This window comes from Nicotiana tomentosiformis, chromosome 3 (genome assembly GCF_000390325.3).
Source record: "Nicotiana tomentosiformis chromosome 3, ASM39032v3, whole genome shotgun sequence".
Lineage (NCBI taxonomy): Eukaryota > Viridiplantae > Streptophyta > Magnoliopsida > Solanales > Solanaceae > Nicotiana > Nicotiana tomentosiformis.
This window is the reverse complement of record NC_090814.1, coordinates 96,408,360-96,552,538: the sequence shown is the minus strand read 5'-3', so window position 1 is coordinate 96,552,538 and position 144,179 is coordinate 96,408,360. Positions and strand designations below refer to the sequence as shown.

General features: G+C 38.6%; 9 protein-coding genes, 1 long non-coding RNA gene and 1 pseudogene across 12 annotated transcripts; 2 read left to right on the top strand and 9 right to left on the bottom strand.

Moving 5' to 3' along the window:
* The first annotated feature begins 7,437 nt into the window (after positions 1-7,437).
* On the top strand, positions 7,438-11,888 carry LOC104106917 (uncharacterized). The gene is made up of 6 exons (XM_070197303.1): positions 7,438-7,552; positions 7,635-7,940; positions 8,603-8,693; positions 9,498-9,831; positions 10,191-10,339; positions 11,059-11,888. Exons 2-6 carry the CDS (start codon positions 7,676-7,678, stop codon positions 11,567-11,569), a joined length of 1,350 nt encoding a protein of 449 aa, XP_070053404.1. The 5' UTR covers positions 7,438-7,552; positions 7,635-7,675; the 3' UTR covers positions 11,570-11,888.
* A 614-nt stretch (positions 11,889-12,502) lies between these two features.
* Positions 12,503-15,295, bottom strand: LOC104106915 (NADH dehydrogenase [ubiquinone] iron-sulfur protein 6, mitochondrial). Its single transcript, XM_009615578.4, has 3 exons — positions 14,990-15,295; positions 12,945-13,029; positions 12,503-12,810 (listed from the first exon to the last, which is right to left on the bottom strand). Exons 1-3 carry the CDS (start codon positions 15,143-15,145, stop codon positions 12,701-12,703), a joined length of 351 nt encoding a protein of 116 aa, XP_009613873.1. The 5' UTR covers positions 15,146-15,295; the 3' UTR covers positions 12,503-12,700.
* Positions 15,296-16,360: 1,065 nt separating this feature from the next.
* Positions 16,361-23,019, bottom strand: LOC104106914 (pentatricopeptide repeat-containing protein At5g27270). Of its 2 annotated transcripts, none has more exons than XM_009615577.3 (8): positions 22,332-23,019; positions 20,161-21,565; positions 19,522-19,833; positions 18,715-18,819; positions 18,501-18,588; positions 18,293-18,414; positions 17,739-17,803; positions 16,361-17,490 (listed from the first exon to the last, which is right to left on the bottom strand). In XM_009615577.3, exons 1-8 carry the CDS (start codon positions 22,872-22,874, stop codon positions 16,933-16,935), a joined length of 3,198 nt encoding a protein of 1,065 aa, XP_009613872.1. In that variant the 5' UTR covers positions 22,875-23,019; the 3' UTR covers positions 16,361-16,932. The 2 variants fall into 2 exon arrangements, with proteins under 2 accessions (XP_009613872.1, XP_070053403.1); XM_070197302.1 differs by having other exon boundaries at positions 20,161-21,582; positions 22,332-22,471.
* Positions 23,020-33,094: 10,075 nt separating this feature from the next.
* LOC138908203 (uncharacterized) lies at positions 33,095-34,963 on the bottom strand. The gene has a single exon (XM_070198851.1). The coding sequence runs from the start codon at positions 34,961-34,963 to the stop codon at positions 33,095-33,097; it is 1,869 nt and encodes a 622-aa protein (XP_070054952.1).
* Positions 34,964-58,204: 23,241 nt separating this feature from the next.
* LOC104106913 (uncharacterized) lies at positions 58,205-59,901 on the bottom strand. Its single transcript, XM_009615576.4, has 4 exons — positions 59,580-59,901; positions 59,403-59,478; positions 58,599-58,685; positions 58,205-58,511 (listed from the first exon to the last, which is right to left on the bottom strand). Exons 1-4 carry the CDS (start codon positions 59,739-59,741, stop codon positions 58,447-58,449), a joined length of 390 nt encoding a protein of 129 aa, XP_009613871.1. The 5' UTR covers positions 59,742-59,901; the 3' UTR covers positions 58,205-58,446.
* A 540-nt stretch (positions 59,902-60,441) lies between these two features.
* Positions 60,442-103,397, bottom strand: LOC104106912 (D-xylose-proton symporter-like 2). Its single transcript, XM_070197301.1, has 14 exons — positions 103,030-103,397; positions 102,855-102,937; positions 86,127-86,205; positions 85,161-85,220; positions 85,010-85,076; positions 84,813-84,937; positions 84,247-84,348; positions 83,728-84,096; positions 83,596-83,643; positions 83,436-83,498; positions 82,954-83,034; positions 82,447-82,545; positions 73,440-73,577; positions 60,442-60,805 (listed from the first exon to the last, which is right to left on the bottom strand). Exons 1-14 carry the CDS (start codon positions 103,078-103,080, stop codon positions 60,674-60,676), a joined length of 1,497 nt encoding a protein of 498 aa, XP_070053402.1. The 5' UTR covers positions 103,081-103,397; the 3' UTR covers positions 60,442-60,673.
* Positions 103,398-114,407: 11,010 nt separating this feature from the next.
* LOC108945844 (uncharacterized) lies at positions 114,408-116,553 on the bottom strand. Its single transcript, XM_018772133.2, has 2 exons — positions 115,391-116,553; positions 114,408-114,519 (listed from the first exon to the last, which is right to left on the bottom strand). Exons 1-2 carry the CDS (start codon positions 116,551-116,553, stop codon positions 114,408-114,410), a joined length of 1,275 nt encoding a protein of 424 aa, XP_018627649.2.
* A 2,176-nt stretch (positions 116,554-118,729) lies between these two features.
* LOC138907116 (uncharacterized) lies at positions 118,730-119,638 on the top strand. The gene is made up of 2 exons (XR_011414867.1): positions 118,730-118,997; positions 119,083-119,638. It is a non-coding gene; the product is annotated as an uncharacterized lncRNA (long non-coding RNA).
* Positions 119,639-120,190: 552 nt separating this feature from the next.
* On the bottom strand, positions 120,191-123,958 carry LOC104100268 (uncharacterized). 2 transcript variants are annotated; one of them, XM_009607470.4, is made up of 5 exons: positions 122,475-123,951; positions 122,184-122,369; positions 121,163-122,079; positions 120,957-121,040; positions 120,191-120,871 (listed from the first exon to the last, which is right to left on the bottom strand). In XM_009607470.4, the coding sequence occupies exons 3-5, from the start codon at positions 121,331-121,333 to the stop codon at positions 120,329-120,331; spliced, it is 798 nt and encodes a 265-aa protein (XP_009605765.1). In that variant the 5' UTR covers positions 121,334-122,079; positions 122,184-122,369; positions 122,475-123,951; the 3' UTR covers positions 120,191-120,328. The 2 variants fall into 2 exon arrangements, with proteins under 2 accessions (XP_009605765.1, XP_070053400.1); XM_070197299.1 differs by lacking the exon at positions 120,957-121,040 and having other exon boundaries at positions 122,184-123,958.
* Positions 123,959-127,986: 4,028 nt separating this feature from the next.
* LOC117277737 (U2 spliceosomal RNA) lies at positions 127,987-128,151 on the bottom strand (annotated as a pseudogene).
* Positions 128,152-129,515: 1,364 nt separating this feature from the next.
* Positions 129,516-135,288, bottom strand: LOC104100267 (probable NADH dehydrogenase [ubiquinone] 1 alpha subcomplex subunit 12). The gene is made up of 5 exons (XM_009607468.4): positions 135,031-135,288; positions 133,694-133,720; positions 130,878-130,969; positions 130,022-130,131; positions 129,516-129,951 (listed from the first exon to the last, which is right to left on the bottom strand). Exons 1-5 carry the CDS (start codon positions 135,117-135,119, stop codon positions 129,793-129,795), a joined length of 477 nt encoding a protein of 158 aa, XP_009605763.1. The 5' UTR covers positions 135,120-135,288; the 3' UTR covers positions 129,516-129,792.
* Positions 135,289-144,179: the final 8,891 nt, after the last annotated feature.

Sequence of the window (144,179 nt, the reverse complement as noted above, 5' to 3'; positions counted from 1 at the left end):
GATCCTTCATCTTACTACCTAATCAATTCCATTCGCATAATGAATTTACACTCTTGATGGTCTGTTGTAGCCATCCACATTAAATCATGTAAACTCTTGTTCGGATGAGCCCGCTGGAAGTTGGCCTTCAAGTGCCTAACATAGTAACGATGGTAGGCGTACGGCTCCTTCCATGCATCCAAAGTATTCACAGAACTTAAAATATCACTGTGCCGATCATATATTAGACAAATACTTGAACGTCGTCTCACAACGTACTCCTTCAAGTGGTTTAAAAATCATGTCCAAGTCTCTTGACTTTCATTGGAACAAATAGTAAATGTGAGGAATATGCTTCCATTAGTATTTATTGCAACGACAATCAATATATTTATATCATACTTTCCATATACATGTGTGCTGTCTATGGAGATTACTGGCCGACGATGAACAAAACCATCAATGGATGGTTTAAATGCCCAGAACACATATTTGAATATGTATTTTGGTATGTTAGGACTCCGATCGTGCTTCCATTCAACAATCCTGAGGTTAAAGTATTGCAAAGAAGCCATGTACCTCAGTAGAGCCGCAAATGACTTGTCCTAATTGCCATAAACAATCTCAAACGCACGTTTACGCCCGAGAAATTCCTTTCTTTTGGTAATGGTACACTCATATACCTACGTAACTGATGATATACACTCTTTCACCTTGTACCTTATGGACGATTCAATGTGTGGAATCAAGACAAGGAGAATAAAATCAACATTCAAGTTAAAATGATTCCATTGAATGTGTCCATATCACAAGTGTGCTTGCCAATGTATTTCCCCACGATCCACACATTAGTTTTCAACTTTCTCGCACGTAGCATCCACTTACAACCTTAGTCCCATCTATGACAAACAACCTTATATATTTGCTTAGATGACTCAACAACCTCGATCTCACGACAGTTATTTATGCTGTAAATTCACACCACCCTGCTAAGGCGCGACTTGGCAGCAAAAAGCATATTCTACAGAGCTTTTTTGGTCTAGATTCATCCCACATTGATGTATGAATGTCATCAAGATCCCTTGTGAGGGCATCCACATCCGGTATACTAGGTAAGTGATCAAGGTAGGGAATCTCCCTTGAATAAAAGGGCACACGGAACTCGTACACTATGGGTCTAACAGTAGGTGGGGTCTGCATATACAGAGCATGCTCAGTTATGTCATCATGCTCCCTCGTCAAATCGGGTTGCTCATTCTCATTCTCATCTGCGAAGTGTAGTTCCTCATCATCGTCTCTCTCATCAGGGAAGGGTGTATCATCTCTAAAATCATCAGCGTTGTTGTCATAATCACTGTCATCTTCATCACTCTATGCATTTGCCATATCCTGATTCAATATATCGTCACCGCACAACTGAGTTAGGACATGACCGTCATATTGCTCATTTTCACTCCACAACCAAAAAATAATGAGTTTTTCATATTCATCCCAACATAATATATTAAGTTTATCTCTTAACTTACAATTCATAATATGTAGATAGCCCACGATGCACATTATCGAGTAGTTGATGACTCACAGATGGACTAACATGATCCAAACCTCCAAAATTAGGTATATTCCAACTGTTGGTTGGTTCATAACATGTAAAATTTATTTTTGGACGGTAACCCCTTTGAAAGATATAAGTGTTAGTACGTATATGATACATAAAAGAAACAATAATACTACAACAAGGAAAAATGGAATTTACCACTCGGCGTGTGAATTATGTAAACTTGCTGACACTCCATGCTGCTGCATTGGTGAGAAATTATGTCCTCGCTCCTAATCATTCGCCCGTGGAGATAAGTTTAGATCTGGCCAGATTCTTTCATACGAAACATGTTCGGATAAAACTGCTCCAAAAATACTATCACATGAATGATTGTTATCCATATTTTGTGAACCATCAATATTTTTTATGTCTTCAGACTTGACGTATATTTTCAGCATTTTTAACACAAGAACATCCCGGTGTTCATCCAGAGTCCTCAAAAAATCTTGCAAAGTTTCATCGTCTTCGATGTTAAACTCAACATAACAAGCAACCCTTGCGGAGTAAGCGAATGAGGATATCTTTCAGTTACCTTAATATTAACTGAACATTTACTCATACTCATTCTTTTACGAATCAAACATACCAATCTGTCGTACTCTAATGTGAGTGACAACTTAACAATACACTGCGGAGAATAACTATAGTATACCGAGTTATTCTCCACCACAACCTTACCACCCTAATATAATGCAACCCTAAATTTTTGCTCTTCAGACATTGTAACAAAATTCAAAAAATATTGATGAATATGAAGTGATACAAAGGATGCTGAAAAATGAAATTTTCAGAATGATTTTTTTGAAGAACGAATGTTGGACCTTAAATAAGCAAATATTCAATGCAAGGGGATGACAATTGGTATGTATAGCGCATGTATTATATGCGTTGTATATATAGCACATAAATACATGCGCTATACACAACAATTATTATAGGTCACAAATAACATGCATAGCGCATGTATTTCATGCGCTATACCTTAACGGGGTAACTAGTCGTTAAGGTATAGCGCATTAAATAAATGCACTATATATAAAAATGTTGTCAAATTACCCCCCTCCTCCCCCCCCCCACACATATTTTGGTATTTTGAGTCCAATTTTACATCATTTAGGTTCCGGACTCTATAAACTCATTATTAATGCTCTTTCCAATCAACATTAGTCACAATAAAAACTTAAGATAATGAAATATTAAGTGATGACTACACCTGGTATTGTAGGAGCATAAGAGTAGAGGAGGTCGAGGGGTCTATGTGTAAGATGCACATGGGTAGAGCTACCGGGCCAGATGAAATACTTGTGAATTTTTGGAAGAATACAGGTAGGGCAGGTTTGGAGTGGCTCATTAGGCTGTTCAACGTCATTTTTAGGATGAAGTAGATGCCCGGTGAATGGAGGTGGAGTACGATGATTCCTTTGTATAAAAACAAGGGCGACATCCAAAGTTGCAATAATTATAGGGAGATTAAGCTGCTAAGCCACATTATGAAAGTTTGGGAGAGGGTGGTTGAAGTGAGGGTGAGGACTAGTGTGTCCATTTCTGAGAACCAGTTCGGTTTCATGCATGGGCGTTCAACTATGGAAGCCATTCACATTGTTAGGAGATTGGTGGAGCGGTATAGGGAGATGAAGAAGGACTTGCACATAGTGTTCATTGACCTAGAGAAAGCATATGACAAAGTCCTGAGAGAAGTGCTCTGGCGATGTTTGGAGGCTAAAGGGATCCCAGTAGCCTACATTAGGGGTGATTAAGGACATGTATGATGAAACTAAGACTCGGGTTAGGGCAGCGGGAGGAGACTCGGAATACTTTCCGGTTATGATGGGGTTTCACCATAGATTAACTCTTAGTCCATTCCTATTTTCCTTGGCAATGGACGCATTGACGAGACACATTCAAGGTGATGTGGCATGGTGTATATTATTTGCTGATGACATAGTTTTAATTGACGAGACACGAGGTGGTGTTAACGAGAGTTTGGAGGTTTGGAGGCAGACCCTAGAGTCTAAGGGTTTTAAATTGGCCAGAACCAAGACAGAATACATGGAGTGCAAATTCAGCAACGGTACCCAGGAAGGGGATATGTAGGTGAGACTTGGTATGCAAGTCATCCCAAGAGAGATAATTTCAAGTATCTTGGATCTATAATACAAGGTAATGGGGAGATTGATGAAAATGTCACGCATCGTATCAGAGCATGATGGATGATGTGGAGGCTTGCTTCCGGTGTCTTGTGTGATAAGAATGTGCCGTTGAGACTTAAAGGTAAGTTTTACAAGGTTGTAGTTAGATCGACTATGTTGTATGGAGCAGAATGTTGGCCGGTCAAGAACTCTCATACCTAGAAGCTAAAAGTAGTTGAGATGAGGATGTTGAGGTGGATGTGTGGGCAAACCCGGTTGGATAAAATTAGGAATGAAGTTAGTCGGGAAAAGGTGGGAGTGGCCCCTGTGGAGGATAAGATGCGGGAGGCGAGGTTGAGATGGTTCAAGCATGTTAAGAGAAGAAGTATAGAAGCCCCAGTTAGAAGGTGCGAGCGGTAGCCTCGGTGGGCAACATGAGGGGTAGAGGTAGGCCTAAGAAGTCTTGGGGAGAGGTTATTAGGCGGGACATGTCGCAGTTGGAACTGACTGAGGACATGGCCCTAGACAGGAGGGTGTGGAGGTCAAATAATAGGGTAGAAGGTTTGTAGGTAGTCGAGTGTTTCTTTTTGTCTTACTTAGTTCGCTAGCATTAGTGTTAGTATGATATCTTTTATTCATAGATGACTATTACTACCTAGAGTTTGACTGCATTCTTGGATTCGATCTTATTTCATCTTGATGTTATTCCTACTTATTGCAATTACCTTTTCTTTTTCAGTCGTTCTCTAGCCAAGAGTCTATCGGAAACAATCTCTCTGCCCTTCTAGAGGTACGGGTAAAGATGCATAAATCTTAACCCCCATAGACCTCAATGGAAAACTAATGGGTTTGTTGTTGTTGTTGTTGTTGCAAGTGATGATGACTACACCTAAAAAGGCTATTCGTAAATAAAAAGAGTCACGTTTCTAAATCCCTGACAGTACCGTATGTCTCGATTTGTCCACTTATTGAAAGTGAAATACTTATAAAACAGAATAACGAGAATTACTATGCTAATTATGCATATAATTACAACGTAAAAAGCAATTCATATACTAATAGTTGTAATATAAGCACATCACACAGACCCAAAAAATATTATATTATTTTATAGTTTCTATTAATAACATAACACAATAATTATGGTTTCTATTAAATTATTGGGTTCCTATTAATCTTAATATGTGCCGCCCTATTAAGATTTCTCTTTTAGAGATTGATAGCCTGTTTGGCCAAAATGGAAAAATCAGCTTATTTTGAAAAGTATTTTTTTTTAAAGTGTTTTTTCAAAAAAGTATTTTTGAAGAAAAATAATTTGTGTTTGGCTAATCAATTTGAAAAGTACTTTTAAACAATAATTTGTGTTTGGCCAAGCTTTCCAGAAAATGCTTTTATGTGTCAAATTAAAATAAGGACATTAAGAGATTTGCTTAATAGTTTAATATCATATAAGTAGATAAACAATTACAAATATTTATTATTAAAGATAATAGTTAAATTTTTTATTTTATTTAAGTAAAATATAAAACTAAAATTAAAAAGTACTTTATTCTTTCAAGATAATTTAAATATATCAAAAAGTCATCCAATAAATATGAAAGTTCACCCCAAAAGTCATTTTATATTACTTAATAGTTTAAACTAAGTAAGGTTATTTTGGTATATATAATATTTTGCAAAGGGTATTTTTGGTAGGAAAAAAAGTCAAAACTGTTTCTACTTCTTTTGCGGGAGAGAAATTACTTTTTTCTGCTTCTTCAAAAATGCTTCTGCTTCGAGCCAAAACCAATATTTTTTCAAAAAAAAACTTGGTCAAATACCTCAAATTGAGCAAAAAAAATACTTTTAAAAAAAATACACTTTTGGCATAGCGAAAACAAACTCGCTATGAATCTGATGAATGCTTTTAGTTACCAAATGCGACTTATAAATCATATAACCGCATTCCAAAAATACAGACTCATATATAAGCATTATAAATGCAACTTATCCTATTCAACCAATTTTAAAATGACGTCGTCTAGTCCCTAATTGAAATTAATTGCCTAAATTAACCCACCGAAAATCCAAAAGAAAGCACTAACTCCCGGTTCATTAACACTAGTCCGGTCTGACCTTAACAAAGAAACAAAAGCCCAAAGTCGCTATTTCACCAAAAGATCTCAAACCCTACATAAACCCTGAACCTTCTTTTTCAATCTCCCAAGAAAAGTATATTAGGAGTAACATTTTTATGGCGTCTTCCTTTTCTTCTCCTCCAAGCCACAATCACTGAAAAAACCCCTAAACCCTAATTCTCACTCTTACAGCGAACCAAGAAAGGGGAAAAATGGGAAAAACATATGCAGCAGGGCTATTTGCAGCCCTAGCTTCTGCTAAGTTTGGTACAGAAACTGCTTATGCCGACGGTGGTGGTGGTGGTGGTGGTGGTGGTTTTAGCTTCTCTCCGTTTTCCACCTCTTCTAATAAGGTACCGAGTGCTCCTGCTGATGTTCCTCAGCCACCTCCGGCGGCAACGGCAACGGCAACTCCTGAGCCTCCTCCTAAGGTTCGAAATGATAATCCGAGGACTACTTCAGCTGGTTTTGATCCTGAGGCTTTGGAGAGAGGGGCTAAGGCTTTGAGAGAGATTAATAGTTCTAAAAGTGCCAAACAGGTACGGCATCTTAGTTGATTTTCTAGCTTTATTCTTAAGAAGGCAATAGTAATGTACTAAACCCTTATATCCCAATTTGTTTGGTACTGTTGGGGAATCAATTAATTGGAAAATGTTTTAACTATAGAAAGCAAAGATTTGTCTATTGTTATGTAGTTTATATTGTATTTTATAAATAAGGAATTGCTGCGGAATTCACTGAAAAAGATAATGTTTTTATATATTCTTATGTAGTTTAAATTATTCCTAGTTGTTTGTTTGTAGGTTTTTGAAGTGATTAAAAAGCAAGAAGACACAAGGCAGGTAGAGTTAACTGCAAAAATGCAAGAGTTTAAAGCACTGCAAGCTCAAGCTGAGACGGTAAGCTTAAAGTTCTATGGTGAACTATTCCTTGTTTATTAACTCGATAAAAGAAAGTTCCTTTTATTTGTTTTTGTTGAACGATTAAGAAAAAATTCTCCCTTTTAATGAAGCAGCAATCATTAGTATCAGCTGACAAATCTTGTTGTAACTTACGCCGTTATTTTATTTCACAATTTGTTTTTGGTTTTGATCTCCATTGTTTTATTAGTATATTCCTTGATTTATGTTTTGTTTTTGCTCTAAATCTTCGTTTAGGTGAGCTTACTATATGTAATTAAGCATTAGTGGTTGGTTAAAGTGGATTAGAAATTTCATTGGCTGTAGAGGACATGGTTCTGGATTAAAATGTGCAAACTAAACCAAGTGCAAACGACCCGATTCTTTGAAGACAATTAAGCCACATGAGGGATTTTGTTTTACCCTACTGGAAATAGATATGGAGTGTTGCTTGCTAAATACTTTGTTTTTCTGTCTCTGCATGCTGCTCCTCCAAAAAATATCATTTGTTTAAACTAAGTAGGGTGTATTGAACTTCTATTTCTTCCGGAAAATATGCGACAACCCTTTGTGCACTTGTTGGTAATTATTTATTGTTCACTTATCTGTTTGCAACACATTTCACTTGTCTTGTTTGTAATATCAAAATTTGAACTTTACATTTATGTACCAAGGAAGAAAAAATATATGATTGATTGTCTTTCTTTTAACAGGAGAGACAAAGGGTTATATACGACGAACAAAAAAAACTAGCTCAGCAACAGGCACAAATCAAGTCACAGATGGCTCGATATGAAGATGAATTAGCAAGGAAAAGGATGCAGGCATGTGAAGTGTTTTAATAATGTCATGGTTAAATTGGTATTGCTTTAAATGATAAAGCTGACTTCTGCTTGCATTCTGCAGGCAGAAAATGAGCACCATAGAGCTAGAAATCAGGAGTTGGTAAAAATGCAAGAGGATTCAGCTCTGAGACAAGAGGCAGCTAGACGAGCAACAGAAGAACAAATCCAAGCGCAGCGCCGCCAGACAGAGAGAGAAAAAGCAGAGATCGAGCGTGAAACTATTAGAGTGAGAGCTATGGCAGAAGCAGAGGGGAGAGCACATGAAGCAAAGCTGGCTGAGGATGTTAACAGGAGAATACTAGTAGACCGTGCAAATGCTGAACGGGAGAAATGGGTCGCTGCGATTAACACAACTTTTGATCATATTGGAGGTTCTTCTCTAACGACCATCTATTAGCTTGCTGATACGGGTTATCCATGTTTAGATTTATGGATCATATCAGTCTATTTTGTTCATGTTATTAGTATTGACCTGCATAATACATCTCTTGCTTTGGTGTTGAATTTTTTCTTCTAAACCTGTCTTTCATGCCAATGTGCTGTGCTTGTAATTTTTGCTGAAGAGACAATTTAAGTCTTCTGTTTCTCGGGAAAGAGAAACAGGAAGAGATTTGGATTTGTAGTTCTTTTAGTATTATGGAGTAATATTTGCTTGCTGGTGTTAGACACAATTAGTGAGTTTATAATCTACACATCTTTCTATGCTCATTTTCCTTTTTAGCCTTTTCAATGTGTGTACTAGAAAAAATAAAAAACGCCAGACATATTTTCTGGACTCTATTTATAAATGCTGCATTCTTCTGATTCTTGGCATGCCTCTGGCGACTATGATTAGTGCCAATACTATTGAGTGGGGGGGTTAAAACTTCTCAAAAGATAAATAGCAGTATCATTTTTTTGTTTTTGTTTAAAAAGGTCATCAAACACCACTAATTTGTGCAAATGCACAAAATGTAGGTAGGGTTGCATTTCTGGGCTACTGCTGATGCAAAATAAATATTATCTTTTGATGTGAAGATATCCATTTATGTAGGTGGTTTCCGTGCAATACTAACGGATCAAAATAAGCTTGTTGTGGCTGTTGGTGGCGTGACTGCTCTTGCAGCTGGAATATATACAACAAGGTATTTAATATATTTTCAAAATTAGCAACGTAAAGTTGTTTGCATGTGCAATTCTCTTGCAAGTCATGCTTAATGTTGTGATGTGCATTTTCTTATTTAATATTATTTGTGGAATTTAGTCATATTCTTTTCCTCTTTCAGAGACCACATGAACATACATCAGATTTTTTTTAACATGCATCTTGGTTTATGCTAAAGGTTTTAAGGAGGTCAAATATGTTGAAGGAGTTCTTTTTTTTTCTTTTTGTGTGTGGTGGTTTGGGGGGGGGGGGGAATGGTGGTGTTAAATTCTCCGTTGATAAGTTCTTTATTTTTCCATCATTTTAGCCGTGGCTTATGACGGTCCAGTGGGATCATCTTTTTCCGCTGGCTTTGTGAACCTGTTGTAGTTATGGGGACAATTCTTTTTTGCCCTTTCTTCTAGTTTGAGCATCACTATTATTCAAACCACCTTGTGGGGATGAAATGGAGATTCACTGACGAGGAAAATCCTACTCTAATGATATCTGATCTTTTAAGCATTTCTACCATTTTAGCCATGCAGAACTCATATAATATTTAGCTACTGGCTCTACTCGTTTTGTTTGACTGCTCCCTCTATTGATAATACACTTGTTTATTTAAACGGCCAATACTAAGAAGTTGGTTTATTTGGAATGTGGTGGTGGGTAAACTATTAAAGTTTTGGTTACCCTGTCTCTCTTGGATTCCGTGGTTGTTCTTGAAGATATTTTGCCAGCACTTCTACTTGTATTCACTAGTGTGGCTAATACGGCTGATGCAAGCTTGTTATCTGAATTGCAGAGAAGGTGCAAGAGTTGTCTGGAGTTATGTGGACAGAATATTGGGACAGCCATCATTGATCAGAGAGTCATCTAGGGGCAAATATCCTTGGTCAGGGTTCTTCCCACGAGCCATGAGCACTCTCTCGAAGGGTGCTAATGGAGGTTCTGCAACCAAGTCTGGGAAAGGGTTCGGGGATGTTATTCTACATCCATCTCTTGAAAAAAGGATTCAGCAGTTAGCCAATGCAACTGCTAATACCAAATCCCATCAAGCTCCATTTCGCAACATGCTCTTTTATGGCCCTCCAGGAACAGGGAAGACAATGGTTGCTAGAGAGCTTGCTCGCAGATCTGTAAGATCTTTCTCCCCTCTTTTGTTCTCTTCTCAGCTAATTTTTGGTGACCTTTACATAGTTACTTATATGGTATGTGTTTCATTCAATCTTGTTAAAGTATTGCATACGGGTTAGGGAGTGTCACACAAGCTGGCATACTTATACCATCTTATAAGTTGACACAAAGTCGCTGATAAAAAATAAATTGCTTTTTGATGCAAAGCATAACAGTTCTGATATTAAAGATTCATAAAAAAGTTTTATAAGGGCAATCTTTCAAGAGAGTGTTGACGTTGGTGGACTCCGTTTATGGAACATCTATAACTTGGCAGTTCTAATTTTGTTGGTGGTCAATAATATGCTTGATTCTTTGTCAGGGACTTGACTATGCATTGATGACGGGTGGTGATGTTGCGCCACTGGGATCACAGGCTGTCACTAAAATACATCAGTTATTTGACTGGTCCAAAAAATCCAGAAAGGGTCTATTACTTTTTATTGACGAAGCAGATGCATTTTTGTGCGAGTAAGTGACTTTCCCCTAACATTGCTGCATTTGATTGATCGAGATCTTTAATAGTTTTTGATAGGTTTGTACTATTTATTCGCGCCACCATGCTAGGAGGTGTACTTCCTTCGACAAAGTAATTTCAAATAATCTTGTTCAGGGATCTCTGGGGTCCTCTCTGACTTTAAGATGTACTGGTCGAATTTGTTTTAGTAGCAAGGCACTGAAAAAAAACCACCTTCAGGATGGCTAGGCATGCCTCAATGATGAACTCATAACAAGGTACTTGTTCTCGTTTGAGAGATGACTTGCTGAAGTTAGTCCAATGGAGATCAAATAATTGCGTCTAGGGGAATAACTTTATAGAACAGATAGTCTGCTGAAAATTCAATTGGATGATTCTTGAAGCCCTGAAGCAACATATAGAATTGAACTGATTCCATTCAGGTGAAGGTAGGCAGACTTGCTTGTTAACTTGATGGCAGAGCCAAAGTTGAGAGATTAGGTGAAGGGAAATTCTGACCTTAAATGTCTTCCAAGTTAAATGATGCCACATTGATCCCTAGATTAATCAGTTCTATCATCTTTTTTTTTTTTTTTTTTTTGATATTATAGCTATAGCCAGGTATTTATATGCTTGTCAGATTTACTCTTTTACAATGTTTAGGTGATGGACATGTAGAATTTGATTGTTCAGCCATTAGATCTCTGAGCTTGCCTTTTCATGTCAATTTCAGGCGAAACAAAACCTATATGAGTGAAGCTCAGAGGAGTGCCCTCAATGCACTCCTTTTCCGCACCGGTGATCAGTCAAAAGATATAGTACTTGCCTTAGCTACAAATCGCCCTGGTGATCTTGATTCAGCTATTGCAGACCGTATTGATGAAGTCATCGAATTCCCTTTGCCTGGTGAAAGCGAGCGCTTCAAGCTGATCAAACTGTATCTGGAAAGATATATAGCTCAAGCTGGGGAAAGGAAACCTGGTTTCTTTTCAAGCTTATTCAAGAAGCAGCAGCAGAAAATAGAGATAAAAGGATTGACGGATGATATTCTGAGAGAAGCAGCTGCCAGGACGGGGGGATTTTCAGGCAGAGAGATTGCAAAACTGATGGCTAGTGTTCAAGCTGCTGTATATGGGAGCGAGGACTGTGTATTAGACCCCAACTTATTTCGTGAAGTGGTAGATTATAAAGTTGCTGAACATCAGCAGAGGAGGAAATTAGCAGCAGCTGAGGGTGACAAGTGAATAATTTTTTTTCCTTGAGATAATTTTGCCAAAGAATGATCAAGGGCGCCTACTGAGAATTTTGTTACTGACCAATTTTCCGCGAATGACCTATTCTTTTCCCATTATTTCGGGAAATTTTGCTGCTTACAAGTTAAAGATTTCATGGTATGATTATTCATAGCCTAGGTCAATTCTGTGTTCTTTTCACGTTTTGTTTAGCCACTTGTGTAGTAAGCCCATGGAAATAAAAGTGCAATGGCTGAAAATTATTCCAAGAAGGAAAATATTATCTTTTCCTCTATGTTTTTGATAAAAGAAATGTCAAAATTTTAAGTGATTTTAAGTTCTATGCATTGAAGATGTAAAAATATTTACACTATGAGTAACCTTTTAATAGAATTATTTGCAGTTACTTGAAAAGAACAATATTGTCATTCTAAGAGTAGAGTAAAAAACAAGAACAGAATTTGAAGAGTAAATATTGTAAACTAAACAGTGAAGACCTAGAAAAATCAAAGATGCAACACTATTATTTTCAAATGAAAGCTTCATCGAAGCACACCCTCATTGTATTCTTAGTCAACGGATATGAGTTAGGTCTCTCTACTTTTGAGTGACAATATCCTCAAATTTCTGTGATAATGAGAAGTGTTTTTGAGGAGTAAAGAGTTAGTCAAGGAATTTTGAGTGTTTGCAATTCAATTCACACAGAGTGCGCAAAAAAAATGTTGGGGTTCACTTGTGCGTCATGTTGGGTGCATATGATGGACGTTTGAAGCGTAAGCCAACGCCCAAGGCACGAGGCCAAGCTCCCCCTAATGTCTCCAGACATTTTGAGTGCCTTGCCTCAGGGGCAAACACCGGACGAGTTCCAATTTTGCTTTCTAAAACATTATATCTAACATAAACCTTTGGCAACTAACAAAACTTCAATCGGCAAAAGCATGCATATGCACAAAAGAGGGAAATGAACTAGTGAAAACATCCGTATACCAGCTTTAAGAAAATGGATCACACGGACGTACTAATCCTTATTCTGAGAAGCAAAACTTGCCTGCATCATTAGTACAAAGGGTCAAAATAAGCACAACTGTTTACATATCAAATGAAGAAGACTCTTCTTAGTTCAGGAATTCTCATCATGCAGCCCTAATGGTGGTGATCTTGAACAAAGCGCAAGCCACAGTATTTGCATATAGCTGGCTCGTCCAGATCAAGGCATATATACTCAATTGGATGTCCAAGAGCAGGATTAGTGTCTGTTTCAGAAGATAAAAAAGAGCACTTTCAGGCAGAATGATTTGCAATGGAAGCAGTATTTCTTAAGCAACTCACGAGCACTTCCCGATTTTAAAAAAAAAAAAAGGGAACATGGTGGTAGTATTCAAATTACCTCCTTCACAGGCAGCAATCCTGCCCTCAACCTTGATAGGCGGAACTTCATTGATCAATTCCATGGGAGATTTTTTGCTAGTATCCTACCATTTAAGCACCACACAGCAATCAGGAAAATAAACAAAGTATTTACCAGGAAAAATTCTTGATGTAATTTTGGATTAGTGGCATTGTAGAAACAACAGCAAAAACGAGGATTCATATCTTAGAACCATCTCGAAACCTTATTGTTCCACTAGTTTTTTCAGATCAAGCTTATTCGTCCACTGGCTTGACACTGATCAATAGTGAGAAAATTCTTGATGAAATTTTGAATTAAAAGAGGCTTGGTAGAAATAAAAACAAAAACAAGGGCTTCATATCTTGGAACCCTCTTACTTATAAAAAAAAAAACTTAAAACCATCTTGAACCTTATTGTTCCACTAGCTTCTTTTTTTATATTCTTAAATCAAGCTTATTGGACCAAAATTATTTCTATAAAATGGTGACCTTTCTATATGACTTCTGACAAGCTTATAAAAATGCCTGCATTACATAATTCATGTCCAAAAATTGACTACAAAATGCATTTTCTATCACACAAAAATGGTCACAGGACAATATGGTGCAGTCTGTGGTAAGACAATTAAAGCAGAATCCTTTGGAAATGAGAAATAAAATTTTGGATTGCAGATGAGTTTAAGAAAATTGATTACTACTCGGGCTGCAGGCATGCCAGGCCAGCTCACAAGCTACTCAAGCAAAGTAGAATTGCTTAATTTGACTAGCATTCTGTTAATCTCAGTACAGCAGAAGCTTGTCTCCATACTCGTGAGCCCCTTTAAATTCTTCACCGAGATAATTGTAGCTTAAACACATTTGTCCAAATCAAAACACCATTAAACATCTTCCTATTACTATCAGCCTTCAGATATATGATAAACACAAACAACTTTTCAGTCCCTTCTTGCCATCTACAATACTGTGTTCATATCTTTACTCTCCCGTCTTCAATCTTTCTTCTTTTGTCTCTATCCTACTCTATTTCCTATTCCAATCTCATCTTTCCTTTTCTGTAATTTCAACATTGACTGCTATTTCAGCTTCCTTCTCTGATATGCGACACAAAATTGAGGTTTCACACTCAGCCACATGAAATTCTTTTTGAGTTGCAAAGATACTCATTCAAACTGTAAAAATTGGAAATTGCTAATTTGATCTCAATCAAACTGTTCAATCCCAAGCCTCCCAGTTTCTAGATTGTGTCAAGGTCAAGCGTCAAGATCTTAGGCTAGCCTACTCAAGCCTGGACCTGCCAAAGTCAAGCTTGCCTCAGATTTGGCTTGGCACAACAAGATCTTACGCTAGTCCTAACTTGTCCGACATTTGAGGACAGCAAATCATGGTTGCTTGTAACAACTAATTGAGATAAGACCTGACCTGAAACTAGCCCACAAAAGTTTGATGATAATTATGCACAAAAAATCTGATTTTTTTTCCTTTTCAGATTAGTATTGCTCTATGTAAGAAGAAACTATAAGCACTATATCCTACCTTGAGCTCTTCTACAACATGATTTTGGTTGCAATTTCTCCATGTAATATGCAAATTCGAAACTTAAAGGATAATCTCCAATACTCAACATTCGATTCCTTTTCACAAGATAAAAGATCACTCTAAAAGGTTAGAAAAAATCCTAATCCCTCACTTTAGAGATCAATTCTCACCTTCACGTATATATTCAACCTTCATATTAAAAACTACAGTTTCCAAATTCAACCGTCAAACTCTTCTGCAGTTGGACTTCCTAGGGTATCGAGCTACATAAGTTTCCAAAGGATTTCAGTTCTTTTCTCCTTATGTCTCTAATTTCAGAAATTCATTTTGATACATGCCACTGGGAAAAAGGACACCTCTTTAAGGAAGACTTAGACTCGGTACAATTCCATTTTCAAAATCTCTGTATCATAAGCTACGGCATCATAAATTCCGTTCAGCAAAAAAAAATGGAGAAATCTGATAGAAAGATGAAGATAAGAGAAAGGAGAAAACGAGTTAGGTACCTGCATCCATTTGTCTGTGTGGGAGGTGACGACCTCACTGCTACCAACACCGCTAAAACTTCTGGCGTTGGATCGGAAATTGGAAGATCTTCCGGTTAGGGTTTTCAGCATATTGCTGGCCAAAGCCACGCCTTGTTTCCTTCCAAATGACGCCATTTTTTTTTTGCCCCAACGTTGAAATTCCCACTGCTATTCAATAAATGAGATTTAGCCTACCGGGAAGCATCATACCAGATGACATATATTGCTTCTTCCTCTCTTTTTTTTTTCTATTTCTTTTTTCTCCCTTTTTTTTCGTTCATTTTTTCCCCCTTTTCTTTTAACTTGCAATAAAAATAAAAGGAAACTTGCAATAATGGTTTCATTTCCAGCGAAAATCGCCAGGACGAAAAAAGACCTAATACAGTCAAATCTGATATTTTTTTACTGTTGTTATTGAGGATATATAGTATAACATAACATAAAAATTTATTTTGTGAAAAAATTTGGCTTTTAGAATAAATGATTGTTATACAAGGATGTTGTTATGGAGATGTCTGAATGTATTGAACAATAATTTAGAGAAATTTACAATAAGTTATTTTGATAAAATAACAAGAAAAATTTACAATAAATTAGTAAGAGTGTTATTTTTCCTGCATGTTTAGGGGAAGGAAAAACATATACTCCAACTATGTAAAATAAGCTACTGGATTCAAGTAAAGCACGTGATAATAAGTTGGAACTATATTTTCTTGACAACCAAATTGTCTATCCAAATACATCAATTATTGTTGAGTAGCCCTTTATTCTGTCATTTGAGTTTGAGATTGATGTGATACATGTTGCACTATACTTGAATTGTAAAATTGGGAACATTCTGATCACGAAAATGTTCTCAAGTGAGTTAAATTATCGGATGGTTATAGGCCTATTTCTCAATTGCCAGATGGTTGGAATATTCATGAATTGGGTTTTGATATTAGATTCAATGACTCGGAATACCTAGTATCATTTCGTGTTATTTTCTACTTCATTCCATTGCTTTGGTAGAGAAATTTGAAAAACATCATACAGAATAAACATAATAATTAATAATTCATTCTATTTGGATGAAATGATTATCAATTAGTGGGACATGCATTAGCTTGACCGTCTAGATAGATAAAAAGACAAACAGATTTACCCACAAAGAAAAGCACATATAAACAAAAGATATGGTTATGTTGGTTAAAGTAGGGAGTACAATTGAATTACAAGAAAAATCTTTGTACTGAGGCATAAATATCTTGCTGTCTAATGAGATTCAAGTACACTCGATCAAATTTCTAACTATTCCAGTAACAGACTTGTCCCCTCCAACAAAATATAACAGCCAACTAATGCGTGTGATTATGGTAAAATATACTTGTTAGTGCGTATTAATATGCAAGTAGTAGAATATTACCAAGATCTAGTGTCTGTACATAATGCTTGATCATTTACGGTATAAGCAGTAAAAGAGACAAACTTAAAAACCAAATGCTATTTACACTTTCTCAGGCCTTCAAAATTGGTTTAACAGAATTCATCATATTCCGACTTGGGATGTTACCACGCCCAGTAAGAAGACCATCAGCACGTCGATACTCAGATAATGCTCTCTGCACGTTATTCCAACTTCTTCACAAAATATTAGCTTAGCTCCATCCCTGCCTGGTATATCTTTGACTATTGTATTCAGTATTCATGCTAGTCTACACACAGTTGCCTACTTGATACGATATAATTGTCATTTGGCATTTTCGTCTCGTCAACAACAACAAACACAGTGCAATCCCACATGTGTGATCTGGGGAGGGTAGTGTGTACACAGTCCTTACCCCTACCTTGAGAAAGTAGAGAGATTGTTTCCGGTAGACCCTCGATTTCATCTCGTCAAGAAATCCATTAAATGGTCCAACTCCAGAGTCTATCCTGATGAATCAGGCAGCTTTCAACCTTGATCCAACTTCAAGATTTTCCAAGAAGGGAATCCCCAAACTGTTCATAGACCTCAACACCTCTTCTGCTTTGACTTCTAAGCCTGCTGACCTGTACAAGTGCACAGCTGCACTCATTATAAACCGGTCAGGTTTTACGGACTTGGAAATTCGTTCAAAGAAGGAGATGCCTTCCTCCACGTGACCATAGTCCGTGTAACCTCTAAGCATAATACGATTAGACTCTAGGTCAGGTTGTAGTCCAGCGTTCATGACATTTTTATAGACCCTTTCTACTTCTCCAATTAATCCTCCCTTTGCAAAACCTGATAGCAACACGTTATAATGCGCACAAGAAGGGGGAATTCCTTCTTTCTGCATAGAATCAATGGCAAGCTCAGCTTCTGAGTACTCTGCTCCCCTTGTATATGCTCTAATAAGTGCGAGATAGGTTAAGGAGTCGGGTGAACAGTCACTGGTGTGCATGCTATGCATGAGGACTTCAGCTTCTCGATAAAGTCCAGCAGCAGCATATATATTCATCATAATATTGTAGCTCACCTGCAATGTGCTGCAAATCCTTAGTACTTTAATGTGGGCAATCCACTTCTCAGTGTTCTCTCATATAATATATGGCATTGAACATTAAAAATGCATTATTGACAACCAAGACATATAAGTTTGTACTAAAAGCCCATGGCAATATTTCACCAGCCAGGATGTGGCCCTACTGCAGATGACATTTACTGCCACAAAAATATAAGAAAAATGACTTGTGTACTGGATCTGGCTATGATTATGTGTACTACCTGCCCAGGTTTTATCCCTGCTTCTTGCATCTTGGCGAATAGATTAGATGCTTCATCATATTTCCCTGCATTAACCAAAAATAAGAATTCAGAAAACTGCTACAACAAAAGCATTGTGAGAGAAGTCAAGGGAATTCAAGTACAGCCACCCGTTTCCCCCTCCACCCGCACCCAGGAAAAAACCAAAGCTCTTCACCAACCAAAAACAATTGGAAACAGTACAATCATTCTGATAGGGGTTTGAACAGAGGCAAAAAATAACCATCTTGAAATTAAAAAATTCAGAAAAAAAAGGATACATATAGAAAGTATTGCCATTCACATTTGCAATTTCTTGTTAGGGAATTAGAAAACATACAGAAGATAAAGAGAAAACCAAGGAGCTTAACTGAGCCACAAAGATAAAAATGACAAATTTTCATTACTATCTACGTTTACAAGAAATCGTGAGACAAATAAGAGATTAGGAGAATTTGCATTCAAATGATGTTCACTAAAAGAGCCCAGGGTTTCTTTAAAAACCCTGATGCGAAATTAAGACAGCAGGTAATTACCAGCCTTTCCATAATAACATATCAAGTTGGTATAAGCCTTTTCATCCAAAGAAATGCCCATCTTCTGAGCCATATCAAAAGCTTTCACAGCTTTATCCAGGTTTCTTCCTCGTCCATATACACTGCACCCATAACAGATTCTTACACTTTGAGAAATGCAAAATATAGTATCTTTCCCTACTCAATTCAAAAAATGTCATGCTCTAACCTAATCATGGTATTGTATGTTTGAATTGATGGAGCAACACCCGAGGAGAGCATGTGCTCATAAACTCTGGTAGCAAAGCGCAATTTACCTGCACTCCAGTAAAATGTCTTCAGGTTTCTGGTCAACATTAGATCTCAATATGCTCCAAATGAAAAAAGAAAAAGAAAAATCTATCAAATGCTTTTAGGCAATAGTTTTCTTCGTAAAAGTAAACCTGCTTCCAGCAATGCCTTGATAAATGTATTATATGCCACAGTATCAAGCTCTAAATTAGCACGCAAAGAATTGTGAATAATGTCCTCTGCTTCAGCATATCTCCCTGCACATTGTATTCCAACAACATCAAGCAACACAATCAGATAATACAAGAACATAAGATAACTATTTGTTCTTTCCAATTTCAAGATTCATCTACAGCAGCTGTTTTAAAAGCGAATCCCAAAATCTATGAGATAATGGAACTCTTTATGCATTCACTTCTTCTAATCCTAAAAGCTGAATACACAAATTACTCCAGGGAAGAAAGTTGCAGTTCTCAACAAACAAAGAGAGAAATAAATTTAGTGTGGTGTTCCATCCACATTTTAAAGTTTAAGAATAATAAAAGCCAGTAAAAGGCAGTGAAGACATCAACGGAAAAATTGTGGGACGCAAACACCAAGTATCTGTTTATGTTATTTGATTGGCACAAAGTTAAACTAGCTTGAAGTACCAGGAGATGAAAGTGGTAGATTTGAGGCGAATGAGGGGCAGGTATGTTCATACTTCATATATGCTCTTTGGAAAAGGGCCTGATAATAAAAATTTCTAGAACTCTTTAAGAAATGGAGAGGAAAGGAGCCATTCTGATCCCTCGCCACCCTTTACCCACACTAACCTTAAGAGATTGTACTAGAGTGTTTAACAGTTTAGGATTATGCCAAAATTGATGATTGTTAGTTTAAACGCAGCTCCTACACTGTAAACACAAAGTCATAAAATTGAGCAGAAAACATTCAAGTCAAAGATTCCATACTCTTACCGCAATTACATAAACCATTCACTAGCATGCTAATAGCTACTGGACCAAAAAAATGCCCTTTCTCCATCTCTTCCTTGTAAAACATGTAAGCTTCCTCTTGTTTGTCACATCTATTATATGCATCAATTATGGAATTGTATAGAAGACTTCCAGTCCTCGAGGAGTCTGCAACAGATTCAAAGACATTTAGAGCTTCCTTCAATTTCTTCTGCTTCCCATAAAAATTTATCAAGGATGCACTTGCAGCATCCTCTGGTTTTCTGCCCAGGTTCATTAACAGGTTATGAAGGTTTTCCGCCTTTGAAATGTCACCTACAAGAGAAATTGACACAAATTACCAAAAAGATCAGGCATCTTAATGTTTCTGCTAAGGATGAATTATAGCAGGAAGAAATATTTGGATGCATGGCTCCTAGAACGCCAACATGCCACTTTAGTAACCATATTATATCACCAAAGAGTGATGAAGCCTAAAGAAATTATGAGATCCTAGGTTCGCACTTCACGGGGAACAGGAAATCAGGCAAGCTCAATGTTTTGCCCTAAACCAAATTATTACACATATCAAGAATATTAAAGAGCAGAAATAGTCAGTGTTGCTTAGCTCTAACTTACTAAATCAAAGTGCAAGTTTATTACCTTCTATGGTGAATTTTCTGATAAGCTGACATGCAACAGACAGGCCATTTGTACTCTTAAGCAACAATTTTAGTGTTTCTTCTGCCTTCGTTGTATTTCCATCTGCTATAAAGAGGATAAGGGCCAGCTCAAAAGCCACGGCACCTGGGTGGTCCAAGGGCTTGGAAGCAATTTCAGCTGCGGTAAATCTATCATTTCCATGAATGGCCACAGAAAAAGTCTCTGTAAATACAGAATCTTCAAATACCTTGCTTGCACTGAACTCTCCTATCAACTGCACTGCATCTCTGACCATTCCTTCAACGCAATAAACTTTCACGACTGACTTGAGAAGCTCCTCATCAAATTCCACTTGAACTTTCCTTATCTGGAAAATAAAATCTTTTGCTTTCTCAGTTAAGCCGAGTCTCATGTACAAATTGAGCATGTCTTTGCAAAAACCACAATCAGGACCTTGCGTCTTAGAGAGAGCCTGAAACACAGCTTCGGCAGATGCCAAGTCTTCCTTTGCAATATGGCACCTCAACAAGATACCATAACAGAATTTTGAAAATAATATGTTCTTTGACTTCATTTCGTCCATTACATTCAGTGCTTCCTCAAAGTTTCCAGCATTTAAATGGACTTGAGCCATTGTTGTATAGGTCTTTTCATTACTAATCACACCCAACTTCTTAACTTCTTCAAATGTCTTTTGAGCATCTTCGTAGAGACCAAGCTTGCCATATATTCTGATAAGCAAGCCATATATGACTTCATCTATTTTGATGCCATACCTTTCCATTTCCTCAAACAGAGCAAGGGCTTTGGGATAATCCTCCTTTCTGTAATACATTGTCAAAAGTGAAGCACATGTAAAGTTACTCGGGATTATCCCTTGTGATCTCATATCTTCATACAACCCGAAAGCGTCATCATAATTACCACTCTTTGAAACCAGACTGATGAGAAGGCTATAAGTTGCCTCCTCTGGAATGAACCCCAAACTCTTCATCTGATTAAAAGTCTTAAAAGCTACTTCAGCATGACCTTCTTTGACAAGTGAGCAGATAACAACTGTAAAAGTAAAATGATTGGGCTCAACCCCTTTTTCAGCCATCTGTTTCCATATAGTAATAACATTTTCATGAAGTGATCCTTTTTGTAAAGATGAAAGCATGAAATTATAGACTGCAGTTGAAGGTGTAATTCCCCTTTGCTGAACAGCAGAAAAGAAGGACATCATCTCTTTGTGACGTCCCCATCGAGCATAAGCACACAACATGGTACCGCAAGCAACCTCATCAGGTTCACACCTCGCTTCAAGCATTTCCAAAAAGGTCTGCTCAGCTAGCTTGATTTTCCCAACTTGGCCATATGCACGCAGGACAATCGTATAGACAATGACACTTGGCCGGTAGCTTAACTGTTCCAAGCATAAATCTAAATTACACCAAATTAATATTTCAGAATCTCCAAAGAAAGTAGTATTAGAAAGAAAAACTTGTCATTGCAAATGATTCACAGAGTCCAAGTGACAGATTCATAGCCAATGTTAATATAGATTTTAAGAACAATTTAACAAAAGGTATATTGAAATACTTCTATGAAACTTTGAAAAAACATTCTGTATAAACCGTAACGGGTGAAAGTAACTATTCCCTCGTCCAAATCTATATGAACTCTTTACAATTTTATACAACTCACAGGCCACAGCTTTCAGAGACATTTTTCTCTATCAAATAACTTCTAATCATTACTTTAATGTTTTTCTCCAATCTCAATAATGGAATAACGTGGTCAGTGAGGATTCATATAGCGGACCCCAAGTTGTTTGAGAATGAGGCATCCTTGTTGTTGTTGTTTCTCCACAATCAGTAATGTTATAGAAGTCAAATTAACACCTTAGAAATTAAATTTTGTCATATAATAAGGACCAGGGGAGCATATACTGATCCATCTCAAATATTTAACTTGTCATTTAAAAAAATCCAATCTTGTAAAAGAAGCACAAAAAACAAGGGAACAGGAACATGAAAGCTGCAGAAGCCTCTCAAAATCAAAACTAACATCAGATATAAAGAAAAGTTTCACACTGATATCCAATCCAATTCCCAAACACTGTTTTTAAGTAGGATATACTGGGTTCACCTAACTTAATGTAAAAGTTGAAGCACCAATAACAAACTCACCTGCAATTTCATCCAATCAAAAAAGTCTCTAACTTGTCGCCAACCCTTCTGTTCTTTGAGCACAACACACATCTCTCTAAATGTAAGCTTAGTAACAAAAGAACTCATCACTTCCCTCATATCATATGACCCTTCAGCTTTGCCCGAAAGACTTCTAACTCTCTTAATAGCCGCAATCACATGTTTTCCGTACAAATGCCCATTTCTATCGTCTTCCAAATACTGCACCATCTGTTCAGGCGTCCGCTTAATCCATTTAGGAGTCATAGCTTGTGAGCCTTGGTTTCGTCTCAACGCGCTTAAGTATTGGGCTTTAGCTTTGATAATGCGACGAGCGTTGTCATCGGAAAGTGGGTTTTTGGCGTGTTTTGATTTGGGCTTTGGTTTGTTTAGGTTTTTGTTGTTGCCGTCGCTGAGTGTCCATGGGTCTGGTGTGACGGAGCAGACGAATATGGTGGGTTTTGGTTTGGGTTTTTTGGTGAGTTTGTGAGATGGGGTTTTCAGTGGAGTTGAGCAGAGAAATGAAGATTGTAAAGCTTCCATTTAGCAATTTGGAAGGTTTTGAGAGAGTTGGAGAAGTAGGCGATAGAGCGCAGGCTGTTCAGTGGAAAGAAGATAGCATGGATAATGGCGGCTCAGCTCAAATTAGCTTAAAAGAATCGGGCAGTTTAAGATATCGCGGCTCTCGGTCAGCAATCGTCCAGCTATATTAACTTCTTATGTTTTGGGATAATTCATAAAATTATCATAACCATATTACCAACTATACCCTTTTCTTTTCGGGTCCTATTACTCCCGAACTTATTTTTACCAAAATTTATTTAACATTATATACTCGATTAAATTCGACCCCCATTTATAATACCATCAATGTATACAAGTGCTAATGGGTCCCACCCAATTCCCTTTTATTTTATCAAATCCCTTTTATTTTAAACCAAATTAAACTCATTCATTAATTAAACCCGACCCCGTTTATTCTTTCCTTTCATACTCTCCCATCTTCTATGGTCCAAACTAAATTCATCTCCCCTCTTTGATTCCTTCCATAAAATCACTCCAATCATAATTTTCTCTTTATTCTATTACAAAATCGGCTCTAATATAATGCAAAGAAGTATGTAATCTCTATTTTTATGGTTTATCGTCTTCAATTTCAGTAGGGCATTACAATATAGGGTTTAATTTGATACTGTGGTGTTGCAATCAAGGTCAATACAGAACCATTAGCTATTTATTCGTCACAATCTAAGACTAAAGGTTACTTCTTTACCGTCTTTAATTGATTTTTTTGGTAGTTTAGAGTTTTGTAAAAAATCTGTCATTGTACAAAATTATGAGATTTTGATTTTGAAACTGAGGGGTTTGCATGACGATTTTAATACTAAAGTTTTAATTTTGCGTGTTTACAATGATGTGTTCTTGGTTGTAAGTAAATAAATAATTTTCTAGTGCTGCCCTATTTTCGGCACAATAATTTTGTTGTTGGGGATTTTGCTGTAAATTCTGTTGCTGTTGCTACATTAAATGCACCTATTACACCAGCTAGTATAGGAAGGGGAAGAGGCAAATCAAACAATACAACATTTGTTGCAGCTAGTAGAGGTAGGGGAAGATGAGGATCTAGGAATGCAACAACTCCAGTTAGCAGAGGTAGGGGAAGAAGAGGATCTTGGAATGCAACTCCATCAGCACCTAATGCAACATCTGCTGCTCATCATTCACTAGCCAGTTGGTTTGAATGTTCTGCACCTAGTACATCATCAACACCTAATGCATCTGCTACACCTAATGCCTCTACTACTACACTAAATAGAGGAAGGGGAAAGGGTGTGGAAAAAAATAAAACATTTTAAAAGGCCAAGAGATGGGAATGAGTGTGTTTCAAGTTGAAAATGGCTTCAAAACTTTGAATGTAAGTGTTTATTCTTTGTGATATTCAATATGTTTTGTATATCTGTGAAAACTTATTTAGTTATTCTTTCTCTGTAGCCTGGCATACCAAGTAATAGAATAGTATCCACGCCAAGTACTAGAATAGTATCCACTGGATCAACAATGATAATAAGATCAGCTGATGTAACGGGTGACATTGGTTTCAAACCAAATAGTGAACTGAAATGCAAGGGGAAACCAGTAATCACAACAAGAAGGCTTCAAAAGATTAGAGGACAACATAGAATTCAAACAAGGAGAGGTGGTTCAAACAACTTAAGCCACAATAGTAGTGTTTGACCAAAAAATATAGACCTTTAATTAAACTAATTAATTTTATATAAAAAGGGATTAAACCTAGTTAATAATAATATCCCCAGATTTATAACTAGTCAACTCAAATAAAATCGGATAATGTTGGCGAAGGATTATATGGTGCGTACATTCAATATTTCTAGATCATTAATGATAGAAGAATTTCAAATAATAAATAATAATTAATGGCATTAACATAAATAACTAGAATGATTCACCCAATATTGAATGGGGTGGATGATTCCTCCTTCCGACAGTGATGGAGGATAGGCAAATACTATAATATTGGAACTATTCTCGGATCTGATGAAAAAGTGTGGAATAATATATAATCGAATCTTCTCAGAAAGGTAGTGTTTGTATTTTTTTAGAGATAAAGTCTTCCTCTCAAAAAGTGTTCTTATCAGAGAATATTACATGCCCTTTCCCCCTGTCTCTTTTATTTATTTATATGGAACATATCCTAGTCAACCCTAAAAGTAGAGACACCAAGAATATTCAATGAAATATTCTCTTGAATATCCTATTACAAAAACTAACCGTTAGCACTGCCCTTGATACTCGACCTCGGCCATTATTGACTGCTCGGCTACGAGCCCCGTTATTTACTAGTCGACCTAGACCATATCGCTTTTCACAATACCGCTCCGTGCTAAATCCCACTGAGGTAGATTTTGACCTATACAGTTAGTCCCTCCGCTTATTGATATCGACCCTGAGTGACCTTGATGAGCAGACTCTGTTAGTTAGGGTTGAGAAGTTTTATGCGAGCATGTCGAGTAGTAGCGCTTCGGACGGGATGGAAACGTGGCCTTTCGTGAGCCACAACCTAGGGTCACATCATTTTAGAGTGACGTCATGTCATCATGCGTCATTATTATGCATTTTACCGATATCCTATATCGTTTCCCGCGCCTCTGCCGTTTTGATTCTTGAGCTGGGCAACAACAGTCTGCTTCCTCGATATTGATGCCCTAACTCTTATAAATGGGGATACTCAATCCTTCGATTTACTCTTTGCATTCTAAAAATCGGGTTTTCATATCTTCTTCTTCTTTCCTCGATCAGAATCTCTGTTTTCTTTACCTTACTTCATACTCATACCTTCACGGATTTTGGTGGCTCATGCTACTCTTGGCTCTTCTGCGTTTACACCTCCTCTATTCATAAACCAAAATGGTTAATGTGTCTTCCAGTTCTGGGGGGTACCTGACCCTGTTCCTTTGGCAATGCGCATGCCTCCCCATGACGGTGGGGCTGCCATTGTTGCAGAAGATGAAAGCTTTCCTACGGTGGTGGAAATAATTACCCGTAATGAGAAGGTTAGAACTGACTTCTCAATGCTGCCCGAGGATGACCCTGAGGCTGTAGAGTCTGAGATAGATACGGCTGCCCTTGCTAATTACAGGGCGAAGTTCAAAATTCCAGTCCATATCGATCTGGTCCCGGCTGAACGCGATGTGGTGCAAATTCATCGCCCTGGATACTATGCGTTCTATGCATATCCATTCTACGTGGGCTACTCTTTTCCCATTCTCCCATTGGTAGAGGAATTATGTCGCTACTACGGCGTCTTCCCGACTCAACTTTCTCCTTATATCTACAAGCTAATCCTCATGCTGATGAAGTGCGCGAAATTGCCTGGACGCAGGGTTACTCTTCGCCACCTAATGCACCTCTTCGCGTCGAGTTTCCATAGGGACGATGTTGCACCTTCGTCACCGTGGAGTCAAAAGCTAAGTAGTGAAGATGGACGATAAAGCAAATCGTCGATTCTGGTTTAACTACTTCTACGTCAAGGCTGAGGACATGGTGGCGAACACAAATGGATTTCTTGAGGCGTGGAATTACGCCCGTAAGTATTTTTACTAAATGCTCATTTTTCTCGTTCTGGCTGTAGTCTAACCGTTCTGTCTTTCTCTCGTTCAGCCAAGACCGAGCCCCCTCATTTGGTTGCGGATATTCACGATTGGGTTAGCCAGGTCTTTCCTCACACAGTAGGGATTTATGGGCTTTTTCCAGAAGTTCGGGCCCAAGCTGTCAGCGACCGGTGAGTTTGTCCGTTCGTACTCATATATAGTGACTTTTTACATATGTCGTCCTGACCTTATGGTCGCGTGTTCGTCATGACTCTAAGAGTTGACGTTCTAATCTCTTTTTCAGGCCGAGGATCTTCGAGGAGGCAGAAAGCTCCTACTCCGGCATTCCATAAGAGGAAGGCCATTTTTGTTCCTGCTGTTGCTGTGAGACCTACTCGATCGTCGACTACTGCGGCGGGTGTTTCCACTTCCCCTCTGCGTCATCTAATTGACGAGGACGATGAGGAAAGATCGTCGCCGAATGATGATAATTTGCTCTCCCGCAAGAGGCGATCTGTTAGTATCGGCGATGGAGGTTTCCGCGTGGGGAGTTCGGTGATGGAGGGCTTTGTCATCAGAGAAACGACGACCATAGATCTCGGAGTTGATACCGAGCTGCTGTCCATGATTCCGCCTTCATCGGAGGCCGAGGGATGTACGTTGCTCCCTGAGGTCGAAACGGGTTTTGAAGGGTCGTCGGCGTGAGTCCCTAACGCCTTACTAGGGGGTGATACATTGACCTCGTTACCAGCCGAGGATCTTTCCTCTCAGGTTGATACCAAGGGAAAAAGTGTTTCCGAAGAGGATTATGAGATGAGCTCCGATATGGATGCTGAGGAGGTTAGGATGATAGGGGAAGGACTCATCCGACTTGAGGTGAGGTTGGAGGGGATCACGCGGACTATTGCGATCCCTCTAGACATGGATCTATTAGTTGACACGGAGGATGTGGTCCTTTCTCTTGGTCCACTCTGTTCCGATATGGAGGGTAAGACCCTCGAGAAGCTGAAGGATTCCACTTGTCGAAGAGCATAGTCGGCCTTGCTCTTACGGTAAGTTTGGTATTCCGTTTCCATACTCGTCGACTTTGTTCTTACCCCGCTCTGGCTTTTTTTTTTTCAGACCGTGGTCTTGGAAATTGAAAGTTCCCGCCGAGAGGAGAGGCGTAAGGCCATCTTGCAAAAGATGGAGAGGAAATATCGCGAATATCGTGATAAACACCGTGAGCTTTGCCGGCGACTTGGTGGCAGTAGCAACTTTCGGGCCCTCCGAAATGAGCTAAAGGAGAAGGATGACGAATTGTGAAGGTAATCAGACAATGTAGCGAGCTCGAGGGAGCGTTGAAGGATAAATAGTAGGAGCTCGAGGTGAGTGGGGGGTCGAGGCCCAATGCACCGACCTTCAGGCCCAAGTGGTCTCGTTGCATGCCGAGCTAGAGGAGTATCAACTTCGAGCGGCCGTTTTGAGTGGCGAGGTCGTCGAGAAGGTAGTGGGTTTGGAGAAGGCGGAGCCGGCCCAGTTATTAGCTGCGCATAAAGCGGTGGCTTTAGAGGACACTATCCGTGCTATCCGTTCTGAATGGGATTGTGCCTTGGAGACAGCTAGGCTCGGAGATGAGCGGCTTGATGAGCGGATTGGGGAGTTAGAAAAAGAGGGTGCGGACCTTAGTGATAGAGTTATTGCCCTCGAGGCCGAAAAAGCACAGTTACTGGTGCAGCCGTCCTCATCCTGCACTTATGCTTTTCCTGATGTTCCTCGGGATCTGTATGAGGAATGGATTCACGCCGAGGCCCAGCTGGATATATTCAGGGATTTGATAGGGACGGGGGCTGTTTCGGAAGCCGATTTAGAGAATACACGTGCTAAGGCACGTGAAGCTCGGTTTGCTTATGGCTATGACCCCGTTACACCACAAGCTTGTGATGATGAGGAAGACATGGAAGGGATTGAGCATGATGCCTAGTACGAAGATGAGTATCCCGACGACGGTGATAATGGTGGAGAGACGGGTGGAGATGGTGCTGCTGAGTTAGGTAGCGCATAGTTGCTTTTCTTTCTTCTGCTTGTAATTCTTGTACATACATTTGCTGGCATCTGTTTTAGCCTTTATAAGGAATATATTTGATGTATGAAATGTCGATTTCGCTATTCCGTATATAATTCTTTTCTTTTTGTTCGGGCTTGCACGCTTCTTTCTTTTGTTTTGTCGTTTCAATCATAAAAAGTTGGTTTTGGTCATGGCCGAGGATTAGTAGGTGTTAATTCGAATGAGGTCGAATGTAACCTTATTGAGTTGGTTCGAGCGAGGTCGAATGTGAGTTGATTCGAACGAGGTCGAATGTGAGTTAATTCGAATGAGGTCGAATGTGAGTTAATTCGAACGATGTCGAATGTGAGTTAATTCGAACGAGGTTGAATGGGTGTTAATTCGAACGAGGTTGAATGCGAGTTGATTCTAACGAGGTTGAATGTGAGTTGATTCTAATGAGGTCAAATGTGAGTTGATTCGAACGAGGTCGAATGTTAGTTAATTCGAATGAGGTCGAATGTTAGTCAATTTGAACGAGGTCAAATGTTAGTTAATTCGAACGAGGTCGAATGGGAGTTAATTTGAACGAGGTCGAATGTGAGTTTATTCGAATGAGGTCGAATGTGAGCTGATGCGAACGAGGTCAAATGTTAGTTAATTCGAACCATGTTAAATGTTAGTCAATTCGAATGAGGTCGAATGTTAGTTAATTCGAACGAGGTCGAATGTTGGTTATTTCGAACAAGGTCGAATGTTAGTTAATTCGAACAAGGTTGAATGTGAGTTAATTCGAACGAGGTCGAATGTTATTTACTTAATTGTGGCCCGGGGCCGGGTAGATACTGAGGCAATGTTGTTCTAGGGAAAACATGGGCGAACTTCATACATTTATGTGTTGCTCATATACTTGGAGAAATTTACATATTTTTCGGGCTAGCATTCCAGTCCTAGTCTATCTAGTCCCTTCATTGGGTGACCTGGAGATGTGTTGAGAGGTTGGGCAATGAACTGACCGTACGATGTCTCTTTCCTTTCGTATTTCAACTTGAAGTGTCCCCCTTACCATCTCGTTAAAAACCTCCTTGAGAAAACCTAATTGGGACAAAACTCAAGTAAAGGAAAAAGAGTACGACTTGGAGGACACTTTTTCTTAAAAGTTGAAGTACTTGAGGTGGGCGACGTTCTAGTTGTTTGGTAGTAGTTTTCCTTCCATTGTTTCTAGTTGAAATGACCCTTTATTTGCTGCTGCCGTGATTTTGTACGGGCCCTCTAAATTCGTCCCTAGTTTGCCTTCCCGCGGGTCTTTACTTTCTTGTGTTTTGGCCTTGAGCACGTAGTCCCCGACTTTGAGTGGTCTGATCTTGGCCTTTTGTTATAATAGCGTTCTGCCTGCTATTTTTGGATGACCATCCTTGTGTAGGACATATCTCTCCGTTCTTCGGCTTCGTCGAGCTCTTGCCTTCTACTTTCATCGTTCCTCGGCCCGCTCTCATGGGAGTATTGCAAACTAGCTCTCCGACTTCGACTGGTATTACCGCATCAGTCCCATAGACTAAAGAGTAGGGCGTCTCTCATGTGCTCGTCTTTGGCTTTGTGCGATAGGCCCACATCACTTCTGTTAATAGCTCCGGCCATAATTCCTTGGCGTCCTCAAGCTTTTTCTTCATGATGTTCAGTATTGCTTTATTGGAGGATTCCGCTTGCCCGTTGCCTGCGGGGTGGTATGGTGTGGGGAGTATTCTTTTGATATGCCGCTTCTCAAAAATTCAGCGACCTTTTTTCTAGTAAATTGGGGTCTGTTGTCGCAACTGATCTCTTTGGGGAGGCCGAAGCGGCACATAATGTTTTTCCATATGAATGCGATCACTTCATGTTCACGTATTTGGGTGAATGCTCCTACTTCTATCCATTTAGAAAAATAGTCAGTTAAAACCAAAAGAACTCGTACGTTACCTCGCCCCACAGAGAGGGGGCCGACGATGTTCATTCCCCATTTGATGAAAGGCCAAGGGGAAGTGACCAAGTGGAGATGCTCGCCCGCTTGATGGATCATTGGGGCGTACTTTTGGCATTGCTCACATTTTTCATGAAGTCTGCAACCTCTTTTTTCATGGTAGGCTAGTAGTAACCTGCCCGTATGAGACATCTGACCAGAGCTCGATTGCCTGAGTGATCTATGCAGTGGCCTTCGTGGACTTCTTCTAGGACATGTCGCATTTGATTCGGGCCTAAACATTTCACTAGGCGCCCGCCATACGTTATTTTGTATAGGTCGTTGTGAATGATGTTGTACCTGGCCGCTTGCATCCGGAGCTTCTTGGCTTTCTTTTTATCATCTGGGAGTACGTCGTCCTGCAAGTATGTAACAATAAGGTTGCGCCAGTTCCAAGTTAGATTTATAGTCCTTACCTCGATTTGATCTATCGATGAGTGGAGAAAGGTGGCCACGTTTCCTTCTCCGGTTATGCTTTTAGTTGCTGCCGCTAATTTGGCGAAGTCGTCTGCTTTGAGTTTTTGTGCTCGAGGGATTTGGTCGAGCTGACATTCGTCAAACTCGGGCAATAATTTACAGATCTTGGCCTATTATTTTTGTAACCTTTGCTCTTTGATCTGGAAAGTCCCTGTGAATAGGTTGACTACGAGTTGAGAGTCGCAGCGTAGGATGAACCGCTATGCCCCGTACTTGAGTGCTAGCCTTAACCCTGCAATCACAGCCTCATACTCGGCCTCGTTGTTAGTCATGTCCGGGCACCTTATGGACTAGCGAACCACTTCGCCTGTCGGGACTTCGATCACAAGTCCCAGTCCGGCCCCCGACACATTGGAAGCACCGTCAGTGTACAAAATCCATAGATCTTGTGTTCGTGAAGAAGCATGGGCGGCTTCTTTTTCGACTTCGGGCATTATTTTTGTGCTGAAGTCGGCGGCGAAGTCGGCAAGGACTTGTGATTTTATAGTCATCCGTGGTTGATATGTGATATCATTCTCACTTAATTCTATGGCCCACTTGGCTAACCTGCCCGATAGCTCGGGCTTATGCAAAATACTTCGCAAGGGTAAAGTTGTGACTACCGAGATGGGCTAGCACTGAAAGTATGGTCTAAGCTTTCGTGAAGCTACGACCAAGGCCATGATGAATTTTTCGAGGTGGGGATACCTCGTCTCGGCGTCGATTAAGGTTTTGCTAATGTAATAAATTGAGGATTGCGTACCTTTGTCTTCTCGGACCAGGACTGCACTCACCGATACTTCAAATACTGCGAGGTAGACGATAAGGCATTCCCCCGGTTTTGCTTTGGAAAGCAGAGACGGTGACGACAGATAAGCCTTTAATTCCTTCAAGGCTGGAACGCACTCGGAAGTCCACTGGAGGTAGTTGTCTTTCTTGAGTACGCCGACAAACTTATGGCATCTATCATATGATCGTGAGATGAATCTCGACAGGGCGACGATTCAGACGGTCAGCCTCTGAACCTATTTTTTGCTGGTTAAGTGATATAGTATACTTCTATGGCTTTGATTTGGTTGGGGTTGACCTCGATACCTCTTTGCAATACTAGGAAACCCAAGAATCTTTCTGAGGTCACGCCAAATGCACATTTTTCAGGATTTAGCTTCATTCCGTACCGCCTGAGTATATCGAAGGCTTCTTTCAGGTGGTTGATGTGATCTTCTTTCCTTTTGGACTTTACCAACATATCATTTATGTAGACTTCTATGGTCTTTGAACATTTTGGTCACCAACCTTTGGTATGTCGTCCCTGCATTTTTCAGTCCGAAGGGCATCACCCTGTAGCAGTACGTTCCTTGGTGAGTGATGAAGGTGGCCTTCTCTTGGTCCTCCTCTTCCATGAGGATCTGATTGTAGCCCGAGTAGGCATCTAAGAAGCTTAGTAGTTCATGCCCGGCCGTTGCGTCAATGAGCTGGTCGATATGAGGTAGCGGGAATGAATCTTTGGGGCGTGCTTTGTTTAAATCTGTAAAGTCTACGCACATCCTCCACTTTACATTCTTCCTTTTCACCACGACCACATTGGCGACTCATTGGGGGTATTTTGATTCCATGATGGAGCCATTTTCTAGCAATTTTTCGACCTCCTCGTGAACTGCATCATTTATTGCGGAATTGAACTTCAGCCTAACCTGCCTTATCGGGTGGTAGAACGGGTCGATGTTTAACTTGTGTGTGGCGACCTCCTTCGGGATTCCTGACATGTCTGCATGGGAAAAAACAAACAAGTCTGTATTAGCAGTTAAGAATTGACGGAATTTACCTGGTTCTTGAAGCTTGCAGCTGACGTAGGCTTTCTTGCTGTGGTCGTTATCATCAAGTTGGACGGGGTTGAGGTCTTCTACGGTTGATTCCGTGCCATCTATTGTTTCGGGATCTCTAATGACGTCCGCTTTTTCATCACAGCTCGACCTCGACCCTGTTAATTGCTATGCATCTTCTGCTTTGCCCTTCATTTATTGGGTATATGTATAATCCTGGGTGATGCGATAACGTTCTCGAGATGTGCGTTGTTCTCCTCGTATGCTGAATACTCCCCATGGGGTTGGAAATTTGATAATTTGGTACAAGCTTGAGGGGATAGACCTCATGACGTGTATCCAAGGTCCACCTATTATGGCATTGTACGCGTATCGTGGTCCATGATGTGGAGTGTGGTTTCCAGAGTGATGCCGAGTGTGATTTCCCCGGACGTTCGTTCAACTGCATTGTTAAAACCTGTTAGCGTGATGGAGTGCGACACTATCTTATCCTCGAGTTTCATTTGTGCAAGTACTTGAGCGTGGACAATGCAAGCGCCGCTCCCATCGTCCACCATAATGCGTCTTGCGTCTGTATCTAATATTCGTAAAGTGATAACAAGGGCATCATAGTGAGGGAAAACCAAACTGTAGGTATCTGACTTATCGAAGATGATACTTTCTTCGAGTTCATCATACCATTCATGAGTGATTGACCGTTTGAGCTTGTGGGTTGTGGTGAAGTTTACGCTGTTGATCGGCACATCGTCGCCACCCCCGATGATCATTTGAATGGTGCGAGTCGGTGAGGGTGGTTTCGGCGGTCCCTGGTATTGTTCACGTCTTCGGGCAAAGTTGGTCCTCCCTCGGTCGCTCAACAATTCTTTGAGGTGTCCTTGATGAAGCATGTTGACGTCCTCCTGCCTTAGGGCGATGCAGTCCTCGATTTTGTGACCTCGCTCTTGGTGGAACTCGCAGAGGGCGTTTGACTTTCTAGTGCTTGGATCTGACCTCATCTTTTGTGGCCACTTTACTTTTGGTTCGAGCTTCTCTAATGCATAGACTATTTCTGAGAGTGACACACAAAAATTGTGAGCGGATAGTAAATGGGGCATACCTCTCTCATTCTGGTGAGTCCCTGTCCTTGGCCTAGATGGGCCCTCTTTGTGGCGAGAGGGGGGCATGATGGCGCTTCTGACATATGGCTGATGCCTTTCTCGGTTGGATCGTAGAGCTGCAAGATCTCTCCTGGCATAATTTCTTTGATCCTTCCTGGTTTCGGCTTGTACCGAGGTCAATTGATAGGTTGGCCCATTCAGGTCGTCTTCGTCTGCATAGACCTCGACACAGTAGGCATTGTGTATTTCATCCCAAGTGGTTCGAGAATATTTCATAAGCCGACTTAATAATTTTCTGGTCGCCCTTGATCCATTCATGTTCAGTCTATTCTGGAAAGCTGTTACAACCATTCCTTCCGATACATTTGGTAAGGTCATCCTTACTTTATTGAATCGAGTGAGAAAGTCCATCAATCCCTCTCCGAGTGATTGTTTGATGGCAGATATATCGTTCACTCTTGCCTCTGCCTTTTTAGCCCCAACATGGGTCGTTACGAACTTGTCGGCCATCTCTTCAAATGTTTCAATGGAGCACGCGGACAGATGTGAATACCAAGTTAATGCTCCTCCGCTAAGGGTCTCGCCGAACCTTTTCAACAAGATGGAGGAGACTTGCTCTTTGGCGAGATTGTTGCCCTTTTCCACAGTAACATAGTAAGTCACATCATCTTCGAGGTCGATCGTACCGTCATAAATTTTCAGATAAGGCGGCTTCTTGAAGGTCTTGGGTATGGCATGTGGGGCGGCTTCATCACTGTAGGGTTGCTCGACGAACCGACCAGCGTCTCTTTTTGGCAAGAGTTTTGGGGCACCCGGTATTTTGTCGACTCTTGCTTGGTGTTCTCTCATTTGATCCCGAAGCATTTTGTTTTCATTTTCCATTTCTTCCATTTTCCTCAGAATGTTCATGAGGGTGTCGGTACCTGCATTATTAATATTGTGAGTGATACATATTACTAGAGGGGGAGGACCGTGCTGCTCGCCCGTTGCTGGTGTAATACAAGTCCTTGAATTTTCTCTAACTGCCTCCTGAGCGGGCTTGTCGAGGATTCCGGTCAGCGTATTTGTCAGCCAAGCCTCAAGTAGCTTCTTCACTGCTGGTGGCGCCTCTTCCACCGTGGACATAGAAGCTCCTTTACCACGGGATATTGTGATACTGCCGTGAGGGAGAGGCGACCCACTTCGTCAGGGAGAGGCGTTAGGCGTTATATCTTTGCCTTCTGTTTTGGAGACCTCATTGATGGTGTTTAAGAGGTTGGTAGTGAGATCAACCACTGCCTTCATTCTTTTTTCTCCATTACCTGCCATGTCAGATCCGTGTGTACAAGGAAGTAGGAGCTTTATTTTTTTTTGTGAACTCTGCCAGTTATAGATCTAGAAGAAACTAAAAACTTAACTAGGAATCCCCACAGACGGCGCCAAATTGTTTGACCAAAAAATATAGAACTTTGATTAAACTAATTAATTTTATATAAAAAGGGATTAAACCTAGTTAATAATAATATCCCCAGATTTATAACTAGTCAACTCAAATAAAATTGGACAGTGTTGGCAAAGGATTAAATGATGCGTACATTCAATGTTTCTAGATCATTAATAATAGAAGAATTTCAAGTAATAAATAATAATGAATGACATTAACGTAAATAAGGAGAATGATTCACCCAATATTGAATGTGGTTGATGATTCCTCCTTCTGACAGTGATGAGTGATAGACAAATACTATAATATTGGAACTATTCTCGAATTTGATGAAAAAGTGTGGAATAATATTAATCGAATCTTCTCACAAAGGTAGTGTTTGTATCTTTTTTAGAGAGAAAGTCTTCCTCTCAAAAAGTATTCTTATCAGAGAATGTTACATGCCTTTTACCCCTATCTCTTTTTCTATTTATATGGGACATACCCTAGCCAACCCTAAAAGTACAGACACCAAGAATATTCAATGAAATATTCTCTTGAATATCCTATTACAAAAACTAGCCGTTAGAACTGCCCTTGATACTTGACCTCGGCCATTATTGACTGCTCGGCTACGAGCCCCGTTATCTACTAGTCGACCTCGACCATATCGCTTTTCATGATATCGCTCCGTGTTAAATCCCACTGAGGCTGATTTTGACCTACACAAGTAGTTCTGCACATCCCCAGTAGATTTAGTTATTTTTGTTGACTGCAATCTACAAGCAAACAATTATTTGATATTTTTTGTTGATTGTAATCTGCAGTTTTTATCCTTTTAGAACGATAATGTATTAGTTTTCAAATGATGCCTTAGTACATTTGATGTTTTGTTGACTGATTTTGGTGGTATTTATGGAATGTTGCAGCTATATTTCTAATTCAGTGGTGTCTTGGCATTTACACAAAACCTCAATGTGACATATACATAGTTGTTGAAAAAATCTGGGAATCGATCATACCAAGTGAGCAATTCATACATAATTAACTTCCACATATCATATACTAAAATGAAGTTACATACCACAATGGCAACAAAATAGAGTTATTACAACCTTATCCGAACACTTCTAAATATTTTTACAACACAAAACAACTGCTATTGCAGCTTCATTTGATCACACTCCAAGTTGCCAACTTGGATTAGGCTGTAATCAACACATAACAACAAAGACAAATCACAATATATAAAATGAACTTCCTATTAAACCAACACCATGTCCTTTTCTTTTTCTCCTTTGCCCTTCTCTTTTTCATCGCCAGTCATAACCAAATTAATGTTTGCATTTTTCAGACTTTCAAGCTCAACCAATTGCATCTTGAGGCTGTCATAATGCACCAAATATTATTACATATCTTTAATTTTGTCAAACAATCTTGGAAGAATAAATTTCGATCTTTCGTCAACTTCATTGTCCTCCCATTGAAAAGATTTGCCACTCTTGGCCTGAAAATTTCATAAATTAGAATCAATTTAATAACAACACACAAAGTTAATCAACCACAATAGATAGGTTAGAAATGAACACATACACCATAGTAGGGGCAAGACCAAAATCTTCTGCCAGGATTACACTTCGACCAAGAAGTCTGCATTTGCAACAAAATTCCGTGTTTGCATCACACTTCAACATTGAACATTGGGTCTTCATCGTCCATGCAAAGTCTATTCAAGTTGGTATTTTCCATTTCATAACCCTAATTCCTAAAATATAAAAATATGGGAAGAAATTTCAAACTCTAAAATAAAGATTATGAAATCGAATTGACTAAAAATTAGTAAGTTATAGTCTATAGATTGAAACTCACCTCTTTAATTTCAGTACCAGAGAAATTTCTTCAACAATGGCAAATAGTCCCTTTAAGTTTAGAAAGAGTGATAAAATAATGGGTTCAAATAAAAGAGCTGAGTTTAACGTTTGGGGCCCTTTCTTATGGCTTATTTGGCATAACACGTGGCGATTGTATAGCAGACGAGCCTTTTAAATTTAGTCCTCATGCACTTGGAAGAGGTGTAGTCACGGTCGGGTTTAATTAAGCATATAATGTTAAATAAATTCTGGTAAAAATAAGTTCAGCGGGGTAATAGGACCCCCGAAAAGAAAAAGTGTATAGTTGGTAATATGGTTATAGGTTAGGAAGAATTTTGTGCATTATCCCTATGTTTTCTCTTCAGTTTTTATCGGTTTTTACTTCTAAAAATCACTCTTGTGAAAAGCATTTTTGTCTACCAGTTAAAAAAAAAGGAATATTTTTCTCAAATTCTTTTAAATACAGAAGTATTTGTTCAACTAAAAACGATTTGTGTTTACTGAATCTTTCTAAAAAGAGTGTATAAGTATCAAATTTCTAATAATGACATATTAAAATATATTAGTAAGAATCAACGTTTAACATTTGATTGACGAGGATACGATATACCAAATGAACGTTAACGTACTACATCCATGGACAAAGAAGAAAAACATCACTATAACACAAGTGTTTGTAGAGAGAATAACCTTATTTTTAAGTCTAGCATTCTCTTTTATCTAGCATACTTTATCATCTGCGTAATATCTCCTTATTTGCTTCATATGGTATCACACCCGTGGACTGAAGTGTTCAATGATTTTAATAGGAATTTTGACGAACATGCAACTTAGAGCTCAATGAAAAACGCCCGAGGTACCGTGTGTTCTCTTGTTATAAAATTATCATTTAAATAAAAACTGTAAAGTAAATAAACCGAAGAAAAGTATAGAAAGAGATTGATATATTATTCAATTTCAAACTGATGTAAATGATGAACTGAAATCTCCTATATTTATAGAAGAAACGAAGATGATGTGGAAGCTGCTACTGCAAGCTGCTTGTTAGTTGCTACTGCATGCTGATGTATAAGCTGCTTGTAAGATCCTACAGCAAGTTGCTGCGTAAGTTTCTTGTAACTTGTTATTGTACCAATTATAGATAATATTCTACCAGGGGTAATATTTATCCATAACGAAATACCGAAATGATAAGCTTCTTCAGGAGGCTTATTTCCAATAGAGTACTAAATGAATAAACATATTTACGGCGGAATCCAATATGGATAAACTTCTTTAGGAGGCTTATTTACAATGGAGTACTAAATGGACATCCATAATATAATATATTTATTATAATCATTCTTGGATGTTCATTAAAAAATAATGTACCTCACTAAAACCTTACTAATAAAATTCCCGTAGGAAAAAAATTCTAGTGAAGAAAAATAGTACACATATTTAGTAATACGCATTGCTAGCTGCCTCATTAAAAATCTTATAAGAAAAACTCTATAGAAAAAACCTTATAAGGCAAAAAGAGTATGACACATATTTTACTCCCCCTGATGAAAACCTTGGTTCAAATATTTGAGTCTCATTCCAATCTTGTATACCATCTTCTCAAAAAATTTAAAGTTGGTATAGATTTAGTGAATAAATCTGTATTTGAAGTTGGTAAAGATTTAGTGAATAAATCTGTCGGATTGTCACTTGAACGGATTTGCTGCACATCGATATTACCATTCTTCTAGAGATCATGTGTGAAGAATAATTTTAGTGAAATGTGTTTCGTTCTATCTCCTTTTATGAATCATCTCTTTAATTGGGCTATGCATGCAACATTGTCTTCGTATAAAATTGTGGGTCTTTTATCACATTCCAACCCATATTTTTCTCGAATAAAATGAATCATTGATCTCAACCATGTGCATTCCCTACTTGCTTCATGAATAGCTATTATCTCAGCATGATTTGAAGAAGTAGCAACAATAGATTATTTTGTGGAGCGCCATAATATGACATCATCTCCACATGTAAACACGTACCCGATTTGAGATCGAGCTTTATGGAGATCAAATAAATAACTTGCATCTGCATAACCAGTAAGATCTGCACCACCTTTGTTAGCATGAAATAAACTCATATCAAGAGTTCCCTTTAAATATCACAATATATGTTTAATCTCGTTCCAATATTTTCGTGTAAGAGAATAGCTATATCTTGATAGTAAATTAACAGAAATGCTATATTAGGTCATGTAGCATTAGCAAGATACATAAGTGCATCAATTGAACTGAGATAGAGTATTTCAGGACCAAGGAGTTCTTCATCCTCTTCCGAAGGTCGGAACTGATCCATATTCACTTCAAGTGATCGAACAACCATTGGTGTACTCAATGGGTGCGCCTTGTCCATGTAAAAGTGTTTAAAGTCCTTTCTGTATAGGAAGATTGATGAAAAAAGATCACGTATGCTAAATGTTTAATTTGCAGACCAAGACAAAGTTTTGTCTATCCAAGATCTTTCATCTCAAATTCTTTCTTAAGATATTCAATTGCCTTTTGGAGCTCTTCTGGAGTTCCAACAAGATTTATGTCATCAACAAAAACAGCAAGTATAACAAATTTTGATGCCATTTTCTTTATAAAAATATATGGACAAATAACATTATTTATGCAACCTTCTTTCAGCAAATATTCACTGAGGCAATTATACCACATGCGCCCAGATTGCTTTAAACCATACAAAGATATTTGTAATCTGATTGAGTACATTTATCGAGACTTTGAAATATATGCTTCAGGCATTTTAAATCCTTTAGGGATCTTCATATAGATTTAATCAAATGAGTCATATAGGTTATGACTTGCATTTAAATGGCACGACTTGTTCAGGTGTTTAGACTACACATCCTATAATCTTCTATAATATTGTGCACTATATTATATCAAATATATCGTCAGCATCATTTTGTATCGCTTCCCAATTGACATAACTTATTGAGATCTCATCACTTTCTTTATTTTCAGGTACATGAACTTCTTCTGGAGTTTCATGAAATGTTATATCGTGGGCTCTTATAGAGATTATTTCCTCTTCATTATGATTATTTTGATCATTTTGCTCCTATCATTTTTAAGGATTGTTACCTTTGGAACCGATCAGTCTACTACGCTTCATGCGTGCAGTAAACTTATCCTTCAGGGACTTTAATTTTAATAGGAGCATTTGCAGCTCAAATATGATATTTAATTTTGGATCAACAAATACTTCTGTCATTTGACTTGAATTATCTTCTGAATAAGGATCATATTAATGATAAATCGATTTTTATAGCATATTTTTCAGCTGCTTATTTCATCCCCCAAATGTTAGAAAAACTAACATATATTCCCAATTTTCTTTGGTAAATATATCTTTATGTATTGTGGTAGAGAAATTAATCATATACCGCACATCAAAATATATTAGATAGTAAAAATATTTGATTTCTGATCCTAAACCAATTGTGAGGGGAAGACTTATCTTATCTTGTTTGTTTGATGCATACAAGTATTGTTGTATGCAATTTAGAAAATCGTAGACCAACACATGAAGCTTTATTCTCATAAGCAATAGTTTAGCCATTAATATGAGGTATTGAATGCTAAACCAACTAGGATATAAACCAGCATTATCAAGATGAACTGTCTTGATTACATAATTTAAAAATTATACTCTTAATTGAGAAAAGCAATTTTAAATGTCAAACTACAAGTTGACAATAAACATACATGTAACCATCTTATATATGCATCTATACGTAGTTCACATGATAGGTGAATGTGTCACGACCCAAAATTCAACTAGTCGTGATGACACCTAACCCAACCCGCTAGGTAAGCCAATTATCAACTATCCAATTCCTATGAATTTAATAAGGAAATTAATTAAAAGAAAATATATGAAACCAATACATTTCTCCAAGAACTGGCAGTACAAATCATGATCTTCTAAGAATAGAGTTTACAAAGCTGGTATGAAATAAATACAACATCTGTTTGAAAAGTACATAAACAGAGTTTTATGAATCTAAGGCTACCATGAATAAGAGGCAGCTAGAACCGGAACGCAGATACACCTTCAGATCCAGCTCCCAACGAATACAACAACATCAACAGCCAACATCTGCACGCAAGGTGCAGAAGTGTAGTACGAGTACAACCGACCTCATGTACTCAATAAGTAACAAACCTAGCCTTAGGTTGAAAGTAGTGACAAGCTTGTACCAAGGTCAGGGTCCAGCTCCAATAACCAACAACAATTCATAACAACATAAAGCGAGTAATAAAAGAGGTAACTCAAAGAATAAATGCTCAACTACATCATGATTTCTGAAAATAATTCTGCCTTTCCAGTGTATTAGTGAAAATCCAAATCGTTTACCAAAAATATAAGTAAGTTTGAAAACAGTAATTTTTTTCCGAAAAATCCTTTCAACAATGATAAGATATTTTATTTTCTGTCCAGATAACCAGTAAAAAATGCATCACTATGCCCATATAAAAAATGTGTGAGAAGTCATGAATGACGTGATACCGTACAACATGAGAAAAATGCATCTCTATGCATGTATGTCAAATATGCATGTCAATACGATGCAACTCAGTGATAAAATCATATGCATACTCTCATAGTATCATTTCACTCAGTCCTCCCAGTCACTCAGTCCTCACAGTCACTCAGTCCTCCCAATCGCTCGGCACTCGCACTCAGTAGGTACCTGCGCTCACTGGGAGTGTGTACAGACTCTGGAGGGGCTCCTTCAACCCAAGCGCTATAATCTGCAAGGACAACTCACGTGCTGCATGGACAACTCACATGCTATAGTATTAATATCTGTATCCGCACGGACAACTCACGTGCTATAATAAGCCAATCTGGTCTGCTGCGGCGGGCAGACCGATCCCATAATAATAAAGTATATAAAGCCAATATGGCATGCTGTGACGTACAACCCGATCCCATAATTATCCTCATAATCAGGCCCTCGGCCTCACTCAGTCATCAATCTCTCTAGTCTCTCGGGCTCACAATGTCATGAAACTAGCCCAAAATGATGATATGATGAATCAATAAATAGCAACAGAGACTGAGAGATGATATGAAATGAATGAACATGACTGAGTATGAATTTATAATTTAAACAAATAAATCGACAGTAGAAATGACCTACGTGAGTCCCAATAACACCAACATTTGCCTAAGCATTATTTTTGACATGAGTCACAACTCGATAACTCTAGTACGTAGATATTTCATGATTTCAGATAAGTTCAGGTAACTACACAGTACCACAGGAATAACGGGTCACAGTTCAAACGGTGCACGCTCACATGACCGTCACCTAGCATGTGCATCACCTCAACACCAAACACATACCACGTATAATCGGGGTTCATACCCTCAGCACTAAGATTAGAAGAGTTACTTACCTCGAACAAGACGAATCCAATGTCGAGCAAGCTAAACAATGCTCCAAAAATTCCATTATGCGCGTATTAACTTCTAAACAGCTCGAATCTAGTCACAATAAATTTGATTTAGTCCACACAATTATAGGAATTAATTCCATATCAAAATGCTAATATTTTTTTACAAAATCCGAAATTACACTCTAAAAATTGCCTGTGGGGCCCATGTCTCGGAACCTGACAAAAGTTATAAAATATGAATGCCTATTCAACCACGAGTCCAACCATATAAATTTTACTCAAATCTAACATCAACTCGACCCTCAAATCTCCAAATTAAACCAAGAGGATTTTCACAATTTTCCAACTTAATTCACTAATTAAATGTTAAAAACAACCATGGATCGGGTAAAAATATTGAGTTAAGAACACTTACCCCGTTGTTTTTCTTGAAACTCTCCCAAAAATCGCCTCTTCTCGAGCTCCAAATTGGTAAAAATGTAAAATGGGACGAAGACCCATTTTCAGAACGTAAACTCTCTGCCCAGTCATTTGCTCTACACGATCGCGAAGTACAGTTTGCCCCTGACCAGTTTTAACCTTACGCGATTGCGGATCTGACCACGCGATCGCGATGCACAACTTCACAGACCTACACGATCGCGGACTCGTCCACGCGATCGCGAAGCACAAGCGCGTGACCTCCACTTCTGCTCCATTTCCTCTACACGAACGCAGCCTTAGCCACGCGTTCGCGAATCACAAAATCCCAAAGCTACGCGATCACATCCCTCTTCGCGCGACCGCATAGAACAAAGCTCAACAACCCCCAATTAACCCTACGCGATCGCGGATATACCCACGCGATCGCATAGAACAAAATCTCCACTATCCAGCTAAGCCTACGTGATCGCAGAAAAGTTCATGCGATCGCGTATAAGGAAACCAGATACAGACATCAGAAAATTCCAGCAAAATTCCAAGTCCAAAAATTGATCAGTTAACCGTCCGAAACTCACCCGAGGCTCCCGGGACCTCAACCTAATACACCAACAAGTCCTAAAACATCATACGAACTTAGTCGAGCCCTCAAATCACATCAAACAACATCAAAAATACAAATCGCACTCCAATTCAAGCCTAATGAAAAACTAACAATTTCCAACTTCTACCTTCAATGCCGAAACATATCAAATCAAGTCCGATTGACCTTAAATTTTGCACACAAGTCATAAATAACATAATGGAGGTATTTCAATTTTCAAAATCAGATTCCGGCCCCGATATCAAAAAGTCAACTCCCTGGTCAAACTTCCAAACTTAATTTTCTATTTTAGCCATTTCAAGCCTAATTTAGCTACGGGCTTCCAAATAATTTTCCGTACATGCCCCTAAGTCCACAATCACCATACAAAGCTATTTTCATCAAAACTCTATTCCGACGTCGTTTACACATAAGTCAACATCCGGTCACTATTTCAACCTAAGCTTTAAGCCTTGGATTTTATTCTTCCAAACTAACTCCGAAATACCTTAAAAATCAAAACCAAAAATTCAAACAAGTCATAATACATCGTATGAAGGTATTCAAGACTTCAAATAGTAGAAAGGAGCATAAATGCCCAACCGGTCGGGTCGTTACAGAATGGGTCCATATTCACCATATATATCTTCCAGAATTCAATGAACTTAGTCCCAACCTTAGCTAGTATAATCAATCTATGCTTGAATAATGTTCTAGTTCTTCAATATATGCTTATCATAATACTCAATTAGCTCATCATACTTAAATCGGATGCCAATATCCGTTATACCGACTTATAACTTATTTGCACTTAAAAACTTCAAGCTTATGATTTGGAGGTCCGTTAGCTCAGTTAGGTGATTTTGGACTTAGGAGCGCATCCGTAATATGATTTTGAGGTCCGTAGTAGAATTAGGCTTGAATTAGCGAAAGTTAGAATTTTGGAGATTTTGGCCGGCAGTGAAAATTTTGATATCAGGGTCGGATTGGATTTTTGGAAGTTGGAATAGGCTCTTGGTGTCATATTTGACTTGTGTGTAAAGTTTGAGGTCAATCGTACATGGTTTAGTAGGTTTCGGCGTCGTTTGGGGAATTTGGCAGTTTAGAAGTTCTTTAGGCTTGAATCCGAGTGTAATTGGTGTTTTGATGTTGTCTTGAGTGATTCGAATGTTCGACTAAGTTCGCATGGGATTATATGACTTGTTGGTATGATAGGTTGAGGTCTCGGAGGCCTCAGGGTGATTTCGGGTGGTTAACTGCTTGATGGGAGTTAAGGAAATGCAACTGAAGCTGCTGCTACTGGTGTAACCGCACCTGCGGAGTGGGAACCGCAGGTGCGAGTCCGCAGAAGCGAAGAAGGAGCCGCAGATGCGGCCAAGAAGGAGCTGGGCAGGAGCCGCAAGTGCGAAGGATGACCGCATGTGTGATGGATTCCCGCACTTGCAATAGGCGCATATGCGATCTTGGGGTCGCATGAGCGAGGCCAGGATTTTTAAGTGAAATCCGCACTTGCGATGGAATTTCCATAGGTGTGGCATTGCATAAGCAACAAGAAGACTGCAGGTGCGGTATTTCTGGGCAGAAAAACACCAGCTCGAGGTTTGGACTTTCATTTTCGATTTTGGACTTGAGAAGCTCGGGAGAGAGGCGATTTTTTGAGGATTTTCAAGGAAAACATTGGGGTAAGTAATTCTAACCCGGATTGGTCTAAATTTCGTGAATCTATGGATTTCTCCATCATCTAATTAGGGATTTGAGTTGTAAATTTGGGGAAAAGTGGTAGAAACTTCATAGGCTAAAATTTTGAGTTTTGGAAGGTGATTCGAGGTTGGATTCAAGTAATTCCTGTATGGTTGGACTCGTGAGTGGATGGGTATTCATATTTTGTGACTTTTGTCGGATTTCGAGACGTGGGCCAAGGGCCGGTTTGAGCCTATTTCGGATTTTTACTTATAATTTTGTGTTTCTCTTGTGGAATTGATTCTTTTAGCCTACATTAATTATATTGTACTGCTTTTGGCTAGATTCTGGGCGTTTAGAGATTGATTCGAGGGGCAAGGGTATTGCGGAGTAGGATTTCTGCGCGCTTGAGGTAAGTAACAGTTTTAAATCTGGTTTTGAGGGTATGAAACCCCAAGGATTGGTATAATGTGAATATTTGAAGGTGATGCACATGCTAGGTGACTGGCGTGTAAGCGTGCACCGTGAGGGATTGTGACTTGGTCCGTCCCGTGAGATTGTAAAGTCGAATAGCCATTGTTATCACTTGTTTTTCATTGCCTTTGAGCAATTGACCGCCTTTCATGTTAGAAACCATGCTTAGGCCTTATGATATCATTGTTGGGACCTGCAACGATTGTATACTTGTTGAATTGACTGCTAATTGCTGTCTTGTACTCAGTCACGGTCTTACTTGTGTGTTATATTTCTGTTCCCTCTCATTTCTTGTTGATACTTGTTGTATTCTCCATTTGGGCCGATTATTATGATATACTTAGTGAGCCCGAGGGGCTGGAGAGGTTAGTGACTGCTATAGGTCCTGAGTGCCGAGCTGTGAACTATGTGAGGGTATATGGATCGGGTTGCATGTCGCAACGAGCCTTATGCCTATTTATGGACTGTGGATCGGGTTGCACGCCGCAACTAGCCTTATGGCTATTTATGGACTGTGGATTGGGTTGCACGCCGCAACGAGCCTTATGGCTACTTATATGATTGGGTCGGGCTGTACGCAACAACGATATAGCGCTTGGGCTGGAAGGAGCCCCCTCCGGAGTCTGTACACCCCTAGTGAGCGCAGGTACCTATTGAAAGTGTGTATTGAGGGCTGAGAACCGAGAGTTTGAGCTGCTGAGATGAGTTGAGTGACTGCTGCCTTGAGAGGCTGTACTTGCTTTTATTTATTGTTGTACTTAGTTGCTACCTGATGTTGTTGTGAAATTTCTGGAAGATTCTTATCTGTTTTACTTGGGCTCGAACTGATTTGACTTATACCACCGGATTTGAAAGCATGTTCACTCTTTACTGAAAGCTTTTGAAATGATATGTATTATTATAGTTTGTCACTACTTCTCAGTTCCTTATTTAATTCTGTTACTTGCTGAGTTGGTTGTACTCATGCTACAACCTTCACTTCATGTGCAGATCCAGGTGTGTACGGTTCTGGCGGTCACTGAGTTCATGCACAGGTTGATTATCGGAGACTTACGAGGTAGCTGTCGGCGTCTACAGTCCTTATTTATCATTTCTTATTATCCTTTTCTCTCTTGTATTGGCATTTGGCACATACTGTAGTAGACTCTGATTCTAGATTGGTTAGTAGATGCTCATGTCATAGTGAAACCCCGATGTCGGGCTATTGTTTTTTCGCACTTATGTTTTATTTGGGTTTTACCCCCGCTTTTATGAAAAACTCCGGTTATTTTAAATGTTTTAATTCATTTATGTTAAATTTTGAAAGTGTTTTGGAAAGGTCGACTTGCCTAGTATCACGATATGCGCCATCACGACGGGTTAGGTTTTGGGTCGTGACAAGTTGGCATCAGAGCCTAGGTTACATAGGTCTCATGAGTCATGAACAGGTTTAGTAGAGTCTTGTGGATCGGTACGGAGACGTATGTACTTATCTTCAAGAGGCTGCAGAATCCTTAGGAAACTCCACATTCTTGAATTCTTGTTGTGCAAATCTGTTGATTCTAGTAACTAAACATTTGTTATTTCATTCTCTCACAGATAGTGAGGACTCGTACTACTGGGCAGGATGGATAGCCACCAGTACCACCAGCCAGGGTCGCGAGAGGCCAAGGTCGCGGTAGGGGCAGAGGTACAGCCCGCACAACAGCTGGGGCAGTACCTGCAGATCCACCAGTTGCCCAGATCAGGACCAGATTCCAGTTGTTGATGCACCAGCTCAGGCACCACATGTGCCTATTGTGATTCCAGGCCTTCAGGAGGCCTTAGCTCAGATTTTGACAGCGTGTACCAGTCTTGCTCAGGCGGTCTCTGTTCCGGCCACAACAGCCACTTCTTATACCGGGGGAGGTGCTCAGACTCCCGCTGCCCGCACACTAGAGTAGGTGGTATAGAGATTCCAAACATCGGGGGCACCACCAGCCCAGTCGGTTGCAGCTGCTCCGGACTATGTGGTTCTTGATATGCCTGAGGATAAGCAACGTAGATTAAAGAGGTTTGGGAGACTCCAGCCTCCATCTTTCAGTGGTACCAAGGGAGAGGATGCATGAGGTTTCTTGGACAGATGTCGGAGGATACTCCGTACAACAGGTATTCTAGAGGCTAGTGTGGTCTCGTTCACTACTTTTCAGTTATCTGGGGCTGCCTTCAGTTGGTGGGAGGCTTACGAGAGGCTTAGGCCAGTCAGTGCAACACCCCTTACCTGGCAGCAGTTCTTCGGTCTATTCCTGGAGAAGTTCGTGCCACATTCCCGCAGAGAGGAGCTGCGCAGGCAGTTCGAGCAACTTCATCAGGGTGATATGTCTGTGACGCAGTATGAGATGGGATTCTCGGATTTGGCCCGTCATGCTATCTGGTTGGTTCACACAGATAGGGAGAGGATCAGGAGGTTTATAGATGACCTCACTTTTTAGCTGCGATTGCTTATGACCAGAGAGAGAGTGTCTGGTGCTACTTTTGATGAGGTTGTCGAGATTGCGCGTCAGATTGAGATGGTTCGCAGTCAGGAGAGGGTTGAGAGGGAGGCCAAGAGGCCTGGTGGACATGGTGGATTTAGCGGTATTCCTTATGGGGGATATTCCACCACGGTAGGGGTCGTCCTTTCAGACATGCTCAGATGGCTTGCCCAGTCCACCGTGGTGCATCATCTGGCCATAGTTCACACAGTTATTAGCAGGTCCAATCATCTCTCAGTGCCATCCCAACTCAGAGTTCGTTCCGTGCTTCATCAGGTTAGGGCTCGTCTATGTGAGGTCCTTCCACCAGTCATCCCGGTGCTCGGGGATCCCTTCAGTCCCCAGCATCAGCACCGGGGAGTTTCTATGAGTGTGGAGAGTTTGGCTACATCAGGAGACATTGTCCCCACCTTACGGGAGGTCCGGCTTAGTAGAGGAGCCAGTCTACGACATTAGCACCAGTCTCTTCACCACCCACTCAGTTAACTCGGGGTGGAGCTCAGTCAGTTAGGGGTCGCCCGAGAGGGGGAGGCAGATCAGGAGGTGGCCAAGCCCGTTTATATGCCCTCCCTTCCAGACCAGATTCCATTGCTTCAGATGCTGTGATTACAGGTATTGTCTCAGCTTGCCACAGAGATGCCTCTGTATTATTTGACCCTGGTCCCACTTATTCATATGTTTCCTCGTATTTCGCTCATTTTATGGATATGCCCCGTGAGTCTTTAGTTTTATCTATTCATGTATCTACTCCTATACGCGATACTATTATTGTGGACCACGTATATCGGTCATGTGTGGTGACTATTGGGGGTCTGGAGACCAGAGTGGATCTTTTGCTGCTAAGTATGGTTGATTTTGATATGATGTTGGGTATGTAGTGGTTATCTCCATGTCATGTTATTCTAGATTATCATGCTAATACTGTGACGTTAGCGATGCCGGGGTTGCCGAGGGTTGAGTGGAGCGGTTCTATAGACTATGTTCCCAGTAGAGTGATCTCAAAATTGAAGGCGCATCGGATGGTTTAGAAGGGTTGTCTATCCTATTTGGCTTTTGTGAGGGATGTTTGTGTAGAGACTCCTGCCATTTATTCTGTCCCGGTGGTGCGTGATTTTTCGGATGTGTTTCCTTCAGACCTGTCGGGCATGTCGCTTGACAGAGATATTGACTTCGGTATTGATTTGGTGCCGGGCACTCAGCCCATTTCTATTCCACCGTATCGTATGGCACCGACGGAGTTGAAGGACTTGAAGGAACAACTTCAGGAACTCCATGATAAGGGGTTTATTCGGTCTAACGTGTCACCTTAGGGTGCACTGGTTCTATTTTTAAAGAAGAAAGATGGTTCTTTAAGGATGTGCATTGACTACAGGCAGTTGAACAAGGTCACAGTCAAGAACAAGTATCCTTTTCCACGTATTGATGATCTATTTGACCAGCTTCAGGGGGCGAAGGTGTTCTCCAAGATTGATTTGAGGTCATGGTATCACCAGCTGAAGATTCGGGATTCAGATATTATTAAGACAGCTTTCAGGACCCAATATGGCCATTATGAGTTCCTTGTGATGACTAAAGCCCCAATAACGTTCATGCATTTGATGAACAATGTGTTTCAGCCTTATTTGAACTCGTTCGTTATTGTATTCATTGATGATATCCTGGTGTACTCTCGTAGCCAGGAGGAGCACGCCCAACATTTAAGGATTGTGTTACAGAGATTGAGGGAGGAGAAGCTTTATGCAAAATTCTCCAAGTGTGAGTTTTGGCTCAGTTCAGTGGCGTTCTTAGGGAACGTGGTGTCCAGTGAGGGTATTCAGGTGGATCTGAAGAAGATAGAGGCGGGAAGATAGAGGCGGTACAGAGTTCGCCCAGACCGTTCTCAGCCACGGAGATTAGGAGCTTTCTTGGTTTGGCAGGCTATTACCGTCATTTTGTGGAGGGTTTTTCATCTATTGCATCGCCCTTGACCAAATTGACCCAAAAGGGTGCTCCATTCAGGTGGTCGGATGAGTGCGAGGAGAGCTTTCAAAACTCAAGACTGTTTTGACCACGACTCCAGTTCTAGTTCTACCATCAGCTTTTGGTTCTTACACAGTGTATTGTGATGCCTCGTGGTTAGGTATTGTATGTGTTCTGATGCAGGAGGGTAGAGTGATTGCTTATGCTTCGCGCCAGTTGAAGACCCATGAGAAGAACTATCTTGTCCATGATCTAGAGTTGCTATTGTTCACGCCTTGAAGATTTGGCGACACTACTTGTACGGGGTCCATTGTGAGATCTACACTGATCACCAAAGTTTGCAGCATCTGTTCAAGCAGAAGGATCTTAACTTGCGTAGGCGGAGGTGGTTGGAGTTTCTTAAGGACTATGATATCACCATTTTATACCATCTCAGGAAGGCCAATGTGATGGCCGATGCCTTGAGTCGTCGGGCAGAGAGTTTGGGGAGTTTAGAGTATCTTCGAGCAGCAGAGAGACCCTTGGCATTAGATGTGCAGGGACTATGTGGCCAGCTTGTCGGATTGGATATTTCGGAGCCGAGTCGGGTATTGGCTTGTGTGGTCTCCAGGTCTTCTCTTTATGATCATATCAGGGAGCGTCAGTATGAGAACCCCCATCTGCTCGTCCTCCAGGACAGGGTTCAGTGAGGTGATGATAGAGATGTGACTATTGGTGATGATGGCGTGTTGAGGATTCATGGCCGGATATGTGTGCGCAATGTGGATGGGCTTTGGGAGTTGATTATTGAAGAGGCCCACAGCTTGCGGTATTCCATTCATCCGGGTGCCGCGAAGATGTACCAGGATTTGAGACAACACTATTAGTGGAGGAGGATGAAGAAGGATATAGTTGGGTTTGTGGCTTGATGTCTCAACTGTCAGCACGTTAAGTATGAGCATCAGAGACCGGGTGGATTGCTTCAGAGGTAAGAGATACCAGAGTGGAAGTGGGAGTGGATCACCATAGATTTCGTAGTTGGGCTCCCACGGACTTCGAGGAAGTTCGATGCTATTTGGGTGATTGTGGATCGGCTGACCAAGTCCGCGCACTTCATTCCAGTTAGTACTACTTACTCTTCAGAGCGGTTGGCTGAGATTTATATCTGAGAGATTGTTCGCCTTCATGGTGTCCCAATTTCCGTCATTACAGATAGAGGCACACAATTTACATCGTAGTTTTGGAGGGCCGTCCAGCGAGAGTTGGGTACTCAGGTTGAGTCGAGCATAGTCTTTCACCCTCAAACGGACGGACAGTCCGAGCGCACTATCCAGATATTGAAGGACATGTTACGCGTTTGTGTCATTAATTTTGGGGGTTCATGGGACCAGTTTCGGTTTGGGGTGTTCAAAACCGAACTGAAACCGAAAATCGAAGCTTAATGGCTTATTGGTATCGGTTTAACGGTTTAACGGATGGGGAATAGATTAAATTTTTTTTATTAACGGCTTATCAATTTGGGGGCGGATTATTCAATTTTCTTAACGGATAATCCGTTAAGAATATATATATATATATATATATATATATATATATATATATATTCCCTCTGTTCCAATTTATGTGAACTTGTTTGACTGGGCACAGAGTTTAAGAAAAAATGAAGACTTTTGGAATTTGTGGTCCTAAACAAGTCAAAATGGGGCCTAGAGTATTTGTGTGGTTATAAAAGCTTCTCATTGAGGGTAGAATTGGAAGTTTAAGCTAAATTGTTTCCAAATTTAAAAAGGGGTCATTCTTTTTGGAACGGACCAAAAAGGAAATAGGTTCACATAAATTGGAACGGATGAAGTATAATTTATTTTTATCCATATATATATATATTAAAAAATCAAAAACCCTTCTTCCACTTCCAGTACTATATCTCTATTACTAATTTACTAATAGACATTTAGTTATAATTTACTATTCCAGTTAGTTACTATTAGATAATTTTGATGTCATGTATTATACCAGTGTTCTCTTCTATTTATTTTGATAGTTATAAGTTGTTAATAGGCTCATCCCCAGAGATGATTCTACTGGGAAATACGCTGGAATGTAGCTCTCTGTTTCTTCTATTTAGCTCTCTTCTTAGGTGCCATATTATATAGATTGGAATGTAGTCTGCTAAGCATAGGAATTTTATTTTGAGTCACAGCGGTCAGCAAACAATTAATGCACGCAATATATATTGAATTAGACTGATAAAAGCTAAACTGATACCAATCCTCCTGATATCTTATCGGGTGGCTAGCGGATTAATATATTTAAAAGCCGATAACCGATAAGCCAAACCGTTAAGAGTAAATAACCGCCCAATTCACCCGATAAGCAGCCCTAGTTTCGGTCGCTCGTGGAGTTTGCATATAACAACAGTTACCAGTCGAGCATTCAGATGGCTTCGTATGAGGCTTTATATGGGAGGCGGTGTAGATCTCCGGTGGGATGGTTTGAGTCGGGCGAGGCTAGGCTATTGGGCACTGACTTGGTCCAGGATGCATTAGAGAAGGTGAAATTGATTCAGGAGCGGCTTCGCACGGCGCAGTCTAGGCAGAAGAGATATGCTGACAAGAAGGTCTGTGATGTGTCTTTCATGGTCGAGGAGAAGGTTATGCTGAAGGTATCACCCATGAAGGGTGTTATGAGGTTTGGGAAGAGGGGCAAGTTGAGCCCCCGGTTCATTGGGCCTTTTGAGGTACTTCAGAGGATAGGGGAGATGGCTTACAAGATTGCCTTGCCACCTAGCTTGTCGAGTGTGCATCTAGTATTTCATGTTTCTATGCTCCGGAAGTATATCGACGATCCGTCCCATATTTTGGATTTCAGCACGGTTCAGTTGGATGGTGATATGACTTATAATGTGGAGCCGGTTGTCATTTTGGAGTGATATATTCGAAAATTGAGGTAAAAGGATATACCTTCAGTGAAGGTGTAGTGGAGAGGTCAGCCTGTGGATGAGGCCACTTGGGAGACCGAGCGGGAGATGCGGAGCAGATATACACACCTATTTGAGACTCCAGGTATGTTTCTAGACTCGTTCGAGGATGAATATTTGTTTAAGAGGGGGATGATGTAATGACCCGACTGGTCGTATCGAGAGTTATAGCCCCGTTTCCCCCATTTCTGCTTCTTTTGTGCTTTATTACTGTATTATGTCCGACCGAGTTAGTTGGTTCGGGTCCGGAGTGGGTTCGGAGTGAATTGAGACACTTAGTCTCTTAATTGGAAGCTTAAGTTGGAAAACGTCGACCGGATGTCGACTTATGTGAAAACGGCCTCGGATTTGAATTTTTATGGTTCTGTTAGTTCCGTTAGGTGATTTTGGACTTAGGAGCTCGTCTAGAATGTGATTTGGAGGTAAGTAGTAGAGTTAGGCTTGAATTAGCGAAAGTTGGAATTTTGGCGATTTTGGCCGGCAGTGGAAATTTTGATATCGGGGTCGGATTGGATTTATGGAAGTTGGAATAGGTTCGTGGTGTCATATTTGACTTGTGTGTAAAATTTGAGGTCAATCAGACGTGGTTTGGTAGGTTTTAGCGTCGTTTGGGGAATTTGGAAGTTTAGAAGTTCTTTAGGCTTGAATCGGGGGTGTAATTAGTGTTTTGATAATGTCTTGAGTGATTCGAAGGTTCAACTAAGTTCGCATGGGGTTATATGACTTGTTGGTATGACCGGTTGAGGTCCCGGAGGCCTCGGGGTGATTTCAGGTGGTTAACGGCTTGATGGGAGTTAAGGAAATGCAACTGAAGCTACTGCTACTGGTGTAACTGCACCTGCGGAGTGGGAACCGCAGGTGCGAGTCCGCAGAAGCGAAGAAGGAGTCGCAGATACGGGCAGCTGGGTGTAGGTGCTAAGGATGGCCGCAGGTGTGACGGATTCCCGCACCCGCGATAGGCGCAGATGCGGTCTTGGGGTCGCAGGAGAAAGGTCAGGATTTTTCAAGTGAAATCCGCACCTGCGATGGAATTTTCGCAGGTGCGACGTCGCATAAGTGACAAGAGGACCGCATGTGCGGTATTTCTAGGCAAAAAAACACCAGCTCGAGGGTTGGACTTTCATTTTCGATTTTGGACTTGAGAAGCTCGGGAGAGAGGCGATTTTTCCAGGATTTTCAAGAAAAATATTGGGGTAAGTAATTCTTACCCGGATTGGTCTAAATTTCATGAATCTATGGCTTTCTCCATCATCTAATTAGGGATTTGAGTTGTAAATTCGGGAGAAAATGGTAGAAACTTCATAGGCTAAAATTTCGAATTTTGAAAGGTGATTCGAGGTTGGATTCGAGTAATTCTTGTATGGTTTGACTCGTGAGTGGATGAGTGTTCATATTTTGTAACTTTTGTCGGATTTCGAGACGTGGGCCCGGGGGCCGATTTGAGCCTATTTCAGATTTTTACTTATAATTTCGTGTTTCTCTTGTGGAATTGATTATTTTAGCCTACATTAATTATATCATAGAGGGATTGTGACTTGGTCCGTCCCGTGAGACTATAAAGTCGAATAGCCATTGTTATCACTTATTTTTCCTTGCCTTTGAGCAATTGACTGCCTTTCATATTAGAAACCATGCTTAGGTCTTATGATATCACTGTTGGGACCCGCAACAGTCGTATACTTGTTGAATTGACTGCTAATTATTGTCTTGTACTCAGTCATGGTCTTACTTATGTGTTATATTTTTGTTCCCTATCATTTCTTGTTGATACTTGTTGTATTCTCTATTTGGGCCGATTATTATGATATTCTGTGAGCCCGAGGGGCTAGAGAGGTTAGTGACTGAGATAGGGCCTGAGTGCCGAGCCGTGAACTATGTGAGGGTATATGGATCGGGTTGCACGCCGCAACGAGCCTTATGGCTATTTATGGACTGTGGATCAGGTTGCACGCCGCAACGAGCCTTATGGCTACTTATATGATTGGGTCGGGCTTTACACCGCATCGATATAGCGCTTGTGCTGGAAGGAGCCCCTCCGGAGTCTGTACACCCTCAGTGAGCGCAAATACCTATTGAGAGTGTGTATTGAGGGTTGAGAGCCGAGAGTATGAGCTGATGAGATGAGTTGAGTGACTGCTGCCTTGAGAGGCTGTACTTGCTTTTATTTATTGTTGCACTTAGTTGCTATCTGATGTTGTTGTGAAATTTCTGGAAGATTCATATCTGTTTTACTTGGTCTCGAACTGATTTGACTTATATCACCGGATTTGAAAACATGTTCACTCTTTAGTGAAAGCTTTTGAAATGATCTGTATTATTATAGTTCGTCACTGCTTCTCAGTTCCTTATTTAATTATATTACTTGCTGAGTTGGTCGTACTCATGCTACACCCTGAACTTCATGTGCAGATCTAGGTGTGTACAGTTCTGGCGTTCACTGAGTTCGTGCGCGGGATAATTATCGGAGACTTACGAGGTAGCTGCCGGCGTCCGCAGTCCTTGTTTCTCCTTTCTTATTATCCTTTTCTCTCTTGTATTGGCATTTGGCACAACTGTAGTAAACTCTGTTTCTAGATTGGTTAGTAGATGCTCATAACTTAGTGACACCCCGATGTCGGGCTATTTTTTTTTTCCGCACTTATGTTTTATTTGGGTTTTACCCCCGCTTTTATGAAAAACTCCGGTTATTTTAAATGTCTTAGTTCATTTCTGTTAAATTTTAAAAGTGTTTTGGAAAGGTCGGCTTGCCTAGTATCACGATAGGCGCCATCACGACGGGTTAGGTTTTGGGTCGTGACAACGTGCGGCAATGATCTCTATGCCACAAAAATAATATTTATATCCTTTGTTATTCTACCTCTTCAGGAGATGAGTTGTGATATTTATGAAAATGTTCTTCAAAAATAACTTTGAATAGCTCATTATTTTGTTTAAGTACAGAAAGACACCGTTTCATAATATTTTCATACTTTAGGAGAAATTTTCAATTGTTTTACTACTTTAGGAGAAAATTTAAACTAAAATATTAAGTATATATACTCTCAATCATATTACCTCTTCTACAGGTGAATCGTAATATATTTACATCAAAAGCGCGTTCATATTTACAAGCTTTATTAATATTGTCACATTCACTCCAGGGAATGGATTAATATTATCAAAAGTTCTCTTCCTTCAGGAGATGGAACATAATTATCTGAACGTGCAATAACAACATTAAATTGTGTTGGCGTCTAACCTCTTTTAATATATTTGCTACTTCAGAAGCAAATCGAGGTATGCATGTAATATAGAGAAATTTTCTCTAACTTATCTTCATTGTAACCATAGCAAGCCTAAATTATCACTTCTGGTGGTCATAGGCATATACCACTTCTGATGGTTAACAAAATTTAGTTACAATGAGATATACACAATATAACTACTTCTGGTGGTTGTATATTTCTTGCAAACTCTGCTGGAGTTTAAGTGGATCTAACAATGTTACCCACTTTGTAAACCTTTATTAAGATAATTAGGATGAAAACAAATAGCAAAATAAGTATTGTATACAGAGCATATAACCAAGTAAGCGATGATAAAGATATTAAATCAAATATAAGCAAAAGGCTCAAATTACTTTACGCAATGGCCACTCTAGATGTAAGTGATTATATCACTATTGTCAAGAAGAAAAGCTCACCAACTCAAGGATATAATCTGCCTTATGATGCTCGGAATGAACAAGATCTAACCACGGACGTAAGAACTTCGTCTTACATCGAGGATGAACACTAAAATAAAAATTGAATTCGAAGTAAGTGCTCAAAATGGCAGTCTCGTGCTGATAACGTGTTATTAAATAAAAACTGTAAAGTAAATAAACCGAAGACATGTATAAAGAGAGAGATTGATATATTATTCAATTTCAAACTGATATACATAATGAACTGAAATATACTATATTTATAGAAGAAAGGAAGTTGTTGTGGAAGCTGTTGCAGAAGCTGCTACTGCAGAAGTTGCTGTATAAGTTGCTTGTAAGCTCCCACTACAAGTTGTGTAAGCTTCTTTTAAGTTGTTATTGTACCAACTATAGATAATCTTCTACTGGGGTAATATTTATCAATGAGATAATATTTATCCATAACGGAACCAAAATGATAAGATTCTTCAAGAGGCTTATTTCCAATAGAGTACTAAATTACATAAACATATTTACGGTAGAGTCCAATATGGATAAACTTTTTCAGGAATCTTATTTATAATGGAGTACTAACTGGACATCCAAAATATATTCCCTCCTTTAACTTTTACTTGACACGTTTTGACTTTTCATACCCCTTAAGAAATAATAAATGAAGTACATAATTTACCGTGATACCCATATTAATTGATGCATATTTTATTGGATTTGAGAAAATGATTTGAAATGAGTAATAAATACTGCGGGTATAACAGGAAAAAAAAATTGTTTCTCTTGATATACGTAAAGTGACAACCAAAAATAAAAATCTATTTTTAATATCCATACCAAGTAAAAGTAAACGGAGGAGTATTATATTTATAACAATTTTCATCTTTTTTGTAGGCTGAAAGATGTCAGGAGTGTCGTTGGTTGACAAAAATGGAAATCTTTCATTTCCTTTGGGTGGGGCATGGGGAATAAGGGATCATAAATCCACTCAGGTTTCTTCCAATGAAGTGAGGATGAAAATGAGAGGTTTCCAAAAGGACATAAATCAGGGAATTAGTTGAGTGCTATATACCATTCATAATATAAACAGGAAAGCTGACCCTTCAGGTTGCCCAGTTGGTTTGGAAGGCGGTCATCTATACCTCAATGCCTTCTGGGTTGAGCCTGTTTCACATGGCTTGCCTAGTGCGATTTATCTCCCCCGTATGGTTTATAGGGGAGGTTTACCCGGTACGCACCAACTGTAACGGCTGCGGGTACACATGGGAGGTTTACCCAGTGCACACCAAGTGTAGCGGCTGCGGTTTCCCTCTTGTCAAAAATATAAACAGGAAAGCTATTTCATTCGTTCCTTGGCAAAAACTCATTTCCTGTTCTTCCTGAGTTATCGAGCTCTGTTTCAGAGTCCCAAAAGATCCATTGAACCCACAAAATTGCATGATACAAACATATAATCACTAACAAGTAGAACTATAAGAACCCCTACCTCCTTTCTTCTAGTAGCCGAAACTAATACAAAACGTATATTACAAGCCATTTTTAACTTTCAGGAAAGTAGGGCAGAAGAAAATAATGAAGAAAGACAAGACATTGCCATCAAGCAGACAGCCAAATGATCCTAATGCCCTTCATATCGCGCTTACTCCACCATTGCATCTACCGAAGCTTCTGTAGCTTGCTTATCAGATTTCATTTTTCCCTTTCCTGTAAATTTGTAGTTAATAAGCGAAATTAACAAAGAATCCCTTGTCCAAATAAGAATGTAAAAATAGCAACTCTATAGGAACTTGCCTTTCTTCTTCAATTGCTTCAATTTAAGTTTTGAGCTCCTCTTCATGGGAAATTTAACAGGAGTTTTATTGGCATCTTGAGTTTTCCCTGAATTCATTGGGAAAATACGGAAATATCGATCAGTTACATGGATCAGCCCCCTCCACATAGGAAGCAACATATTCATATTGGAAGCATTAAATCTACACTTGTAAACACATAGAGTAAAGCAACAAATTGATAACTCTTTCCTACTAAACTAGCAATCTCAGCTCAATATAAGAAATAGACTAGCATCAACATTATAGCTCTCTAGCCTAGAATGGATCCAAGTCACTAGGTTCTGATTCTAACTAGCTCGAGTCTGGGGCAGAGCTAGTAAGAGGAATTGAATCCCCTTCGCCAAAAAATTATACTGTGCAAACAGGGTAAAAATACTATCTTTTGGTTATATATAAACATTTGAATCCTCTTAACATAAGCAAAATTCTATAGTAGTGATAAAGCGGGTTCAAAAGTTGCTTTAGGTCAATTTAAATCCCAACTATTGCCATTCTAGTATTTTCATTTTTTGAATCCCCTTACATAAATTCCTGGTTCTGCCACTGGCTCGAATAGCAAATGCCATTGCTCCCACTGCTCTCTTGAAGCAGTTGTTTCAGTTCATCTATCTTGTAATGGATTCATTCTCTCTCTCTCTCTCTCTCTCTCTCTCTCTCTCTCACACACACACACAAAAGCTCATAAGCAAAATGCTGCAGCAGGTTCGAACACCCTGCTTAAACACTAGGTCCGGAGAATCAGCTACAGCAGTAAATAACTTACCATCAGCAGCATCAGCTACTGCCATCTCCACATCCTGCATTGTAATCACCCCCTTTTCAATAGCCTCCTTTTGATCCTGTTTCACATCATTCACAAGCCTCAAATTACAAATTTGCACCTTTATACATACAGAAATTTAAAATAAGGAAGGAACTAATACTATTAGAGATTACAGACCCTGCGCCATTTCTTGAACAGCTTGCGTTTACGCTTGCCGGAGATAGAAAGAGGTTGGGCCTTCTGCTTAAGCTTACGGGTATTTGGGTCCCCATGTTTTGCTCTCTTACTCTCTGCGATTACTGCTCTCCTCTTCTTCTGCACCTCGTTAAATTTCGCCATTACGTTATCTCGCCTTCACCTTCAATACTATAGTCTTAAACCCTAGTTATTTTTCCTCTGCCGCTTTATACGTGTACGCCGCCGCTTTACGTTGACCCGGTTTATGTATCGACCCGCTTCACACGCCCGTTCTATTTTTTGGTTTTGTGTAAATAATATAATGAATAGTGATTTTCGATTGGTGACTTTCGATTATACACTCAAAAATATATATTATTTTAATTTCTTCTTTGGTCCTGCTTCATAACATGTAAATCACTTTTCACTCAAAAGTTAAACTTGTATATTTTATAGCTTTTGGGTATTAAATTTAGATAAAACTTAAATGTAATCTATGATCAAATTAAATTTTGATTAACAAAAACGACAAAATACTTTTTAATACACAAAGACTTCTGTCATATTCATTATGGCACTCCTTATTGCGTAAGGTGTAGTCGAAACAATATTTCCCGCATCTAAAAGCAAATAATATAGTCTCTGCGTTTTGTTTGACTATTGTGTTTTAGTTCATTAGAATTATTATGATCTCTTTTTTAAATGAAAAATTCGCCAATCCTAAAAATTCAAGATATAACATTTTATGAATGGTAGATATGACAACGGCAATAGAGAAAAGTACATTAAAAAATTTCTGGCATTCGAGAATATACTTATGCTGAAAGAATGTCCAAGGTGGGGTATCAAGATAAACAACAAATTAAAACAATATGCTTGTCATATTTCTCCTTTTGTACAAAATAGTGACCCATTATTGATGTCAATAATACATTTATGATGTAATACACAACTAGGCTAATCACAAGCCCTCCATTTCGTATACTGGTGTAGGAGCATTTATTTACAAACAACTTGACTGCCCCAGGTATTGTGACAAGGAGACAAATTCAAGTACGAAAATGATAGTCCAATCTGTTCTAAAGATGGGAGTTCTAGAGATATTTGGCCTCAATCTCTTCCAAAGTAAGCCCCTTTGTCTCTGGTATGATGAAGAAGATGAATAGAAGAGATAAAACAGCTATGCCCCCAAAGATAAAGAAAACAGTTCCAGCCCCCAGTAAGACCTGCAATTTGGAGTAACACAAAATATAGTTTCTCAAAGACCTATTTGTTACCAACTCATAGTTGATTTTGAAAAAAGACATCCATTTCAAAAGCCAAATAATACCAGTCTTAAAAGAAACATATGATGGAAAAAGGGTAGTGACCCAAGAGTGAATAGCCTTGAATACACAATCCACCAGTACCTTGTCAACTTATGATGGACGGCCAGATGACATAAACTTGTATGAACAAATTACATCACCACTTCTAGATGATATAAACTCACCAATGGCAAATATGACGTCTCCAAGCAATAAAGAATTTGGGTGCTAGACCAAACTATCTTGTGCAATTATACTTCGCGTAGGGGATACCCTACGGTTTTATCCATTAACAATCATAAACCATGATATTCCTTAAGGTGCCAACTATGTCCTTCTATTGGTCCCTCGTACATCTTCAATTTAACAAAGAAAACTAATCCTATGCTTAAAATTAACTCTGATGCACAGATCCGGTTACTGTTACTACAATCCTAATCTAATCCAGGAATCACGATAGACTAGTACACTTAATCACTTCTGGTGTTTGTCAGGAGTCATTTTAGACTTATAAGTTAGTGCAGGGACAAGTGTAAGAGTTAGAGATTAACTAGTTTTAAGAACCCCATTTAGCATTTTAGTAAAGACGGAACTAAGTGCAGTATTTAAAACAGTAAAGATAGTGTAAGAAAAACGTTAAAACTTACTGAAGTTTATTGGATGAACATTACAAAAACGTAAGAAAAGAATAGCATAAGAGAATACTAGAGGAGGGGGGTCTTTGAAAATTGGGAGAATTTTCGGTGTGCCTCTTACGAAGGGGATGGAGAGCCTTATATAGACTAGAGAAGAGATGCCTTTTCATCTTAGGCTTACAAGTGTACCATTTAGTTTTGCCAGATAATAGTCGGTGGTCGACAAAGATTAAAGTGGGCGGCTACCTTTTGAAAAAGTAAAGTCTAAAGTGGGCGGCTACCTTTTGAAAAAGTAAAGTGGTCACTTTAAAAAAGTAAAGATAAGATTCGTCCGATCTGATGATGGGTCTTTCTATTCACAATTGGGGTCCATGTAGGCCAAAGCTATTCCCTTTGGGTTGCACATGTCTCCATTGCTGCTTTCTCCAGATGAAGCAGCATCTTCGATTAATTGCATAATCTGGTGTTCTTCGTAATTGTCTATGTTTTGTAGGGCTTGCTTGAGCTTTGCTTTGGATGAAGAAGCTTTAGTAAAGCTTTGTTAAACATTCTTTGCTGTTTGAGAGTATAGCTTTTGATCTTGATTTCTTTGGACAAATATTTGATTCTTTCAAATTCTGCCTTAGAAAAATTCCAACTAATAATAAAAGAAATTCGTTTCTGAATAAAGTATTTGCACATTTTAATGTGCTCTGGTAGGGATGATATTGCTTCTTTGGTCTGAAAATCATCAAACCTGTTAAGGAATTGCTGAGGTAATATTTCTTTGTTACCTCCAAAAATGTTCCACCATTCGTAGAACCATCTTGGGATTATTGCCTTGGTGACTTCTAGACAATATTTGATGAACTGGTCTGAGGTATAAGAAATTGAACCAGGCAGTTTTGTAATCATGCCAATTGTAGGTTTGGGGTCTGTGCGCCATTGATAGAGCTATGGGTGTGTGTAGGTGATCTGCAAACAACTCAAATAGTGATAGAATCTTTTTTATATTGACTCTAGAGTAGTTGATATACTCCGGATTTTTCTCATTCAAAGTGTGTTCCACTTCTATGGAATCAGTATCTATTAGGATGACTTCATAGTACCTTCTTGTCTTGTATGGATTTTCGGTATCCACATAATTGAAATCCGTAAAACATGGTTTAATAAGGTCTTCTATCCTGAGACCTTCATATTCTTTATCTAGTGCTAATAAAGGTAGTACCTAATGGTAACATATTCAAATTTTTCTTTTTTGGGTGTGTCATCTTGTGACTTCTTTATTGAGGGATTAACTGCTTCTGCAAAAGTCTCTGGGACTTTTATGGCGTAACTCTCTTTGGTTTGAATTGAGGAACTTGAAGATGCTCCTCTTTCAACAGGTTTTGCTGATTGGAGATTAATCGGTTTTGCTGATGGAATTGGTAACTTGGGATACTCGGCTAGTGCTGTATACCTGTTCTGGAAAGGAAGTTGGGGCCTTTGAGGGGCTGTTGCTTTGGTAGGAGTAAAGGGAGGAAGAACAAATGGTCTAGCCATTTGCGGATTATTGGTTTCTTTTCCTTTGGTAGGAGTATTAGGCTTGAAGGGCCTCATTTTTTCCCTGTAGAAATTTTCTTTTTAGAAAATCAGGTAAAGAGTTATTTTTTCCTTTAATAAAATCTATTTTGAAATCAAAGCTAGATAGTAGAGCTTGCCATCTAGCAAATATTTGTTTCGAAACAAGGGTTTTAACATCTTTTTGAAGAATTTCTTTGGCTGATTTGCAATCAACTCTAACTAAAAATTCTTTGTTAATAAGATCATCTTGAAACTTAGTAATACATAGTACTATACACAAGACTTCTTTTTTAACAGTAGAGTAATTTTTCTGAGCAGAATTCCAGATGTAAAACAAACAAGTTGTTCATGGGATTCTAGGGTTATCCTTTGTTTAAGAATTCCTCCGTAACCTCTGTCGGAAGCATCTGTTTCAACAATCATAATTATGCTCCCAAACAACAAACTCCCAAGACAGCAAAGAATGTTCAACAAAGCTTTACAAAAGTTTCTTCATCCAAAGCAGAGCTCAAAGAAAAGCTCAAGCATGCCCTACAAAACATAGACAATTACGAAGAACACCAGATTATGCAATTAATCGAAGATGCTGCTTCATTTGGAGAAAGCAGCAATGGAGACATGTGCAACCCAAAGGGAATAGCTTTGGCCTACATGGACCCCAATTGTGAATAGAAAGATCCATCATCAGATCGGACGAATCTTATCTTTACTTTTTCAAAAGGTAGCCGCCCACTTTAGACTTTACTTTTTCAAAAGGTAGCCACCCACTTTAATCTTTGTCGACCACTGACTATTATCTGACAAAACTAAACGGTACACTTGTAAGCCTAAGATGAAAAGGCATCTCTTCTCTAGTCTATATAAGGCTCTCCATCCCCTTCGTAAGAGGCACACCGAAAATTCTCCCAATTTTCAAAGACCCCCCTCCTCTAGTATTCTCTTATGCTATTCTTTTCTTACGTTTTTGTAATGTTCATCCAATAAACTTCAGTAAGTTTTAACGTTTTTCTTACACTATCTTTACTGTTTTAAATACTGCACTTAGTTCCGTCTTTACTGGTAATTGAAGCCGGAGTGTTGCCACAAGTACAGTGGGTTTTAGTGCAGTGGCATTCATTACCAGATTGGCTAGAATCGGATTTATAAGCGATGTAGATATCTTCTTCATCGCTATACTCATCTGATGAATAATTTAGAGAGGAATCAGAATTGGCTTCTTCTAGGATAGAGAAGAGTTCCTTTTTGGTATCATCACTAATTTCTAGAAGATTGATTTTCTTCTTTTTCTTATCAGATTTGCACTCATTGGCCATGTGTCCGGTTTTTCCACAGTTCCAACAGACATCTTTGGATTTGTTAGAAGACTTAGAAGGTCTACGAAATTTGGATTTCTTTCTAGGTGTGTTTTCAAAATTTATGCGAGATTTGCTACGGTGAATCTTTCTGGAAGATTTATAGCTCTTGTCTCTTTTTGAAGAGTGAGTAGAAGGAGCAGCAATAGAGGTAAATCTGAAGTCTTGACAGAAACTTCCTAGTTCTCTTCTAGAGGAGTGTCGCTCTTTTTTGAGCTGATTTTTAAGCTTAATATCAGTGCAGAGTTCAAGACCCACAACATTGATGATGCTAACGAGGTCTCCATAGGTCATTTGATGATAAGGAATTTTACCATCACAACGATCTTGGATTTTTGTTCTGACCTTGTTTGCGAATAGAGGGGGAAGTCCGTTGATAAAGCGTTCTTTCCAGAAATCTAGATGACAGTCAGGTCTAATCATAACCTTGTTGATGAATTGGTTTTTATACCAGATAAAGTCATCTAGGGTTGGGCAAGACAGATTGTTTAAGATTTGCAAACTTCTATCTTGGAAGAGTTTGGGTTCTCCGATGAAGTGTTTTGCGATACGATAGAGAAGGATAGCACAAGCGTCTTCTCTAGTGATCTGAGAGGTTTTTCCATAGGGGTACTCTCAGTTTTAACAATTGTTTCAATGGTTGTAGAGGAGTATATGGCTTGTTTAATCTCATCAGTGAAATAATTATTCCACCAATGTTTTAACATGCCTGTGAACTCAGCTACGATCATGGAGGCGGCTTCTTTGTCAGAGGAGCCTCGTATTTTATAGGTTGTGATAGAAACACCCATTTCATGGAGTTTACTATATATCTGATGTTCAGCTAAGCCATCGATGTTCCATTCCATGATGCTTCTTCCTTCGTGAGCAGTAGAGTGGAGAAAATAATTTTCTTCGAACTGAACATCTGGGAATGAAGGGCGATTATGATAATTTTTTTGATTATGATAGCGATCATTGGAAAGTTTGTGAATGAGGGTGTCATTGAGTTTTGGATACTTATCTCTGGAAAATTCAGTCATTTTGAAACCGGGGTTTGGTTCAATATTCTGACTGGTGCTTGGTTGTGAAAGAGTTGGTTTTCCACTGAATAAAGATTTTTCTTTAGAATCTTCTATTTTTCTGGAGACAACATGAAGAAGTTGATTGGTGTAGTTGTTTTGTTCAATGATACGATCAACGTCAGAACACACAACCATACTAGTAGGCTTTTCGCTTTTAGTTTTAAAAGGAGAGGCAGAGATAACAATGTTGGATACTGGGATTTTTATCCCTTCCAAAGGAGGAGTGACAAATTCAATGACTTGGTTAGTGGTCGTGTACCATTTGTTGATCAAGACTTGCGGAAAAGATATTTCAAACTATCTAAAGAAGTCGATTTCGCATCTAATTCTTTTCATGTCTGACATCCAACAATCTCTGATTTTTTCTCTTTGTTGAAGAGAATATGTGGCAACATACCATTTTCTCTTAGTTTGATTGTCAGGATGAGTCCAGAGACGTTCAAGGGTCTCGGGATCTGGAGTGAAAGTATTTTCTGATTTTTTAATCATTTTGAGAAAGACTGGTACATTTGGAGAGGAGGTTTCAAATCTTCTGAAAAATAACATCATTCACCCCTCTAAATCCCCTTGGAGTTGTTCTGCTTTTTATGTGAATAATAGTGCAAAAAAAGAAAGAGGAGCACCACGATTAGTTATAAACTATAAACCTTTAAATGTTATCCTTAAATGGATTAGATATCCTATTCCTAACAAAAGGGATCTTTTAAAGAGAACTTACAAAGCTAATGTTTATAGCAAGTTCGATATGAAATCTGTTTTTTGGCAAATTCAAGTAGCTGAAAAAGACAGATACAAAACTGCTTTTAATGTTCCCTTCGGTCAGTATGAATGGAACGTTATGCCATTTGGGCTTAAGAACGCCCCCTCAGAGTTTCAGAATGTTATGAACTCCATTTTTAATGACTATAGTTATATGTCTATTGTTTATATAGATAATGTACTTATCTTCTCTGAAAACATAGATTCTCATTTTAAGCATCTCAACACTTTCCTTAAAATAGTTAAGAGAAATAGTCTAGTGGTTAGTGCTAAGAAGATTAAACTCTTCCAAACATCCATTAGATTTTTAGGCCATGACCAATACCAAGGTTCTTACAAACCAATTTGTAGAGCCATAGAGTTCTCTTCTAAGTTCCCAAATGAGATTACAGATAAAACTCAGCTTCAGAGATTTTTAGGAAGTCTCAACTATGTTGAAGATTTTATCCCAAACATTAGACAAGTCTGTGAACCTCTATATAAAAGACTTAGGAAGAATCATGTTCCTTGAAGCTCTGAACAAACACAATCAGTCATCCAAATAAAAGGTTTAGTACAAAACCTCCCATGCTTAGGAATCCCAAACCCAGAAGCTTTTATGATTGTTGAAACAGATACTTCCGACATAGGTTACGGAGGAATTCTTAAACAAAGGATAGTAAAACAGTAAATATGCAAATATCTAACAGATATTGTACCTTAAAATCAAAAATCTAATGGCTTCTTGGTAGAGTCTTCTTGGGTTTACATCTGTTTTCTCTAAAGTCATCTTAGCGACGGGATCACCTAACAAGGTCTAAACGCCTACCTCGGCAACAACGTCTGAGCCGGATATTAATCGGTTACTTCATACTTATAGAGAAAATAAAGACCTCATACGAAACTTAGAAGCATTTTAGAACATGATTTTAAAGAACAGTAGTAAGATAGATATAAGCATAGTCAAGTTTTAAAATACAATATTGAAAGTAATTTTGCCATGCCCTACACAGTATATGTACTTAGCTGCTCATGCTAAATACGTACACTGCCAATATGGCTCTGATACCAGTAAAGACGGAACTAAGTGCAGTATTTAAAACAGTAAAGATAGTGTAAGAAAAACGTTAAAACTTATTGAAATTTATTGGATGAACATTACAAAAACATAAGAACAGAATAGCATAAGAGAATACTAGAAGAGAGAGGTCTTTGTAAATTGGGAGAATTTTCGGTGTACCTTTTACAAAGGGGATGGGGAGCCTTATATAGACTAGAGAAGAGATGCCTTTTCATCTTAGGCTTACAAGTATACCGTTTAGTTTTTCAGATAATAGTAAGTGGTCGACAAAGACTAAAGTGGGCGGCTACCTTTTTAAAAAGTAAAGTCTAAAGTGGGCGGCTACCTTTTGAAAAAGTAAAGTGGTTACTTTAAAAAAGTAAAGATAAGATTCGTCTGATCAGATGATGGGTCTTTCTATTCACAATTGGGGTACATGTAGGCCAAAGTTATTCCCTTTGGGGTTGCACATGTCTCCATTGCTGCTTTCTCCAAATGAAGCAGCATTTTCGATTAATTGCATAATCTGGTGTTCTTCGTAATTGTCTATGTTTTGTAGGGTATGCTTGAGCTTTTCTTTGAGCTCTGCTTTGGATGAAGAAGCTTTTGTAAAGCTTTGTTGAACATTCTTTGCTGTCTTGGGAGTTTGTTGTTTGGGAGTTCAGCCTTTGATCTTGATTTCTTTGGACAAATATTGGATTCTTTCAAATTCTGCCTTAGAAAAATTCCAACTAATAATAAAAGAAATTCGCTTCTGAATAAAGTATTTGCACATTTTAATGTGCTCTGGTAGGGATGATATTGCTTCTTTGGTCTGAAAATCATCAAACCTGTTAAGTAATTGCTGAGGTAATATTTCTTTCTTACCTCCAAAAATGTTCCACCATTCGCAGAACAATCTTGGGATTATTGCCTTGGTGACTTCTAGACAATATTTGATGAACCAAGTGTGACCTGGTCTGAGGTATAAGAAATTGAACCATGCAGCTTTGTAATCATGCCAGTTGTAGGTTTGGGGTTTGTGCGCCATTTGATAGAGCTATGGGTGTGTATAGGTGATCTGCAAACCACTCAATGGTGATAGAATCTTTTTTATAGTGACTCTAGAGTAGTTGATATACTCCGGATTTTTCTCATTCAAACTGTGTTCCACTTTTATGGAATCAGTATCTATTAGGATGGCTTCATAGTACCTTCTTGTCTTGTATGGATTTTCGGTATCCACATAATTGAAATCCGTAAAACATGGTTTAATAAGGTCTTCTATCCTGAGACCTTCATATTCTTTATCTAGTGCTAATAAAGGTAGTACGTGAATGGTAACATATTCAAAATTTTCTTCTTTAGGTGTGTCATCTTGTGACTTCTTTATTGAGGGATTAACTGCTTCTACAAAAGTCTCTGGGACTTTTATGGCGTAACTCTCTTTGGTTTGAATTGAGGAACTTGAAGATGCTCCTCTTTCAACAAGTTTTGCTGATTGGAGATTAATCGGTTTTGCTGATGGAATTGGTACTGGAGCTGGTAACTTGGGATACTCGGCTAGTGCTGTATACCTGTTCTGGAAAGGAAGTTGGGGCCTTTGAGGGGCTGTTGCTTTGGTAGGAGTAAAGGGAGGAAGAACAAATGATCTAGCCATTTGCGGATTATTGGTTTCTTTTCCTTTGGTAGGAGTATTAGGCTTGAAGAGCCCTCTTTTTAGAAAATCAGGTAAAGAGTTATTTTCTCCTTTAATAAAATCTATTTTGAAATCAAAGCTAGATAGTATAGCTTGCCATCTAGCAAATATTTGTTTCGAAACAAGGGTTTTAACATCTTTTTGAAGAATTTCTTTGGTTGATTTGCAATCAACTCTAACTAAAAATTCTTTGTTAATAAGATCATCTTGAAACTTAGTAATACATAGTACTATAGACATGACTTCTTTTTTAACAGTAGAGTAATATTTCTGAGCAGAATTCCAGATTCCAGATGTAGAACGAACAAATTGTTCAGGGGATTCTAGGGTTATCCTTTGTTTAAGAATTCCTCCGTAACCTATGTCGGAAACATTTGTTTCAACAATCATAAAAGCTTCTGGGTTTGGGATTCCTAAGCATGGGAGGTTTTGTACTAAACCTTTTATTTGGATGACTGATTGTGTTTGTTCAGAGCTCCAAGGAACATGATTCTTCCTAAGTCTTTTATATAGAGGTTCACAGACTTGTCTAATGTTTGGGATAAAATCTGTGTGAGAAGGTACGAGAGAAAATATGTTATTGATATTGGATAAACAATACAATACAAGAGGTCCTTATTTATAGATATACTATACAAGGACATACTACTCCTCTACCAATGTGGGACAATACTACACTATATACATGTTGTAAACTAACACTCCCCTTCAAGCCGGTGCATACAAATCATATGTATCGAGCTTGTTACATATATAACCAATACGAGGACCAGTGAGAGACTTGGTGAAAATATCTGCAAGTTGATCATTCGACCTCACAAACTTTGTAGCAATCTCTCCTGAAAGTATCTTTTCTCTGACGAAATGACAATCAATCTCAATGTGTTTAGTTCTCTCATGGAACACCGGATTATGAAGGGCAGCTTGATTATCGCACACAAGTTCCATCCGACTGATTTCACCAAATTTCAACTCCTTGAGCAATTGTTTGGTCCAGACTAGCTCACATGTTGCCATAGCCATTGCTCGATATTCTGTTTCTGCACTAGACCGAGCAACTACATTCTGTTTCTAGCTCTTCCAGGTCACCAAATTTCCTCCTACTAAAACACAATATCCAGACATAGAACGTCTATCAGAAGTGATCCTGCCCAATTAGCATCTGAGTATCCAATGATCTGCTAATGACCTCGATCCTCAAAGAGTAACCTTTTGCCTGGAGCCGATTTTATATATCGAATAATGCGGACAACTGCATCCCAATGACTATCACAGGAAGAATTCATAAACTGACTTACAACACTCACAGGATAAGAAATGTCGGGTCTAGTCACTGTGAGATAATTTAATTTTCCAACCAGCCGCCTATAACTTGCAGGATCGCTAAGCGGCTCCCCATGTCCTGGCATAAGTTTAGAATTCGGATCCATCGGAGTGTCAACAGGTCTGCAACCTATCATCCTCGTCTCTCAAGAATGTCTAAAGCATATTTTCTTTGAGAAATAACAATACCTGAGCTAGACTGGGCAACCTCAATACCTAGAAAGTACTTCAATCTGCCTCGATCCTTAGTTTGGAAGTGCTGGAAGAGATGCTGCTTCAGATTGGTAATACCATCCTGATCATTGCCAATAATAACAATATCATCAACATAGACTACCAGATAAATACAGAGACTTGAAGCAGAGTGCCGATAAAACACAGAGTGATCAGCTTCATTACGAGTCATGCCAAACTCCTGGATAACCGTGCTGAACTTACCAAACAAGGCTCGAGGAGACTGCTTTAGAACATAAAGTGACCGACGCAAGCGACATACAAGGCCAGGAGACTCCCCCTGAGCAACAAAACCAGGTGGTTGCTCCATATAAACCTCATCTTCAAGATCACCGTGAAGAAAGGCATTTTTAATGTCCAGCTGATAGAGGGGCCAATGACGAACCGCAGCCATGGATAGAAAAAGGCGGACTGAAGCCACAAGATGCTACATAAATGAGCATCGATTTTTGCCCAAAGTGCTATTGCTTTTTCATCTCCATCGCTAGACTGTTTGATTAGATGATCTTGAACACCTTGACCTCTACACCATAACTCGACAGATGAAGCCCAAACTAAGTACCTTGAACCTCCCATTAAAGGTTCCGAGATAATAATAGCACTAGAGCTTCCAGAACTCATGTTTCTAGACCCAAAAGCATCAAATCCCAAAGACATTGTTGCAAATTATTACCAAATAAGAGAAAGAATCAACTGTAATCCAGTGAAACAGTGTACGGAAACACAGAAACAGAATATTGAAATATTGTAGCTGCCGGAATCTACTGTAGCTGTCGGAATAGTACTGTAGCTGCCGGAAAAAACTCAAAGTTTTCGGAATGAAATGAAAACAGTAGGGGTAGGATCGGAATTACCAGGCAACCTAACTGTTCTGAAGGAAGATTTTCAAAAAATGGCCGGAAGTGGTCGTGCGCGCCGGCGCGTGAGCTTCTGGTGGCACGTGGAGGCGCGTGAGGAGGCTGCTGCCGGAGTTTTTCACTGGGGTTTGGCCGTCGGACAGTGACGACTCTTGTGGTAGTGTTGGATTTTGCACAACACTGACAGAAATGAAGCAGATAGAAAAAAGCCTTAAAAAAGTATTGATTTCTCTTTCCCGGAATCGCTGGAATTTATGCACAGCGATAAGTCTCTCACAATTGCTCCGATACCATGTGAGAAAGTACGGGAGAAAATATGTTATTGATATTGGATAAACAATACAATACAAGAGGTCCTTATTTATAGCTATACTATACAAGGACATACTACTCCTCTACCAATGTGGGACAATACTACACTATATACATGCTTTAACTAACAATCTGCAACATAGTTGAGACTTCCTAAAAATCTCTGAAGCTGAGTTTTATCTGTAATCTCATTTGGGAACTTAGAAGAGAACTCGGCTCTACAAATTGGTTTGTAAGAACCTTGGTATAGGTCATGGCCTAAAAATCTACTGGTTGTTTGGAAGAGTTTAATCTTCTTAGCACTAACCACTAGACCATTTCTCTTAACTATTTTAAGGAAAGTGTTGAGATGCTTAAAATGAGAATCTATGTTTTCAGAGAAGATAAGTACATCATCTATATAAACAATAGACATATAACTATAGTCATTAAAAATGGAGTTCATAACATTCTGAAACTCTGAGGGGGCGTTCTTAAGCCCAAATGGCATAACGGTCCATTCATACTGACCGAAGGGAACATTAAAAGCAGTTTTGTATCTGTCTTTTTCAGCTACTTGAATTTGCCAAAAACCAGATTTCATATCGAACTTGCTATAAACATTAGCTTTGTAAGTTCTCTTTAAGAGATCCCTTTTGTTAGGAATGTGGGATATCTAATCCATTTAAGGACAGCATTTAAAGGCTTATAGTTTATAACTAATCGTGGTGCTCCTCTTTCTTTTTCCGCACTATTATTCACATAAAAGACAGAACAACTCCAAGGGGATTTAGAGGGGCGAATGATTTTTTTTTTTTCCAGAAGATTTGAAATCACGGTTTTACAAGTTTCCATCATTTCTTGATTCATTTGAATAGGTTTTACTTTGGTTGAGATGACCAGTTCATTGAATCCTTCAATGTATGGAGGTTCAATCAAATATTTTTTTCTTTCCCAAAAAGCATTAGGAAAATCAGAGAGATTGAAGAACCTGATTTAGTATTGACTATTGAAATGAAATGTGCCCCCAAAATATATCATATAACCTACCCCTATTAGCTCTGGATTAAGGTATGATTGATTGATATATTGTAATCTCTACTCAGTTTATGTGTTCTTTTGAGTGAATTTCCAAAATCAAAAAGACAATTGAAATCCGAAAGCTCAACCACTAACACAGATTCTAATCAGCAGAAGAAGATGTACTCTGACCATGAGACAGTACCAGAATTAGCACCTAATAGACCCCCTATTGTCAATGAGTCAATCTTTAAATTTACTATTTAGAATACAATCTGTTAGAACTAGAGGATGTACAATATCTGCACATTCAAATACATAATAAGCTTGAAGATATTCCACCGTAAAAGAAAATATTTTAAACCTATGCATGACAGGCAAAAGAGATGCCTTAATTGAATCTTAAATGGAAACTATTTAATTCTGTATGATAAAGGAATATAGCATACGACTTTCCAAGAGTACCAATTCCAAGCATCTGGTTTCACCCTCTATCCTTTTCTTCCAGGATAGAGGGTAAAACCAGATATTTGAAATTGGTAATCTTGGGAAGTCCTACGCTTTATTCCTAACACCCTCTATCATTTTCATCTGTTTTCTTATCAAGATTAAGCTTAAAATGATAATTAAAATAACTCCTCGAACGAATTGACAACAGACAACAGCATGCCTCACGTTGCTTTTAAGGGAATTCTATAACAGACTAAGTGCAAAAATAACCATCTAGAAAATTCCAGAGTATTAAAGAGTTTTCTTTACCTGAAGAGGAGAAAATGAAAATGCCACTAGTGCATTTGCACCGAAATTCACAAGAACTGAAATACTCAACCCTCGCCCTCTAACGCGCAAGGGAAAGATCTCTGAGATCATCAACCAACCAATAGGACCAAACGATAACTGCAAAAGATGACTTCAAAATGTTAGAGCAATACTTGGTCTAGCTCAAAAACCAAAAGAAGCTGGATAGAGCTGTCGTAGATTCCTTCTTTTTTTTTGTGGCTCAAGGAATGTTATAATTAAAACAAAAGAAGACATGAAAAGAGGCAAGAGGGTCGTTTAGAAAACCATAGGCTAGAATATTGTACAAAAAATTCCTAAAATCTAAAAAAACTAAGAAAATCACAGAAAAAACTGCAGATGTTATCTTGGAACTGTCAATACACCATAGTAGAATCTTTCCTTTTTCCTTTTTATTTGTTTCTTCTCTCAAAAAGTATGTCAAAACTTCACTTTTTTTTGGGAACAAGCCAGAATTGTTAGATAGTTATGTAGCTAATATGTAATTAGTCCGAGTCTCACATTGAATAGGAGTAGGATATGTATTATGTATAGTTATAAATAGGGCTATTTGTATTACAATTAACATCAATAATATATTTTTCTCATGTGCTTTCTCACATGGTATCAGAGCGTTGGTGAGAAAATATCGTTGTGCGTCATTCCAGCAACATCCGGGAATAAAGAACTCAATCACCGTGCAATTTTCCGGTGACCTAAGTGGTTGTCCGCGTTAACCTTCATATCTGACGGTATTGTGTGAAAACCAACACCACCACGAGATCTACCATAGTCCGACGACCACACCCCAGTCACCCTCTCCGGCACATCTCGCTCCACGCGCCCACATGCGTTGCGAAGGTCTCCAAAATTTCCGACGAGTTCTGTTCACGCGCCGGCGCGTGAGCATATTTTCCCGCATATTCCAAGTTTGGGTTTTCTTCTGCGGTGGCCGCCTTCTTTTTCCGACTCTACCCATATAATTTTTTGAATTTTTCAGGAACATTGTTTTCCGGCAATGAACAATATTTTTTCCTTTATTGTGAACAGTGTTTTCCCATATATTTTTCCTGCCGGAGTTACTTATTTTCACTATTTCAAGCGAAGAACTTGGTTTCCGGATAACTAAGGAAAAAAAATCTCCAGGTTAAGCTCTGATTAACCATATAAGTTTTAGCCAAGAATTTAAGAAATTAATTGTAGCGAAATGAGATCCAATACTATGAATAGTTGGATGGTTTCTCTATCATATTGAGTTCATTCAATACAAAGCATGTAAACAGACATTTTCAGAGATAGCTTCCGTTGTTCAAATAGGTAATAGCGTGACTTGTGTCTCCCAATCTTCATCTTCCGACTCTTGGATCATTGATTCAGGTGCATCTGATCACATTTCTGGTAACAAATCTCTTTTCACTACTATTTCATATTCTCAATCTCTTCCAACAATCACAACGGCGAACGGGTCTCAAACCATGACAACTGGAATAGGTCAAGCAAGTCCACTTCCTTCCTTACCTTTAGATTCAGTTCTTTATGTTCCCGGTAGTCCTTATGATCTATAGTCGCTAGTCACTTAGCCAAATCACTTAAATGCTCTATTTTAACTCTTGATAAACTTATTTTTATACATTAACGCAGTACAGGGCGGGTCACTGGTACCGGACGGGAGTCAAATGGACTTTATTACCTTATCCTTGCTAAATCACATGGACTCACATCTTGTCTTCCTTCAACAGCTTGTCATGTTATTGATTCACCAGATTTATTACATAAACGGTTGGTACATCCCAGTTTATCAAAACTTCAGAATCATACTTGGTTTGTCTCACTAGTCTACTCTAGAGTGTGAGTCATGTCAACTCGGTAAGCATACTTGCTCCCATTTTCCTCGGCGTACTAATAATTGAGCAAAGTCACCTTTCACTTTAGTCTACCCAGATGCTTGGGGTCCTAGTCGAGTCGGTTCTACTTTGGGATTCCGCTATTTTGTCAATTTTATTGATGATTATTCCAGGTGCACTTGGATATTCTTGATGAAAAATAAATCTAAGTTGTTTTCTATTTTTCAGGCCTTCCACGCTGAAATCTGAAATCAATTTGGGGTTTCTATCAGCACATTTCGTAGTGATAATTCCCCAGAGTATTTGTCTTCTGAAATCTCCATTTCAGCAGTTTATGAACTCTCATGGGATCATTAATCAAACATCTTGTCCATACACATCTCAACAAAATGGGTTAGCGGAAAGGAAGAATAGGCATCTCATTGAGACGACTCGTACCCTACTCATACAATCTCATGTTCCGTTGCATTTTTGGGGGATGCAGTTCTCACATCTTGTTATCTTATTAATCGTATGTCATCCTCAACTATCCAAAATCAAGTTCCATTCTCTGTGTTGTTTCCTCACTCGCCCTTGTTCTCTCTTCCACCTCATGTCCTTGGGAGCACATGTTTTGTTCATAACCGCTAGGAAAAGATAAGTTAGCTCACCGTGCTCTTAAGTGTGTATTTCTAGGTTACTCGAGAACGCAAAAAGGGTATTCATGCTACTCACCTGACCTCCAGCAGTGCCTTATGTCTATTGATATTACCTTATTTGAACTCAGTCATACTTCAGAGGCTTAGGTGATCACTTAGACATTTCGGAGATGCTACCAGTTCCATCTTTTGGAGATTCAGTCACTATTTCCAACTCACCTTCCTCCACGGCTCCATCACCTACAACTCCAACTCCAGCTCCACCACCTATAACTCTTCCTACATCCTCAACCACAGAAGTCTTACCCATACCAACCATTGAGGAATCTAGTGTTGCTCCTCCTAGATCTCCAGCCACAAGAACACCACTCTTGACTTATCGTCGTCGTTCGCGCCCAGCATCAGGCCCAACTGATTCACGTCCTGCACCTGACCCTACTTCTACTGCAAACTTGTCTTCTCCTAGTCCACCGCTTGCATTTCGAAAAGGTATACAGTCCACACTTAATCCCAATTCCCATTATGTCGGTTTAAGTTATCATCGTCTGTCATCACCCCATTATGCGTTTGTATCATCTTTGTCCTCTATTTTCATCCCTAAGTCGACAGGTGAAGCATTGTCTTATCCAGGATGGCGACAGGCTATGATTGACGAGATGTCTGCTTTACATACGAGTGGTACTTGGGAGCTTGTTCCTCTTCTTTCAAGTAAATCTAATGTTAGTTGTCATTGGGTGTATGCAGTCAAAGTTGGTCCAGATGACCAGGTTGATCGACTTAAGGCTCGTTTTATTGCCAAAGGGTATACTCAGATATTTTGGGCTCGATTACAGTGATATTTTCTCGCTCATGGCTAAAATAGCATCGATCCGCCTTTTTCTATCCATGGTTGTTCACCATTGGTCTCTCTATCAATTAGACATTAAGAATGCTTTTCTTCACGGCGACTTTGAGGATGAAATTTATATGGAGCAACCACCTGGTTTTGTTGGTCAAGGGGAGTCTAGTGGCCTTGTATGTCGGTTGAGCCGGTCACTCTATGGTCTAAAGCAGTCTCCTCGAGCCTGGTTTGGTAAGTTCAGCATAGTCATTCAGGAGGTTGGCATGACTCATAGTGAAGTTGATCACTTTATGTTTTATCGGCAATTCTGATTCAAATCTCTGTATTTATCTGGTAGTTTATGTTGACGATATTGTTATTATCGGAAATGATGAGGATGGTATTACTAAGTTGAAGCGACATCTCTTTCAGCACTTTCGGACTAAGGATCTGGGCAAATTAAAGTATTTTTTGGGTATTGAGGTCGTTCAGTCTAGCTCAGGTATTGTGATCTCACAACAAAAGTATGCTTTAAACATTCTTCAGGAGACAGGAATGACAGGTTGTAGACCTGTTGACACTCATATGGATCCGAATTCTAAACTTCTACCAGGACAGGGGGAGCCGCTTAGCGATCCTGTAAGATATAGGCGGCTGGTTGGTAAATTAAATGACCTTATAGTGACTAGACCTGACATTTCTTTTCTTGTGAGTGTTGTGAGTCAGTTTATGGATTCTCCCTGTGATAGTCATTGGGATGCGGTTATCCGCATTCTTCGGTATATAAAATCAGCTCCACAGAAAGGATTATTGTTTAAGGATCGAGGCCATGAGCAGATCGTTGGATACTCAGATACCGATTGGGCAGGATCACCTTCTGATAGACGTTCTACGTCTGGATATTGCGTTTTAGTAGGAGGTAATTTGGTGTCTTGGAAGAGCAAGAAATAGAATGTGGTTGCTCGGTCTAGTGCAGAAGCAGCATATCAAGCAATGGCTATGGCAACATGTGAGCTAGTTTGGATCAAACAATTGCTCAAGGAGTTGAAATTTGGTGAGATCAGCCAGCTGGAACTTGTGTGTGATTATCAAGTTGTCATTCATATTGCATCGAATTCGGTGTTCCATGAGAGAACTAAACACATTGAGATTGACTGTCACTTCGTCACAGAAAAGATACTCTCAGGAGACATTGCTACAAAGTTTGTGAAGTTGAATGATCAGTTTGCAGATATTTTCACCAAGTCCCTCACTGGTCCTTGTATTAGTTACATATGTAACAAGCTCGGTACATGATTTGTATGCACCGGCTTGAAAGGGAGTGTTATATAGTTATGTAGTTAATATGTTATTAATCTGAGTCCCACATTGAATAGTGTTAGTTTACAGATATGTATAGTGTAGTCTTGTCCCACATTGGAAGAGGAGTAATATCTCTTTGTAGTGAATAGCTATAAATAGGGACCTCTTGTATTGTATTTATCATCCAATATCAATAACATATTTTCTCCCGTGCCTTCTCACATGGTATCAGAGCATTAGTGAGAAAAGATCGTTGTGCGTCATTCCAGCGTTAACCGGGAAGAAAGAACTTAGTCATCGTGCAATTTTTCCGGTGACCTAAGGCTTGTCTAAGTGAAAGTCACTTTCTGTCGGTGTTGTGCTAAAACCAACACCACCACGAGGTAGATCACCCTCCGACGACCAACCCCTAAAATTTTATCCGGCAGAAAAGCCGCCACGCTCCTACATGCGCCGGCAACAACTTTTCCGGTGAGGGTTCCGGCCATTTTTTCGCGAAACTTCTTCAGGACAGTGTGCTCTCCTCAAATCACTTAAATGCGCTTCAGGATAGTGTTATTGAAACTGTCCTGAGCCGCTTAGTGTGTTGTTAGTCGCTTAGCCAAATCACTTAAATGCGCTGTTTTATTTCTTGATGACCATGTTTTTATACTGAAACGCAGTACGGGGCGGATCATTGGTACCGGGCGTGAATCAAACGGACTTTATTACCTTATCCTTGCTAAATCACATGGACACACATCTTGTTTTCCTTCTATAACATGTTCTGTTACTGATTCACCAGATTTATTACATAAACGGTTGGGACATCCCAGTTTGTCAAAACTTCAGAAAATGGTATCTGGTTTATCTCACTTGTCAGTTCTAGAGTGTGAGTCATGTCAACTCGGTAAGCATACCCGCTCTCATTTCCCTCGGCGTCTTGATAATCGAGCAGAGTCACCTTTTACTTTAGTCCATTCAGATGTTTGGGGTCCTAATCGGGTCAGTTCCACCTTGGGATTCCGCTACTTTGTCAGTTTCATTGATGATTATTCCAGGTGTACTTGGATATTTTTGATAAAAAATCGATCTGAGTTGTTTTCTATTTTCTAGACCTTCCACGCTGAAATTCAAAATCAATTTGGGGTTTCTATTCGCACATTTCGTAGTGATAATGCCCGAGAGTATTTGTCTTCCCCATTTCAGCAGTTTATGAAATCTCATGGGATTATTCATCAAACATCTTGTCCGTACACATCTCAACAAAATGAGGTAGCTGAAAGAAAGAATAGACATCTTATTGAAACTGCTCGTACCCTACTCATACAATCTCATGCTCCATTGCATTTTGGGGGGGATGCAGTTCTTACATCTTGCTATCTTATTAATCGTATGCCATCTTCAGCTATCCAGAACCAAGTTCCATTCTCTGTCATGTTTCCCCACTTACCTTTGTTCTCTCTTCCACCCCGTATCTTTGGAAGCACTTATTTTGTCCATAACCTTACTCCAGGAACAGATAAGTTAGATCTTCGTGCTCTTAAGTGCGTATTTCTGGGTTTCTCGAGAACACAAAAGGGGTATCGATGCTACTCTCCTGACCTCCAGTGGTACCTTATGTCCGCTGATGTTACCTTCTTTGAAACCCAATCATACTTCACAGGTTCAGGTCATCACTTAGATATTTCTGAGGTACTACCAGTTTCATTTTTTGGAGATTCAGTCACTCCAGCTCCACCACCTACAGCTCCAGTTGTAGCTCCACCACCTATAGCTCCAGTTGTAGCTCCACCACCTATAGCTCCATTTCCACCACCTATAGCTCTGGTTGTAGCTCCACCACATATAGATCCAGTTCCTCCACATAATTCAGTTCAACCTTCTACAGCTCCACCACTCTTGACTTATCATCGTCGTCCACATCCAGCATCAGGACCGGGTGATTCACGCTCCGCATCAGATTCTGCACCTACTACGGACTTGTCTCCTCTTAGTCAACCAATTGCACTCCGCAAAGGTGTACGATCCACACTTAATCCTAATCCCCACTATGTCGGTTTAAGTTATCATCGCCTGTCATCACCTCATTATGCTTTTATATCTTCTTTGTCCACTGTTTATATCCCTAAGTCTACAGGTGAGGCACTATCTCATCCAGGATGGCGACATGCTATGATTGACGAGATGTCTGTTTTACATGTCAGTGACACTTGGGAGCTTGTTCCTCTTCCTGCAGGTAAGTCTACTGTTGGTTGTCGTTGGGTTTATGCAGTCAAAGTTGGACCGGATGGCCAGGTTGATCAGCTTAAGGCTCGTCTTGTTACAAAAGGATATACTCAGATTTTTGGGCTTGATTATAGTGATACTTTCTCTCCCGTGGCTAAAGTAGCATCTGTTCGTCTCTTTTGTCCACGGCTGCTGTACGTCATTGGCCTCTTTATCAGTTAGACATTAAGAATGCTTTTCTCCACGGTGATCTTGAGGAAGAAGTTTATATGGAGCAACCACCTGGTTTTGTTGCTCAGGGGAGTTTAATGGTTGTGTGTGCAGATTGCGCAGGTCACTATATGGTTTGAAACAGTCCCCTCGAGCTTGGTTTGGTAAGTTCAGCACAATTATTCAGGAGTTCGGCATGACTCGTAGTGAGGCTGATCACTCTGTGTTTTATCGGCATTCTGCTCCTAATCTGTGTATTTATCTAGTGGTTTATGTTGATGATATTGTTATTACTGGTAATGATCAGGATGGTATTACTAATCTGAAGCAACATCTCTTTCAGCACTTCCAGACTAAGGATCTGGGCAGATTGAAGTATTTTCTAGGTATTGAGGTCACTCAGTCTAGCTAAGGTATTGTTATTTCACAGCGAAAGTATGCCTTAGACATTCTTGAGGAGACTGGAATGATGGGTTGCAGACCTATTGACTCTCCTATGGATCCGAATGTTAAGCTTCTGCCTGGACAGGGGGAGCCTCTTAGAGACCCTACGAGATATAGGAAGTTGGTTGGCAAATTGAATTACCTCATAGTGACTAGACCTGACATTTCTTTTCCGGTGAGTGTTGTAAGTCAGTTTATGGATTCTACCTGTGATAGCCACTGGGATGCAGTTGTTCGCATTCTTCGGTAAATAAAGTCAGCTCCAGGTAAAGGATTACTATTCGAGGATCGAGGCCACGAGCAAATTGTTGGGTACACAGATGCTGATTGGACGGGATCACATTTTGATAAACGTTCTACGTCTGGATATTGTGTTCTAGTAGGAGGTAATTTGGTCTCGTGGAAGAGCAAGAAACAGAATGTAGTTGCTCGATCTAGCGCCGAAGCCGAATATCGGGCCATGGCTATGGCGACGTGTGAGTTAGTTTGGGTCAAGCAGTTGCTCAAGGAGTTAAAGTTCGGAGAAATCAGCAAGATGGAACTAGTGTGTGATAAACAAGCTGCTCTTCATATTGCGTCAAATCCGGTGTTCCATGAGAGGACTAAACACATTGAGATTGACTGTCACTTTGTCAGAGAAAAAATACTTTCATGAGATATTGTTACAAAGTTTGTAAAGTCGAATGATCAACTAGCAGATATTTTCACTAAGTCTCTTTCTGGTTCTCGTATTAGTTACATGTGTAACAAGCTTGGTACATATGATGTGTATGCACCGGCTTGAGGGGGAGTGTTAGTTTATAGATATGTATAGTGTAGTCTTGTCCCATATTGGAAGAGGAGTAATATCTCCTTGTAGTATATAGCTATAAATAGGGACCTCTTGTATTTTATTTATCATCCAATATCAATAACATATTTTCTCCCGTGCCTTCTCACAAATAGGAATAGGATATATATTATGTATAGTCATAAATAAGGCTCACTATATTATAATTAACATCAATAATATATTTTTCTCTTGCGCTTTCTCACAAAAATACTTTCTAGTACCTCAGTGAATAACTGTCACATACTTTTTTCTTCTACTGATCTATGGCCTAATTTCATGATCTGCAAAAGATGGTGTGTAACGGTCAAAAAATGGCCTCCTACCTTTTTCCTTTTTATAAGCTCTGCTAGTATAAGATCAATGAAAAGAAGAAGCTTCTCAAAACAAACCGTTCCAACGCCAGTTACCAATAAGATTTGACTATTTTCACAGTCCACTGAAATTTTTAAAGTAACGGACATTCACAACATCCAAAGAAATAATTTCCATTATACCAGTGGGGTTAAAGATGAGCAAAGGTTGTTGCTTACTTTTCAAAAGAAGACAAAAATCTACAATTACTGCAGCTAATAAAATTTGTACAAAAACCATGATGTCATTCACACTGTATAGCCAAAAGTTGGACTCACTCAAACAAATCTATTATAGCACTTTCAAGCACAAATATTAAAAGAAATAAAGCTTGAATTACCTGGTAACAGCCAACATACAGTAGCAGAGCACTAACAGCCACAGCTGGTACATTACCCAGGTAAGTGTAATATGATCCCAGGAGGAAAAGTGATATTGCCTGCAGAGAATACATGATTAGTGGGAGCTTCAGTAAAATTAACATTGATTGTTATGAAGTTGCTTCTTTAGAAGTAAGTTATGTTAGTAGGTTAAACATGTCAAATCCACCTGGGTAGGCCTTCTGAAATCATAAACTAATATAATTAATACTCACTCCATTTCAATTTACACTTTTCATTTTGACATGCTCCAGAATGTTTGATAACATTCCATTGATAATATCATTTAATACAAAGTTTCACTACTTTCTAGAATTCCAATACATTTAACTATAAAGTAATGTTTTCTCAAACCAGTTACCATTAATTTAATACTTTTTACTACCACTATACACATGTCAAATTAACATCTAAAACTCAGTTGTCTAGTCAAACATGCAAAATGAAACAGAGGGTGTAGTACTTACAATCCCAGACACACCTCCAAGAAGCAGAGGCCTCCTCCCAAGCTTATCAACAACTACAACTGCTACTCCAGTCATAATGAGCTGAACATGGTGAGAAAAAGGGAATCGTAGGGTCATTCTAATGCTGTAGCAAAAGTTAAGTGAACTAGCAGCAATATACCATAAACGTAAAAAGGATAACTAGCACAGAGCCACAAAGGAAGCAAGCTAAAAGGAAAAGCCAGACTAGTACGACAATTATCATTATTTCTACATCAATGAATGTTACTGCATCAACTTTGCAAAGTTTTTCTGAACAAACCCACAAGTATTTTATCTACTTAACACCACAGGAAGTTGCAAACTGACATTACCAGAAACAGTATAACTTAAAACAGTGTCCTTTACCACCCGAGAGGACATATTGTCTTTTTCATTCTTTTCCAGGTAAGAACAAGGTTAAAATAGAAAGAGAAAGAAAACGATCTCCCTCAAGAAATCACCTTCAACAGCGCAAGGAAAATCGAAGCTCTTGTAGCATCAGCTGCCGCAGAAAATCCTGCATCCTGTGATTGTATGATAAGTTAGAATGGCACAAAGAAGAGAAAGTAATATAAGAACGGCATTAGCACTAAGCAACCTTCACCTATTTGGCAAGTGTACCTGAAAAATTTTTGCAGCATAATACAAGACACTTGGTTGCCCAGTTATCTGCCATGTGAAAAGCAAAAGATGAGAGCACACAGTTAGATAATTGCTAGTGGAATGAAAATGAAATATTAGATATATAGCTACCTGTTGAAACAAGATTAGTCCAGCACCAATTGTGAGGGCTTTCAAGCATTTTCCTTGCAACATTTCACCTATAGTAGCCTCTTTTTCTTCGCTTAGTTGCGAAAGCTCAGACAGAATGTCATCTACTTGACGAGGTGCTGAATCACCAATTGCTGCTCCCCTAAGCTGGCGCAAGCAACATATGGCCTTCTCTCTTAAACCCTGCAACTCACCCTTCCCCTGTATAGCACATAGAAGAATCCACCTGGGCGACGAAGGAAGCCACCACATTCCAATTCCCATAATAACTGCTAAAGGGGCACTAACTCCATACATATATCGCCAACCAGCAACAGTTTCTATCAGAAGGCTTCCAACTGTATATCCAACCTACAAATGACAGCTTAGCACAATTGAAAAGAGCCCAGTACAACAAATAATAATACCATGAAATATACCTATAGATCCAAAGAGCAACTTCTTCTACATTAATGGCCGTATAGACCAACCAGAATTTCCAGGCAAGTATGTCGTACTTACTAGCATCCCAAAAACTATGAAGAACTCCTTAAGAGAAATCAGCTGTCCTCGTATCTGGCTGGGAGCCGTTTCAGCAATGTACATCGGAGCAGCATGCATTGCCTGCCATGGAACAGAAGGAGAAAATGGAGCAATCAGTTTGAAAGTTGGGTCTTTAATAAGAAGTAGATTCCCGAAATACTTTTCCGGTTACTACTCCTTAATTCATGACTTGACCTTGATGGCCTGCTGTAATTGTTGCCTCGTCATACCAAACATGAAGAAGAAAGGAAGATAAAAGAGTTCATTTCTGTGTTCAGGAGTTTAATCAGGAAACAACTCAGAGAACGATAGAAGTGAGAGTTTCATGTGTGTAAAAGCATCAGGTAGAGTTCAACGAAAGTAGAAAGACACCTGAGAGAATAAAGAAAATGGTAAACAGTAGACAACTTTTAAAGGAGATATAAACAAGTGGAAGGACTCACGTGCTGAGAACGCACCATCTCAATTCACAGGTGAAAATACGAAAACCCCTGGTAAAATAAATAAAATGGAAAGAGAAGGTTGAAGGCGTTGCAGTATCTTACCAGTCCAATTCCTACACCATACAGCAAGCGCCCAATTACCATAATAACATAGACAGGAGCAAATGCTGTTACCAGAGCTCCAACAAAATAGAACAAAGCAGACACAATCAACTCCCTTCTTCTCCCTACAAATTAATTAAGTAGTTTCAGTCACAAGTTGAAATGTGACACCAATTGTGGTCAATAGAAAAACTAACCAAGCCAGTCAGCAATTTGGAAAGCAACCGCTGAGCCAATTAAAGCACCATACAGTGAGCCACTAGTCTGTGACAATGAGCAAACTTTAGATCTTTCCAAAGCTCTGACAGAAGAAGGCACATATGATTTACCAGAAAAGGAGATACTTACTACGAGACCAAGTTGCACAGAAGACAAGTCATACCAAGAAATTCCACTAAATGTAGCTGACTGCAGAATATAAGCAACATTAACTTGATAAAAGTTGTTCTTTTTAATTACTGAGCCAACTGCAGAATATACCCAAGGTGACCAATTAGAAGCCATAACTTCTATATACCAGAACTAATAACAATAGCGTATGTGACAAGCAAATATTATGAACCGTGAACAGTTGGGTGCATTTAAAAGGATCACTATCAGAATCATTTGATGACTTTTCCAGATTAACTTGAAACTGTAGAAAATATATATAGCTGCCTTTGAAGAGAAACAAGTAATTCAAGTGGATGCATTTATATGACTATCAACATCTTTGCAATAACAAAGATCTGGAGACACAAGATGTTCAAAGCCTGATCTCAATTGAAAATAAACTTAAAAACATATTACAAACTACCATGTGCTGGGAAATAGAAACAGGGTAACCGGAAGAAGCAAACCCAGGATTAACGCGACGAGGGCACCAGTATTTTGCTCAACCAGTGCTCCCCAAAGGCTAGTGTTCAGGGTGATTTAAATTAACCATTTTCAAGGTATACACACACATATACAAGATTTCAGCCGAAGTTTACGGGGTCCGGTGACCCCTCAAGGCTACTCATAGGTCCGGAAAGACAGATAAAAATTGTCAAGTTCAGTCTTTTTCCTACTTGCCAGAACCAACGCTGAAACTTCCATCTGTTTCCTCCAATATCAGTTCTCTTGTCCTTTTACACAAAGTAAATCCAGAATCCAGAAAGGCTCTTATGAACAGTCTTATGCATCATCTAATAAAGCTAGGAGAACATAAAAAGGAGTAGAAGAGCTAGAAAAATGGTAATTAGATTTCTTCTTTTTTCTTTTTCCTTTTTTTCTTTTTTCTTTTAATTATAACAAGCACAAGGACTCTTTACTAGGTCGAAGGAAAGAAGATACCTCTATGGAAATTGTAGCAGAGGATGTGGCTCCAATATCATAACCATAAAGCAGTCCTCCAAAAGCGGGGAACAGAAATCTGGAAATTGCTCATCAACTTATCATAATGTATTCAGATGGAAAAGATGAAAAGAATAAGTATCTCTACAAAGCTAATCAACATAATATTTTTCTATCCTAGTTTTCTTTTCCTTTTAATCTGGAATGCTAAACCTTAAGCAACTAGTCATGTACAGCTTTCAGTAAAATATAACCCAAAGCTAACACTTTGAAGCTAGAAAGTTTCTTTCTTTGTTCTTCATAACATACATCAGAGCTTCTTTTTTTCATTTGGATCATCTGATTAATTCATATCTGAGGATAAAGACCGATATCTATCTTGCCAACAATATCATAGTATGCCGAATTACAGCAAAGGATGACTTAACAAATCTAAATTTTGAAGAGAAGATTCCCTTTTATATAGATAGTTAAGATAACCTAGTAGAGGATTGTTGTTGAGCCAAAATCCATATTATAAGTTACACATATTGTATACGGTCAAAACCGAGGTTTGCCCTTCGTATGATTAATCGAGATTGGAACATGATGGTCCAAGGTTCATCATTGTAATATCAAGCCATGGTGCGAAGTATATGTTGTCGAGCTCGATACCCAGAGACCGATCAAGATCGAGGTCGGCCAAGATCGAGCTCGAAGACCCAGAGACCGATCAAGATCGAGATTGGCCAAGATCGAGATCGGCCAGGATCAAGATCGAGGCAAGAAACAAAAAAGTCGTTATAGCCGCAATTAGGGGGAGAATCTCGGCGGAAATCACGGCACGTATCAAGAAGAGGCCGATTAATTAGCCTATCATGAGAGCCCTTACTGTATTTAGAATTGTATCAAGAGTAGGACTCCCCTACTTATATAAAGGGGGTCTGATAAGGGGGTATTCACGCAATAAAAAGCAATATACTATTCTTTTCTTTAGGTTCTCAATACTCTGTTACTCTGCTTATATTTCATTTGCCATTTAACTTAGCTCGAGGGTCAAAGTTGTTTGCTTTTATTTTTCTTTACAGTCAATTTCAATATCAATTAGCATATTTTCTCAGTTTGTGCCAAGTAAAATCATGTGTCCTTAAAACCACATATAAATTCAATTGTTATCCGTTTTTAGGGTAAACAGTTTGGCGCCCACCGTGGGGCTAAGGATAATAGTGATTGCTTGGTGCTAATTTTTATAACACACGCTCTTTTACACTTGTTCTTGTAAGCGTTTTTGATTCTAGGATCGGGCATGTCGAACTCTCAAGCAGTACCCACACACATCAACAACAGCCTTGGTTTTCATAGCGAAAACGACAACGTAGCCGCCCCAGGAAACGAAGTGCTTCCAGTTGACCTCGAGGGAGTACCAGTTGCAGACCCCATCGACGTCAGTTCCCATGTTGCCCTGAATGCAAATCTGGGCGTCGACCCCGAAAACAGCGTCCGCAGAGACATTCGATCAGCCGGTCAGAACTCACAGGGCGGCGAAGAAGGCGGGATCAGCCTTCGAATAATATTCGAAATGCTGCAGGCTCAACAAGCTGCAATAGCACAACTTCAAAATCAGAACCACGCACCAAGTAGGGTCGAACCCGAGCCATGACAGGAAATTGTTCACAGGGCCGAACCAGTGCTGGGGAGGTCAAATGTGAATTGAGACAGGAACCGACCCTGCTATCTTGAAAATGCTCGAGGAGCTGACAAAGCGAATTGAATCGGGCGAGAAGAAGATTGAAGCGAATGACAAAAAAGTGGAAACATATAATTCCAGAGTTGATCAAATTCCGGGAGCACCACCAATTTTGAAGGGTTTGGATTCAAGGTTCATACAAAAGCCCTTCCCCCCGAGCGCAGCTCCTAAGCCCATTCCGAAAAAATTCCGCATGCCAGAAATTCCCAAGTATAATGGAACTACCGACCCCAACGAGCATGTCACTTCTTACACATGCGCAATAAAGGGGAACGATCTAGAGGACGATGAGATTGAGTCTGTACTGCTGAAGAAATTCGGAGAAACTTTATCAAAGGGGGCGATAATATGGTATCATAATTTACCACCTAACTCCATTGATTCTTTTGCCATGCTCGCAGATTCCTTCGTCAAAGCGCACGCCGGAGCGATAAAGGTCAAGACTAGAAAGTCGAACCTCTTCAAAGTAAAACAGAAAGACAACGAGATGCTCAGAGAGTTCGTATCTCGGTTCCAAATGGAGCTTATGGATATGCCCCTAGTCGCCGACGATTGGGTCGTTCAGGCTTTCACTCAAGGCCTAAACATACGAAGTTCGGTAGCCTCACAACAGTTGAAGCAGAACTTGATCGAATATCCAGCTGTAACCTGGGCCGACGTGCATAATCGGTACCAGTCAAAGATTAGGGTCGAGGATGACCAATTGGGGACTCCTTCCGGGTCCGTTTATCCAAACAGGACCATCGACAAAGTCAAAAGGGATATTGACCGGGAACCACGGTCAAACAGAGATCGATATCAGCCATACGGTGGGGATCGGAGAAACAACGGAGCTGGACGCAACCCCGTTTGAACTGATAGAAGAAATGATCGAGGACAGAGCTCTCGAGGGCTCATGAGTAAGAGTGGTTTCGACAGAAATGTCGAACCCAAAGAAGCACCACGACTATCGGAATACAACTTCAACATTGATGCATCAGCTATTGTCTCGGCCATTGGGCGCATCAAAGACACCAGGTGGCCCCGACCTCTACAGACTGATCCGGCCCAGAGAAATCCTAATCAAATGTGCAAATATCATGGCACACATGGTCATAGAACAGAAGATTGCAGACAGCTGAGGGAGGAGGTAGCCCGTTTGTTCAACAAAGGGCATCTTCGAGAATTCTTAAGCGATCGGGCAAAAACCATTTCAAGAACAGAGATTCAAACAGACAGAATGAGCAAGAAGAGTCGCGGCACGTGATCCACATGATTGTGGGAGGGGTCGATATTCCTCAGGGAGCCGTATTCAAACGCACCAAGGTGTCGATCACGAGGGAAAAACGAACTCGAGACTATGTACCGGAAGGGACCTTGTCTTTCAATGACGATGATGCAAAGGGGATCTTACAACCCCACAACGACGCACTGGTAATATTTATCATTCTGAATAAAATTCAAGTTAAACGTGTTTTGATTGATCCAGGTAGCTCGGCCAACATTATTCGATCGAGGGTCGTAGAACAGTTCAGCCTACAAGATCAAATTGTGCCCGCAGCCCAAGTACTTAACGGCTTCAACATGGCAAGCGAAACCACCAAAGGTGAAATTACTTTACAAGTGAACGTGGCCAGGACCATCCAAGAAACAAAGTTCCATGTGATCGATGGTGACATGAGGTACAACGCCCTGCTCGGAAGGCCTTGGATCCATAACATGAGGGCAGTACCCTCGACACTTCACCAAGTTCTGAAGTTCCCAACGTTGGAGGGAGTCAAAACAGTGTACGGGGAGCAACCCGCCGCCAAGGAAATGTTTTCAGTCGATGAAGTGATACCGGTATCGGCACTCTCATTAACGAAGGGATCGAAGGGAAAACAGGAGGCCAAATAGCAACCACAGATACCGGCCTTGACCCAATTGCAAGAGCAAGGGATCGACGAGGATGACGACTACTGGATCCCTCGATCCTTCGTAATTCCCGATGACTCCAACGCCACCAAGTCAATGGTCGAAGAGCTGGAACAAGTCACACTGGCCAAGCATCAGCCCGAACGAAAGGTATACCTGGGCACGGGGCTAACCCTCGAGCTCAGCAAAAAGCTTATTCATTTCCTTAAAGCTAACACGGATTGCTTTGCTTGGTCCCACCTCGATATGACAGGGATTCCACCTGAAATTACCACTCACAAACTAAGCCTGGACCCTAAATTCCGCCCGGTAAAGCAAAAAAGACGTCCCCGGTCCGAGGTCAAACATGCCTTCATCAAGAACGAGGTAACCAAACTTCTCAAAATAGGATCCATTCGAGAAGTAAAGTACCCCGAATGGTTAGCAAACGTAGTGGTAGTACCTAAGAAGGGAAACAAACTTAGAATGTGTAGATTATAAAGACCTGAATAAAGCATGCCCAAGGATTCTTTTCCTTTGCTTAATATCGATCGTATGATTGATGCCACGGCCGGCCACGAGACTCTCAGTTTTCTCGATGCCTACTCCGGGTACAACCATATACAGATGAACCCGGAGAATCAGGAAAAGATCTCGTTTATCACTAAGTACGGCACCTACTGTTATAATGTAATGCCATTCGGTCTAAAAAATGCTGGTGCAACTTATCAACGCTTAGTAAACCAAATGTTCGAAGAATAAATAGGAAAGTCAATGGAAGTTTATATTGATGACATGTTAATTATGTCCCTAAGAGTAGAGGACCATTTAAAGCATTTGCAAGAGATTTTCGATATACTAAGGAAGTACAATATGAAGCTCAACCCCGAAAAATGTGCATTCAGAGTTGGCTCGGGTAAGTTTCTTGGTTTCATTGTGTCCAACCGGGGAATCGAGATCAACCCCGATAAAATCAAAGCTATCGAGGATATCACGGTAGTGGATAATGTAAAAGCCGTGCAGAGGCTGACGGGGCGGATAGTCGCCCTAGGATGATTCATTTCGAGATCCTCAGCTAGGAGCCACCGATTGTTCTCACTGCTTAAGAAGAAGAGCAATTTTGCATGGACTCTGGAATGCCAGCAGGCCTTAGAGGAACTAAAGCGGTATTTATCGAGCCCGCCGTTGCTTCACACCCCGAAAGTGGACGAACAACTTTACTTGTACTTGGCAGTCTCGGAGATAGCGGTAAGTGGAGTCCTGATCCGAGAAGAACAAGGTACGCAATTCCCTGTCTATTATTGTTAGTTTACAGCATGTATATAGTGTAGTATTGTCCCACATTGGTAGAAGAATAGTATGTCCTTGTATAGTATAGCTATAAATAAGGACATCTTGTATTGTATTGTTCATCTAATATCAATAACATATTTTCTCCCGTGCCTTCTCACATGGTATCAGAGCAATTGTGAGAAACTTATCGCTGTGCATAAATTCCAGCGATTCCGAGAAAGAGAAATCGTTGTGCATAAATTCCAGCGATTCCGGGAAAGAGAAATCAGTACTTTTTAAGGCTGTTTTCTATCTGCTTCATTTCTGTCAGTGTTGTGCAAAATCCAACACTACCACAAGAGTCGTCACTGTCCGGCGACCAAACCCCAGTGAAAAATTCCGGCAGCAGCCTCCTCACGCGCCACCAGAAGCTCACGCACGTGAGCTCACGCGCCGGCGCGTACGACCACTTCCGGCCATTCTTTTGAAAATCTTCCTTCAGAACAGTTGGGTCGCCTGGTAATTCCGATCCTACCCCTACTGTTTTCATTTCATTCCGACAACTTTGAGTTTTTTCCGGCAGCTACAGTACTATTCCGACAGCTACAGTAGATTCAGGTAGCTACAGTATTTCAGTATTCTGTTTCTGTGTTTCCGTACACTGTTTCAGTGGATTACAGTTGATTCTTTCTCCTATTTGGTAATAATTTGCAACAATGTCTTTGGGATTTGATGCTTTTGGGTCTAGAAACATGAGTTCTGGAAGCTCTAGTGCTATTATTACCTCGGAACCTTTAATGGGAGGTTCAAACTACTTAGCTTGGGCTTCATCTGTCGAGTTATGGTGTAGAGGTCAAGGTGTTCAAGATCATCTAATCAAACAGTCTAGCGATGGAGATGAAAAGGCAATAGCACTTTGGGCAAAAATCGATGCTCAGTTATGTAGCATCTTGTGGCGATCTATTGATTCCAAGTTGATGCCCTTGTTTCGTCCATTCCAGACATGTTATTTGGTTTGGGCAAAGGCACGCACCTTATACACTAATGACATATCTCGCTTCTATGATGTGATATCACGGATGACAAACTTAAAGAAGCAGGAATTGGATATGTCTACTTACTTGGGTCAAGTACAGGCAGTCATGGAGGAATTTGAGAAGTTGATGCCAGTTTCTGCTAGTGTGGAAAAACAACAAGAGCAGCGACAGAAGATGTTTCTCGTTCTTACCCTCGCTGGACTTCCTAATGATCTTGATTCAGTACGCGACCAGATTTTGGCTAGTCCGTCTGTCCCGACAGTTGATGAATTATTCTCTCGATTACTCCGCCTTGCTGCAGCACCAAGTCCACCAGTGATCTCATCACAGATACTTGATTCCTCTGTTCTTGCATCCCAGACAATGGATGTTCGGGCATCTCAAACTATGGAGCATAGACGAGGAGGAGGTCGTTTTGGAAGATCTAGACCCAAGTGTTCTTATTGTCACAAACTTGGACACACTCGTGAAATGTGTTATTCCTTACATGGTCGTCCACCCAAAAATGCTTACATTGCTCAGACCGAGACTCCAGGTAACCAAGGATTTTCTTTATCTAAAGAAGAATATAATGAGCTCCTTCAGTATCGAGCAAGTAAGCAGACATCTCCACAAGTAGCCTCAGTTGCTCAGACTGATACTTCTGTTAACTGGTAATTCTTTTGCTTGTGTTTCCCAGTCTAGCACTCTTGGCCCATGGGTCATGGACTCCGGCGCTTCTGATCACATCTCTGGTAATATATCACTTTTGTCAAATATTGTATATTCACAGTCTCTTCCCACTGTTACTTTAGCCAATGGATGTCAAACTAAGGCAAAAGGAGTTGGACAAGCTAATCCCTTGTCTTCTATCACCCTAGATTCCGTTCTTTATGTCCCTGGCTGTCCTTTTAGTCTTGCATCTGTTAGTCGTTTGACTCGTGCCCTCCATTGTGGTATATATTTTATTGACGATTCTTTTATTATGCAGGACCGCAGTACGGGACAGACAATTGGTACAGGACGTGAATCAGAAGGTGCCTTTACTACCTTAACTCACTCAGTCCTTCCACAACATGTCTAGTTACAGATCCTCCAGATCTAATCCACAGACGTTTAGGACATCCGAGTTTATCCAAACTTCAGAAGATGGTGCCTAGTTTATCTAGTTTGTCTACATTAGATTGTGAGTCGTGTCAACTTGGGAAACATACCCGAGCCTCCTTTTCGCGTAGTGTTGAGAGTCATGCAGAGTCTGTCTTCTCCTTAGTTCATTCTGATATATGGGGTCCTAGTAGAGTCAGTTCATCCTTGGGATTTCGTTATTTTGTCAGTTTCATTGATGATTATTCAAGATGTACTTGGCTTTTCTTAATGAAAGATTGTTCTGAGTTATTTTCTATATTCAAAAGTTTCTATGCTGAAATCAAAAACCAATTTGGTGTTTCTATTCGCATTTTTCGCAGTGATAATGCCTTAGAATATTTATCTTCTCAATTTCAGCAGTTTATGACTTCTCAGGGAATTATTCATCAGACATCTTGTCCTTATACCCCTCAGCAAAATGGGGTTGCTGAGAGAAAGAATAGGCACCTTATTGAGACTGCTCGCACACTTCTAATTGAATCTCGTGTTCCGTTGCGTTTTTGGGGCGATGCAGTTCTCACAGCTTGTTATTTGATTAATCGGATGCCTTCATCTCCCATCAAGAATCAGATTCCGCATTCAGTATTGTTTCCCCAGTCACCCTTATACTCTCTTCCACCTCGTGTTTTTGGGAGCACGTGTTTTGTTCATAACTTAGCCCCTGGGAAAGATAAGTTAGCTCCTCGTGCTCTTAAGTGTGTCTTCCTTGGTTATTCTCGTGTTCAGAAGGGATATCGTTGTTATTCTCCAGATCTTCGTAGGTACCTTATGTCAGCTGACGTCACATTTTTTGAGTCTAAACCTTTCTTTACCTCTGCTGACCACCATGATATATCTGAGGTCTTACCTATACCGACCTTTGAGGAGTTTACTATAGCTCCTCCTCCACCTTCGACCACAGAGGTTTCATCCATACCAACCGTTGAGGAGTCTAGTGTTGTTCCCCCTAGTTCCCCAGCCACAGGAACACCACTCTTGACTTATCATCGTCGTTTGCGTCTTCCATCAGGCCCAACTGGTTCTCGTCCTGCACCTGACCCTGCTCCTGCTGCGGACCCTGCTCCTAGTACACCGATTGCACTTCGGAAAGGTATACGGACCACACTTAACCCTAATCCTCATTATGTCGGTTTGAGCTATCATCGTCTGTCATCTCCCCATTATGCTTTTATATCTTCTTTGTCCTCGGTTTCCATCCCTAAGTCTACAGGTGAAGCGTTGTCTCATCCAGGATGGCGACAGGCTATGAGTGACGAGATGTCTGCTTTACATACAAGTGGTACTTGGGAGCTTGTTCCTCTTCCCTCAGGTAAATCTACTGTTGGTTGTCGTTGGGTTTATGCAGTCAAAGTTGGTCCCGATGGACAGATTGATCGACTTAAGGCCCGTCTTGTTGCCAAAGGATATACTCAGATATTTGGGCTCGATTACAGTGATACCTTCTCTCCCGTGGCTAAAGTGGCTTCAGTCCGCCTTTTTCTATCCATGGCTGCGGTTCGTCATTGGCCCCTCTATCAGCTGGACATTAAAAATGCCTTTCTTCACGGTGATCTTGAGGATGAGGTTTATATGGAGCAACCACCTGGTTTTGTTGCTCAGGGGGAGTCTCGTGGCCTTGTATGTCGCTTGCGTCGGTCACTTTATGGTCTAAAGCAGTCTCCTCGAGCCTGGTTTGGTAAGTTCAGCACGGTTATCCAGGAGTTTGGCATGATTCGTAGTGAAGCTGATCACTCTGTGTTTTATCGGCACTCTGCTTCAAGTCTCTGTATTTATCTGGTAGTCTATGTTGATGATATTGTTATTACTGGCAATGATCAGGATGGTATTACCAATCTGAAGCAGCATCTCTTCCAGCACTTCCAAACTAAGGATCTAGGCAGATTGAAGTACTTTCTAGGTATTGAGGTTGCCCAGTCTAGCTCAGGTATTGTTATTTCTCAAAGAAAATATGCTTTAGACATTCTTGAGGAGACGGGGATGATAGGTTGCAGACCTGTTGACACTCCGATGGATCCGAATTCTAAACTTATGCCAGGACAGGGGGAGCCGCTTAGCGATCCTGCAAGCTATAGGCGGCTGGTTGGAAAATTAAATTATCTCACAGTGACTAGACCCGACATTTCTTATCCTGTGAGTGTTGTAAGTCAGTTTATGAATTCTCCCTGTGATAGTCATTGGGATGCAGTTGTCCGCATTATTCGATATATAAAATCGGCTCCAGGCAAAGGGTTACTCTTTGAGGATCGAGGTCATGAGCAGATCATTGGATACTCAGATGCTGATTGGGCAGGATCACCTTCTGATAGACGTTCTACGTCTGGATATTGTGTTTTAGTAGGAGGAAATTTGGTGTCCTGGAAGAGCAAGAAACAGAATGTAGTTGCTCGGTCTAGTGCAGAAGCAGAATATCGAGCAATGGCTATGGCAACATGTGAGCTAGTCTGGACCAAACAATTGCTCAAGGAGTTGAAATTTGGTGAAATCAGTCGGATGGAACTTGTGTGCGATAATCAAGCTGCCCTTCATATTGCATCAAATCCGGTGTTCCATGAGAGAACTAAACACATTGAGATTGATTGTCACTTCGTCAGAGAAAAGATACTTTCAGGAGAGATTGCTACAAAGTTTGTGAGGTCGAATGATCAACTTGCAGATATTTTCACCAAGTCTCTCACTGGTCCTCGTATTGGTTATATATGTAACAAGCTCGGTACATATGATTTGTATGCACCTGCTTGAGGGGGAGTGTTAGTTTACAGCATGTATATAGTGTAGTATTGTCCCACATTGGTAGAAGAGTAGTATGTCCTTGTATAGTATAGCTATAAATAAGGACATCTTGTATTGTATTGTTCATCTAATATCAATAACATATTTTCTCCCGTGCCTTCTCACAATTATATTAGTCGGACCTTAGGTACGGCCGAAACTAGATATCCACACTTGCTTTAATAAGCGCCTCTAGGAAACTAAAACCATAATTCCAATGTCATCCAATATGTGTTATAACAACTTATCCTCTTCGAAATATTTTGCACAAACCCGAGCTTTCGGGTCGATTGGCCAAATGAGTCGTAGAAATCAGTGGGTACGATATTGAGTATCGACCCCGAACCGCCATCAAGTCTCAAATCTTGACAAACTTTGTGGCTGACTTTACGCCGGCCCTCGTACCCGAGGTTGAAAAAGAACTACTGATAAAATCGGGTACATCTTCGAGAGTCTGGACCCTCTTTACGGACGGTGCTTCGAACGCGAAGGGGTCCGAACTAGGCATCGTACTAAAATCACCCACAGGTAATGTAGTTAGACAGTCTATCAAAACTACAAAATTGACTAACAATGAGGCAGAGTATGAGGCCATGATTGCAAGTCTCGAACTAGCTAGAAGCTTGGGAGCGGAGGTCATAGAGGCTAAGTGTGATTCCCTCCTCGTGGCAAACCAAGTTAATGGGACTTTTGAAGTCCGAGAAGACCGAATGCAGAGGTACTTGGATAAACTACAGGTGACTCTACATCGATTTAAGGAATGGACCTTGCAACATGTACCTCGAGAACAGAATAGCGAGGCCGACGCTATTGCAGACTTAGGTTCGTCGGTCGAGGACGACAAACTCAACTCGGGGACTGTCGTACAACTCATGAGATCGGCAATCGAAGAAGGTCACGCCGAGATAAACTCCACAAGTTTAACCTGGGATTGGAGAAACAAGTACATAGAGTACTTAAAGAACGGGAAGCTTCCATCGGATCCAAAGGAGTCGAGAACTCTACGCACAAAGGCAGCACGAATCACTTTGTCCGAAGACGGAACGCTGTTTAGAAGGACGTTCGATGGACCGTTGGCAATATGTTTGGGACCGGGAGATACCGACTACATCCTACGAGAAGTTCACAAGGGCACTTGTGGAAATCATTCCGTTGCCGAATCGCTGGTCCACAAAGTAATCAGAGCAGGGTACTATTGGACCGATATGGGGAAGGATGCAAGGGAGTTCGTTCGAAAATGCGACAAATGCCAAAGGCATGCGCCCATGATTCATCAACCCGGGGAACTACTCCACTCGATCCTGTCCCCATGGCCCTTCATGAAATGGGGAATGGACATCGTTGGCCCTCTCACGCCGGCCCCAGGTAAAGTTCAATTTATTTTGTTTATGACTGATTATTTCTCTAAATGGGTTGAAGCACAGGCTTTTGAGAAAGTCAGAGAAAAGGAAGTCATAGACTTCATTTGGGACCACATCATATGTCGATTCGGGATGCCCTCCGAGATTGTATGTGATAATGGAAAACAATTCATCGGCAGCAAAGTAACTAAATTTCTCGAGGATCACAAGATCAAAGGAATCCTATCAACACCTTATCATCCCAGCGAGAACGGACAAGCCGAATCGACCAACCAAACCATCATCCAAAATCTTAAGAAGAGATTGACCGACGCCAAAGGAAAATGGAGAGAAATACTACCCGAGGTTCTATGGGCATACCGCATAACATCGAAATCCAGTGCCGGAGCAACACCGTTCTCGTTAGTTTATAGCGTCGAAGCTCTGATCCCGGTCGAGGTCAGAGAACCTAGCATCAGGTTTCGATATGCAACAGATGAGTCGAATAACAAGACCATGAATACGAGCCTAGAATTGTTGGATGAAAAACGCGAAGCCGCTCTCGTCCGATTGGCCGCCCAAAAACAGCAGATCGAAAGGTACTACAATCGAAGAGCCAATCTTCGACATTTTAACATCGGGGACTTGGTGCTAAGAAAAGTCACCCTCAACATCCGAAATCTGAATGAAGGGAAGCTGGGTCCGAACTGGGAAGGACCGTACCAGGTTCTCGAAATCATCGGAAAAGGATTCTACAAGCTCGGCGCGATAAATGGCGAACAACTACCGAGCAATTGGAACGTATCGCACCTAAAACAATACTATTGCTAAGGTACGGCTCTTTCCGTTTTTATATATATTTTAAACTAACCCTTGCACGTGTTCGACCAGAAACAGAGATGGATTCTTCGACACGAAGCCTTTAGGTCTGAAAGCACGCATTGCACTCTTTTTCCCTTAGACCGGTTTTGTCCCAGATGGGTTTTCCGGTGAGGTTTTTAATGAGGCAACCATGGATCGTGCTAACTTAGAACAATTCAACAGTATCCGAGGTTTCTTTACAATCAACCTCGAACACTGGGGGGCATTACCCTCGAATATCAACTTTGATGCGAGGAAGTTACTTCATGGTAGCAGGGTCTCGATAGGAAAAAATTTGTAAGGGCCAAACGGTCAAACAAACCGTGCCCGCGTAGTTTGCTCGAGCCCTGGCACAGAACATGTACGCATGTATAATCATTTATAAAGAGAAGTATTTTTCTTTACAATTCCATACTCTCGATCTATTATGTAAACAGGCTTAAGGGCCGACCATAACCAGAGTTCGGATAATTACCGCCACGCTCGGGACTGTAGTCCGAATAATAAACGAGATCGAATTATTAAAATTCCGAGATCATAAGACCTTTTAGGCAACCCTCAATTTTTATAGGCCACGGCCAACCCACTCGGGGACTGACTCTTCGGGCAAGCTCGAAGTAAAACGGGAAAATAAGCCCAAGGGGCAAATCCCGAACTAAAGAGGCTACGGCCGAATAAACACGGGTCGGAGACGTCCGAATTCTGTAACAAAACAGGCCTTCGAATTCTTTCATAAACCGGTTAAAAAGGCTACCCCGGCAAAATCATAAAAGACTTCGGTAATATCAAGCCTCGAAAACTCTAATGAGTACAAAATTATTTGAACTCCTGAAAGATTCCTTAATTCAAGCTAAGGCATTACGAGTTTTTTGCAAATACAAATGATAAAATACTTTTTTAAGCCGAAAAGGGGAGAAAGCCATAAACAACCTTTCTTACAAAAGCCTAAGGGCTACATTACTTCGAGTTCGAGCAAGCACTCACTCGATCGAAAAACCTAAGGGCTATACTAATTCGGTTCCAATCAAATTGTCTAAACCTCGGACACAATTTTATGCTAAGGCATTTTCGACCTTCGCAAAATACAGAAAAGCAAAGGGAAAACACAAGAATCAAAAAGGCAAGAAAAGCCTTATATATATATTCAAAAGTTTTTTACAAAAGGCCAAATCGGACCCAGAAAAGATACAAAAGAAAAACAATAAACCTAATATCCTAAGTGGCTTGGTCTTCATCGGAGGCTGCGTCCTCAGGATTTTCTCCGTCCTTAGATTCGCTCGAGCTCTCGGAGTCTTCCTCAGGGAAGGCCAGCCTTCGGGCTCTGGTTTCCTCCGCCTTGGCATTTTCAATTTCGGACGCAACATCGAAGCCCTGAGCGTTGACCTCCTCGAGAGCTTCCCTCCGAGCCTGCCATTTAGCACTCTTGGCCTTGGCCTGGTTGACCTCAACATCGATCCTGAACTGGGCCACTTTAGCATCAGCTCTTTTATTAGCCTCGCCCACCTCGGATCTGGCCACTTCGAGTTCATCGGCCAAGCCTGCCTTATCAGAAGTGGCCAAATCCAATCGATGCTGAAGCTCATTAATCTTCTCGATCTGCACCGAGGCATTTTCTTCTGCAGCCCGAAGCTGGGTCTCAGCCAACTCCAATTGCGCTTGGACGGCCTCCTTTTTCAAGGCAAGGACGTCCATATTCTCTTTGAATTTTTCTGCCTCGGACAGTAGCTCATCTACCTGCGAATTGAGCCGTCCAATCTGTTCGAGCCTCTGTCGAACCTACAGAATCGGATCGTTAGTGGTTATCTCCCATTCATCTTCACTATCGTGAAGAATTCGGAATACCTTCTCAGCCATTCATCACAGTTTGATCCTCTTCGGTCACCAAGGACCGAAGGTAACTAGCAATCCCCACAGAGGGAGAGAAAATTCAGGCATCCTCCGGGACGGAGAGCAATATCCTCCGCTTACGATCGGGATTAACACTCGGGGCCGGGAATCGATCCACTAGTTTTGGAACCGATGAAGACCCGGTAGAGCCCGACCATAATGCTTTCTTCGGTACCGGTAATCCATCGAACCCGATAATCTCCTCCGAGGCAGCTGACTCGAGCCCATCTAGAAAGCCGTGGATATCAGTCGACTCCTGAATACCCTCGTAAGATCGACCTTCCAACATGTTGGCCTCACGGATCATAGCATCCGAAATCTGAGGGGATCCGCTAATGTCAATTACCTCGAGCTCGTCCCTGGAGATATCTTCTGCTACCCGAGAAGCCTTGCCCTCGTTCTCCCCTTCAACCATCTCAGCTCGAGACGGGATAGTCTCGGCTTTTCTTTTTTCAGGAATTATGGTCAGGGTTCCCTTATCTACCTCTGACGATTCGGAGGATTGTTGTATCACAACATTAGCCCGTACACAGGCTAATTCCTCTTCTCCTTCTTCGGGCTCATCCCTTAATCGGCGGATCGAGTCCGAAGGCATGATACCGGAGCCCCCCTTGGGCTTGCGAGATTTCTTCGCCGGTTTTTTCTTTTCCGAGACCGGGGAACTCGGTGCATCTTTTCTCTTCTTCTCTTTAACCTGCTTCAGGGCAGGGACCTCTTCATCACCAGATGGGGGCCTCGTGGCAACATCCTTCCCAAATCCTACAAAGGGAAAAAGGTAAGCAAGTGAAGAAGAACAAATGACAAACAAACTAAGAAAGAGACTTGCCATGACTGCAGGCCTCCCATCGACCCTTTGATAGTTCCACCCAAGCGTGCTCGGAGTACGGTCTCTGCAGCACCAGACCTTCAACCCATTGTTTAAGACCCGGAATCGGTTCCGGCATCCGAGCCACAGCTGTAACAAGAAAGAAAAAGTGGATCAAGAAAATGAAAGGCAGTCACAAATTAAAACGCTCGAAGGGAAATAAGTACTCACGGTTCATATTCCATTTCTCAGGAAACGGCATGTCATCGGCAGGGATCAGGTCCGAGGTTTAGACTCGAACAAATTGGCCCATCCAACCTCGATCACGAGTTTCGTCTATACTCGAGAACGGTGCTTTAGTGGCTCGGCGAGCAAGCTTGATTAACCCTCCTCGATAGAGTCGGGGACTATAAAGGCGCATAAGGTGATCGAGGGTGAAAAGACACCCTCGATTTTGCTTGAGAATAATCGAAGAACAATCACTATTCTCCAAAAAGAAGGGTGGATTTGGCTAAGGGTCACGTCGTATCTCTTGTAAAAGGAGACGATGACAGGGTCTAATGAACCCAACGTGAAAGGATAAGTATAAACACTTAAGAACCCTTCCACATGGGTAGTAATTGATTCTTCAGGCGATGGGACTACCACGTGCTTGTCACCCCAGTTGCATTCATGTTTTACTTTGTCGAGAATTTTCTTGGTGATTGAACACTGGTAACTCGAGATCGGCTCACACCGGCCCAGTACCGAAGAAGGTTTTTCAACCTTAAAATCGATGACAATTGAGCACCCTATCGCAACGAATTCCTCATGGTGAGGCTCCGCCGCATCCTCGCCGCCGGCGAGTCGTGATGAAGAAGCGGCCTCTTTTTGCGGCACCGTTTTGGAGGTTTTCGCCATTGATAAACAAGGGGAACGAGAATTAGGGTTGCATGCGATGTAAAATGTATGAAGCAAAGGGATTTTTTGAAGAAGATGCAAGAGTAGGGAAAAACCTTTTGAGTGAAAAGTTTGGATGAAGATGAAACTGTGAATATTTATAGCCTGGTGATGACGGTTCAGAACCGATAGTGGCCGACCAACGACTGACAGGGTAACTGGACCGACGGGACGTTTGTTACATACGTCATAATCGGGCTCGTCGCTGACATCATCATCCACTATGTCGGAGTCCGGAAATTCATATCGCTTCTCATCATCCTCTTTCCGAGAAACGAGGGGACTATCTGTATACGGTCAAAACCGAGTTTTGCCCTTCGTATGATTAATCGAGATTGGAACATGATGGTCCAAGATTCATCATTGTAATATCGAGCCATGGTGCGAAGTATATGTTGTCGAGCTCGAGACCGATCAAGATCGAGGTCGGCCAAGATCGAGCTCGAAGACCCAGAGACCGATCAAGATCGAGATCGGCCAAAATCGAGATCGGCCAGGATCAAGATCGAGCCAAGAAACAAAAAAGTCATTATAGCCGCAATTAGGGGGAGAATCTCGGCGGAAATCACGACACGTATCAAGAAGAGGCTGATTAATTAGCCTATCATGAGAGTCCTTACTGTATTTAGAATTGTATCAAGAGTAGGACTCTCCTACTGTATAAAGGGGGATAGATCATTTGTAAAGGGGGATTCACGCAATAAAAAGCAATATACTATTCTTTTCTTTAGGTTCTCAATACTCTGTTACTCTGCTTATATTTCATTTGCTATTTAACTTAGCTCGAGGGTCAAAGGTGCACATCTCATTTGGTTTGCTTTTATTTTTCTTTACAGTCAATTTCAATATCAATTAGGATATTTTCTCAGTTTATGTCAAGTAAAATCACGTGTCCTTAAACCACGTATAAATTCAATTGTTATCCGTTTTTAGGGTAAACACATATTATTTGAATAATCAAAGAAATTGACTTGCAATTCCAGAATACGTCTTACTGATACGTTACAAATGGAGGCTACTATGTTCAGTTTCAGCACCACATGCTTAAATTTGATGACTCAGATTACAAAGTGGACTCAATTAGTAAACACTCACGGAAGTATTGCTGAACGTATTGAGTAGTTCTCGGGATGGTGCTCCCCTTTTAAAAGTGGCTCTCGCACGTTGTTAATCTCACCCTATACCAATTCACAATCAGAAAAATTGCACAGCACTTTCCCCAAACAATGAATAAAAACATCTACTAGCAAAATATACAAGAATAAACGACCTTGTCAATGAATGAGACAATCGGCTGCTCCGGATCGCTGGCTGTCGCCATTCGAGAAGGCCAATTTGAAGATTTAAGCTTACAGTTTAGAGTATGTCAAGCTAACTGTATTTACTCTTTTTTCTTATTTAGTGGTTTATATTCTGGGAAGGTTAGGTGAAGAATTGAGAATGATTAGGAAAGAAAATACAAATATAGAAATTAGAAAGCAGTAGAAGGCAGATGACTAATTTCAAAGGAGCGGCCAATATGAGAGCATCGTTGCTATTCAACTTAGCAGAAAATTGAATTTGTTAGATGGAACATGGTGGACTTCTCTCTGAAAAACAAAAACAAATAAGAAAACGCCCAAGGATAATTAATAGAATAAACGGAAAAAGTCCAAATACCCCGGAACTATATGATAAGTGTACAAACAGTAAAAATGGCGTGTGGTAGCCTATCCACCGATTCTAACTTTGAGCAAAAATAGTCACTACTCTATTAAAATTAATATGAAAAGATATTTTTATCCTTTCTTCTATTTCTTTTATTCTCAAACCCTTCCTTTATACGCTTCTCTCATTTAAGTTTAGAGCCAAAATTTTATAGCCAAAATTTCGCTCCCTCAATATCGTTCCTGCATGCAACTCTCTTCTCTCGATTGAAATTCAGAGCCAAAATTTCACTCCCTCAATATCGTTTCTGCCCAGCCCACAATAATTTTCTGCGTATACTTTGTCCAACTTAATCTCTTCTCCTTTGTCATCTTCTCTGCAGCGAACCAGCGTACTGGTATATTTTCGATTTTACTTTTATGCATTTTTCTTTTTGTATATCTCTAATCGTGATCAATGCTGTATTTGTCATCAAGTATGTGTGAAATGTCCAAAATAATGATTATAACTTGATTCGCCGAGGAATAAGGTGCAGATTTTTGTGAGAAAATTATTGAGAACTTTTTGGTATTGAAATGTGTTTGTGGTTCAATCAATATATTGATTATGTAAAGACATTTCAGAAAAATAGTCCTAAGAATTTGTAAGCTAACTGTGTTTAGGAATTTTAGTTATTTTTATGATTCCAACAGCTCTGTATGGTGATTTTGGACTTAGGAGCGTGTTCGGAATTTTATTTGGAAGTTCGTAATGAAATTAGGCTTGAAATGGCTAAAATAGGCATTTAAAGTTTAGAAGTTTGACCGGGGAGTTGACTTTTTGATATCGGGGTCGGAATCAATTTCTGAAAATTTTTATAGCTCCGTTATGTCATTTATGACTTGCGTACAAAATTTGAGGTCAATCGGACTTGATTTGATAGGTTCCGGTATTGTTTGTAGAAATTGAATGTTTCAAAGTTCATTAGGCTTGAATCTATGTGTGATTCGTGTTTTTAGTGTTGTGCTTCTATTAAAAATACATCTAATTAGGTCCTGGATTTTAGTTTTTTAGTTTAAATATTAAGGACATTTCAGAAAAATAGTCCTACGAATTTGTAAGCTAATTTTAGTTAATTGTGCTTCTATTAAAGATGCATCTAATTAGGTCCTGAATTTTAGTTTTTTAGTTTAAATATTAAGGACATTTTAGAAAAATAGTCCTAAGAATTTGTAAGCGAATTTTAGTTAATTGTGCTTCTATTAAAGATGCATCTAATTAGGTCCTGGATTTTAGTTTTTTAGTTTAAATATTAAGGACATTTCAGAAAAATAGTCCTAAGAATTTATAAGCTAAGTTTAGTTAATTGTGCTTCTATTAAAGATGCATCTAATTAGGTCCTGGGTTTTAGTTTTTTAGTTTAAATATTAAGGACATTTTAGAAAAATAGTCCTAAGAATTTGTAAGCTAATTTTAGTTAATTGTTCTTCTATTAAAGATGCATCTAATTAGGTCCTGGATTTTAGTTTTTTAGTTTGAATATTAAGGACATTTCAGAAAAATAGTCCTAAGAATTTGTAAGCTAATTTTAGTTTATTGTTCTTCTATTAAAGATGCATCTACTTAGGTCCTGGATTTTAGTTTTGTAGTTTAATTATTAAGGACATTTCAGAAAAATAGTCCTAAGAATTTGTAAGCTAATTTTAGTTTACTGTTCTTCTATTAAAGATGCATCTACTTAGGTCCTGGATTTTAGTTTTGCAGTTTAAATATTAAGGACATTTCAGAAAAATAGTCCTAATGTTTACGTTCTATTTCCTTCTTTGTAGTGTGCTAATGGAAGGAGATCGTGTTTTCGAGCTTGATGATTGGCGTAATTCGATGAGCTATTGGAAAGGAGATTTTCAGTATAAGGAAACAATAAAAAGTTTCTTGTCGAACACGCAATGGAAGAAGTTGAGGGATGGTGTTTTCGGAAACTTTTTTCGATTACAAGGTGTGAAGTTCTGTGGTAGACTTATTCATTGTGTGTTGCTTTCAGAAATTATAAGCAATGACTCGCATTCAATGACATTCAAGGTTTGTGATCATGAAGTGAAGTTTACACGTGAAGCGTTCCAGATAATTACTGGGTTGAAATGTTCTTCTTCAGTGGACTTCAAAGTTTTACGTGAAAGAGAGAATAGGCTTTCGAAAGTCTACTTCCCTGGAAAGGATAGAATCGAGTTAGGCAATTTGTGGTATTTTATTACTAGTCACCCATATGGTACAACTGCATCATTTGTAGGCAGCCATGACGATGCGGTGAAGTTGGCAATAATTTATTTTGTTGAATCTGTGTTGATGGGGAAGCGCAAGAATCAGAATGCGTCTGAACGGGTAATGAAAATCGTAGATGACGATGAACTCTGCTCTTCTTTCAATTGGGGCTCTCTTTATTATGAAAAGTTACTAAAATCATTGAAGAGCTGCTTGAAGCCCAAACAAAATACTTCAGACAATGAGAATGAGAAAGAGAAAGATAAAGAGAAGGACAGCTATACTATACTTGGCTTCCTTTTCGCCTTCTGTGTTTGGATTATGGAAGTATTCCCAATTTTTCAGGAAAAATAATTTGTGAACTTCAGAGAATGTGGGTTCCCCCGGATGCTATGTTATTCAGATATGAAATTTCCACATTATGACACCCTATGTAAAAAGTACTTCCATAATGAAAAAGTAAGTTAACAAGATTACTAGCTATTTTTTTATTTATGTGTTTTAGTTCTGAATACTTACGTTTTTTTTTTCTTATATAATAGTTGTATCAGTTTCTCGAGATGGTACCATTTCTTTCTTCTGAAGTAGATGCGGAGCCCACTAGTGTGCATGTGCCATTGTCTCAAGATCAAAGTTCAATGCCTTCAACACAATTTGATGAAGTCTTGCTTAAGGAAATTGTTAACGTAGGTTTTCTGTCTTTGAATACCATTAGTTTTTTATTTACTTATTTTTGCTTAAGAGACTTTTTTGTGTTTATGGTTTTTAATTCAGATATTATCGGAGAAGTTCAAAAAGGATATGGAGGTAGAATGTACTATAATACATCAAAAATAGCTTTATCAGAAAAAAGAATTCAAAATGACATCAAGGTAATATCCTTAATTTCTGTGCTTGTAACTCTAAGTTAAGGACACCATGTCCTTAATTTTTGAGCTTGTGACTCTCAGTTTAGGACTTCCTATTCTTAACTTTTGAACTTGTAACTCTAAGTTCAGGACTACATGTCCTTAACTTTTTAACTTGTAACTCTAAGTTCAGGACTACATGTCCTTATTTTTTGAACTTGGAACTCTAAGTTAAGGACTACATGTCCTTAATTTCTGTGCTTGTAACTCTAAGTTACGGACCAAGTGTCCTTAATTTGTGAGCTTGTAACTTGAAGTTTAAGACTACCTGTCCTTAACTTTTTAACTTGTAACTCTAAGTTCACGACTACATGTCCTTAACTTTTTAACTTGTAACTCTAAGTTCAGGACTACATGTCCTTAATTTCTGTGCTTGTAACTCTAAGTTAAGGACCAAGTGTCCTTAATTTGTGATCTTGTAACTTGAACTTTAGGACTACCTGTCCTTAACTTCTTAACTTGTAACTCTAAGTTCAGGACTACATGTCCTTAACTTTTTAGCCTGTAACTTTAAGTTCAGGACTACCTGTCCTTAACTTTTTAACTTGTAACTCTAAGTTCAGGACTATATGTCCTTAACTTAATAACTTGTAACCCTAAATTCATGACTACATGTCCTTATTTTTTTAACTTGAAACTCTAAGTTCATGACTACCTGTCCTTAATTTCTGTGTTTGTAACTTGAAGTTTAGGACTATTTATCCTTAACTTTTTAACTTGTAACTATAAGTTCAGGACTACATGTCCTTAATTTTTGTGCTTGTAACTCTAAGTTAAGGACCAAGTGACCTTAATTTGTGAGCTTGTAACTTGAAGTTTAGGACTACCTGTCCTTAACTTTTTAACTTGTAACTCTAAGTTCAGGACTGCATGTCCTTAACTTTTTAACTTGTAGCTCTAAGTTCAGAACTACATGTCCTTAACTTTTTAACTTATAGCTCTAAGTTAAGAACTACATGTCCTTAACTTTTTAACTTGTAACTCTAAGTTCAGAACTACCTGTCCTTAACTTTTTAACTTGTAACTCTAAGTTCAGGACTACATGTCCTTAACTTTATAACTTGTAACTCTAAGTTCAGGACTACATGTCCTTATTTTTTTTAAGTTGGAACTCTAAGTTCAGGACTACCTGTCCTTAATTTCTGTGCTTGTAACTTGAAGTTTAGGACTATTTGTCCTTAACTTTTTAACTTGAAACTCTAAGTTCAGGACTACATGTCCTTATTTTTTGAACTTGGAACTCTAAGTTCAGGACTAACTGTCCTTAATTTCTGTACTTGTAACTCTAAGTTAAAGACTAAGTGTCCTTAATTTGTGAGCTTGTAACTTGAAGTTTAGGACTACCTGTCCTTAACTTTTTAACTAGCAACTCTAAGTTCAGGATTACATGTCTTTAATTTTTGTTCTTGTAACTCTAAGTTAAGGAACACTTGTCCTTAATTTGTGAGCTTGTACCTCTATATTAAGGACCAATGTTCGTAACTTATAAGCAGCTAACATTCTGATTCTTATTTTAAATACTATCTCACAGGCTTTAAAGAAAAACCTAGGATCAAAGATTGATACTTTATTGAAGCTTCTTGGCAAACCTCATGAAAGGACCATAGAGAGAGAACCTAGTGTTCCAATTAGCAAAGATGCAATTGATGATCAATGTGATGATATATATGTGCATGTAGAAGATCATCATGAAAGCGATTATAGAGATGCGCATCTAGAAGATGAAGCTGATATTGGCATCGAAATTGGGAAATGTTAGATATAGTTTTAGAATTTGTTATCATTGAAATTTATATTCAATAGCATAATACATATAAACTTTTTTGTGATTATAAATGTGTGTAGAATCTTTTGGTAGAGTACAATTTCAAGATGGAATGGAATGTCAAGACCAGGAAAATCCAAAAGAGACAAGTATAACAGACATAATTTGTAAATCTGGAGTGCAATCTCAGGATTTAGAAAATCCATTGGGAACAAGTATAAGTGAGATTGTATGCAAATGTGTTGAAAAAATATATGATCTATCTACACCTCTCTCACTTAAAGAGAAATTTAGAAATCAAAATGATGCCAATCAAGGTTAGATGGAATTTTCATGACATGTTGAATGTTAGTTTTAGTAAACTATTAGTAACAAGTATTAATTGTAAATGTTACAGAATCTTTTGAAACTGCATGGAAAGAAGATGGAGTGGACTATCAAGATGATGAAATTTTAAAAGAGAGAAGTGGAGGACAATCTCAAGACATAGAAAATACCCAAGGAACAAGCATAAGTGAGATTGTTTGCAAATGTATAGAAGGAACGTATGATATCTCTACACCTCTCTCTCTTACAGACAATATTGGAAGCCAAAAAAATTCTAGTCAAGATAATGATTTAACTGGCATGATCTTGACAGTTGCAAAAAGTTAGACGGAGTTTTTTTTCATCTTATACATGTTTATTTTAATCAAAGATTAGTAACAAGTACCAATTGTGTTAGCTCCTGTAAATATTTTGCAGAATCTTATGAACTTGCAATCGAAGAACATGGAGAAAAATTGCAAGATAAAGAAAATGCAAGCAATATGTCAGCACTATTGTCTGTTAAAGAAATACAAAAAGGCAGCGTGGCCAACACAAGTATTGATTGTGTCCTTAATATTGTATTCATAATTCAAATTGTCAGGACATTTCAAAAATTATGTCCTTAGTTTTTGTATTTTTATTTGATAATTCATAGAATTGACGACTTGCAGCAAACTAATGTATATGTAGTGTTGCTTGTAGAGCAAAACAAAAATGAAGCCGTTAACCAATATACTAGGAAAAGGAAGAGAGATAGTATTTGTTTTGATGGTCCATCATTTGCTATTCTTACTCCTACTCCTCCGCTACACAAATGAGCATTGATGAGGGTTTGTCTATGGAGGTTGAAGGAAATGTTGAAGAAGAGCTTGGTCGAGGGAAAAGGAATAATAAGCTTAGTTGGCAATTGAAATCTCCTTTTGAACAGAAAAGAAAAAGAAGAACATCGATGGCGCACAATGAAAATACTCCTAAGTATACACGCTGGATAAAATCAAAATATACTCGTACATGTATTTTTCATTATGCCAAAGATGATGAAAACTTATTGAAGAAATTCGTTGGGTGGTTGGGCAAGGAGAAATGGAAAGGTCGCAAAAAAGTGTAAGTCCCTAAATGTATTCATTATTTCTTAATTGCTTACATTTGTGTCTTGAACTTGTAATTTTAAATTCAGGACTAAGTGTATTGAGCTTCCAACTCTAACTTCATGACTAAATGTTCTAAATTTTTGAGCTTGTAACTCTAAGTTAAGGATTAAGTGTCCTTAACTTTTGAGATTGTAAGTCTAATTTCAGGCTAAGTGTCCTTAACTTTTTAACTTGTAACTGTAAGTTAAGGACTACCTGTCCTTAATTTTTGAATTTGCAACTCTAACTTCAGGACCAAGTGTCCTTAATTTTTGAACTTTCACTATAAGTTCAAGACCAATTGTCCTTAACTTATGAGATTGTCACTCTAAGTTCAGGACTTTAATTTATGAGCTTGTAAGTCTAAGTTCAGGACCAAGTGTCCTTAACTTTTGAACTTGTAACTGTAAGTTAAGGACTACCTATCCTTAATTTTTAAATTTGCAACTCTAACTTCAGGACCAAGTGTCCTTAATTTTTGAACTTCCACTCTAAGTTCAGGACCAATTGTCCTTAACTTATGAGCTTGTTACTCTAAGATCATGACTAATTATCCTTTAATTTATGAGCTAGTAAGTCTAAGTTCAGGACCAAGTGTCCTTAACTTTTGAACTTGTAACTATAAGTTAAGGACTACATGTCCTTAATTTTTGAATTTGTAACTCTAACTTCAGGACCAAGTGTCCTTAATTTTTGAACTTCCACTCTAAGTTCAGGAACAATTGTCCTTATCTTATGAGCTTGTTACTCTAAGTTCATGACTAGTTATCCTTTAATTTATGAGCTAGTAAGTCTAAGTTCAGGACCAAGTATCCTTAATTTTTAAACTTGTAACTGTAAGTTAAGGACTACATGTCCTTAATTTTTGAATTTGCAACTCTAACTTCATGACCAAGTGTCCTTAATTTTTGAACTTCCACTCTAAGTTCAGGACTAATTGTCCTTAACTTATGCGCTTGTCACTCTAAGTTCATGACTAATTGTCCTTTAATTTATGAGCTAGTAAGTCTAAGTTCAGGACCAAGTGTCCTTAACTTTTGAACTTGTAACTGTAAGTTAAGGACATCCTGTCCTTAAATTTTAAATTTGCAACTCTAACTTCATGACCAAGTGTCCTAAACTTATGACCTTATTACTGTAAGTTCAGGACCAAGTGTCCTTAATTAGGAATTGAGGCCTAACTTATAAACTTTCTAACTTTGATATTTTCAAAATTTTCAGGGGACAAACTGATATATATGTTGAGGATAATGGTGTGAGAAAGAATCCATATAAATTGTACCATAAAAAAATCACTAGAAAAATATTCTTCCTTGAGCTTGCAGATAGTAGATTTGTACTTAATGATAAGGTTTGATAATTCACAAGACATTTGTTTTCTTTCTTCTTAATTTATTATTTTTTAATTATTTATGACTGATGGATTTTTTTTTATTTTTTTGCCTTTTTATGAAGCATATTGACATTGCCCTGTATTATTTGAGAAAGAAGGATTGCTACCACTCTTGCGCCCATCCTTTTTGTTGCACAACTACAGATATACTTTTTGATAACTATATGCTAACTGTGTATAAGGATTTCAATGAAGATGCTTCAGATTTATTTTGGTGTGATGATAATCAGTTGGTTCTCACATCATATGTGTGGGGTGACGATCGTAGATGTGGAATTGCTTGGACAGGGGTTGAAAAAATCTTTTTTCCATGTCGGCTTCCTTCAGAAGATAATGATGTTGTGACACATTTTCTTTTGGGGGTATTGGACTTGAATGAGAGAAAGATTGATGTGTACGATTCTATATATAGTGAGCCATATGAGCAAGGAATGAAACACATTGAAATGTATGCACGCATGATCCCCCACTTGCTAAAGTTCTCAAAGTTTAAGAAAAATCACAAGTCTTTTGGAAATGCATTCTACAAATTTGATATTCAGTGGCAAAGATCACCACACCAAACTGGATCGTACGTGCTGTCATTTGCTATATAATTTATATGTACTTTAGATTTATTTTATTAAAGATATTATTTAATTGACTCCATGTTTTTCTTAGGACTGATTGTGGTACATTCCTAATCAAGTATGTGGAGTTGCTGATGATGGGAAAGGATGTGGAGAAATTCCAACCTGAGGACATATCAAACTTCAGAAAAGAACTTGTAACAAATCTTTGGGTACATGGAGAGTGGAAAAGAAATTCTGGTTATGATACACCACCAGAAAATATCGGCGACGACTATGATAGTGAAAATAAAACTTTCTGCCCAAAGGAGCTGTAGTGTAGTTGTAAAGAAAGTCAGCTGTAGTGAAATTAGTATAAAATTATTGTAAAGAATCCATATGAATTCTGAAATATCCTGTAAATTATCACAAGGCACTTTATTTTGTTTGCATAGCATAATTTTTTGGTCACAGCTATGCTAAATTACAATTTCAGCAGTAATATGAAGGCATCGTGTTATTAATTTCTTTCTTTCTATTAACTATTGATTTGTCCATTTTTTCACAGTTTTAAAGGGCCAATCTTTGATTAAATTGTCTTGAAGTTTTTAGAAATTCAAAGCAACACACATTGATTGTTGTAGAACTTCAGAATCTGTTAACTACATCCTTATTTGTTAAAGGATAAAAATAATATTCAAGACATTTTTTTAAATGTGCTAAACTTCTAGAATATAGACAATAAACTGAGATTTTCAGAAGTTAAGGACATTTTAGAAATTTATGTCCTATATATTAGATTCATACTTCAAATGTTCAGGACGTTTCAAAAAATTATGTCCCGAAGTCTACTTGTACCAATCTCATTTTAAAAATAAGATGTAGCAAGCTATGTTTAGCAAGCTGCAGATGTCAATTTTATAACTAGTGATTTGTCCATTTTAAATTGCCAGTTTTTTATTAAATTTGTAGAGATATAGCAAAAGATACATTGATTGTTGTAGAACTTCAGGACATTATGTTCATAAATGTCCTGATTTGTTGAAGGATGAAAATAATATTCAGGACATATTTTTCTAAAATGTCCTGAACTTTTGGAAATCTAGATAATAATCTGAGATTTTCAGAAGTTAAGGACATTTTAGAAATTTATGTCCTTAATATTATATTCATACTTGAAATTTTCAGGACTTGTAAAAGATTATGTCCTTAAGTTTTACTTGTACCAATCTCATTTTAAAAATAAAGATTTAGCAAGTTGCAGGCGTCAAATTATATAAAGAAAAGGACTTTCTTGTTTACTTACGGCAAGAATAAAATCCCATAAATAATAATTGGTGCGACAAAGGTAAATTGAACTCCCAGAAAAAGAAAAAGAAACAAAGAGCAAGTAAGTGCAAAGAAACTTTAAAAATTCAGGACATCTTTTATATAACCATCTGCTAATGTTTACTTGCTCAAATAAAAACAATCTAAATGAATTCAATTTATAGCAAAAACTTAAAAGAGTAGATAAACATAAGTGGATATATCTATTATTCTCTATGCTTCGTTGAAAATGGATGGACTACCGGAGAATATATACAGGATGTTCTATTATGACCAATTCTGTTGCAACGACCACATTTGAATGTTATTTTTTATGATTCGGTAGCTGGAATATGCCTTTTCTTCTGCCTTCTACCTGGCGGGACTTTGAAATCTGGAGGTTTAATAATTTGTGACTTAACACTCTCTGGTACAACCCAAGAATCCGTATGTCCTATAGGATGTATTTGTCTTTCATATGTTTTCAGCCAAGATTCCTTTAAGTACCAGTCCGAGCAGAAATTGGACTTCTTGATGTTTCTCTTCTCGATAGCTGCAATTGCATGTATACATGGTAATTCATCAAATTGAAACTGAAAACAATCACATGTTCTTTTGTTTAAGTCCACCAAGAAAGTAATTCCTTCTTCCTCAACTCTAGAATGCCATGAATCAACAGGGAAGACCTTCAAAGTTGAAAAACTATAAGTTAGTACATTATGTTAAATTATCATTAAAATAATAAGCTAAAGTAAGAACATAATACTTACATTTAAAGTAAAAGCTAAATCTATCTTTTTCTTCAATTCCTCTTCTACCCAACAAGAAACGTCATAAAAAGTTCCTTCTGCTTCATTTCTTCTTTCATAAAACCAACGTTGTAGCTTCACTTGGATGAAATCCATCATTCTTAATATAGGCAACTCCCTTGCTTCTAATAGCACAAAATTAATTTACTCAACTATGTTTGTTGTGAGCATATCATATCTTCGTCGTGGACTACAAGAACGTGCCCACCTTTCCGGTGGTTCTTCCATCAAGTAGTCAAAAGTCTTTTTATCAACTTTTGCTATATCTGACATGTATAGATCAAATTCTTTACGCCTGTATACTCTTGCAGCACTTTGGAAAAATTTTATGACCTCACTTTTCACTTTCCTTTGCTTTAGGTTCTGCTCCAAATGATAGATACAAATCCCATGGTGGCTTTCAGGATATACCTTTGCAATGCCATGTGCAATAGATTGATGCATCTCCGATAAAAAAATTAAATTGTCATGGCTCCCAATTGCATTGCGAAGCCCACTAAAGTACCACTCATAGGAATTGTTATTTTCAGATTCTGCAATTACAAAGGCTAGTGGGAATATTTGGTTATTTGCATCCTTTGAAACTGAAATCATTAAACACCACGATATTTTAACTTCAAAAAAGTTGCATCAACAGCAATCACTGGTCTACAATGATTCCAACCAACTATTGATGATCCATATGCATAAAACATATAAAGAAACCTGAAAATACAGTTTAACAGATGGTTAAAAATACAGGACACCAAATCCTTAATATTTACACTGCACACATCAAAGTTAAGGACATCTTGTCCTTAATATTTTCACTGCACATATCAAAGTTAAGGACACAATGTCCCTAACATTTTCAGTGCACACATCAAAGTTAAGGAGAACTTGTCCTTAACTTTTAGAATGCACACATCATAGTTAAGGATACCATGTCCTTAACTTTTACAATGCACACATCAAAGTTAAGGACACCATGTCCTTAACATTTTTACTGCACACGTCAAAGTTAAGGACACCATGTCCTTAACATTTTCACTGCACACATCAAAGTTAAGGATACCACATCCTTAACATTTTTACTGCACACATCAAAGTTAAGGACACCATCTCGTTAACTTTTTCGATGCACACATCAAAGTTACCTTAAGTTTTTCACTACATACATTCAAGTTAAGGACACCATATCCTTAACATTTTTACTGCACACATCAAAGTTAAGGACACCATGTCCTTAACATTTTCACTGCACGCATCAAAGTTAAGGACACCATGTCCTTAACTTTTATAATGCACACATCAAAGTTAAGGACACCATGTCCTTAACTTTTTCACTGCACACATCCAAGTTAAGGACACCATGTCCTTAACATTTTCACTACACACATCAAAGTTAAGGACACCATGTCCTTAACTTTTTCATTGCACACATACAAGTTAAGGACACCATGTCCTTAGCTTTTTCACTACACACATCAAAGTAAGGACATCATGTCCTTAACATTTTTATTGCACACATCCAAGTTAAGGACACTATATCCTAAAGTTTATAAAACAGACTAATAAACTCTTTTTGATTGTTTACCTGTTGTTGTCGTCTATCTGTATGTTACTGTATGTTCCCGGATTTTTACTTTTCATCATATACAAGTATGAAGACAATAATTCATAATTCTCTTCAGGAGTTCCTCTTATTAAAGCTGAAGTACGTTGAATAGCACGCCACGCCTTGTGATAACCAATGTCTAGTCCATGCAATTTTTGCATTTCTGCCATGACAAAGGCTGGTGTAACTTCAAACCTTGGGTCTCGAAGATTGTCGATAATGTAACCACTAATCAACTTTGAAGTTGCATGCCTTTGATCAGCTTTCATAGTGTTAACTGAGCAGTCATGATTTTTCTCAATCTTTACTATCTTGAATAGTGTTGAATCTTTAATTCTGAAAGCACGCACATACCACCCACACCTATCATCATTGCATTTCAACGAATATCTTATTGAGCTTGATCTAACAATCTTGAATTCAAAATGTCCTTTAATTGCTATATTGAAAAAACAGTTAATTATACTCTTCTTTTTGTCAAATATTGATCCCACTTTTATTTCATCCAACGAAGCATTTTCTCTTAATATCGTAGTTGGGGATTCTTTTTGTTTTGAATTTGAGCTTTGTCTAGTTAGTTGAGTAAAGGTTTTTTCAACAACTCCTTCTATTACCGGTGCACTCTCTAAGACTTGAATACCCAAAGCTTGTTCGTTGTCAATCTCTATAATGTTGTGTCCATCTACTTGAATAGAATCAAATGTTTGAAGCACCTCTTCAGTTATTGGTTGAGCTTCAACCACATCTATTTTCATTATCTGTTGGCATTTGTCTTGATTGTCTTGTTGAGTTTCTGTATTGACATGTTCAAAGGTGCTTGTAGAATCAAAAACTCTTTCTGAAATATCAACAATGAAACGACAGCCCTTGAATAGTGAATGACTTTTTAGTAACTCTATACATGTGTGAAGATCTAAATCTTTGGATACAAGTATTCCCTTGCTTGTTCCCAGATTGATATCAAACCATATCATTGCTTCAAACTTGTCTCTATCCAATTCAATAACTTCAAAGACCTGGTTAATGAAATCTTCAAATTGAATTGCCTCAGGTACTAGAACAAGCTTTGTTTGATGATCAAGATACTTATAGTCTGCAGTCCATCTACCATTAAAAGCAACTATAATATATATTGTATCCATCCTGCAAGTCAAGAAAATGGAAAATTCAGGACATATTTATACAACAATTGTAAAGTTAAGGACAAGATGTCCTAAACTTTATCAATACAAATTGCAAAACACAGGACACTATGTCCTTAATATTTAGAACAACAGTCATGAAGTTAAGGATATCATGTCCTAAACTTTATCAATACAAGTTGTAAATACAGGACACTATGTCCTTAATATTTACACAGTAGTCATGAAGTTAAGGACATCATGTTCTAAACTTTATTAGTATAGGTTGCAAAAACAGGACACTATGTCCTTAATTTTTACACAGTAGTCATGAAGTTAAGGACATCATGTCCTAAACTTTATCAGTACAAGTTGCAAAAATAGGACACTATGTCCTTAACTTTGATGTGTGTAGTCAAAATGTTAAGGACATGATGTCCTTAACTTGGATGTGTGCATTGTAAAAGTTAAGAACAAGTTGTCCTTAACTTTGATGTGTGCATTGTAAAAGTTAAGGACAAGTTGTCCTTAACTTTGATGTGTGCAGTGAAAATTTTAAGGACAAGTTGTCTTTAACTTTGATGTGTGCAGTTTAAATGTTAAGGACAAGTTATCCTTAACTTTGATGTGTGCAGTGAAAATGTTAAGTACATGGTGTCCTTCACTTTGATGTGTGCAGTGAAAATATTAAAGACATAGTGTCCTTAATATTGAGAACAACAGTCATGAAGTTAAGGACATCATGTCCTTAACTTTATTAATACAATTTGCAAATACAGGATACTATGTCCTTAATATTTAGAACAACAGTCATGAAGTTAAGGACATCGTGTCCTTAACTTTATTAATACAAGTTGCAAAAACACAGGACACTTTATCCTTAATATTTTTTAGAACAACAATCATGTTAAGGACACCAAATCCTTAACATTATGTCCTCAATATTTACAGAACAATCACAGAGTTAAGGACGCGATGTCCTTAACTATATTAATACAGAAAAGAAAAAAATCAAATTCCTAGCATCTTATTCGTCAGTAACGAAATAAAAATCCACACAAACACACAAAAGCATATAGAGATATCTGAAACTTTAGAACTTGCTGTAATTTTATGGTGAATTTTGGATGAGAAAGTTGAATTCTGAACTTAGACAAAAAGTTTAAAATCGGAAGAGAAGCTTCTACAATTTTGGACGATCACAACAATTCTCTACACGTAAGTTTGAGCTGCTGCTGATCGTGAATAAGGAGCGTATGTATCAGCGAAATCCTATATAGCAGAAGGGTATTTTCGTCCGGGCGGGTAAAAGTTTATTAAAGCAGTAACTAAAGACTAAATACATTTAAAACAGTGGCTTAAAAGTAAATACATGTGTTATTACTGGCTATCTGTGCACATCGCCCTACAAATAACCCTCCTTATAAGTTTGGCCCATTACCAACCTTGCTGTTACACTCTTGGGAGAAATTCAAAAATAGTTAGATTTACAAGTGGTAATAAAAAAATAGCCACAATTTCAAAAGTAATCGAAATTTAGCCACTTTTCATATAAAGATAAATCTGAACGAAAACACTGTTCAAAATTCGAAAAATATTCCAGCATAATATACTGAAGTTCCAGTATAAACTCCAACATATTATACTAGAGTTCCAGTATAATATACTGGAACTCCAGCATAATATATTGGAGTTCCGGTATAATATACTGGAACTCTAGCATAATATACTGGAGTTCTGGTATAATATACCGGTCCAACATAATATGCTGGAATTTCATACACTAGTGCTCCAATCTCCAATATATTATGCTGAAACTTTTCGCGTGTTGGAGTTCCAGCATAATATGCTAGAAGTTCATACACATGTGCACCAATCTCCAGTATATTATGCTGAATCGGTCTGTGTTGCAGCAAAATAGTGGTTATTTTTCAATGACTTTGCAAACGCTAACTATTTTTGAATTACCAGTCCGGAAACTGGCTAGCCCGTGCTATTTTTACTACCCTCTTGGCTCAGATACACCCTTAATTTTAAACTGTTGCCACAGTGGATAAGTTATCCACCCATAATTTGACATGTAGAATTTTAATTTACACCCAAACATTTTAATTCATACCCAACCCGATTTAACTAGCCTACCCGTTACCCGACCCGTATAACTTAACCCATTTCTTAAAAACACCTGAATTACTTCACTTATCAATTAGGGATAGCTCTTCTTCTCAATCTCAACGAGGAACTCATAGAGTTGCTGCAAATTCCGGTACAATTCTGGAAGACCAAGTTAGGGTTAGTGTCCCAACCATTTTTCACCATTCAATTCCCAAAATATGAGCCAGGGATCTTCGAATTCATCATATGGTTCGAGGAGGAAAAGTTGTTGTGGAGTTGCTGCTAGCCAATTCACTGCTTGAACTCCAAATAATGCAAGCAGACGAATTAACAAGTGTTCAATGCCTAAGGTAAATTTTATAAGACTTGTTTGTGTATTTTTGCTTAGGTTTATGATCTACAATTCTCAATAATTTTATTCTAATTACTGCGCAGGGACAGAAATGTAAGTTTTGGGAATGGGTAGATGATGAACTTCCTCTTAGAGTTATAGCATTGATCAGCAACTTAAAGAATGAAAATGAAGCTCCTAGATGTGAAAGGAATCTTCTGATGAAGGTTGTCGAGATTGAAAGTGTCTTAGCAGGGGATGTTGCAAAAATTAAAGATTTCAAGGAATTTGATGATGTTAAAGGGGAAAATGATGTTTCTAAGGAGTAAACGGATGGAGGTTTAGTGTTTGTGAAGGAAAGTTGTCTGAAAAAATGGAATGTGATTGGTATGGTATGGTGTTGCTTCGTTGGGTTCATGTGCGCTTGGATGATGAAATAGACATTCTGCTACCTTAAGATCAACCAAAGTTTAGGTGTAATTGACATATTTAAGTGATTATGTAACCTATGTTCAAACAAGGTTTATGTATAATTTACATGGTTAAGGTTTAATTTATGTTTTTAAGTATTTGTATGTTACTAGTTGCAATGTTTTAGAAGATTATTTGCATTTGCAGATATGAGTGAATGAAGAAACACTCCAATGTATGTTTGGATCATCTTTTGTATTTCCAGTGATCGTATATTTAGCCATGACAGTATTGGCGTCGTTGCACATATGCTTTCAATCACTATTTTTCCTCAGTTTTCAAACTCATCATTAGGTTTACTTATAAGACTTCTGGTTTCTAAGCCTAAAGTCCTTGCTTCTGCTTATGAATTTAATTTATTGTTCTTAAGTAAGTTAATTTCATCTAAATCTACTATATAAATACACGAGAGACCAAAGTAAAGAAGTGCTCCACTTAATTAGTATGTAACAGTATATAAAGAAACAAAGGCTTTATTGTTGTTGTGGCACATCCTGTCCTTGTATGTTGTTAACTCTAGCTACAGTTGCTGACTGAAGAGTAACATAACAGGACGAGACATGGATCATCTATGCATTCACCAATCTGCATGTTCTATTAAGAGGTCAAAGTTTGCAAAAATTCAACTTCCAAATTTCTATTAAAAGTAGTAACAAAAGACAATAGAGACAACTTTATTTCTTCGACATTTCTTTCTTAAAACTAGAAAAAAGGAATTGAAGTCAAACAGAAGTAGACAAATTTGCAGAAAATAAACTTGAGTGCTCCACAGCTTTGTACATAGCCAAAAAAGGTTTCATCAATACCATTTGAATAAGGCACATAATAGTTTTACCACACTTAACCATCAGATACTTAACCAACCCCCAAAAAGGTTAACTACCAACCAACCATTAATGTTTGTTTACTAACTAAATATAATTGTTTTAATAACCAATCATAACAAAAACCATAGCAATTGACTTTAAAGAAAATCTTCATCATTAGATGCAATTTTTCGTTTGCCCTTTTTGCCATCATCTTGGTATTTCTCTTTCTTGCCTCAAGTTGGACTTGGCTTGATGAGATTGCAGTTTTTCCCTTCCATGTCAGCTTAGTTGGAGAATAAGGAAGATTGGTAGGTGTCGAAGCCCCAATGTGATCTCCTCCAGTAAACTTAATTTTTCTTGCCCCAGTTGTAGGTCCTCTTAGGTTGCCCCTCTCAATCCTTGACTGTGTTTCTGAAACAACCATTGGCCTAAGTTGAGGGTCTTCTTCATTGTCAACTTCCGGACCATATGGTTCAACCTCTTGGGTGGCAGCAAATGGTCCAAAATCAGTTTGTGACTCTTGGTCACTCTCCATTGCATAAGACTCTTGAGTTTGACTGCAGCTTGCACCCTTTCTTTTACTTGATTGGGAACTCTTTCCAGTAGACTTAAGCTATTGAATTTTCAAAAAAATAAAGTCAATACATAATGTAACTATTACTGTTATTCAATTAAACAAAGATTAAGAAATGTACTACCTTGTAACAACTCCTTTCATTGTGGTTTGGTTGATCAGATTCTTGAGTTTGACTGCAACTTGTAACATTTCCAAAAGAGTTGGGCTATTCAAAAAATGTAAGTTAAAGTTAATTAACAGTATCAATGCAACCACTGCTGCTAAATAGTAACACTTTTTCCGGCATCAATTAACAATACAACTATTACTGAATAAGAAAAGTATTACCTTGAAACAACCCCTTGCATTGTGGTTTGGCTCACCACAGTTACTACATGTCATATGTGTCCCCTTCCTTGATTGGCTCCACTGCCCTATCTTTTTTCTTACCTCATCTGGTTCCCTATTTCTTTTCACTTTGGGTCTGCCAACTTGCTTCACAATATCAGGAGGTAACATGGCATGTGAAGGTTCAACCTTCCAGAACTGTCGACCCCTAACAGGCTAAAGCTTTTCCTTATATATTAGCAAGTATGCCTCTTTACTATACCACTAATAGATTTCACCTACAGACTCTACCCTCTTATACATCATTGCTTTTATTGCATGAGGGCAAGGAATGCCAGATAAATCCCATAACCTGCATGTGCATCTTCTTTGTTGCAGATTGACAGTGTCTATAAATTCCTCCAGACACTTCCTATCCCCAATCTCCATTAAATATGACCTTACAGTCATGTGCTATGCCCCTCCAATCACAATACAGTTTCAAGCAAGTTGGACTATATTCTGCATTCCAACTTCTCACTTTAGCCTCATTGTCTCCTAACAACACCATCACTTTCACTCTTATATCCTCCAACATTTTGATAATTGGTTTTCCTCTTGCCTCAAGAATCCATGCATTAAATGACTCAGTAAAGTTATTATCAACCATCATATTCTTACATTGAGTGTCAAGATATGCACTGCACCATGCCCTTGGGGGATACTTTAAGATATCCTTTGCAGCATCTTCAAACAGATTCCCTAATTTTTTCAATTGGTCTTTAAACTCCTCATCATATGAACTCCATGCACACCACCATAACAACTTTCTCATTTCACCACTCCTCCATTTTTTTGCACCAGTTAGTCTCAATATGTCTCACATAGTACATGTGATTAGCCTCAAGAAGTACTATGCTAACAGCATCCAACAAGCCCTGTGAAGTGAATCAAAAATAAAGAATGAAAGAAATATTAAACTATTAGTGCAAACCATCATATACTTTAAAATGCATAATGAAGGAAAATTAGAACTATTTACCTTTTGCATATCTGATATGAATGTGATTCCTGCACCATTTTTAAGCTCCAAAGGCAACTTCAACAGCACCATGAACCAACTCCAAGTCCTGCTTGTTTCCTTGTCCACCACAACCCATGCTAGTGGGTAGAAATGATTCATGGAATCTTGTCCTAATGCCACCAACAACTGACTCTTGGTTATACCCTTTAAGAATGTACCATCTACTCCAATTAATAGTCTCAAACCATTTTTTCCAGCCTTGCTTCAAAGCATTAAAGCATAAATACATTCTCAAAAAAAAATTGTTACCTTCTGCTAGTGCATCTTTGGAAATATTTATAACTACATCACTTCCCGGATTAGACAACCTAATTTCTTGGCAATATGCCTCAAGTTTGTTGTAGTCATCTATAAACTACCTTCCAGTTTCTGAAGAACCATATTCTTAGCCCTTTTCATTTTGGATCTAGTCACATTCAACTTCAAACAATGTTCAAGCTCACCTCTCATATCTTTAATCATGTATTTAAGGTTATTTTGGACCTTACTCTTAAAATACTGAGCTAATGTGGCATAATCAGCTCTAGAATTCTTAAAGGCATCCTCACATGTGTGCTCATCCTTCCAAGTTTTAATCTTGAACCCACCAGTTCTCCCATCTCCAAAAATTAGACACCTAAAGGGGCACCCTTCTTGACAACCATATCTGGCTCTTTTTTTCACATTTAATCAACTCCAAAGCCTTTTTGTTAGCTAAAGCATATAAATTCACAGCTTGCCTGCCTTTTTTCATGTCCTTAAATGACATACCTAGCTTCAACTCCTTATAGTTTTCCAACTTATCTTCTATAACCCTCCTCACTTCATTGCTAATACCCTCCATTTCTTCAGAATTATATTCCTCACCATCTGAAGGTTCATGTACACTACCAGAACCAAGACTATGTTCACAGTTTGTACCAACCTCAACATCTACATGATATGTTTCTGTTTGGTCTGTGATATGTGGATTAAAAATAGTCGACTTACTCTCATCAACAACAAAGAAATTTAAGACCTTGAATTTGTTACATAATAAGCAAAGAAGAGCCATGATACTCCCATCACCTTCTACCAAATAGTACTTACCCGAAGGCCCAACCACTAACAATTGTTTAACTTTGACAAACCCTAATCTAGAGGTAAACTCATCACATTTATCCTTATAACTCAATAAATAAGGATCAAATGATGTCCATAAGTGCACGAGTTCCTCACAGTATACTAGGTCAGGTGAAAATACCCATTTACCCCCATAATTGAACACAATATCAACCTTTGAAATCATCCTTCGTAAGCTGGGAAAAAAATAGAAATAAAAACAGAGATGGGACCACATAAGAAAAGATACGTATAAAGATAAAGCAAGGAATAAAAAAAACCTAAAAGACAAATCTGATTTCGGGACAACCAAAGACCCACCAAATCCCCAATAAAATCATGAGAACAAACAAAATCCAGCAATAAACAAACATATATAATACTTATAAACAGACAAACATTAACTCCACCAAAGGCATATTAAAACGATTTTAATCTTAAAACCCTAACCCAACAGTAAAATGTAACCAAACAAAAAAGAAGCAAAGTAACTTATCTTGACTAGAAAAGTCAAAAAGATGTTATAAATTTCAGCAGAAACCTCCTTCGATTGGCATTCCTTCGCATATGCAGAAACCCTAGCGGAATTTGGGCGGACTAGATGAGAGAAAACAATGTGGTTTAGTCGGTAAATATTTTTTAACATTTTGGACTATACGAGATAAAAGGGGTTAAGTTATACGGGTCGGATAACAAGTAGGCTAATTAAATCAGGTTGGATGTGAATTAAAATATTTGGGTGTAAATTAAAATTCCACATGTCAAATTATGAGTGGATAACCTATCCACTGTGGCAGCCGTTTAAAATTAAGGGGTATCCGAGCCAAGAGTATAAAGGCAAGGTTGGTAATGGGCCAAACTTCTAATGAGGGTTATTTGTAGACCTTATCGTATAGTTCATGGGGTATTTGGACCTTTTCCGTAGAATAAATAACACATAAAGAAATACTTTCGTTCTTTATTTAATTCTTCCTCTCTTTTTTTTACGTTCTTTGTTAAACTAGTATCTATGAACGTGCGTTGCACATTAATAATAGTATATGATGATTTAAATATTTATTTATATGAAGGAACAATAAAATTTAATTAATGAGAGAAATTTTATGTATATTAATACAACAATCATCTACATGCCGAAAAATATTATTACATTAACATAATACATGAATTTAAAATAAAAGTACATCATCAAAACTTACACAAATGATCAATTTTGTCATGTTAATTAGATAATTATATATTATAGTTTAAAAGTAATAATATGATGATATCTTAACGAACAATTTTTTTACGGACAATTTTTTTGTGTATGTTTTTTCTTAATGCGTTGGTTGCTCTGCCTTAATCAGAACTCTTATTGTCGATATTGATATCCCTCTTGAAAGTGCAATATATAATTGTTCATGTAAGAAAATATATTGCGGTAAATATAGTCCAATATTTAGGATATTTGTCCTTGTGATTTATTTATTATATTTGCAAAACATAAACATACTAAACATTACTTTCACACAAATTTAAAAGGATATTTCTTAGTTTCGGAAGAGGAAAGCTGAATTCAGGGATAAGAATATACTTAGAAGCACTTTAACCAATATGATAATTTTTGCATGCATGACGTTATTGTCAAAACTTCTATATACCATTTGTATGCAATTACATAAGCTATTCGGCGTATCTGAGCTTTGCAGTAGCATGACGAGCATATTTTTCTTCAAAATTAACCTATATACAATGGAAGATCAATTTTAACTTAGTCTATTATATATACAGTGACACTAACATATGTAAGAAATAAGAAACTTGACAATAAACATGTATGATAGAAGTCCATTTGGTATTAAAGTATTTAAGTATTCTTCTTGGTAGTAATTATTGATATTATTTTCTGCTGAGTCAAAAACTGAAAAATATTTTATTTTTACTATAAAATTTTGCAATCAACATTATCATTTATGTTGGCTAAGATATCTTTTTGATTCTATTATGCGATTTGCACAAATTACATTTTAATGTAATGATAGAAATATTTTTCTTATTAAATGCACTACTATTATCATTGGGATTGATAACCAAGTGTTCGGGAAGAACCAAATCATCTTTTATTGGATGCCCTTATTCGTTTCCCAAACGAAGCAAGAAGACACTGAATATTGGATCTGTTCTTACTTTATATTTCTTGTCAGTTGAATCTTTTTCGTTTGAGGCCAGAAGTATCACTTTGGCAAGCTAGCTTTTACAATCTCTGCTTTTGTCGATTTTGGAACTACTAATAGTACTTGACAGTCACCTCCATCATTAATTTTTCACCAAACAGTTCATTAATATCTAATATATCTCTAGAACTTCGAGCAAATATTTCGATCGTTTGACATTTAGCCATAAGTGTTTCATTCCATGTTATCAAGTTTGCTTTCCTTATAAATTTAGCACCATTGCTCTGCTTTGATATATTTGTGATGGTTATTTAAGCTGTTTGAAGAGGTATGTCAAATCTAAAGTAGGTGGTCTCACAATAAAATCGTTGTTGGTACACCACTTTCTATTATTGTTAACAGTGTCATGCCTCTTGATATGATATTTGTAAGTAATGCATTACATAGAAATATTATTTCGATTCCGCCGGAGGCATCTACAAAGAATAATATCATTATACCAGAGTCGACTCTTTATAATATAGTTTTGAAAGCTTGTTCTTGTTTAGGATTTAACTTTGATTGTGCTTACCGAGACACTTGTATAGCATTTTGATTATTAATAATATACTAACCTTTTTATTGTGTTCTAATGCTCTTTTTATAGAATAAATTTATATATCCTAAGATTTTTTTTTAACTTGAATAAGAATTTTACTCATATGATGAATTTAAAAAATAATTGAATTGGATTCTCTTGCTAAATAATTAATTAAAATATTAATTATTTAGTTTTAACATAAAAATAATTTATTCTATGTTGATTCAGATCTTAATATTGGTTCATCTCTTATTTTAAATATTTAATTTTAATTATAATTTTATCTACCATAAATTTTATTTTCAAAGAGTAAAAGATTGATATAACATTTCACTTTTAGATCTTTATGTTTGTAGAATCATTAGAGGTATTGACTCTACCAACCATTTTTTTTCTCTTTCTCACACATTTATATTCTTAAATATTTTCTTGGTTGTTGTTTAATAATTGGGTATTTTTTAATATTATACGAAAAAATGATTAAAAAAATTATTTGAGTAGAAAAATAGTTCAAATATAATATAAAAATATATTATCGTGGGGGTATTTTTTTCTCAATTTCAACTCTTTATGTAGTACATTTAATATTACTTTTATTTTTTCTTCGTATTCGACATTATGTATAAGACATTATGGAGTGGTAATGTAATGCCAATAAGAAGGATTCTAATGAAATTGATTTTATTAAACCTTCCTATATATTTTTAATAAGAATTTAATAGACAATTTTATTAATTTTAAAATCTTTAATATTAAAAATTAGCATAGAAGGTATTGTAGTCCAAAAAATAAGTTATTGCAGTTATGTCCTTTCCATGAGTTCTTCTGTTTATTATTTTTGTGCTATTTTGATATATAAATATTGTATTTATGCTTTTATAATAATATATGCTCTCATTTTTCTAAATGAATTTGGACAATATAATACATTTTGAAATTAAATTTGTAATAGGACATTATAATACATTTTCAAAATAAATTAGTAATAGGAATTTTTAAGAAGTAATAGGATTACATGACTAAAGATACTTACTTGTTCAATTTTGATATAAATTAGACAGCCCCAAAGTAATTATACTAATAGAGTTTCTAAAGGTAATCATGTAAGATTTCTAACGTGTAGTATTATGTCCTAGAACTAATAGGATTATAAGGCTAATATCTATAATTTCGGTTATATCCTTTTATTATGAGTTATTATGCTTAATACTATAAGGTTATTTTTGTAAACCAACATTGTATTCATACTTTTATAATAATATAGATATATATAGATATAGATTTCTTATAAAAGTCGTGTAAAATGTGGAATTGTGTGAAAACATTTTAGAACTTCTCCAAATGAAAAACTGAGTTCTATGTGAATTATTATAGGAACTAAAAAAGATTGAGTAGCCTACATAGACTTTCTGTCACTGGATTATATAAGCTAAACACCAAATCACTAGTTGAACCTATATTATTATTTAATTAAAACAGATAAACTACTTCTCTAATTCAATAACAATAGACACCTATTAGTTCGATAAAGAAATGTATACAGTCAATAATTAACAAATAGCAGATATTAGTACGGTAAAGAAATGTAAACATACAGTCAACAATTAATCATGGCACAACACCCAAAATTATTGTTACAAAATTACACTTCTTGTTAGCTAGTGTGTAGAAAATAAAGAGCCAATTATGAAAAATGATTAATCACATAGCCGACACCCAAAATAAGTGTTACAAAATTACCTCGCACAGCTACAATTCAATTGTCACTTCTTGATAATCATTGTTCGCTATAATACTCTAATCATTGTTCGCTATAATACTCAAGTATTAAACATTGCCCCCTATCGGATACATTAAAATGTAAAGCTAAGTTATGGAAAGGTTTAATAATGCAACATCCACATTGGGCCACTGGACCTGATTTGCTAATAATTTAAACTGATTTGGCGGGTGAGCCAGGCCCATGCTGTAGTGCAACACATAGACGACGCTCGAAAGCCCAGATAGCAAGCTACCTTAACAGACTCTTCCCTTAAAAAATTAAGTTAATATCGTGTGAATTGAAGAATCATACTACACTTGATTTTAGCCAAAATGCCGAGAAAGGTATGCTTTGAACCGTTTCTCGTTTGGCTTTTTATAGTTCGTAGCTTCCTTTTCTCTTTTTTCCTTCACCGATATGGGAACTGAACAAAGGCATCTTTTTAGATCCTACTCCGTGTAATGCCCGAATTAACTTCTGTCCCTCACCATTGCATTAGACTTTCTTTGAACTTGGTATATCAACCACTAACGTAACTTTTTTTTTTTCAATAATCAAGAGAATTAAAAATGTAATTACAAAAAAATAAAACCTTGTATATGCAACCGAAATAATCAAGCTAAAAACGGCAACAAATAATAACAAGAAAAATAATAATAAAATATATCTTTTGGGTGCTACTTATTTTATTATTTGGATCGAAATAAATAAGTAGCCAAAAGATTTTATGTTTTGAGTGAAAAAATAATTTCGACACATATTTGCTAAAAAAGAATTGAAACAAAATGGAAGTCATGCATCAAAGTAGAAGGAAAGGAAAAAGTTTTATGACTATTGTATTATCTATGCAACTTTGTGCTATAATGCTAAATCAAGACAAGAAGCGATCAAGGCACAACTACTCAAAATGAAGTGAATGTAACTAAGGGACTTTTTTTGTTCTTTTTATCTATATTTGGGAATGAAAGCGTAACGAGACCCAGTGGCATGCTTGTCCAAAAGAGAGAAGACGGTGCTTCTTTTACTGGTACTGATAGGTTTAATGCCGCAATTGCAAATTACAATCAAGGTCTCGTTTGCTTCTCAAAACTTCAACCTCCCTGTTCCATGTGAATTCACTCTCGGTTATCTTCCCCTTTCTACGTATTTTAGATTTGCTTTGTAGTGTGTATGTCAGAAACACTTGTGCTTATCCATGGGCTACTTGAAAAAGGTAATCAAAATGTTTCTTTGGATTTAATTGGTGAAAATCATTGTAAGTAAATCTAAAGTCTGAAACCAAGATTGAAAAGTAAATGTAGAGTCTGAAACCTAGACTGAATTCAGCACTCTCTTTTTTTGTTGTATATTCAATTTAGTATGTACATGATGAAGGGAGTAAGAGGGGGGATGAGAGAGAGCAGCAGCCGAGAGAAAGTTTTACAATATTTTTACTATTCACGCTCTTCTTCTGTAGTTCTGTGTAAAATACACACGATTGGGAGAACCAGTTGGTGTATACAAAATTGCTCGTGTTTTGGGGTGTGTTGAAGGAATTTGTCTACAGGCTGAGAGGATCAACTATGTATTAAGCCTAAAATATGTGTTATTAAACAACTCTCAGCAGTTACTCAGCACAAATCGAACCATAACATTCACTGCATGTATAGCAACCATCATCATTGGCTCTTTCCACCTCGTGCCACCATTTTCAGTTTCAATGGGACCAAACATCACTGAATAGATTAGTTTCAATAAATAACCATCAGATACTTTAAGCCAGTGAAGGAATGAAGACTGCATTACAGCATTGTGGATCCAATTCAACACCTAACACCATATCCAGGATAAGAAAATTTTATAGCAAGTGTATCGACCTGAAATTTGATGGCACACAAGCGCTTATAACCATAGGTTCAGTACAAGGGCTTTTTATTAACGAAGCATGGCAGAATATCCATATAACTCTCCAGCTGCTGTAGAAGTTGCTTTTCTTGAAGAAATCGGAACTTATTCCTTCTTAGCGGGTTGCCAAGTTTGGTACCTAGTCCAATCTCTTTGTCCAGGATTTAGAGCATGTCCCTTGGAGTGATATATGTATGCATCACCTTCACCAGAGAAGTTCTCCTTGTGCTCAAGTCCGTACCTCTTTGGTTTCAGCAATAGCAGCTGCATGGCATGTACTATAAGAATTCTGAAATGGTGTGGTACGCATCAAAGAGAAGTTGCAAGGACTTACTTCATCTCCGGTGTGATCAGTGATGTAATGGAGCCAGCCATGCCACTCTGCTGGAACTTGTGAAGCGTTATAACGATCCTTCTGGGCATACTCCACCCACCGGTGTCTTCCTGTATAATCATGTTACAAAAAGATGTTTACTTAAGCAATCATAAATACAAAATAAACAAATCACTGAGGTCAAAGGTCTCTCAAATTTGGGTAGAGGAACTATTCCCTGACATACATGGGAATTAAGGGTGATGAGCCTCCAAACTTTTACTCTTAGGGTTATGCAGTTAGTTACTTAAACAAGATTAACATCTCTAGAATATGAAAATGTATTTTCAAGCTTCCGAAAACCACCTATAAGAGCATGTTTAACCAGGTAGAAAACTATTATTTCACACCGTGAAACAAACAAGCCTCCAGTAAAGTTAACATCCTCTACCAAGAAAGATCACTAGAATACACATGCCGAAGCAGACTACTTGAACCGCACTAAATTCTGTTACCATGAAGTATTGTCTGGACAAAGTAGCAACTCTTGCTTGTGGATAATGCAAGCAGCCGGCAAAAACTACTCAGTGAATAAAGTGCAAGAGGTCTTTGCTTTTTTACCTAGAACAAGGGGAATATATAACTTTTCTTATATGAGGCCACATAAAGCCTTTCCTCTGATCGCCTTAAGGGAAAAGGGGAGCATAAGATATTACAACACAAATGACACAACCTTCAACTTTTAAATGATACTTAAGGGAACCCGTAACCTTGAATATGCATTCTGCGGACACTTTCATTGAACAAGATAACAACAAGTGAGATGTAAGAGGCAAAATGATTCAGACATAGGAAAGCAGGAAGCAGCTGTACCAACCATATTGCTCGTTGTCTAGCCTCTCATAGTATTTGTTACCAAATTTATCCACACCAACAAGTGTTCCACCTATGTTGTGGATCTTGGTTTGCCTGAACCAACAAGAAAGAAGAAACAAGAAAACAAAAACAAATACTATCTTAGATGCAAATTTAAGGAATCACTTTAATGAGAAAGAGGGGTGGCAAGGTCTATCAATATTGTCTCACTAATACCTCACAGAGAAAATATTGTCTTACTCAGAGTCTTAGACATGTATTTTTTTTTCCAGAAAGTTAGTTTTTAAACAACAAAAGAACACAACAAATCATTTCAAATGAACTCTTACACAGGCATGTAATATACCGCTTCGAAAGCATGAAAGCAACAAGATGAAAAAAAAACTCTAAACATCCAAACCAAAGAGGGAAACTAGCCAATTCAAACTTTCAGTCAATTACAAGAATATGAGTTTTGTTGTTCTATGTTGAACATCTAAAGTTACAGCACATTTCTACCAAAGCAAATTTTCTTCAGGGCTTGAAACCTTAGCATCTGCGGAGAAAATTTAAGGTCGAGAAAGAGAGTATCATTATTGTTGGTTATGAAAACAAGAAAAAAAATACTTTCCAAGATTTACACGTACAACACCAAAGGACTTTGTAGGACTTCTTTCATAATAGAGTTAGCTATCCAGATTTCCTAAAAATATTAACCTCAACAAAGAAAGTCAACCCCAGACAAGAAGCTGGGAGAAATCAAAAAGTAGACCTGCTTGACATGATCATGACATAAGCAACTAAAAATAGAGAATAACGAGAAGTAGTAGTACTAAAAACTCAGACAATAACCAAAATGAAGTCATTCCCCTTAAATTTGTCTTGTCTAATAACTTTTAACCAATTAACAGCTCTAACTCCACCCCCATTCCATCCAAGAAATGGACCAATTGTCTAATTATTACATACTAAGGACTAAGGAGAGCATCTAGTTCAGCCACAAGGACTAAGGAGGCCATCTAGTTCAGCCACCATAGAACTTCAGAATTATCTTTTTTATAACCAAGAAATCCCCAAGGGCCCATTGGCACACAGTTCGAATCTTGATTGATAATGTGCCCGCCCATCTATCATTCTCCACTTAAGTACCAGGTTTTTGTCTGTTCGAACTCGTGACATGCGCCTAATCCACACGTCACTTGTTGCGCTCTTACCACTAGCTTAAAGTCTTGAGGGCAGAACTACAGAAAACTTTCAACTAGTGATGAAAAACCAATTAAAGGTAGATAATTTCCTATACTTGAAGGACACAATGACCAGTTGGAATGGATAGATTATCAGGAAGGAGCTGAAGGAGAAATGAAAAAAATACCCCATCGTGTATATCTTGGACAGTGTGGATAGAGAGAAACCATAGGTGCTTTGAGGATGAGCTTTTATCCTTACCTTTTGTATAGTTAAATGTCTTCAGCATTTGTACCTTTAGCATAGAAAGGATGTAAACAGAATATAAACTGTATTTCCTGGTCTCATTTAGCATGTGAAGTCCATGATTCCTTCAAACACTTTTGTATCTATCCAGTACCTACTTGGTACTAACCAGATTAATAAATTTTACTCACTTATCACAAAAGTTTCTTATAATACATTGCGCACTTTGAGACATATGATCTTCAATTGTAGGAGAGCCAAGTAAAAACAAGACTTCGCCGCTGAAAAGTCTAATTCACTATCAAGACTTCATGTTGTTGTGCCTATCAGGCGCAAGCCACCTGGTCTATACAGTATCAGCAAAAGCCTTGACATCGTAATGTTGCAATTACTCTACAGCTCAGCGAAGTAAAAACTTGAAGGTACTCTAGTAAACTTCACATTTTAAAAATATCATTTTCTTCCTCAGTTCTACTACAGTCAATCGCTGACCATACTTTAAGGGTTATGCAAAAGCCTTGACATGGTAATCTAGCAATTGCCCTACAGATAGGTAATAACTTATAGGTATTCAAGTAGTAGAGCTATCACTTTCTTGATTTTACTTTCTTCCTAAGTTCTACTACAGTCAATACTCAATCTCAATCGCTGACTATACTGACTTTTAGGTCCAAGATCGAAAACTTAATGAGACTAGACAGGGAGAAGAGCCAGTAATGCCTCTTTGCCCGTCAAGGTAAGAAGTTTTGTGCATGTAAAAGTATTTGGCCGTTGAGTTCCTATTCACCTCAATATAACACATTGCTAGGGGAAATGAAAACACAGCTACCGCTCATGCATATGAGTGCCAATCTATCTATACACATAAAAGCCTGGACAAATCTAACTTTAAGGTTTTATTAGTTACTAATGACTCCCCTATCTAAAAGTGCTAAACCACCCTATTAAAGCAGCTAAAGAAATAGGCCAAACAAAGAGGTCACGTCGGCCCATCCCTCCACAACAACCACGAATCTTAAAGGAAAAATCCATGGTCCATATCCCGTGCTGTCATCTTTTTAGCTCAAGTCAACCAGAATTTGGGCAACCAAACAACAAATAAATGGAATGAACAGCTTTTTCATTTGCTCAACCAATAATCACTAGTCTAGACGGTAACAAGCACAGCAAACAACACTGTAGACCACTGAATAGTTTAGATACGAGGCCAGAACTCCAACAAGTATTGAACAATATAATAAAGATGAAAAATTCATACAACCCCCCCCCCCCCCAACAACAACTTTACCCTCATTGACAAATGAATGATTCAGTTATGCATTCATCATTTCAAGGCTGGTATCCCCACCAAAAGTAGCTCAATTTTTTAAAGTACTTCATTAGAAAGAGAGCTAAAAAGGTACTTACAAAAGATTTCCATCAGTGAGACAGTTCCTGGTACATGCAAAGATGGAAGATATAGTTAGCTGAGAGTTTGAGAGTAATGAATACCACATAAAAACAAGAAACATAAATGTTTTTAACTGGTAACAACGGTGATGGAGCAAAAAGTAAGTAAATTTCCAGATATTATGATAGAAAAGCATTTAAATGAAATGAACGGTACCAAGAACACATAAAAAGTTAATGCCCCAAAATACTGGAAGTCTACAATCGCTCATAATATCCAATTTACTTCGGTCAATTAAGGGGCAGAGCTAAATAAGTTTAAGCTGGTTAAAATCACAACAACTGCACCTCAGTCAAAAACTGGTTGTATTCACCAAAAAGAAAAGCTCCCATAAAGATCAGAAGTTTTCTGGAAATATACTATAATAACTTTATCACATGTCATTATGCACAATAACAACAACAACAACATACCCAGTATTATCCCACAATAATGACGAATGAAAAACACCACAGCATTTTACCAGAATCATATTCTATAATCGTTTTTTCAGACCATTTAAACATTGTACTGGAGCTAAAAGCCACCTCCAGGTCATCATTCGGGCATGGAGGCTGATAATCGTGTTCGTCATCACATCCCGCAGTAGAGTCACACTCATCTAGAACTTTAGCCTTCACACTCTTATTATTAGCACTTACGGTGATATAGTTAAGGCACCTATCTCCTCCACTGTACCATCCGGTTGAAAGGGTAACAACTGGAGTATCATCAGAGTGGTATTGGTTGTCAAATTCTGATGGTCCACCGCCATCTCCACCCTTTTGGAAGCTATTTAGGGTTAAAACAGCTTTTGTGTTGCCGGTCACTGGAGGCGAACATTTGTATGTGGTGTACATCTTGCCTTGTTTGCAAAAATCCGAGTCATTTTCGGGGTTACATTGACCTGGAGGTGGCTTTTAGCATCTTTTGGATACAGTTTAACGAAAGTTACCTCATTTAACGGGATTAAAAAAAATGTTTAGACTTCAGACAATTTAATAGGATTACTGATTTTATTTCAATGTTATCTTATTGTTCTTGTTAATGCAAATCCAAAAGAAATCAATTTCAACAGAATTACAAAACCAAATAATAGAACTATAGAGATTTCAAATCAAGAAAGAACAATAATTCTTTTACCCTCCAATTCTCAAGTTTGAGCTTACACTAGGAAATTAAATGGAAATAATCAGCACAAATAGTCGATTTTAGATTAAGTTTAGGGAATCAAATAGATAAAGATGCATATCAGACTTGCCATTTACGGCAAACATCAAAATGAGGTTAGATAAATAAAAGGTAGAGAACTAACAGGTATCCTTCTTCGCGGACCTCCCTGAGAAAATTTCCGATGCCCTTTTCCCTGATTGACTTGAAAATGCCCCTCACCACCGACGCCATTCTCTTCTGCTTCGTTCTCTGAATTCTGAAACTCACAGACACCGAGATTCGCTTGCTGCGATGAAAATATTATGGGCCTGAGGAGGGTCGGTCGGGTTTACAGATCCGACAGATTGACCCGCTTCGAACCCGTTGGAAGACAATTCAAGGTTCAAAGTAGTCTTAATATACCTCTATACTTTCGAAAAAGGTATAAATATATCCTTCGTTATACTATGAGTCCAAATATACCCATATCGCTATACTTTGGATTCAAATATACCCCTCATTTAAACGGAGGGACACGTGTTATCGTCTTGTTAGTCAATTCTAAATATCTCCTAATTAATTAAAAAAACTCATACACATACCCGAAATATTTATAAAAATTACTTTTAAAAAAACTGAAAAACGGAAAAATATTTTCTTATAAAAACTAGAAAAAAAAAATCAACAAAATATTTTCATTTTTTTAAAACTAATGCACATGTAGTCCACTACTATAGGAAAGTCTTTTTTTTTATTTTTTAAAACAAAAGCTTTTTTTCAGTTTTTACAAAAAAAAATATTTTTCAGTTTTTTCAGTTTTTGTTAAAGCAATTTTTATTGTAAAAACTGAAAAAAATATTATTTTAAAAACTGAAAAAAGACTTTTCTAAAGCATTAGGCTACACGTGCATTAGTTTTTTAAAAAAAAAATATTGAATTTTTTTTTCCAGTTTTTACAAAAAGATATTTTTCAATTTTTTCAGTTTATTTTAAAGTATTTATTTATTGTAAAAACTGGAAAAAAACTGATTTTTTTATAAAAACTGAAAAAACGACTTTCCTAAAGCAGTGGACTACCGATGCATTAGTTTTAAAAAAATAAAAATATTTTGTTGATTATTTTTTTCAGTTTTTATAAAAAAAATATTTTTTAGTTTTTTAAAAGCAATTTTTACAAATATTTCAAGTATGGGTATGAATCTTTTTAATTAATTAGGAGATATTTAGAATTGACCAACAAGACGATGACACGTGTTTCTCCGTTTAAATGAGAGGTATATTTGAACCCAAAGTATAGCGGTAAGGGTATATTTGGACTCATAGTATAACGAATGGTACATTTAAACCTTTTTCGAAAGTATAGGGGTATATTTGGCCATTTACCGTATATTTTATCTTCACCAGTTTTGATGTTTAATTTTTTCAAGAACGACACTTTCTATTTCCATCAACTATTTAGTAGTTGTAATGTGGATGTCCATTATTACTCTTCTATAGATAATCTTTCCTTTGGTACTCTAATGAAATTTATCTACAAGCAGCTGATGCAGTTAGGTTGCAAGCAACTCAATGAAATGATTTGCAGTAATTTCTTATTAAACAGACGGGTTGCAAGCAGCTCATGCAGACAGCTTACAAGCAGCTCAAGAAAAGCCTCGCAGCTGCTTCCTGAAAAGCCCCGCAACCGCTTCCTGAAAAATCTCACAACTGCTTCATTTATTCTATAAATAGAGGAGTTTTAAGTTCATTATATACATGAGTTTGAAATTGAATAATATATCAATCTCTCTATACTTATTTTCGATCTATTTACTTTACAATTTTTATTTTATAACAGTAGTAATAATTTTGATTGTTAGATTAATTGACAGTTGTGAAAAAAATAATTTAAAAAGAACTCACATTTGAAGGTTTAATTTTTACTTTTTTTAATCTATTCCTAGAGTTTGGTGTTGTAACCACCCAAAAATCTTTAAAGTAATATTTGCATTATCAATTGACCATGTCTTTACACTAAGGATATAGTTTACTTTGTGCTTCCTAAACTATAATTTGACAATATTTGAAAATTGCTTATTTTATATTTGTTTGACCAAAAATATCGATCTTGGTTCAACCAATTACATTTAAATGACGGAGAGTTAATCTTAATTAAAAATAATATCCTAAAAATAAAGTTGTCGGGACCATAGCAAATAACAAATATATTTGTCCGGGTGACGGTGAGTATAAGCAATAATAACAATATTCAATGAATCAAAAAGGTGAAGTATGGCATTAAACAGTAATAAATAGCAATAAATGTCGTTTTTAAGTAAATAAAACGTGTGAGTCACCCGAAAAGGGATGAGATCAGTGGATATTCGTTCTAACAATAATGAATGATTGATGAGCCTTTGAACACTTAGGTTATTCTTGGATCGGGTAGAAAATGCTAGGCAAGAATCTTAGTAAAAAGGTTATTTTTGTAAGCTTGCAATAGGACCAAATTCTCTCTATAAAGTCAATGCATTTTTTTACAAATGAATATCTCATGTCCCCTATTATTGTGTCTCTTTCTATTTATAGGGAACATGTTCTTAGAAAAATCTAATAGTACATCTGCAGAGAATATCCACTAGAATATTCTCTTGTATGTCTTATCTTAGAACTAGCCGTTATAACTCTGCCAAATATGCTCGACCTCGACCTTGATCTTTGCTGACTCTTCGACCGCATACTTTATTGCTTTGAGGCTTCCGGTCGACGAGGGTTATTCGTGCTGGCGAGGTCGATGAGAGGATAGTATCGTTTATGGTAAAACTTTGTCGAGCTGGCTATACTGGTCATGGTCGTGACGGTTAGTCAATGTGGCTTCTTGAGGGTCGCATTTGAATTCTTTGAATTTTCCCGGGAAGTCCGTTGAAACTATTTGGTCCAAGAGACGTCATGACGTCACGCGTCATAATGATGTTGTTTCCCGACGCGTTGCGCCGATTCTCGTGTGACCATTGATTTGTTCTGCTGTTTCAATCTTCGTGCTATTCATGGCATGCCGTTTCGATTCTGGTGCCCCCAATTCTTATAAATATGGGTGGTTTGTTGATTTTGAAACTTTTCCAAACTCCTTTCGTTTCATAAGCAGAGCTTCTTCTTTGCAGAACCCTTGCACTTCTCCGTTGTTTTCTTTGTTTCCCTATTTTTTCTCACATCAATGCATGACCTACCATCATATGTCCATATGGAAGACCACTCTATTCCTCTAGACATCATTTTCCCCGGCCAGGGGGAAGATGATGGAATTGCCGCTGATGAGGAAAATATACCTACTATAGAGGAAATCGTACCTGGTGTCTCGATGTTAAACCTAACTTCCAAAAGGCACTAGAAGTGGTGACGGAGAGGTTTAAATCCACAATGACGGTTGAGCGATTAACCGAACTCAAGGCTAGACTCGGCCTTCCTAGTCACGTGGATTTGATCATTGCGGGCGACGACGAGGTTCGGGTTCACCGTCCCGGCTTCTACGCCCTTTACTCATATCTGTTCTTAATTGGATATTCATTTCCCCTGCCACCGTTGATAGAAGAGTTATGCCGCTACTACAATATATGTCTGACGCAGCTCACCCCTTATATTTTTAAGGTGGTCGTGAAGTTGACGAAGTTCTCCGAATTGGCCGATGTCGACATAATAGTACGTCACCTTATTCAACTCTTCGCCCCTCATTTCTATCGAGGGAATTTGCTGAATCTTTGCCACCGCAAGGGGAAAATGTTTGGTGGTGAGGATGGACGACAGAGTTAGTCGTCATTTCTAGCTTGACTATTTCTTTGTCAGGGCCAAAGAAGTAGTGTCCGCTGCCTTAGGCTTCCCTGAGGTTTGGAACCCTACTCGTAAGTGTTCATATTAGTTTACACACCTTTTCGTTTCTACTGTTTTCCTTACTGCGGGTCGATTAATTGGCTTTATCCTTTCTGTAACTACTGCTCGGCCTCTTCAGATGGTGACCCACATTGCCGATTGGGTTAGACAGATTCGTCCTCATACGGCAGGGATACGCGAATGGTCGAGCTTTCCCAGAGAGTTAGGTCGTCTCTTCCCTCGGCAAGTAATTTTCTCCCTACCGTTGATGTCGCGATTTTTTCGCCCATGTCTGTTACCTTTAATGTGTTTTCCCTTTCCCATTTTTCTTTAGTTTTGATCAGGGGGTCTACGAGGAGGTCGAGATCTCCTGCACCCTCATTTCGAAAGAGGAAGGCCAATACACTTTCAGTCTCCGCCCTTGCTTCGACTACAACTGATCTTGTCTTTGTTCCCATTCCACCCGTAGACGCTTTCGCCTCCGCTTCGGCCGTTGTGATTTCTACTCCTCCTCTCTACTCTCTCATTGACGAGGACGGTGAGACATCTACCAGTGACGGAGATCTCCAACCTCGAAATAGGAGATCTGGGGATGCGCGTGCCGGAGTTGCCATAGCCACTGGTGCGGCAGAAGAGGACTTCTCGTTGCGCGAGACGATGACGATTCTTATGCGAGACGATGTTGAACTGAGTCTCGAGGCTTCGAGGCTGATGGAAGCCAACGTAGACGTATCTTTTCATTTTGAGGTGATGGAGACTGAGAGGGCGACTGCCAACGTTCTTGAACCTTCGTGGCGAGAGAAGGCTTCGACCTCTCGGACGACCGCTGATACCTCTTTGCCTGCAGACGGAAGGGGCAAAAGCAATCGCTGAAGAGGGCGATGAATCAGGTTTCGATGTTGATGCGGATGACCTGAGGATGATTGAAGAGGGGCTTACTCAGCTCGATGTAAGGTTGGAGGGGTCTACAAGGACTATTGCGATACCTATGGATCGTAACTTATTAGTGAACACCGAGGAGGTAGTCCCTGCCCTTGGTCCTCTATGTTCTGCAGTTGAGGGTAAGACCTTTAAGAAAATAGATGTTAGTACCTTGTCGAGGAGCATTGTTGGCCTCGCTCTTAGGGTGAGTGTTTGTGATTCGACCTTTTTTCATGTTTTTCAGGGGGCTCTTTGTTCTGACTTTTTCTTTTTAATGTTTGCAGGCGGTGATTTTGGAGATTGAGAGCACCCGGAGAGAGAAGAGGTTTAAAGAGATATTTGTAAAACTGAAAGATAAATAATTTGAGTATCGCAGTAAGTATCGGTTCGCAGTCGGTTTTGCGAAGGTAGTGACATGCAAGACTTGAGGGGCGATCTAAAGAAGGGGGACGATGAGTTGGTGCAAGCCATTGAGAAGTGTAGCGTCCTCGAGGGGACGTTAAGGAGTAGGAAATAGGGACTTGAGGTTAACATGGGCGTAGAGACCCAATGTAGTGATCTTCAAGCTCAAGTGGTTGAATTGCAAGGGCAACTAGAAGAGTGTCGGTTTCAGGTAGAGGCCCACAACGGCGAGATCGTCGAGAAATAAGATAAACTTGAGAAGTCGGAGTCCTCTTGTTTGGACGCTCAGAGGAAGGAGGATATGTTTGAGTTGGCAAATAAGACTCTTCGAGCCGAGCGGGAAAATGATCAATCAACGGTGAGATCTAAAGAAGACCAGCTCACGGAGAGGATCGCGGAGCCGGAGAAAGACGACTCAGTTCTTCATGATCGAGTGACCGCTCTAGAGGCCGAGAAGGCTCAACTACTTGCACGACCATACTCTTCCAACACTTCTAATTTTCCCAATATACCTCGGGAGTTATATGAAGAATAGGTCCATATCGAGGCCCAGTTAGATGTATTTCGAGATTTGCATACAACGGGGTCCATTCATGAGGCTGCCCTTGAGGATGTCCGGGTTAAGTCTCGTAAAGCTCGAGTCACTTGTGGATATGATACCGCTACGCCTCAGGGTGATGAAGAGGATAGGGAAGAGGGTGTGGACCAACTCGATGAGGACGTCTGGTATGAAACCGCTTATCCTCAGGGAGAAGGTGGCGAAACGGGGGCCGATAGGTGTTGTTAGAGCGTGGTCGAACCTAACCTTTTGTTAAATCGTGGCCGAGGGCCGATATGTGTTATTCGTGCGTGGTCGAACTTAACCTTAACATACAAAGGTGTCCTGATAAATGTAAGTTTCTTATTACTTTGATGTTATTGCTCTGGTTACATGGTTGGAGAGATTTATAGATTTTGGGCGTTAGCTGGTGTTCCAGTCCCAGTCCCAGTCCCAGTCTACCTAGTTCATTTATTGTTTGACTTGGAGAGTATTGAGGAGTCGGACAATGAAAGAGAAAAACAGTCTTTCCTTTGCGTACTTCGACTCAAAGTGTTCTCTTATTAACCCCCTTAAAAACCTCCTTGAGAAAACCCTAATGGGACAAAACTCAAGTGAGGGGAAAAGAGTACGACTTGGGGGCACTTCTTCCCCTAGAAGTTGAAGTATTTGAGGTGGCTAATGTTCCAATTTTTCGGTAGTTGCTTTCCTTCCATTGTCTCTAATTGGAACGAACCTTTGTTTGCTTTGGCTGTGATTTTGTACGAGCCATCCTAGTTGGTTCCCAGCTTGCCTTCTCATTGATCTTTGGTCACTTGAGTTTGGGCTTTGAGCACATAGTCCCCGACTTTGAGCGGCCGAATGTTTGCTTTCTTGTTGTAATAGTGTTCTACTTGTTGTTTTTGGGCGACCATCCTTATGTACGCCATATCTCTTCGTTCATCGATTTCGTCGAGTTCGTGCTTTCTACTCTCATCATTACTAGTACCGCTTTCGTGGGAGTACCTTAGGCTCGGTTCTCCGACTTCGACAAGTATCGCTGCCTTGGTCCCATAGACCAAAGATTAAGGCATCTCTCTTGTGCTCGTCTTCAGAGTTGTTCTATATGCCTATAGTACTTCTGGCAGTATCTCTGGCCACAGTCTCAGGGCGCCTTCGAGCTTTTTCTTCATGATGTGTAATATGGATTTGTTGGAGGATTATACCTGATCGTTACCTGATGGGTGATACGGGGTTGAAAGTATCCTCTTAATATGTCATTTCTCGAAGAATTCGATAGTTTTCTTCCCTGTGAACTATGGCTGTACAACAGGACGGGACGGGACGGGACGACATTTAGCCGGGACGGTGGCAGGACGAAACGGGACGGGACAAACGGGGCAAAATGGTAGGCCCATCCCGTCCCGCTAACAAACGGGACGGGACGGGACGGACGGTAGGCCCATCCCGTCCCGCTAACAAACGGGATGGGACGGGACGAGACGGGACGGGTTCGCGGGCCTTAAGTGCCATTTTAAAAAAAAATTATTTAAGCATTGAGTTTGGCAACAGATATTCTTTTGACAATGACTAAGTTTTTAAAGTTTGCAACATCTAGTTTTTTGACTTATTTAATAAATTTAAAAATTAAACAAAAATTAGGAAACTAAGTAAAGAATTATAAAATATTAAAATAAAATACTTGTAATAAAATATTCTAGCAATTATAAATATATAATAGAGTTATAATTTATTTAATATAATTTTAATCCATTAAATAACTAAGTAAGAGTGTAAGACAATTCATAAAATAAATTCAACGCTTAGAGCCTTTTATTTTATTAATAGAACTTTCAAATCTCACATACAAATATAATTCTTTTGAAGAGCACCTAATCTACGCAGCCACCTTCTAGGAAGGGTTCTGTTTGAACTAGGCCTCTTAGTAGCCAATAACAAATTATCATACTAATATTTGTAAGCTCCTATATAACTTCGTTGTAACTTATCTATAATTTCTCTCGGACATTGTTCTGGAATTGGCAATGTTGATTGATGTTCCATGAGTTCCATGCCGTTTTTGCTCCCAGTGCTAAGTATCTCATTATATTCTTCTTCTTCTTCCCTAGTGGTTAATTTTTCAAAACCAAGATTTCTTCTTTCTGAATTAATCCAATCTCTGAATAATACGGAAATCTTTAGGCTGTCCTCCGCTAATGAATGTCTATGATCTCCGATTTGAAATATTGTCGCGCTAAAAGTACTCTCCGATGCTACTGATGATGCTTGAATAGCAAGGATATCTCGGGCCATTATTGAAAGTGTTGGAAAAGCCTTGCCACGCTCCCTCCACTTTTGGTGTGCGCAAATCGTTGCTTACATATTTCACAGGTAGCACGTTAATTGACTTTATCATGTTTAAAAAATTTCCATACAAGTGATGTTTTGGGACGTTCACCCTTAGGCTTACCCCTTACAAGAGGTACAGGGGGTAAAGCTCCGGACCGAGATTGACTCTGAGTTGGAGCTTGTGTTGCGGGACTAGTGGGTGTTTCATCTAATTCTTCTTCCTTATTTTCTTCGTCCTCAATAAAAATATCATTGCCAAATTATCTTTGTAAAGTTTCATGATCTAGTTATTCTCCGAAATTAATATTATAACATGCGGGGTTCGGAAAAATGAAGTTTCATCAACATGAGTCATTTCATCTATATGTTTTCTAATTATAGGAGAAGGGCTAGGATTAGGATTACTACTACTTTCACCTTTACTATTTTTTTTAAAATACGTCAAATACGTTTTTAGGTGACATAATTTAAATACGAAATTAAATTTAAAAAGTTAACACAAAAATTTAAAAAACAATTGAAATACGAAAATAGAACACGTAAAGTAAACACAAAAATTAAGCACTAAAATAATGCGCAAAAAATATATATTAAAATTAGGATATAGAACGAGTGCACCGTGATTAAATATTAAAACTTGAAGAAATTGCGCAAAATATTGCTCCAAATACTTGAAGAATTAATTTGAAGCTTGAAAGTTGCTCCAAAAATTTGTCCAAATACTTAAAACTTATCACTTGATTGCGAGAAAATTGAGAGAATAATATAGATAGAATGTAATAGATTTGAGAGAGAATGATTTATTTTTGTGGAAAGAAATGAAGAAGGATTGGGGTATTTATAGTAGAAAATAGGGCCAAATTATAATTTAATAAACTTAGGGATTATATTAAAATTTTGGGGGTAGGGGTGTTTTTTTTTTGGGGGGGGGGGGGGGGGAGCCAAATATGGCCCTTTTTTGCCGTTGGGAACGACTATTTTTGCAATTATAGTCGTTGCCCAACGGCTATAATTCAAAAAAAGGGACGCGGGACGGGACGAAATGGGAAGGGATAAACGGGACGAAATAGCCATTCCGTCCCATCCCGTGTCCCGTTTAACATGGGCCCATCCCGTTTAAAATTAAGTGGGACGGGACGGGACGTCCCGTCCTGTTGGACAGCCTTACCGTGAACTGGGTCCGTTGTCAAAGCTGAACTCCTTGGGTAGGCAAAATCGACAGATGATGTTCCTCAATATAAAAGTGATTACCTCTTGTTAGCGTATTTGGGCGAACGCTT

Coding starts and splice junctions, on each gene's coding strand:
- LOC104106917 (XM_070197303.1), top strand. CDS start 7,676: ATGCAAGAGGATTCAGCTCTGAGACAAGAGGCAGCTAGACGAGCAACA. Junction 7,941..8,602: donor AACTTTTGATCATATTGGAG/GTTCTTCTCTAA, acceptor CCATTTATGTAG/GTGGTTTCCGTGCAATACTA. Junction 8,694..9,497: donor GCTGGAATATATACAACAAG/GTATTTAATATA, acceptor TCTGAATTGCAG/AGAAGGTGCAAGAGTTGTCT.
- LOC104106915 (XM_009615578.4), bottom strand. CDS start 15,145: ATGGCGTCATTTGGAAGGAAACAAGGCGTGGCTTTGGCCAGCAATATG. Junction 13,030..14,989: donor ACACAGACAAATGGATGCAG/GTACCTAACTCG, acceptor CTTAAATGGTAG/GATACTAGCAAAAAATCTCC. Junction 12,811..12,944: donor GATTGCTGCCTGTGAAGGAG/GTAATTTGAATA, acceptor CTTCTGAAACAG/ACACTAATCCTGCTCTTGGA.
- LOC104106914 (XM_009615577.3), bottom strand. CDS start 22,874: ATGGAAGCTTTACAATCTTCATTTCTCTGCTCAACTCCACTGAAAACC. Junction 18,820..19,521: donor GAATGGTTTATGTAATTGCG/GTAAGAGTATGG, acceptor TACAATGTGCAG/GGAGATATGCTGAAGCAGAG. Junction 17,804..18,292: donor ATGTTATTATGGAAAGGCTG/GTAATTACCTGC, acceptor TGGTTAATGCAG/GGAAATATGATGAAGCATCT.
- LOC138908203 (XM_070198851.1), bottom strand. CDS start 34,963: ATGTCCACGGTGGAAGAGGCGCCACCAGCAGTGAAGAAGCTACTTGAG.
- LOC104106913 (XM_009615576.4), bottom strand. CDS start 59,741: ATGGCGAAATTTAACGAGGTGCAGAAGAAGAGGAGAGCAGTAATCGCA. Junction 59,479..59,579: donor TGTTCAAGAAATGGCGCAGG/GTCTGTAATCTC, acceptor GATGTGAAACAG/GATCAAAAGGAGGCTATTGA. Junction 58,686..59,402: donor AGTAGCTGATGCTGCTGATG/GTAAGTTATTTA, acceptor CAATGAATTCAG/GGAAAACTCAAGATGCCAAT.
- LOC104106912 (XM_070197301.1), bottom strand. CDS start 103,080: ATGGCGACAGCCAGCGATCCGGAGCAGCCGATTGTCTCATTCATTGAC. Junction 84,938..85,009: donor CCAAATTGCTGACTGGCTTG/GTTAGTTTTTCT, acceptor ATTAATTTGTAG/GGAGAAGAAGGGAGTTGATT. Junction 84,097..84,246: donor TCATAGTTTTTGGGATGCTA/GTAAGTACGACA, acceptor TGTCATTTGTAG/GTTGGATATACAGTTGGAAG.
- LOC108945844 (XM_018772133.2), bottom strand. CDS start 116,553: ATGGATACAATATATATTATAGTTGCTTTTAATGGTAGATGGACTGCA. Junction 114,520..115,390: donor CAGATAGACGACAACAACAG/GTAAACAATCAA, acceptor CTGTATTTTCAG/GTTTCTTTATATGTTTTATG.
- LOC104100268 (XM_009607470.4), bottom strand. CDS start 121,333: ATGTTACCTCCTGATATTGTGAAGCAAGTTGGCAGACCCAAAGTGAAA. Junction 121,041..121,162: donor ATGCAAGGGGTTGTTTCAAG/GTAATACTTTTC, acceptor TTTTTTGAATAG/CCCAACTCTTTTGGAAATGT. Junction 120,872..120,956: donor ATGAAAGGAGTTGTTACAAG/GTAGTACATTTC, acceptor AAAATTCAATAG/CTTAAGTCTACTGGAAAGAG.
- LOC104100267 (XM_009607468.4), bottom strand. CDS start 135,119: ATGGCGTCGGTGGTGAGGGGCATTTTCAAGTCAATCAGGGAAAAGGGC. Junction 130,970..133,693: donor CTCACTGATGGAAATCTTTT/GTAAGTACCTTT, acceptor TTGTTGGTTCAG/GCAAACCAAGATCCACAACA. Junction 129,952..130,021: donor CTGATCACACCGGAGATGAA/GTAAGTCCTTGC, acceptor CATGCCATGCAG/CTGCTATTGCTGAAACCAAA.